Genomic DNA, 144,179 nt, shown 5'->3' with positions numbered 1-144,179 from the left:
GAACTACACCCAAGGGTGCTGAGGGAGTTGTCAGATGTGCTGGTCAAGCCGCTATCCATTATTTACCTGAAGTAAATAATGGCTAACTGGGGAGGTCCCAATGGACTGGAGGGTAGCAAATGTAATGCCCATCTACAAGAAAGGAAGAAAGGAGGATCTGGGAAACTATAGACCTGTCAATCTGACCTCATGCGACAGTTTAGGCTGGGTGCCTGCTGCTACTGCCACATAAGTTATACCTCTGGTGTCCCAAGTATCCAACCCAGTAAGGTGGACACAGGAACAGCATATTTCATACCCATAAATCCTGACCCTATAATTCACCTGCAAAGTCATTCTCTTCCTCTTTCTTCCCTCTCTGTTCCTGGGGGAGATGCTCCCTATCGGGTAACAGTAGGGGAGTATCTCAAGGCATGTTAGGCCTGGCTAGACCTAATGCCAGAAGAAGAAGAGGGGGGTATAGTCTCAGACCTGACCAGCCTGAGATTAGCTTAGCAGTAGGGGGGGTGGAAGAAAGAACCCTGGGGAATTTTGGGTAGACTCTCAGGTGGGGAGAAGGGAAGTGTTGAAGGCCTTTGGGTGTAGTGTAAGGGACCCTGACAAACACCAATTACTTTTCCATTTAAACTTTCCATCATTATCCAATCCATTTGTGTGAGTGTCAGTATTGTGTCCCTCTTGTGGCAATAGAGGATCTGTCTAGCTCTAAACCAGTACACCTCAGTACCAGGGAAGGTCATGGAACAGATCATCCCAAGCACCCAGGGGGCTCAAACAACCAGGGGATCAGGCCCAGTCAGCATGGGTTTATGAAGGGCAGGTCCTGCCTGACCAACCTGATCTCTTTCTATGACAGGATGACCTGACTGTTGGATGAGGGAAAGGCTGTGGATGTTGTCTACCTAGACTTCCAAAAAGCCTTTGACACTGTTCCCCGCAGAATTCTCAAGGACAAACTGGCTGCTCATGGCTTGGATGAGTGCACACTCAGCTGGATAAAGCACTGGTTGGACAAACAGGCCCAAAGAGTGGTGGTCAATGGAGTGAAATCCATCTGGAGGTCTGTTACAAGTGATGTTCCTCAGGGCTCAGTGTTGAGACCACTTCTGTTTCACATCTTTATTGATGACCTTGATGAAGACATAGAGTGTGTCATCAGTAAGTGCTGCCCAGGGAGGAGGTTGAGTCACCAACCCTGGATATGTTTAAAGGTCATTTGGATGTGGTGCTTGGGAATATGGTTAAGGGGTGAACTTTGTAGAGTAGGGTTATTGGTTGGACTTGGTGATCCTGAGGGTCTTTTCCAACCTGACTGTTTCTGTGACTCTGTGAGTGACTAAAGTCAACATGCTCTTCACTGGGTTTTCTCTGGGTACTGAAAGTGGAATATTCAGGAAGACCTTCAGTGTTTCTTCTACCCATTAATTCACAGATGGCCACAAGTCTTTTTTTTTATAAAAATTACCACCATCACAATACTATGAAAAAGTTTTGTTCTAGTTCTGAAGGACATTTGTCAGACAAATGATGATGGAATGCACTGCACATAAATCAGGAAAGAGAACACCAAGCATCAAAATGAGATATTAAATTCTCTGTTAGGGATAAGCAAGGTAACTCCTAAATCAGACATTTAGCATTGTTAGCTGTCAGGGTTCAGCTACTTGCCTTCAAAGTTTGCTTAATTTGTATCTGAATATCTACAATTTCATGACAAATAATACACAGAAGCATGACTCTATTTAGAGGACAAATTACAATGTATTGAGCTCTGCAGTAGAGTGTGCTGAAATAAAAAGGTAAAAAGAGCAGCTGTGAAGCTGTAATATTTAATACTGTAGACTTAGAAAAAGTTGATGTAGTTTACTTACAAAGCAGTTAAGCTAAAGCTTAGGAAAACATAATCAGATATGCCCAAATTATGGAATAAAATCTATTAAATTCTTCACCTTTTGAGTGTGGGGGGAAAAAGGCATTTCAAAGCTGCAGTAAACCACAGAATATATTAAGTTTGTTATTCTTTGATTTTTAAGTCTTTTCCACAATATATTGAACATTTTTTTTTTTTCAAAAGGACATCTTTTCATTATTGTTTGAAGGTGTAAGAAACATTTTCCCTTACAGAATACAGCCCTTCACTAGTAGGATTTCATGGATTGACACCATTTTACATTTCTTTCAATTGCTCAAAACTTCATAATCTTGCTGTGAGAGAAAAAAGTTGAATATCATCTGAAAATGTAAAAGATTCATACTTCAAAAAGTGTGGTGGGTTGAAGTTTCCCCCCAGCATTAACTTTGCCAGACCAACTCAGTTAGAAGCAAATGAAGCTGTGTTTACAAGCAAAATCTGCACTCTAGGATGGGATGCAATGAATATGTACAAAATACAGAGTATTTACAATATTATGCAGAAAACACAAAAATTCCCCTGGTCAGAGACCAGGGAAGCCATTCCACTGCTTCCCCTCCCCTGTCCCACAAGAGAGAAAGGAGCAGAGAGAAAGCAGTGGGTTAGACTTAACTAAACAACTCAGCCAAGGTCAGTTGACAAGCCAGTTTATCTCTCCTTGGTGAAGCAAACAGCATAGATCAGAAAAGAAGAGAGAATTGTTTAGGTACAGCCGTTTTTTTGGCAGATATTTATCCAATGAATTTGTTTAGAATAATCTTTTGTTTTCCTTTTTTGCACCCAATAGTGATTTATTTATTTTTCTATTATTTATTTATTTATTTTTCTACTTTTCTGCTCAAAATCTGTAACTAAATTTTGAAGGCATAGCCTAAAACCACCACAAAAAGGGACCACCAGCCATGTGAGACATGTTAGAAATGAAAGAGTTGTACTTATGATTGCAGGTGGGGTTTCATAAAACACTGATAAAATGGAGTCATATCAGTTTGTTTTGTTTTCTTTTTTACCTGGAGTTCTGCCTTTAAAATTGGATTTTGGTAGATAGCTGCCAGTGATCAACTCATTTACAAGTATGTAGCTGTGCTGATTGCAATGCTTTTAGGTTGTTGCTCCTTGTCTGTATTTTTTCTTTAGGGAGAGGTAGAAATTCTGTCTCACTTTCTCATGCTATATGAGATTCCTAAACCTAATCAAGAGAAGAAAAAGAGGATGTTCTTTCCAATCCTCAGTTATTTACAAAAGCTATTCTTCAATCACTATGATTTTTCAGCTTAGAAAATGGTTCTTAATATTCTGGAATAAATTAAGCCTCCTGGCAACTGGTTGTCCTTTATTTCTCTTCCACAAGACTCTCACAGGTAACAGATTTCAGGGGATCACATGCCTTATAAAGGGATTTGCACATTGCTGGCTTATATTCATCAGGCCATCAATCAACATCTCCACGTCCTTCTCCACAAGCAGCTCTCCAGCAATTCATGCCTGAGCTGTAACATTGCATGGGGTCATTTTGGCCCAAATGCAGCACTCAACACTTGACCTTGTTGAATCTTGTATTATTAGTCTCAGCACAGTTATCCAGCCTGTCCAGATCTCTCTGCAGAGCCTCCCTCATGCCCTCCAGCAGATCAGCCCACCTACCAACTTAGTGTTATGTGCAAACTTACTGAAGATGCATTCGATCTCCTCACCGAATTATTGATAAAGATGTTAAACTGAACTGACCCCAGTACTGACCGCTGGAGAACACCACTTGTAACTGGTCACCAACTGAATTTAATTCCATACACCAGCATTTTTGGGCCTGGCCATTCAGCCAGTTTTTACCCAACCAATTACACCTATAGAAGCTATGTCCACACAATTTCTCCAGAAGGATGTTGTGGGAAACTGTGTTGAAATCAGGGTAGATAATTCTTCATAGTGATGCCAGGGATAGGATAGGATAGGATAGGATAGGATAGGATAGGATAGGATAGGATAGGATAGAATTAACCAGGTTGGAAAAGACCTTCGAGATCATTGAGTCTAACCTATCATCCAACACTATCTAATCAACTAAACCACGGCACCAAGCACCCCATCCAGTCTCTTCCTAAACACCTCCAGTGATGGTCACTCCACCACCTCCCTGGGCAGCCCATTCCAATGGCCAATCACTCTTTCTGTGAAGAACTTCTTCCTAACATCCATCCTAAACCTCCCCTGGCACAGCTTCAGACTGATGAAGAATGATCAGAAAGACTCCATCAGAACTATATTAGCTTGGCTCTTTGGTCATAATGCTACCAGTTTAATTAATTCTGTCTTTTAACTAAAGACTTCTTCCAGTTATATTATATACAGTGTCAGGCTAGGTGGTTTAATTGTTGCTTCCAGGGTCAAAATCTATGAACTCCCTAACACATTATTTTAAATTGTCACAGATTTAGGCATGTTCTCAAATGCTTTTCTGTGCTGGCTTCTAAATTTTAAAGTTATTTTTCTTGCAAGTGGAAGGTTTCTGAAAAACATGAATGCTACTCTGAGAAGTAAAAAAAAAAAAAGAAAAAGTAGAATGAAGGAAAACCAAATCCTTACCAATAATACATTTGATCTTAGTTCTAGCCAGTAAACACCAGTTTTTAGAAGTCATTCCAAAGACTTTACTTTTAATTATGGATTCAGTAGAGATGCTAATATTTTTACTATGTGTGACCGTTTGAGGCTGTGCCTTTAAGGAAGGCTAAATGTTTATAAAATATTTTGTATTCTAAATGAATTTCATTGGTGGATTAAGGGGGAGGTGAGGTCTTGAGACACAGAGCGGCTGGGACTTTCGGTCAGTTTCTTTTCCTTCGCTCTCCCTTTCAGCTGGACTGCTTCTGGGCTTCTGGCCAACAGATAAGAGATACTAACTCCTTGTGACTAGGCCTTTGTCTGCCTTGCTAACTACCCTCTTCTCTTTTCTAACCATCTTTGGGGAAGAAGGGAGGTAGGGTGGTGAAGGGGGGCACAGGGGGAAGCCCCCTCTGTTGGGGGTCTGGTTTCTGATTGTGTTTATTTGCTGTATATTTCTGTATATATTGTGAAATACCTGTATATATTGTGTTATACATAATCTGTTTCCTATATATGCTTGCAAATATAGTCTGCTTTCTCCAACTGAGTTTAGTTGTGGCTTCTTACTCTGTGGGGGGAGGGAGAGTTAGGCCCTTTCTCTCAACCTACCACACTATGATTACTTTAAAAGGATAGAATAAGCAGTCCGAAGCATTCTACAAACCTAGAGATTGTGCAGAGCAGGTGATTATACAACTAGGAGTAGGCCAGCACCTATAGTCTCAGGAAGGACTCAAAAAGGAAAACATCTTTCTTTTATTTGAATGTTAGGAGTTTTTTAAAGAAGGTGATCAATCACTTTTCCTTGAGAATAGATGTTGGGTTTCTTCTCCTGTAATTCATACCAAATTGTACACTGACATTTCATTTTGCTGTTTAAAATTGTTGCAACTGAATAAAACATTTTTTTTTCTTTTGTGCTTTGTGTATTGTAAATTAATTTGTCCTGTCAGATGAATAACTCATTTGGGGAGCATAGCAAATTATTGTATACATTGACAGAGGTTTTTTTTTTAGTGCACCCATGAAAACTGAAGGGAACTGATGTAAAAGAGAAGCCCCAAACAAAACAACAAACCCCACTCCTCCCTGAACAAATAAAATAATAAACAGAGTTCAGTTCATCTCAGAAAGGGCCTCCAAGCAATGTCACGTCAGATATTGGAGAGTACTTTCACCCTTCAGGAAAGACATTTTAAATTCATTTTAGTCATTGTTCGTAATTGAGTTTAACAGCTGAAAATCCTTCAGTTGACCTCCTGTCTGTCTTTGTTTCTTCTAATACAATTGCTCAGAGAGCCAAAAGTCCATCTGAACAATTGAGAATGAAAACAACAGTATACATGGACACACAAAGGCATGCATAAATATACACACATACCTGACCACCATATATTTTATATGTACAACAGTATGTATGTTTTTTATATATACATATATAAATGCAATGTGTGTTTTCAATGTTGTTAAAATATATAAAAACAATACACACACACATATATATATCTGTATCTCCACCATACCCCTACATGCAGAACAAAACAAAAATGATGTCAAAGCCATCTGTTATGGGCATGTTAGAACTGATGCAGGTAAATAATCACAATTGCTTAAATTGCTTTTTTCTATACACAAAGAAAATCTCACAGCCACATGGTACAAATATATCACATATGGAAGCTAATTAAAACCCTGTCAAAGCGAGCCTGTCATCAGCTGAAATGAGTGAGCAAGGAAATGGAACAACACTACTATAAAATTTGGCACAAGAAGTTGCTTTTATTTAAAAATACCTTGAGAGAATTTAAAAGCTGGAATGCGCTCTTGAAAATACCCTTTTAAAGCAGGTATACTTATCATTCCCCTACCAGCACCAGAACAAGGGGACACAGTCTCAAGCTGCGCCAGGGGAGGTTTAGACTCGAAGTGAGGAGAAAGTTCTTCACTGAGCGAGTCATTCATCACTGGAATGGGCTGCCCAGGGAGGTGGTGGAGTCACCATCCCTGGAGGTGTTCAAGAGGAGATTGGACGTGGCACTTGGTGCCATGGTCTAGTCATGGGGTCTGTGGAGACAGGTTGGACTCGATGATCCTTGGGGTCTCTTCCAACCTTAGTTATACTGTGATACTCTTTCAATATCTTGAAGTTCCTAGCCATAAAACATTGACAGCCTTACTGGAATAGTATCCTAACATCACAGCTTTAACTAGTTTTTACAAAAACTTACAATGTCTTGTTCTGGAGAAGAAAGATGTGGAAGTAGAATATAGACAGCTCAAACTGGATGAAAACACCAAGGATCCTCTGCCCTTTAAAGAAAGGCCTCCTAGGGGGTCAGTCTCACTGACTCATCAATTTTCTGGCAAAAGTACCAAGAATGATCTAATTGTATAAAAGCCTGAGTGTCTGGAGCTCTACTTCTTGCAAAAGAAAAAAGAAAACAGGGGTGGAGGGGGGAAAGGTTTTCTTGTTTAATTTAATTTAGCCATTTCCTTAAAGATGTTGGCTTTGTAACTAGCAAATAATTTCATTTCAGCTATGTTCCAGTCCTATCAGTATGTCTTTTGGAAATAAGATATTTTTGACTAAGCTTGTAGTTAAACTATGCACTTCTGAGGGAAGCATTTGTCATTGTACCACCTATCAAACAGGAAAAAAAAAAAAAAGTGAGGAAAAAAAGAAGTTTTTGATAACTGATTTACAAAAATGTGTTCTTGGACAGTTTCCAAGCTCATTTCTTTCTTAGCTGGTAGAACAATCAAACTTTATCACTCCTAAGGACAGATAAAATAAAGTTTGGCAACTCTCTATTGATGTTTTAATCACCTGAATATCTTAGATCTGTTCTACTGAAACAAACAAAACCTAGATTCTCACCTTGATTTTCTGCCTGCTCTATTCCAGCACTTTGTCCAGCTCCACTTAAAAGCCCCTCTAAATTTAGTTATGCCATTCAAAAGGCTTACCAAACCTGGAAAATTTTTCACCAGTATTTCTCTCATGACTCTAACCAACCTCACCTGGAGCTTCTATCCACACCAGACATACCAAGAACTCTATTTAAGATCACATGGAGGCATACCACAGAGATTATAATCTCCAAGTCATCTGTAACCTAATCTTGGGTCCCATTGATGCTGATTTTAAGCAATATCTTAGCCCTGCCTTATCACATTATATCTGGAAATTGCTGTAGTTCATCCTAACCTTGACCTTTAGGTTGACTTAATGGCTTGACCATGGACTTTCCTCATCACCATGAAATTGCTTTTTGATCAGGAATCTTGGCCTGTACCTGAGCACAATCTCCAAGTCTGCCCTGCCGCCTTGGACTGGGCTTCCACTGATAAGTCTTCTAGTCTAGGAGTCATGTGCAGCACTTGCCCCTTAGGAAGCAGCTGGCCCAACAGCTTCCTCTGTCTGGAAATGCATCTCATACCTACTTAAACAGAAAATCAAATTTTCTTCTTCTCTTCTTTGAATAGAAGCATATTATATATTGAGGTATTACTGTTTTCTCTCCCTTCTTCCAAACAAAAGGAAAAGTTTCCTGACTGTATTCTTAGCATGTGTTATATTACAGTCCTGCTTCTGGTACTGGAAAGCAAGTAAAAGGAGGAGAGGCCTCCATGTTTGGTTGTTTTTATATTAAATCATCTTGTTAGTAAGATCTGCATTTATAGATGCATTTATATATTTAAGTTGGAATTGTGACTAGCTCCAGGGCAAACCAAATAACAAGTCACATCCAGGCTGCATCTCCTTAATAACTGAAATCACCATTGTAGCTGAGAAAGAATTTAATTTTTGCAACTTCCATACCTCTAATATGCAGTCTCAAACAAACATACGTAACAGCATATAGAATCATAGAATGGTCTGGGTTGGAAGGGACTTCTGAATGTCATCCAGTCCAACCCTCTCTGCAGTCAGCAGGGGCATCCTCAACTAGATCAGGCTGCCCAGAGCCCTGTTGAGCTTCACTTTGAATATCTCCAGGGATGGGGCCCCAACCACCTCCCTGGGAAACCTGTTCCAGTGTTCCACTTCCCTCATAGCAAAGAACCTGTTCCTAATATCCAATCTAAATCTTCTCTTTATTAATTTACTGGGGGTGGGAGGGTGGACTAGATGACCTTCAGCATTTCCTTCCAACCCAGACCGTTCTATGATTCTATGATTTACAAAATGGAGGAGAAATGGCAGGCAATCCTGTGAGAAGAACCATGTAAAGGAATACAGTTTCTACTGTGTTTATGTAGGAATGAATGAAGTAGCAATGTTAACTTCAATTCAGTCAAGGTTCAGGACTCTTATGTAACTTTTGCAAATAATTTAAGTACCATTTGAGAATGAAGGTCTCTTTCATGTTGATGATGGTGGTTTTGGTAATTAACCAAACCAAATTTACTGTTGCATCCTTATTATCTAACATAGTAGGAGGAGTTTGGTATTGGATTTTAATTTTTGATACCTATTTCCCTTCCTGTAGAATAGCTCCACATACACTGGTCAGGTATAAATACATCATACACAGTTTAGGGTAAAGTATATTTTATTAAGCAGTATTAACTTATGAATGGTGATTGGAAATCAAATAAACATGTACATGTTTAGACTATTGTATGTAAGTAAGATCTGGAAGATAGTTTTGTGTCTGGAAATAGGCTTTTCTCCTCCCATTTATCCGTCATCAAAAATATAACTCATACTGCACTTTGACTTATTGCTTGCAGGAGTTTGGGGGTCCCTATTAATGTTTTAAAGATTTGCTTACAGTGGAAAGTTTGTTCGACAGCATGAGGAGTGCAGTCATTCACTGCTGCTAAAGGATGTTTCATGGAAACATTTCAAAGATTATTTCTAGTAATTAATATATATAGCTTGACTATGACCAGGAGCTCTGGCCTAGAACAAATATGATTAATTGATCACTACAGCCTGCACTCAGTTTGGATATCTTCCACTACAAAGACTGAACATCTTGCTACCTTGTAAGGTCTCTCAAATTCAAACTGTTCAGCAGTCGTGATGAAGCAGGAACAGAATAAATCATTGCAGAGTCTCTAAGCCAACAGATATAATTAGGCTTGAAGTTATAAGCTTAGACAGATGTCCTGAGACTGCAGTACAGATTCATCTGTAATCAGCAAAAATAAAGAGGAAAAATTACAGTTGTATCTCTACAGTAGATACTGACTGAATCCAAAACTCAGGTAGAAACAACGAAGGACTTTGGTCCATTTCTTTTGAGGAGCTTTGACATGACTTTATGCAGTAGATCAAGATCTCACTTTGCATATTTCCATGTTAGTTACATTAATCCAGGAGAACTGTTCAGAAATCTGGATCTCACAGGACTCAGGCATTCAGTATGACCTTTATACTCAGAAATTATGAAGGAAAGGAACAATATTTTATTCTTTCATTTCATTGTGACTGCAGAATAGTAATCTGAAATATTTCAACAACTGTCAAATGTTTTTTCTCCTTGAAAAAATACTATAAGAAAAGAAAAACCATGTCATTTTGTAGTTCCAGTTCTACCAGTAATGGACCACTTGAAGACCTGCCAAACCTGTACCTTACCTTCATGGAATTTTTATTTGACTGCAAAACAAAGAAGCTCAAGCCATTGATATGCATATGAGATTAAATGTAGCTTTTGTCCTCCAAATCATAGCTTCAATGCCTTTGAATTTCATCCAGTCAACATTCCTGGTGTTCAAACCATTTCCTTGTAAACTTCCCATGACAGTTTCCTGACATCTCATGCTGTTGTCCACATTCAATCAAAATACAGAGGTTCGTAATGTATATTTGAATTTGATTCTTTTGCAAGGTAACTCTTATGTTGGTTCTCTGAAGGACATTGAGATAGTTGAATGTGCCCAGAGAAGGGTACCAAGGCTGGTGAGAGGTCTTGAGCACAAGCCCTATGAGAAGTTGGGCTCTTCTCCCAGGCAGCTAGTGACAGAATGAGAGGACACAGTCTCAACCTGCACCAGGCTTGAGGTAAGGAGAAAGTTCTTCACAGAAAGAGTAATTGACCATTGGAATGGGCTGCCCAGGGAGGTGGTGGAGTCACCGTCCTTGGAGGTGTTCAAAAAAGGATTGGACGTGGCACTTGGTGCCATGGTTTAGTTGTCAGGTGGTGTTAGATACTAGGTAATAGGTTGGACTTGATGATTTCTGAGATCTTTTCCAACCTGAATGATTCTGTGAATCTAAGACTAAGCAAAGCACAAGAAGAGCTTAAAAGAACAATAATTGGAGCCATTAGTCAATTTGAATTTTTGTCATTTTTAATTTTGTTGTATTTGATTTTTTTTTGCCCTTATTTACAGAAGCAACAACATAGCCATTTTGTTCTTCATTCCTTGGCTAAGTTGTTACTCCTTTCATACATTAAGAAAGCTTCAGAAAGCAGACCATATCTTCTTAGCAGAATGGATAATTTAACACATTTCACTGAATGAATTTATGATATTTCCTCTTTATCTCTTTGTCCTGTCTGTCCAACAATGACATTTTTAACTCACTGGATCAATTAAGAAGATTCTGAATTTGATTACACTGTTATAATATTCATGTTGCAGTGAAACTACTGACATTCCAAAGAATTTTTCACAATGAGATCAGCTATCAGAACAATCTCGCCAGGGAAGTGATGAATTCCTCAGCATCAAACACCTATAGAATAGAATAGAATAGAATAGAATAGAATAGAATAGAATAGAATAGACCGGGTTGGAAGAGACCTTCAAGATCATCGTGTCCAACCCCTTTAGGATTCAGCTAGAATTGGCCATCTTGCCTAGACTAAGGTTTTTCAAGAAAGGTTGGACCAGATCAACCTTCAGGTCCCTTCCAATCTGGTATTCTATGATTCTATTAATTATTTTTGTTCCCTGATTGGATGAGAGCTCAAACTCATTCAAAACAAATATTAAAGTTAATTTAACTCTGCTTTCTGCAGCTTTCATGCCAGTACAAATAATTTCTCCAATGTTTGTGGAAAGCAAATGTAAAAAATAAACCATGGCCAAATGGATTAATTTATAATTCCAAAGCACATTTCTAAGAGAGTTCATATTTTTGTCCATATTGTTTTTAATATTTAAAACAGATGTTATCATAATATCAGTCAGGGTTGGAAGGGACCACAAGGACCATCTAGTTCCAACCCCCCTGCCACGGGCAGGGACACCCCACACTAGATCAGGCTGGCCAGAGCCTCATCCAGCCTGGTCTTAAACACCTCCAGGGATGGGGCCTCAACCATGTCCCTGGATAACCCTTTCCAGGGCCTCACCACTCTCATGGTGAAGAACTTCCTCCTCATGCCATCCTGAATCTCCCCACCTCCAGCTTCATTCCATTCCCCCTAGTCCTATCACTACCTGATATCCTGAGAAGTCCCTCCCCAGCCTTCTTGTAGGCTCCGTTCCGATACTGGAAGGCCACAATTAGGTCACCTCAGAGCCGCCTTTTCTCCAGACTGAATAGCCCCAACTCTTTCAGTCTGTCCTCATAGGAGAGGTGCTCCAGCCCTCTGATCATGTTTATCCTGGAGAGAACTTGATCTTAGAGCAGAGAAGGAGACCAAGCTAGAAAGAAATCTTGAAAAGTAGGAAATGCTTCCTACAAATGGCCCTCATAAGGATGTCTGAATCTGAAGAGCAAATGGACAACAGTTGCATAGAATTTTTGACTTAATGTGGTTGTATAGGCATGGCATAACACCCATGTTCAACCAGTGATCAAATACTTATTTTACACTTGTATTTTTCAATTGTTTTTCCCTTCTGTTATAATAAATTTATTTCAAATAAGATGAAATAAATTATGCTAGATTGTTGCAACCTCTTTTTGAAAGGTCCTAGGTAGATTGTTTTACTCTGTCAGTGTTCACTCAGAATTTGGTTCTATGAATTCATGTGAAAAAGATAATATAGAGTATGTTGAATGACTCATAAATAGCCCTTATTTTGCATGTTGACTGTTTTGCTGATTAATTGAAAGCTGGAACATGTGACACAGGAAACATTAAATGCAGTTTCTAACATAATCTTTTAGAACTGACACTTCACACTTACAGAGAGTTTAATGTTATGAAAATACCAAGGAACTGAATCACAGAATCAAGGAATTCCTTTGGTTGGAAAAGACTTTCAAGATTTCAGTCATTGCTAAACCACATCCCTAAACGCCAGGTCCACACTATTTAAACACCTCCAGGGTGGTGATTCTACCACAGCCCTGGACAGACATTTCCAAAGTTTGATAACCCTTTCAGTGAAGAAATATGTTCTAATATCCAGCCTAAACCTCCCATGGCACAGCTCATATCCATTTCCTCTAGTCCTGTCTCTTGCCACCAGGGAAAAGAGGCTGAACCCCTCCTTGTTCCAACTTCCTTTCAAGAAGTTGTAGAAAGTGATGAGGTCTCCCCTCTGCCTCCTTTTCTCCAGACTGAACAACCCCAGCTCCCTCAGCTGCTCCTCATAGGACAGATGCTCTGGACCCTTTACAACCCTTGTTAACCCTTCTGGATGCAGAATGAAATTACTTCAGTGGATTTTAGGTTGACTCATGAGCATGAATTCTTACTACTGTTCAAAATCATGTTGTTCTAGTAGTCTGGCCACGAGCTGAAGAATTCAAATCAATGGTTCATAGTATTCCTGAAAGGACATTAAATGAATACCGTTATGTCTCATGCAGTTTTCCATCATGCAATTAATCTCTTGCTTTGAATTGCCTTGCTGGATCTATTTGTAATATTAACAAGTCCCAAGCTGACCAGACAGGAATGTAGAAATGAAATATAGCTCTAAAAGCACTTACATGTTGGGTTCTTTTACTTTGTTTTTTTACCCTCTATTTGTGAAAGTAGACATTTGAATATGCTGTTGTACTGTGGGAAAAGAGGAACAATTTCTGAAGAGCAGCTGTAAGCAGAGCTGTCCTTGAAACAGGGAGCAAACAGAAGCACTGAGCAACCACTGAAATGAAAAACACACACAAGAAAATGTTCACACTTGATAAAGAGTCATGAAAGGAAAAAATAAATAAATTAGAGAATAAGAAAACCCCCTGGTTTATTCAAATGCATACATGACAGTCGAGCTTCCTAAAAGAATATCTTCTGGTTCATGTGACGTTACTTAGGAGTACAGTGGCATTTCCGTACTATCTGGGAGAAAGGTATTTCTAGGCTATATTGGACAGGTGATAATGTTGACTCATACATTTATACAGTGCACATACACAACTATAATGGATTTCTTTCTATGCCAATCCATTCACTTCAGGAGAAAATTAAAATTCCAGCTCAATTCTTAACTTGATACAGAACTGGAAAATAGATCAGGTATGGACACCTACTCAGAAATCTCATCAATTCATCACATTATCTACCTAAAGAATGACCACTGCCATCTAAAATACACTGATTCATCCTGTTCATCCCTTAATCTTAATCTCCCTTTATTGCCTGTTAAATATGTCTCTGTATGTATGCGTACATACTCCCCATGTACATGAATGCATATCTTAGATTTTCTGCCACTTCCAAGGACTTTGATTTGGAGAAATATTTGAATGACAGTTATGTTATTCTCATCATAGTCCTTCTGAAATGTCTGTTAGGCTCGATTTTGGTGATGTCATCTATTCTTGCCTTGTGTGCTTCAGGCCACAATTTACATAAAACCTGAGAAAACTGTATCATCAAATATTCTAAGAATGAGATAAGTAGTACACAGCAAGATATACAGCATGAAAGTGGGAAATAAAAGATCCCCCTGTCACCTCCCTTGCAGAACATTTACAAGTATAATGCTATCTCTGTTTTAATCTAGCCTTCAGTCTTGAATCCCTCAATACATTTTTAATTTTTTATGTCTTTTAAATAAATGATCCGGGGAAAGTGTGTTAATGACTCATAATTTCTTCACTGTTGTGAATCTCCTCCAAACATTATTAGTAAGCAGTTACATGAAATGTTTTCTAAATTTATAGTTCTTTATTTTTTTTTTTTTTTAAGGCAGAACTAGCATGTGTGTTATGGAACAATCAGAATTCTTGATTTACTCATTAATGAGCAAAACTTTGCCTCAGATGATGTATCTCATAGACTTGAATTCCATACCTTTCTGGATTATAGGGTCACATCTGTTATTTTTCTGAAAATACAGGAAAAGAAGAAAAGAGATTCCAATGGAATGGAATGGAATGGAATGGAATGGAATGGAATGGAATGGAATGGAATGGAATGGAATGGAATGGAATAGAATAGAATAGAATAGAATAGAATAGAATAGAATAGAATAGAATAGAATAGAATTAACCAGGTTGGAGGAGACCTTTGAGATCATTGAGTCCAACCTATCATCCAACACTATCTGATCAACTAAACCATGGCACCAAGCACCCCATCCAGTCTCCTTCTAAACACCTGCAATGATGGTGACTCCACCACCTCCCTGGGCAGCACATTCCAATGGGCAATGACTCTTTCTGTGAGGAACTTCTTCTTAATATCCATCTAAACCTCCCCTGGCTCAGCTTGAGACTGTGTTCTCTTGTTTAGAATAGATTGTTTTGGTGCTGGCTGCCTGGGAGAAGAGACCAACCCCCACATGGTTGCAACCTCCCTTCAGGTAGTTGTAGAGAGCAATAAGGTCTCCCCTGAGCCTCCTCTTCTCCAGGCTAAGCAACCCCAGCTCCCTCAGCCTCTCCTCATAGGGCTCCTCAACCCCTCACCAACTTTGTTGCCCTTCTCTGGACACATTCCAGCAACTCAATATCTTTTCTAAACTGAGGGGCCTAGAATTGGACACAGGACTCAAGGTGTGGCCTAACCAGTACCTAGTACAGGGGCAGAATGACCTCCCTGCTCCTGCTGACCACACTGTTCCTGATACAGGCCAAGATGCCATTGGCCTTCTTGGCCACCTGGGCACACTGCTGGCTCGTGTTCAGCCGGCTGTCAACCAGTACCCCCAGGTCCCTCTCTGCCTGGCCACTCTCCAGCCACTCTGACCCCAGCCTGTAGCACTGCATGGGTTTGTTGTGGCCAATGTGTAGAACCCAGCACTTAGATGTCTTAAATCTCATGCCGTTGGACTCTGCCCATCTGCCCAGCCTGTCAAGGTCCTTCTGCAGGGCTCTTCTACCCTCTAACAGATCAACACCTGCCCCCAGCTTGGTGTCATCTGCAAACTTACTGATGATTGACTCAATGCCCTCAACCAGATCATCAATAAAGATATGAAAAAGCATGGGGACAGCACTGATCCCTGTTCTGTTCCTTCTCTCTCACATATTAAAAAAAAAAAAGAAAAATTAAAAGAAGAGGGGAATAAAGAGGAAATATTCCTAAACAAAATCCTGCAATGTAAATTGCGGTAGTTTAACACACTGATGAGTGAAACTTGCCTAGTTTTACTGCAATTTAACCAAAAACATGCATCCTATGTTTTGATAGAAGTGCTCTGAGCTATTCTTGGAGCTTGACGCATTCCAGATTCCCCTCTGTCTTTTTTGTGTGTGTCAGTCTTTCTTTTGCCTTGTGCTTTGTTGGGTGTTTTGGGGTGAATATGGGGTTCTCTCTAGTATTATGAAGATTCCAGTCTTAAGTAGCCAATGATATGATTTATTTTTCTTTCTCAGTTGAAGACTGTTAGCAAATTCATCTCTGGAATGCGTGATTCACTGGTATGCTAGATCTGCAATGAATGGCAAGTGAATGGTGAACTGCTCTCATTTCAAACCTTACAAGTAATTTGAAGTGTTTCTTCCATCAGGGAAGGCAATGTTAATTGATGCATAAGCCTTTATTCAAGTTACATATTTTCTCAAGGATATCTGTTTAGACTACTGGGAAGAAATAAGGCTTTATTGTTAATGCTGTTAAGTCAATATCTCAATTACAAACTGAAACTGATACTTTTCTGACTCACAGGCCACTGGAAATGGTAAATTCCAGTTTGGGATTGCATTAGTGCCTACCAAAGTTACTTCTGTAGCTTCAGATTAAACTAGTCTTTTAAAATAAGCTCTTCATGTTTGATATTGAATATTTTTTTGAGAAGAAGGGTAGATACAGAGGTAGATGGGACAATCATTGAGAAGTTTTTGTTGGTTTTTTTCAATCTAATCATTTTTATCATCAGTGTGGCCTACCATCTCTAAAACTGACCACCAATATTGATTACTTAATATCATATAATGAAATCTACAATAAGAATGTAGAATGGTCAAAATTTACAACAGGAATTCTTCTCTATGTTATTAAATACTTCATTTTCTATTTATGCTTAATACTGAAACAAACTGTGTAGCCACAGAAATGTCTGTTAATTTGAGTCAAATTTGGTGTTAGGTTTGAAAATGCAGAAGGCAATATTCTATGGAGTTTCCTCCAAAGCTAATAATATTGCTTTTTTCAAAGAGATTTCTTAATATGCAAAGTTTAAAGTACTGAGGAAATCACAGTATCACAGTATAACTAAGGTTGGAAAAGACCTCAAGGATCATTGAGTCCAACCTGTCACCACAGACCTCATGACTAGACCATGGCACCAAGTGCCATATCCAATCTCCTCTTGAACACCTCCAGGGACGGTGACTCCACCACCTCCCTCAGCAGCCTATTCCAATGGGCAATCACTCTCTCTGTGTAGAATTTCTTCCTAAACTCCAGCCTAAACCTCCCCTGGTGCAGCTTGAGACTTTGTGTTCTTGTTCTGGTGCTGGTTGCCTGGGAGAAGAGACCAACCCCTTCCTGCCTGTAAGAAAAGCTTAACTACTCTATAAACTTGTAGATAGCAAAACATTACTGAGTTTTTTAAGGTTCCCCATGTTTGGTGACTGAAACCCTGGTATTTTTCATATTAGTGAAATCAGAATTTCAGCAGGAAGTTATGAGGTTGCTGCAACAATACACAGATATGTTTTGGAATAGTCCATATACCTGTACTGAACTATTGCCATAAGTTACAAGACTCAATTCAATAAATATTTAAAAGTTAGTATATCTGAATATTTATCTGAAATTTTATTAAAATCTTCTACTAGAACTCATTAGGTATGTTCATGCAGCTTTCCAGAACTATAGAGTGCAATCAGTACAAAAAGAGATCTTATAATGAGAGAATAAGTTTGGTATCTCTGCAGATCCCTTTGGTTTTGCAGTGTTCCCAAATTTATGCCTATTCAACACTATTGTTAGTGCATACAGACAGAATAAGATGTAACAGACATGCATTATTTAAAAGCCATGCCTTGACAAGCAATGACAGCTCAACATGACAACTTTGGAGATGCTTATTTGTCAAAAATTCACAATAATCACTTACCAGGCTCCTTGTAAAATTCCTGATAAATAATAGTTTGAGGCAACTCAGCAACAGTGCTTTATTCTATTAAAGTAGAAAATTCCTCCCCAAACCATCTGGGCTGGCAGGTGTTCATCATCAGATCTAGGTTGCTATGAAACAAAACATTGCCTATGTTAATTAGTCATGTAGCAAGAAACTCCAATTTTGCTCATTTGAAACAACTTAGATTTGCAAGGACCTGTAAAGCTCAAGGTGTAAAACTGAATAATGTGGGGGAAAGTTGCTTCAGAGTAAGGGCTGTGGTGGGGCTACTCTATGCATAAAAGCTCTTAGATTTGTTCTTACCTATCGGACGCATGGACAGGTGCTTTATATGAATGAAGTGTTAGCATTTACCTCTGTGAGACAGATTAAATCCCAAATCCAGTTCAGTCACTCAATTTAATTTACAGAAATTAGGTATACCTTTCCAAGATGGAGCTATTATAGCATTGATTTTTTTCTCCTATGAGCTTCCCTAATACTTCCAGGCCCAGAACAGAAAGCAGGAAATACTATGCAGCTCAAATACTTGTTATGAATTTTTCTTTTATCTGTATGTTAATGAAACCCAGAAGATCAAGCTAAGGTCAGTATGGCATTAGGTAATCAATAGCATATACAGCCAATAGACAAGGCTACAGAATTTTCCATACTGGAACTGGAACAAGAAAATGATAAAATTTAGACAGTCCAAACTCTGTTTAAATTGAGACAAATTCAGACAATATATTCTCTAACCCCAGTAGCAGTCTAAGTAAAAGAAGACTCCAGTATTAGATCCCAAACACTCCGTTGCATCTGACCATCTAATCACTTTGTATTTTTGTAAACAACATCAAAATTCAAAGGTAGGTTGGGGGAGGCACACAAGTACTGATTTTATGTCCTCTTGGGCAAAGACAGTCAACTGTAAAGGGGCTGAGTTCATTCCAAAACACAGTTGTCCAAGATTTCAAAGTCATGGTTTCATTCAAGGATGTAACAACCAGAGGAGACAGCATAAACAATAGTTCCACTGAGTAAGTTCTTTTCCCTGTGTCCAGGGTAATATATGCATATTTTTCTACAGTTTGTTATGTCTAAGGATTTCCAAGAGACCAGAACTCCAGGAGTCTTCTAGACACTGGGATATAGTCATACTTGGATTTACATATTGTTATTTTTACCCCATAAATCTTGCAGAGCTCGAAGAATTTCTCTTGGCAGAGAAAAGGCAACTTGTCACAGTTTCAGTCATAAATGGAGAATAATCTTTCTGATTCATAGAGTCCTCATCACCCTTGTCTAATGGCAGTTCCTCTGTTTCTTCAAGCACTCAAAAGCAGGACATTTTTGTCTTCAAGTTTGATATGCCTATTCTGAAACACAGCTAAGAAATTTCTAATGAGCAGTCCTTAATCAAATCTCAAAGCATCAGAGACCATCCGAGATGTTTTTGCCTGCTCTTTCTCATTGGCTGCTTGTAGCTGTTTCCTGCCAAACCTGTAAGGGTGCTGAATCATTCTTTGAAGAGTTTGCACTGTTAGAGGACCTCATATATCTGAGGTCATGCTCTCTCTCAGTGCAAGATCATGAAATGAAGTCAGATCCAGACATAGCACCTATATCTCATGAGGTCATGTGCTCTAGGTATGTAATTAGATCCCGTGGTATAACAAAATACTTCATTTTGCAGTTAAAGGCTTTTTCTTTTTCTCTTTCTATTTTTTCTTTTTCTTTTTCTTTTTCTTTTTCTTTTTCTTTTTCTTTTTCTTTTTCTTTTTCTTTTTCTTTTCCTTTTCCTTTTCCTTTTTCTTTTTCTTTTGCTTCTTTTACTTTTTCTTTTCCTTTTTCTATCCTATTTTTCCTCTGTCCTTTTTATTTCTGATATGCTCAACATGATACTTGTGGACTGACTCCAGGAAAGAGATTCCAGGCAGTTCCAGCTTCCTCAGTGAATAATAAATCAAGAATGAATCACCTGATGCTGAAGACTTGATGTCCATATGTGTTTTGGAGGTTGAGATAAAGTTGTTAGGTACACTTCATTTCACAAAGTTCTAACGCCTGACTGAGGATATAATTTTGGATCTCACCCTATTCCTAAATTTTCATATTTGTTGTCACAAAATATCAAAAGGCTCAAAACTTCTGGTCTAGTAATTTTAGTCTGAAGAATAGAACTGTTGAAATTCTTGCAGAGCCCTTCTACTTCAAGTTGGAAACAAACATCCCCACACACCATCAAAGTTCCTATAACAAATGAATAAACAAACAAACAAAAGTAAAAAGGTATAAAATAAAATAAAATAAAACAAAATAAAATATATCACCTACCTGAAGATGACCTAAAAGGGTTTCATTGTTTCCCCCCCTGAGAAAACTGTTGTTTGTTGGCAAGAGATGAAGCAATGCAAAGTGTTCCACTCAGCTGTCAAACGGAATTATTTGGCTGGAAACACTAAAGTCTTACTCATTCATGCAGCAAGCAAACTGAGAAACTCACTGATTCAAGGAAAGTCTGATTATTTTATAGACATTCTTCAGCCAATAAAGGTGAAGCAGAGTTTAACACTGTCATGACGTGGGGCACAGGAAAACAAGCTTTTGATTTTCTGGCAGCACAGATATAAATTGAGAAGGAAAATAAATTAGAAAATAAACCACATTTATCTAAACAATTTAACTAACCAAGTACTCAATGTTGGTGTAGTGGTTTGAGTCTTAACTGGAGTTTAAGAGATCAGATGGTAGAAAGAAACTGAGAAATCCTTCCCCCACCCCAGAAGAGGCTGGAGGTAATTCTACCAAAATATAATCTGGAGCTGGTTTGGAAATAAGAGAAGTAAAATTTTTAACAAAATATATAGAGAGCAGTAAAAGGAAGGATTTACAAAGGTAAGGAATGAGGATGAATAGGAAAATATACAAAACCAAATTTGGATGACCTTGTATCTCCCTCGATGTATGTGGATTTCAGTCCTTTAGAGAAGCATGGATGTGGCAGGGAGAAGATCAGGCCCAACCACGTGGCAGAACCAGGAGTCCAGCAGTAGCTGTTGGCCCTTTCCAACAGGCAAGGCAGGAGCAAAGAGAAAGGTGGCTGCCACGGCCTCCCCTTTATAGTCATTCTGGACTGGAAGGGGGAGAGGAACACACCAACTTAGACCCAGGGGACCCATCCTCCTGGGAAGGGGAAGACAAACCCACCTGGATCAGGTTTATTTTGTCCCCTGGGGGAAGCAGGTTTCTTGCAACCGTCCTCCCCCTCACAACTTCCCCCCCACCTTCCCACAGGATGGGTGTAAGCCAACACAGTTGGTCTTGTTAAAGTTAGTGAAATACAATAAACCATAGGGATATCATGAGATTTGCATAAATTGTTGAAGAGTACCTGATTTTAATTCATCTGGGGTTTTGAGGTTGATAATTATCCCACTGGCATTTATACCATCTGTTTCAGTGGTTATTTTGTTTGTTTTCAGAAAGATCTAAAGAAGAAATTTTATCTGCAATTTCTATGTGTCACAGTAGACTTTGTTTTTGTCACTGTACACCTGCCTTGAGTGGTCTGAAACGGATGTTTTACAACAAGAGCATGAAGTTAATGTTCCAAATCACTGAACAATCTATTTCAAATGAGTAAGAAGGGGGAATATTATGAGGACTATTCTTTGCATACCATGGTTCCTTTCTAGAGAGCATTTGTTCTTTAGAGTCCACCTTGTAGCTGGATGATAAGACAATTTGGAAGATTAGACATTGCACAACATGCACTCTGTACAACTGCACTTGTGCAGACACTAAGTAATAGGCTGTGAGCTTCATGACTAGTCTAACTAAGAGCTGCTGAGAAGAAGAAATAGCATGTCAGTGCTTTGTTCAGGGAGAACTGCATAATGAGGAAGAAAGGAGGAAAGGAAGAGAGGAAGAAAGGAAGAAAAGAAAGGAAGAAAGGAAGAAAAGAAAGGAAGAAAGGAGGAAGAGAGGAGGAGGGGAAGGAAGAAAGGAAGAAAGGAAGAGAGGAAGAAAGGAAGAGAGGAAGAAAGGAAGAGAGGAAGAAAGGAAGAAAGGAAGAAAGGAAGGTACCCCTGCCCATGGCAGGGTGGGGTTGAAACTAGATGATCTTCAGGGTCCCTTCCAAGCAAAACCATTTTATGAATCTATAAAAGAGAGTCATAGAAGCAGAATCACAGAATGGCAGGGATTTTAATGTCTCTCTGGAGATCATCCAGTCCAACTGTTGCTGATAAAGCAGGTATATGTACATCAGGTTGAATAAAAATGTGTCCAGCTGGTTTTGAAAGTCTCCACAATAGGAGGCTCCGTGCAGACTGCTCCAGTGCTATGTCACTCTCAAATTAAAGAGTTTTGACCTTAAGTTCACGTGAAACCTCCTGTGCTCTAGTTTGTGTCTGTTGACCCTTACCCTAACATTGGCCACCACTGAAATGTGCACAGCCTTCACTGCCACCCTCTAGATATTTTTAAGCACTGATAAGATCCCCTCTCAGTCTTCATTTTTCCAGGTTAAAGAGACACAGATGTCTCAGCCTCTCCTCACAGGAGTCATGCTCCAGTACCCTAAGCATATTTGTGGCACTCTTTGTCCTTGATCTGGGAGCCCAGAACTGGATACAATACTCCAGGTGCAGCCTCACCAGGGCAGAGAACCTCCCTTGACCTGCTGGCCACACTTTTCTTAATGCACTCCAGAGTATTGTTTGCCTTCTTGGCCTCAAGGACATATTGCTGACTTATGGTTATCTTGTTGTCCACCAAGATTCCCAGGTCCTTCTCTGCAGAGCTGCTTTCCAGCAGGTCAATCCCTAACCTGTACTACTGGTGCATGGAGTTGTTTCTCCCCAGATTCAGGGTTCTATACTTGCCCTTTTTGAACTTCATGAGAACAATGATACTTCTTCTGATTTATGTAACATCCAACAGTGTAAAAGCTGCTGAATATAATTTTGTCCTACTGTATTTTATTGTCATCTTCTAAAGTGCAGGTCACATAATGCCCAGGGAACGGTAATTTAGAAACCATTATTTCTAACTTTTTAACAATGTTTTAAAGTTAGAACAGCAACCTTTACAATGTATTTTCAGAGAGCTGTGAATAACCATCACTGCATGCACAAAAAGACATGGAAATACTGTCTTTCCAATTGTGCCATTAGGGGCAAACATCCTTTCCAGCTGCTAAATCAAAGTTAGATGCAACCCTGAAGTTAGGATGCTATGCATGTCCAAAAATAACCTGTCCAGGCACCTGTCAGAAAATTAACTAAAAAGAAAAGCTTCGTATATCTATATATAACTTATGGCCTTTATTCCATCTATAGTACTACCAAGGTAGACCAAAATAATGTGTGTGCATATGCATCCAAACCAATGAAAAGACAGGAGGAAAAAGGAGGCACTGCAGTAGTCACAACCACAAGAAGGATAAAGAAGATGCTGTGGTGAGCGTTGCAAAGCTTCATCTGGGCATAAAAAACTTGATTTTGCATAACTGAGGGCTTGATAAGAGAAGAGAGGACAGAAAAAAAAAACAAAACCCCAACAAACAAACATTAATAAACTGACAAAATCAGAACAAAAATCTGAAATAATATCAAACATGAACTCTTCTCTGGAAAGAGATAATAACAGCTAAATTGCAACCACGGCTTTAATTTCTTTTGATTTGGAAGCTTAGGAAATATGGTGTCCTGTACTCTTTAGTATTGAAGTCACGCAGGGTGTGTCACCCTGTTTGCACTTCCAGTCAGTCACACAGTAAATTAGAATAGTTTTTCACTCTTCTCTCCTTGCCTATGCCCTTAAAATACCTATTGGTGAGCTGACTACAAGTCAGGAAGTTGGTCTTACTGCTGGGAGGTGATTGTTCTCTCAGCTTGTGGTTCCCTTAGCTGTGGTCCCTCTGGTTGGCGTGGGTCACAGTTCCCAGTCCTAGAAGGAAAGGAAATGATGTATCTGTCATTATATAGATGTTCTAATCACCCAGAGCACTGCTTCCAGGACAAGATGTAAGCAGGCAAAGATGTTTATTACATTATCCACCTCAACTGGTCATTTTCTATGGCATGCATGTAATTAAGGCATACAATAGTGCAGCCGGCAGGAGCAGGGAGGTCATTCTGCCCCTGTACTCAGCGCTGGTTAGGCCACAGCTTGAGTACTGTGTCCACTTCTGGGCCCCTCAGCTTAGAAAAGATGTTGACTTGCTGGAACGTGTCCAGAGAAGGGCAACAAAGTTGGTGAGGAATTTGGAGCACAAGCCCTATGAGGAGAGGCTGAGGGAGCTGGGGTTGCTTAGCCTGGAGAAGAGGAGGCTCAGGGGAGACCTTCTTGCTCTCTACAACTACCTGAAGGGAGGTTGCAGCCATGTGGGGGTTGGTCTCTTCTCCCAGGCATCCAGAACCAGAACAAGAAGACACAGTCTCAAGCTGCCCCAGGGGAGGTTTAGACTGGATGTTAGGAAGAAATTCTTCACAGAGAGAGTGATTGTCCATTGGAATGTGCTGCCTGGGGAGATGGAGGAGTCGCCATTATTGGAGGTATTTAGAAGGAGACTGGATGGGGTGCTTGGTGCCATGGTTTAGTTGATTAGGTAGTGTTGGATGATGGGTTGAACACAATGATCTTGAAGGTCTCTTCCAACCTGGTTTATTCTATTCTATGCTATTCTAATAGGTTAAAATAACTATACAATATTTTAACACATCCAACCAAATTCTGCCCAGTTTCTCTCCTTTGGTTACAAGGTGTTTATATTCCCCTCAGAGTCAAAGACAAAACACAGCTTTCTCTAATTTGAACAAAGCCAAATCTTCCCTATAGCCTTCCAAAGTTATCCGCAAACGACCTCTTCCCACATCTCTCCCTTTCTGTTTTCTAACAGAACAACACTTTTGATCAACCTTTCTAAAATTCTTTGCATACATAGAAGCAAGCAAGTTAAAATTAACTATATAGCAAAAGCTAAAGTTCTGTAACACAGCGTGTCTAACAGACATGTAACCCATACAAGACACAATACTCAGAGGTGAGCTCATTAGAACATTCTAACAGAACTGGCATAATATATGGTTAAAGATAACAAAACTTCTAGTAACAAGCATACATTCCTTTCCACTTATCTTACAAGGTCAGAACACAAACAGAACAGTTGCTTCTTTTGGACAGAAAGTTTCATCCTCCAACTTGGAACTCACTTCTTTGTTACCTGGCTGATCCCTCAAAAAAGAACACAGATCTTACTAGTTCCAATTTTTACATTTCACTCTTCTTGTTAACAAAGAAGACTTGATTAGGCCTGAACACATTGTACACAAGGACCAAGATACAAAGATCCACAAACACAGCAAACCCAATCTTCAGTAATCTGCTTTAAAGCTATGTTACATCTTTATTTTTCTAAGATGGTCAAAAAACATGGTTTGTTTAATGTCGGCAAGATTCTCCTTGATCCATAAAGGTAAAGCTGGCCAGGTTCCTTCTCCATAAAGAAAATACTTGCAGGTAAACAGCATTCCTTCCTATGCGGGCTGCCATGTACACTGTTCATGGCAAGGCTAAGAAAGCTGCCTCACTAGCCCCTCAGAAGTGACAGTGGTGTGGAGTGATGTGCCTACTAAAGGGCGAGCACACTAACTCACCTCAAGCCACTAGGATCAGAAAGTGCCCTGAGGGTATATTTGCACAGTTGCCATGATCTGAGCTCATTCTTTGCTTCCTTATTCCTGGAACAGACCTGAGCCCCTTGTGTCATTCAGAGCAGCTCAGGTTCTTCTCTGCCTGAATATAAACAAAGTACTGTGCTTACATTGTGACTGAGAAGGGTAAGCAACAGCCGCTTGAGAATTTCCATGCCAGCAGAAATTTCTCTTGGGCATTCTTTGCTGTCCTGTGACCTGCTATGAATTTTCAATGATACAGAAGGCCTGAGTCATAAATCTGGCCCACACTACGCTGCTGCATTTAAATCACATTGTTCCAAATCCTTTGTCTCAAAGGGTACTGATAGAATTTTAAAGTATTCTTCACAGAAAAAAAATAAAATAGCCTTGGACATTTGCAAACTCCTGTAAAAACATCGCCTTCAAATGAATTGCTAATTATAAAATGCTTAATGCTCATGGTTCACAACTTCACAGTATCACAGTATCACCAAGGTTGGAAGAGACCTCAAAGATCATCAAGTCCAACCCATCACCACAGACCTTATGACTAGACCATGGCACCAAGTGCCACATCCAATCCCCCCTTGGACACCTCCAGGGGACAGCGACTCCACCACCTCCCTGGGCAGCCCGTTCCAATGGCAAACAACTCTCCCTGTGAAGAACTTTCTCCTCACCTCGAGCCTAAACTTCCCCTGGCACAGCTTGAAACTTAGGACATATATATTTTTTAATTTCAAATAAAAGAGTTAAATCCTGTTGCTAAGCTAATTAGGCAACCGCTTTTCATTACTGCACTGCTTTAGCTTCTTGCCAGCTTGGATTTTTACTATTAAAATGAGCAGGATGATTCCAACTTACTCTCTAGCAACCTGATATACTGAATCCATGTATCTGGCATATCTCAGCAATTTGTATAGTGTCCAAATGTAATGGGTTTGCTGGTACAGCATCTGAGCTCCACCTCTGGTAACTCATGTAATTAACTGAACAAAATAAACCAACCATATTTTTGTAGAAGCAGAAACTTGTTGACAAGACATATGACAGCTTGAACCTTGCTTTGCTTTGGCTGTTCATTTTCTCCCAGCAACACTTGTTCTTTTTCCATGAATGATAAGGTAAACAGGAGTGATTAACAGTTTGAGCAGAGAATTATTCTGTATGTGTTGAAAATGGTATATACTGATAAGAAGGGCTCCATCATCAGTCTATATGATGCCAACGGACAAATCTGGAAGTACTTAAACCAGACTCTGCCCTTGGCAGAATAGATGAACAGGATGATCATAGTATCACAGTATCACAGTATCACCAAGGTTGGAAGAGACTTCAAAGATCAAGTCCAACCCGTCACCACAGACCTCATGACTAGACCATGGCACTAAGTGCCACATCCAATCCCCTCTTGAACCCCTCCAGGGAGAGTGACTCCACCACCTCCCCGGGCAGCCCATTCCAATGGAGAACCACTCTCTCAGTGAAGAACTTTCTCCTCACCTCCAGCCTAAACCTCCCCTGGCACAGCTTGAAACTTTAAAGAATCTTTAAAGGTTTCTTCCAACCCAAACAATTCTATGATTCTGTCATAAAGGAGTTGATTTTTAGGATGCCTTCTTAATTAATTTATCACTTACTCACTTGCCTAACTCTTTCCCAAAGTGTGCTGTTCCTTACGTGGTCAGTTGTGACATAAACATAATGTTTTCTCTATGAGAATAAATACATTTAGAGTTCAGGGCAACAGGATAAAACAGAGAGAGCACTGCAAATAACTACAAGAAGTTTCTGATCCTTTGCATGACATAAAAAGATAACTAAATTCTGCAGCAAGGTAGGCATAAGATCCCCTCAAAAGTTTTTTTTTCTTACTGTCCCAGTTTGAAGCCTCCCACCAGGGCAGGAAAATTATGAGACTCACACAAATGGATTGCAGAAGAGATGGACAGTTTAAATGGAAAAGCAGTGAATGTTTTACAGAGAGCTACATACACAGTGACAAAAGTGAACCCAAAGCATACCCAGAAGCCTCCCAGCATTTCTCTTCTCCCTACCTGAGTGTAAGGAGAAAGCCCCAAACCCCTCAGGGCTTCTTCTTCCCCCCACCCCTCCACTGTTAGGCTAATCTCAGCTGGCCAGATCTGAGATTGCCTTTCCCACTTCTCCTCTTGGCATTAGGTATAGCCAGGACTTGAGATAACTCCCCTTCTATTACCAGATAGGGAGCATCTCCCACGGGAGGAGATGAGGGAAGAAAGAAGAAATGTGAGATCTTGCAGATGAATTTATAGGGAGCAGGACATTATGGGTATGAGATACACAGCTTCCTGTGTCCACTCACTGGGCTGGACACCCGGGGCACCAGAAGTACACCCCGTGTGGCAGCAGCAGGAGGCACCAAGCCCAAACTGCCACACTTACCTCTCATCAGATTTTTTTTTTTATCTTTGAAGTCACTGAAATAGTAAAGCACTTGAGAAAGTAAATACATTAATAAATAAATAATAACTTCCTCCCCAAGCCAAAATGCTTTGTTGTTGTTTTCTTCAGATAAAAGAAGGAATGGGAAGGGGAAAAAAGGAGAGGGGGAGAAGAAAAATAAAAGAAAGAAATATGTTACAAATGAGCAAGCTCTCCACAATAATTACACCTTACAATACTCAAAGGAAGATAAGAGGATAAGAAGCCCTCTACAAAGTGATAATGGATACATTGTTCATGATGATACCAGCAATAACAGCAAGATGCATTTTACAATAATAAATCTTCTTCTACAGATGAGTGTTAAAAATGTCTCTGTACACTTTTTTTGTTGCTATAAAAATGAATAGTAAACATTAACAAGAGCTTCTGTCCAATATCTTGATTCTCTGTTTGAAAGACGCCACTTTTAGGTAAGGAAAGCTTCAAAAGTCTGCTATTATCAAATGAAATAAAATCAGTAGCAGTTCACATATTTGCACTCAGAACCCTCACTGGATCTGTAGCAGCATTAGCACAGGTGTACACCAAACCCTTAAAAAAGCAGAATACACACAAGTACTTTTCCCCCCTTCCCTTCCAATCCTCAAACTCGACACCACCACACACATGCATAAAAGAAAAATTACTGCATTATTTAATTCCATTCATTTCTGGATTTGGAAGCAATTATTTTGCTGAAGTGTATGAGGCAAAACTTACCATGCAAAATTTACCCTGGCCGATCTACAACAAAAAGGTGAAGAAAAACAAATGTCAGATCTTACTAGAGCTAGTAGCCAAGGAGCTGTAGGCTGTGGATGGAGCCATGGTCTGTAACAAGGCTCAGTGCCTGAGTGAGGGCAAGTCCAAGGAAAACCACAGATGTGTGAGTTCATCCTGATGCCATAGTTGCGACCCAGCTGGCCTTCCTGCTTTAACATCAGAACTGAGCAGCCTTGGCATTGGAATGAAGAAATGGACCAAAAGGCTGCAGATGGTGTTCTTTTAGTAACTGAGGTAATTAAATAACCCAAAAGTGGAAAGAAATTGAAAAGTCTGTGCAGGTGTATTAACTTGATCACAGCTGGAAGTTGACTGATGGTGCAATGACTCAATGGAAGATAAATGCAGTACTTCCAGGAATTTTTAGCACCTAATTTTCTGTTACCCTCTGGAAAAGCCAGAAGCATCAGCCAAATAACCTAGTCGAGGAGAGGAAAATCTGAAATTTGCTACCTCAAGAAAGCCTGCACAGAATCTGACTGTTAGTCAGCAAAAGCCCTTCCACACTGCTTGTGGATGAATTTGAGTATTTTCCTACATTAGTAGATGTTTGAAACACAAATCAGTGAAAAAGCACCAAAAAATTAATGTTATTTATAAACACATAGTGACTGCAACAGGCACAGAGGCTGGTTGGAGATCAGGTAGTCTGTATTGTTATGTCACTGGGAAGGAATGTGGAACCAGTGGAGGCCTATTCTTCCACTCAGTGGGTCTTGAGGCTCATTCCTCCACTGATCACCTGCAAAACAGCTAAAGCCTTGTGCAATTATTAGCAGAACAATGGCTTGACCATAGTCTCACCCCCTGCATTCTACACAATAGTAGATATGAAGTATAAATATCTCCACCCTTCCACTTGTATTTTTATTTTTATCTGAATGTGGTGGTTTGAAAGGAAAGGCTCTGCTTTCCCTCCCCCACTGAGAAAGAAACCACGGCTAAGCCCAGTCGGAGAAATGAGAATATATTTTACAAGGAAACAGATTCTATGTAACACAACAAATACAGGTATTTTACAATATATACAGGAATATACAGCAAATGAACTCAACCAGAAACCAGACCCCCCACAGAGGGGGCTTCCCCCTGTGCCCCCTTCAACCCCCTACCTCCCTTCTCCCCCAAAAGAGGTAGAAGAAGAGACGAGGACAGTTAACAGGGCAGGAAAGGAATAAAGGCCTTGCACAGGAGTTAGTATCTTATCTTAGTTGGCCAGAATCCCAGAAGCAGATCCAGCCGAAAGGGACAGTGAAGGAAGGAAGACTGAGAGAAAGTTCCCAACTCCCCTGGGTCCAATCTCTCCTCCCACAATCCTACCAATGAAATTCGTTTAGAAAACCAAAATATTTTACAAACATTTAGCCAGTGTGCCCCTTTCTTAAAGGCACAGCGTCAAACGGCCACACTGAAGTAGGAACGAGAATTTGGATGCCAAATGGCAGGGACACATTGACAGGTTTGCCTTCCTTGCCTGCCTCCCCATGAAGTGATACCTTTGGATAAGATTCACAACCTTGGCCATGCCTGAGTGCTTCCCTGGGACATTTTATGCCTGTAATTGCTATAGTATTTCAGAGCTATATAGTTATGCTGCAGTTTAGTGTATTCATTGCCAGCAGTCCTAAAGAATCTGTGTATGTTGCATGCAAATAAACCATAGTACTGAAATACCTGACTGCTGCTTTTGAATGTGGCCAGACCTACACCAGGCAGGCTGTTCGTGCCACTGCTGTGGTTTAGGTGGGCCTATAGTCATGGCAATCATTGGCATATCTATTAAGAGATAAGTCCAGCCACCTTGAGCCACTCTAATCTCTGAGGATTGACTAGAATGTGAGGGGATTCATCTCTTACTAAATTTATCTTTCACTTAATGTAGTAGTAGCTTATTCCATTTCCTTGTAGTTCACCAGAAGCAATCCCCCACAAGCTGCTCAGATAGTGACAGCTGAAGTTCTGAATCTTTTATTTTGAGCCCTACATGAAAACTCTTAGGGCCTGTCATGAGTGGACCTAGCTTTAACACTGGGCTTGATTTATTTCATGAGACAAAATGTTTTGTTGGTTTGTTTTTTCAACTTTGCAAAATCCATACCTAGTAATTTAGGATAGATTTGATTTATTGTGAATTAATAGAATGCATCATAAAAATGAACTGGTCATTATTAACAGCCCTAACAGTACCTGGATATTGTGCATCAAGCTCCCTTATTCAATAGTTTATTGGATTAAAATTTTTATTTAGTATAATTTATTCTGAGTTTATTAAATGTTAATGATGGGAACTCTTCTCATAATTCTGCATTTAAATTTTAAGACAGGAATGTCATTGTTTTCAGATGCTTAAATCTGTGAGATCAGATCAGAAGGTGATTTTTGCCCCCTTTGGTGCTGAATGGAAAAAAAAAATCCTAATTTTTTTATAAGTCTACAACTTAAATTATTTTATAGAATGAAGCATTAATGAAATTCATGGCTATGAAATTTCACAAGCATTTGAGGAGAGAAGAAAAAATGAAAGCAAAATGTCAATACACTGTGGTGTACTAATTATTTCCATGGTGTTAAAACTGTTAGGGAGTCTACAAAGAAAAACCAGCATGAACAAGTGGTTAATAAATACACCCAGAGTTTGAAAGAGACACAGAATCAGTACATTATATGGCATGAACAGAACCTGTACTTTCTACCTTCTGAAACCATTCTTTGGTGTATCAGATGTTGTCTGCATGTTCTCTCCACACCTTGAACACTGTGTCCAGTTCCGGGCCCCTCAGTTTACAAAAGATGTTGAGTTGCTGGAACGTGTTCAGAGAAGGGCAACAAAGCTGGTGAGGGGTTTGGAGCACAAACCCTATGAGGAGAGGCTGAGGGAGCTGGGGTTGCTTAGCCTGGAGAAGAGGAGGCTCACAGGAGACCTTATTGCTGTCTACAACTACCTGAAAGGAGGTTGTAGCCATGTGGGGGTTGGTCTCTTCTCCTGGGCAACCAGCACCAGAACAAGAGGACACAGTCTCAAGCTGAGCCAGGGGAGGTTTAGTATGGATGCTAGGAAGCAGTTCTTCATAGAAAGAGTGATTGCCCACTGGAATGTGCTGCCCAGGGAGGTGGTGGAGTCACCATCCCTGGAGGTGTTTAGGAAGAGACTGGATGGGGTGCTTGGTGCCATGGTTTAATTGATTAGATAGTGTTGGATGATAGGCTGGACACAATGATCTCGAAGGTCTCTTCCAACCTGGTTAACTCTATTCCATTCCATTCCATTCCATTCCATTCCATTCCATTCCATTCCATTCCATTCCATTCCATTCCACTCAAAGTCTCCAGTGACATTCATTAGCAATTGAAGGCATGATTAGTGATGAGTTTTAGTCTTGCTCTGCCTCAGAGTTGTAAATATGGCAGTCACAGGTTGTGTCATTGTAGGTTCACACATTTTATTTACATGCAAAACTCCACAGCAAAATATCTTCATTTCACTCCACTGTAAGATGTGGTATATTAAATAAATAAATAAACCTCCAAAAATCCTTGTGAGAGAAAAATTTGTTACAAATATGTAATCTTCATTACTAATGTTTCAGACTTACCTGTTGGTGATATAATCACATATAAATGTGAATTGATCAAAATCAGATTGCTTTCTGTACCTGTGCAAAACAGACTGTGCATAAGGAAACTTTCCAATGAACTCCCCAGTAAAACTTCATAACAGACAGCAAATTTCTATCACCAGTATACAAATACTTCCAGCATTCTCAATACAGACTAAACCTTCTTATTTTAGAAGTCATAAGAAGTGTTATCCCAAAGGCAAGAGGAGATTGAAAGTGTCTTGATTGCGAGCATGTAGAATACATTGCCCTGCACTAAAAAAAAATAAAAAAGTCATGAATGTTTCTCATTATATCAAATGCAATTTCCTTTCCCAACTCCTATGAGATTTTGAAAACTATTCCATTCCTATAAATTTTACAGAAATGCCAGCCTCCCCTTTCTCAAAAGCATAACTCTGCTTATTCAGTGCCATGACTCTCAGGAATTTTTCTCTTTGGTGTTGTCTGTATCTCTTTAAATTCAACAACAAAACTTTAATCACATTTAATCACATTCAATCAAGAAACTATTCTAACTATTCTTTTTTTAATGAAGTAAGGTTTCAGGGAAGGGGAAAAAAAAATGTACCATTTTACTATTAAAACTTAAAACTTCAGTGGTTTTAGTGCTCCTGGAAATAAAATTGAATTTCAACAAGTTTGGCAATGCACATTGCCACATGGTGCAAATAGTGCTAAAGGTAATAGCAGGATTCTGCTGTGGGAATTGAGAAATGATTCATCTTTGGGACATACAGTAAAAGGCTAGCAGTCATAAATGTCTTCTCACAGTCTTTTGATGTAGCTGTGAGGAATGATTAAGTTGGAACCACTAAATCGCTCTCATTTTCACTTGTAAACCAAGACAGCAAGTGAACAAAAGCTTTTGGAGATTAAATAAGATGTTTTGATTGACAGTGTCATTAGTCCCTAGCATTGTACATGTCTGAATTTGGAGAACATAATTCTGCTTAGGAAAATGCATTATCAAAAAGTAGTTTTGACATCTATGGGATTTTTCCTGTCACATATTTGTGACAATACTCTCACAGAAAGGTTCTGTACTGAGAAGTGCATGCATCTAATGCTGTGAGTGCAGAGGAATCCCAGTACCACCTTGCCCAGTTACTCCAAGTACCTCACAGTATCCATGGCCACAAAGGAGCACAGACGTGATAATGGAGGAGATCCCAATGCCCCAGTCAGAGAGAAGAATCTTTGTCCTGAATCCAGGGCTATCCCAGGCAAGACCCAGTTCCGTATTCCAGGGAACACCCAGCACCATGTGTCAGTGAGGAGGCTCTCTGGGTGTGCTAGTCAGGAGCAGGCATGTCTAGACAGTCATCAATACCAGTGCCTATTTGCACAGGACTGGTTCCTTCCTTCCTCTTCTCCCTCTGTTTTTCCCCAAACTGTTGTGATGTGTCCCATTCTACACCTTCATTGTTTCCCCTAAACATCCTATAGTAAGTACTGTGAAGTCCCCAAATACTCTTCCCTGCAACTCATATCAAGCCCTGTACCCCTGGGCAGTGCCCTGTATCTAAGGGGACACTCAGAGAGCCTCCTCACTGACTCCTGGTGCTGGGTGTTCCCTGGCACATGGAGCTGGGTCTTCCCTGGGAAAGGGACAAAGACTCCTGTCCCTGACAAGCATATTGGGATCCCTCTTACCATAGCATATCTGTTCTCCTTTTTGGCCATATGAGACTTTCAGCACCCCATAAGATCAGACTGCAGTTAACACACAGAGGATGTAGAAGCACCTCAAGAACAGTACCATGAAACCTCCATTTCCTTTCCACTCCTCCAAACAGGGAAAATTCCAAACATATGTGAACCAATAAAGGTCTTATGTAGGACTATTGTTTTCAACATTTCTCTAATTGACTAAGAAGTACAGAAGTATCTGTGCCTTACCCTTTATACACGGCTTTCTTAGATTAAAGAAGAAACACACTTTGAAAAGGCAATATTCTTGTCCTATCTTGAAAGTGATTTTCTCAACCCCATCAAATGCAACTGGTGAAATGGCATTTCCCAAAGCAAATCAAGATCTTGCATTTGGCAGTCTATGTGGAACCCTCATGGGACTTAGAAGGATGATCCTGAAATATGAATTTTTGTTTTGTTTTGTTTTGTTTTTTCCCCTCTATTCACATGTTCCCATCGCTTGAAGTGTCACATAAGAAAATATATTCTCTGCAGCTTTTCCAGGTAGGATGCATTTTTCTTTAGTATTCACTTCTCTTTAGTTTATAGATACTTTGACAACAAACTTGTCACTTCTGGCTTGCATATTTACCTATATGGCATGATTTATCCTCTAAGTGTAGTCTGTCCTTACCAACAATTAAAGGAAAAAGCTTTAAGATTCCATTATAAAAAGTTTCAGAGGTTGACATCTTTGACTAAAAGTATTTTTATGTAGGGCTTGTTCCTTAAGATCCTTTTGAGAACTACATCCAAGATAGTATTCCATTATTCACACTAATCAAAAAGAAGTCATCTCCAAAGGGGTTATTCAGGAAGACTTACACTTTTAAAAATAACCATTATAGTATACTGATGTGCTAGTCTATAATATTTCCAGATTTACTTCTTTCTAATTACTACAAAGAGACAGTAAATCGTGTTTTGTAAACACATGTTCACTTAAGAGATGTAAGGATTGCTTTATGACTTATTTTTCATTTTGAAGTGGATAAATGAGGGGTTAGTCAAAGGCCAATGATGGGAAAGTGATTTCCAACTAACAGCTCAGGGATTCAAGTATGATACATGGATGGGAAATGCCCTTGCTCTAGCTTTTGAAACTCCTCAATCCTTGCCCACTCTGCACTCGTTTGTGAGTGACAAGTGAGAGAGAATTAGGAACAAGTGAAAATTAAAGCTTTTTTATTCCCTTTGAATACATAAAAACGGCTTAAGAGAATTCTACAATTTGCTTTTTATGATGTCCCGTTCAAAACGATGTTTTAATCTGCTCTAGATATGATATTCTTCTCAAACAAAACAATGGAAAAGTTAAAGTTATTGAGTGAAAGTCCAACAAATCAACCAGCACTTCAGTCTTCCTGCAGTCATCATTAGCTCATTCTGTATTCATGCTCTACTGCCCAAAAATGGTGCTTCCACAAGGAGTAGCCTGCATGTCTGAGGGAAATAAATACTCCATTTTGCTTTGTGATAGGAGGCTTCATTTCTATCAAACTTCTGCTGCAATTACCCCTGATCCATTTTACTTCCTAGCTCAAGAAAAAATAGAATATACAAAAAATAACCCCAGTATCTTCTCACTCTGTAAATCACTCACTGCTGAGAAAATAATTACAGTGGCAGAGAAGATGTGTAAAAAACTCTGGAGTAAAGGATTAATGAGAATTAACTGAGAAGAAAATTAGTTACTAGGGGGGAAAAAAAAATCATGCAACTAGAAAACTTAAGATCTTAAGGTTGATTCTGATTTTCAAACATATATGTGAGTCAGTTCCTGTGGTTTTTTTTTAGATTAGTTTTTAAAATTACTAACTTATACTTCATTCACCAGAATCTTATCCTTACCAACCATCAGGAGGAACCAGTAATTGCCCTTTCACCTCTGAGGTATTGCAGTAAAGAACAGGACATGCTTGTAGAATTGGGAAGATTAAGGTAAAAATAGTTTAGAAACAAACAAGTAAACAAATAAACCAAACCAGAGAGAGGAAAGCCTAGTATCATATCTGAGATAAAAGGCAGAATATTTGCAAACTGGAAAAGACTGAAATAGTCGCACACATTTCAGTGTCTTGGGTTCAGTTTTTTTCTGGGTTTGGTTTTGTTTGGTTTGTTTTGCTTTTGTTTTGTTTCATTTTGTTTCATTTCTTTCTCTTCCACACCAAGGCTGAACCAATCTCACAGCTAGTCATTATGTGTCTTTTATCCCCAAAAAAGTCCATCTTTGAAGTGAGACTCTGTAAGCCAATTAGGCAGATCAGTTTCAAAACACATAGGATGCAGCAGTTTTCATTTGCTGACCCTTGGACCGCTGTGCTAATGGCTTTGTCTCTTGATTATCAACCTATTAGCTCAATTACAATTATTTCTCTTTTTAAAAATAGTAGGAACCTGATTAGTGTTTCCATCCTAACTGGAATATGTAAGCTGACTGTGCAGGTGTATCTTCCTTCTGTTTCTGAGTTTAGAATTCATGAAGAGGACACAGTCAGTGAAATGGAGTATCAGCTCAAAGTCCAGCTCTAAATGTTCCTAACTGTGATTGCTTTAATTGGCTTTATCAACAGAAATTCTCTGAGTAAACAGTGTATTGTTTATTTAAGATATGGCCAGCAACACTGTCACAGAACATGAATGTTTTTCTCTCCATACATAAGAGTAATGACTGAATTCTAGTTTTAATTCTTTTCAGGAAGCCTTTATTTTCTGTATTTTTACTTTCAATATTGTGTTTTGCATAACGATATGTACTTTAATTAATGTGAAATACAGAAGGAAATGTGGTACTCACCACTCCTCTATAGTCCTATTTATGTCTTGTCTTGAGTTTTAGAATTATTTGTAATAAGGTAAGGAATCTACAGCCATCCCGTTTCCTGCTGAAGTTAGAGGGAATAGTAAATGTGCAAACAAATAGTAGAACTTAATATTTCAACAATGTGCTGGGTTACACCCATCCTGGGGGAGGGCTGCGAGAGCCCTACTTCCCCAGGGGAAAAAAGATACCTGATCCAGGTGAACAGAGAGGGATGTGGTTGCCCCCTCCCAGGAGGAGGGGTCCCCCAGGTTGAAGTTGGTCTATTCCTCTCCCCCTTCCTGTCCAGCAAGACTGTAAAAAGGAAGACGCTGCGGCCATTTGCTCCCTTTGTTTCTGCCTTGCCTTTGGAAAGGACCAAGAACTGCTGCTGGCCTCCTGGTTCTGTCATGTGGTCAGGCCTGGGCTTCTCCCTGCCACATCCACACTTCTTTAAAGGGCTGAAATCCACTTTTCATTTTGTGAGATATAAAGCCATCTACATTTGGTGTTGTATATTTTCCTATTCATCCTTATTCCTTACCCTTGTATATCCTCCTTGTTGCTACTATATAGATGTATTTTGTTAAAAAATTTACTTCTACTTCCAAACCAACTCCAGATAATTTTTTTGGTAGATTTACCTCCTTTGCTTTTCCCCTACTGCTCTGTTTTTTATTTTCTTTCCCTTTTCCTTATCAGGAGGAAGGCAGGGGAGGAAATCTCAGTTTGCTAGCATCTGAGCTCTTAAACTCCAGTTAAGGCTCAAACCACTACAGACAAGGATAAGAACAAAATGACCTTCAAGGGTCCTATCCAACCCAATTCATTCTATGATTCTATGAAATCAGCATGCCGTATCATAACTTCCTCTCAGGCTGCTGAGCACCCATATGGAATATAGTATAGGCAATAAAAAAACTGAGTTGAAACATGATGGTCTTCAAAAGATACAGAAGCAATGTGAAGATTATTACATCATTTCCTCTGCTTGCCACTAATGTTATAGGGAAGAAGACTCCTAGACCAGATTTCTGCTATCACATTGGTGTTGGTGTTTGGTGTTCTGTGAAATAGCGATGAGAGCAAAAACAGCTCTGGAAGACTGGTCTGTGCAAAACATTGCCATGATCAGCCCTCTGTGAAAAACAAATCTATGAACCTCTGTCTGATCTAGCTCTGTCAGAGGGGTGAATTGAGTTTATGATGATACTGAATTTTACTTTTTGTTTAAAAACAAAAAGAATCACAGAATCACCAAGGTTGGAATAGACTTCAAGGATCATCAAGTCACTACAGACCTCATGACTAAACCATGGCAGCAAGTGCCATGTCCAATCCCCTCTTGAACACCTCCAGGGATAGTGACTCCACCACCTCCCTGGGCAGCCCATTCCAATGGTGAACAACTCTCTCCATGAAGAACTTTCTTCTCACCTTGAGCCTAAACTTCCCCTGGTGCAGCTTGAGACTGTGTCCTCTTGTTCTGGTGCTGGTTGCCTGGGAGAAGAGGCTAACCCCCTCCTGGCTACAACCACCCTTCAGGTAGTTGTAGACAGCAATAAGGTCTCCCCTGAGCCTCCTCTTCTCCAGGCTAAACAACCCCAGCTCCCTCAGCCTCTCCTCACAGGGCTTGTGCTTGAGGCCTCTCACCAGCTTCATTGCCCTTCTCTGGACATGTTCAAGTGTCTCAATGTCCTTCTTAAACTGAGGGGCCCAGAACTAGACAAAGAAAAAAAACCTTTTTATCACATATAAGCAGTATACTAGTCAAGAGTTATTTTCAGTGAAAAACTGGTTCAATAGCACAATATGTACATAAATAACCATTAGGTGTATTGTGAGCAGGGGTACAAAATCAGATCTATCATGTAGCTAATGCATTCCTAGTGAAAATGTTGGATTTAGTTATTGAGCTCATGGAAACTAAATGATCCATTTATTTTCTTGGAAAGAGTTCTGCTTTCATGACTTCTTCAAACTTCATAAAACCTGTGGTGTAATCTTTGCTCTTTTTATTGCAATCATAGAATTGTCAGGGTTGGACCATCTAGTTCCAACAACCCTGCCATGGGCAGGGACAATTCACATCAGACCAGGTTGCTCAGAGCCACATCCAACCTCGCTTTAAAAACCTCCAGGTACAGGGTTTCAACCACCTCCCTGGGCAACCTGCTCCAGTGCCTCACCATCTTCATGGTGAAGAACTTCCTAACATCCGGTCTGAATCTACCCACTTCTAGTTTTGCTCCATTCCCCCTAGTCCTATCACTACCTAAAATCCTAACATGTCCCTCCCCAGCTTTCTTGTAGGCCCCCTTAAGATACTGGAAAGCCACAATAAGGTCTCCTGGGAGCCTTATGCTCTCCAGACTGAACAGCCCCAGCTCTCTCAGTCCATCTCTATAGGAGTGGAGCTCCAAGCCTCTGATTATCCTCATGGCCCTTCTCTGGACATGCTCCAGCACATCCATATCCTTCCTATAACAGGGGCTCCAGAACTGTATGTAGTAATCCAGGTGGGGTCTCACCAGAGTGGAGCAGAGCAGGAGAATCACCTCCCTCGACCTGCTGGCTATGCTTCTCTTGATGCAACACAGAGATGTTAGCTGAATGTAGCAATTACATAGGAAAAGCCTAATTTTTAAAAACAAATACACTATACTTGGCTTCTCAAAAAGATAATGTAATCAATTGTTATTGATACAGTTTTGCTTGAATCTATTTTTGCTTAACACATGCTCTCACTTTTCTGAATATATTCAATCAGTTTCACAGTCTACATGTGTGACACATCAAGTTGTCCCATTTTTCCTCAATATTTTTTGGTGACAAACTCACAGCTCTTACCATCAGGCTTGGACTACTCTAGAAGATATCTGACTTACTTGCTTAGTTCTCAAATGGTAAAACATCAGGTGATATAGCAATTATAAACTAGTCAAATCTCATTTAATACTGAAATCAGAACCAGAGGATTATCCACAGGTATTTGTTACAAAGTCATGGGCAGCACACTGGGGTTAACAGAGACACACTGAAGTGTCAGAAGCTTTTAGATGCCATAAAATTGAAAATTCTTGTATCATTCCATAAGTAGTTGCTTCAGCACATTATTCTGGCCTTTGATGAGCTTTAAATATGACAGGGTTTTTTTGGTTTGGGAGGGAGAGTAGAATAGAATAGAATAGAATAGAATAGAATAGAATAGAATAGAATAGAATAGAATAGAATAGACCAGGTTGGAAGAGACCTTCCAGATCATCGAGTCCAACCCATCATCCAACATCATCTAATCAACTAAACCATGGCACCAAGCACCCCATCAAGTCTCTTCCTAAACACCCCCAATGATGGTGACTCCACCACCTCCCCAGGCAGCCCATTCCATTTGTTGTGTTTTTGTGTGCCTTTTCAAACTGTTTAAAAAGACCTGGAAACTTGACCAGATTTTTTTTCAGGTATGCCTGCGTCATCTTTTAAAGGCTTCAGCCTTTTATTCTCCTCAGCTCAATTCTAAGATGCAGTCTAGAAACTCGAGAAGGCCAAGGATATCTTTCATGTCTTTAGTTAAAGGATAGGTTTCATGAATAGAGAAGCAAGTAGGCTTTTTGACTTTATGTGACTTCAATTACCAGAACATTTCAGGGCCATTCCTTTGATCTACTGAGAAGATTCTCTTGATAACTCAGATTATAATGATAGATCTCATTTGCTGATCAGTGCAAGCAGACTAAGTTTCTGACACTTTCATATGTAGCCTTTTTTTTTTTTTTTCTTAATAATCTTCCTAATGGAAGAGCTTAAGGAGATGAAATATGAAACACAGTTAATTACTAATATAAAGAAACTGTCTGAATTAAATCAGGATTGTTCTCTATGAGCAGGAAAGCTTTACAACTTGAAATATGAAACCTTTTCTTTAATAATTAATATTTTTAAATTGAGATTGATCAAATAGAAATTCAGCTGGAAGTTACCTGGAGAGCTCAACAGAAAATGCATACTAAGTACAGAAGATTCCTATGGACCTTCACCCATACATACTAGGCAAAATGAAAGTGGAGAGTTATAAGAGCTATATTCAGTACTGGGATATTAAAGTAGTTCATTGGGATGAGAGAATTTGTTTAGTGATGAGTGAAAACTTGTCTGAACTTTTTTCTAACCTATTTTTATTAAATGTATAAGAGGCCAAGTAAATAGTTCAGATAAAGATCTCCTTTCTGAATTTTTTTTTGTCCTTTATTAACATTTACAAGCTATTGGATATTAAATAAAATGTGACAAAGCAACTTTCATAGCTGCATATATATGTTCCCTTTTTAGATCTATAATAGAGATAAAGAATCATAGAATCACAGAATGCTTTGGGTTGGAAGGGACCTTAAAGATCATCTAGTTCCAACCCTCTGCTATTGGCAGGGACACTTCCTACTAAACCAGCTGTATTGATGTCCCAGCCAACCTGCCTTTGAATGCTGCCAGGGTTGCAGCCTCCACAACTTCTCTGGGCAGTTTGTTCCAGTGCCTCACCTCCCTCATGGGGAAGAATTGCTTCCCAATGTCTAATCTAAATCCAGCTTTTTCTAGTTTGAAGCCATTACCCCTTGACCTGTCACTTCATGCCTTTATAAAATGTCCTTCTCCAGCTCTCCTAGAGACTCCCTACAAATCCTGTTATGCTTGCTCTAAGGTCTCCCTGGAGCCTTCACTTCTGCAGACTGAAGAACCCCAACTCTCAGCCTGTCTTCATAGGGGACATGTGAAGTTCTGGACTGTTTGTACAAGAGCAAAGAGCAGAGGCACAGGCTTCCTGAGCCCACAGGACACATTGTCAGCTATTGCTAAACGCTGTAACTTCACTGATAACTAAGTTACAAAACTAGTACCTTAATGGTAGTATTTGCAATAGATTCAGCTCAATTGTGTCACCAGTTCCCAAGGTCAGGAATGCCTGGAACATGTCCAGAGGAGGGCAAAAAAGCTGGTGAGAGGTTTGGAGCACAAGCCCTATGAGGAGAGGCTGAAGGAGCTGGAATTGCTTAGCCTGGAGAAGAGGAGGCTCAGGGGAGACCTTATTGCTCTCTCCAACTACCTGAAAGGAGGTTGTAGCAAGGTGGGGGCTGGTCTCTTCTCCCAGACAACCTGTGACAGAACAAGAGGACACAGTCTCAAGCTGAGCCAGGGGAGGTTTAGGCTGGATGTTAGGAAGAAATTCTTCATAGAGAGAGTGATTGCCCATTGAAATGTGCTGTCTGGGGAGGCAGTGGAGTCACCATCACTGGAGGTGTTTAGGAGGAGACTTGATGGGGTGCTTGGTGCCATGGTTTAGTTGATTAGGTAGTGTTGGATGATAGGTTGGACATGATGATCTCTTCCAACCTGGTCTATTCTATTCTATTCTATTCTATTCCGTTCTTTCTTTACATATTATCACCATTTGAGAAACCTCTGGTTTGAAGAAACTGAATTCAAATCCACTGTGGAAAGCAAGCACAAACGTATTTACATCTATCTAGAAACCTTCCTGAGTATTAATTAGAAATTGCAATTCACTGTAGTCACAGTTAGTTTCCAGAACTGCTACCTGCCTACCCAGCTGGTAGATTTTAATGGCAGGATTTGCACAATGAAACATATGGTTGATATTTGCAGAGCTGCTTCTGACATCTCCAATTTAGAATCGCCAACTCATTTAAAATAGGTTGCAATCAAGGAAAAATAAAACCAACCAAACAAAAAAACCCAAAACACCAAACAAAAAACTGAAATTTTACAGAAGACTGAATTTTACAGAGGTCCATGAAGACCCTGAGTTTTCATACATATTCAGATATTCAGTTGCAAATCCAATGCTAAGTTTGGATGCACATCAGTACAGGCATGCTCATTCTTGTTTTGGATTAAAAGGTTAACTGTAGGAAACTGTAAACTAGCTTCTTAGAGGTTATTATGTTGCAGCTATTCTATAATGTAATGGAAATGCTGTTTTAACTAAAAAGCACCTTTCAGCATGATATTGCAGCAGAAGCTGCACTGTATTTCTGAGGTACTGTTGTTGAAGGCAGCCAAAGGCAGGAGGCTCATTACAATTTTTATCAGTTCACAGAAAGTTTCAGAAACTCTGTTGTTAACTGAAGTGAAGAGGCTGCTCCACTTTCAACTTCATAAATCAGACAATGACTAAGAAACAGAGCTGACCATGTTATTTTGGATGCTTGTTACTTCTTTCCTCTCTTCTCCTTGTCTTTGTGCCAATGAAATGAAAGGTTTGGAGAACAGCCTATTTCTGGATCCTGAGAAGACTTTATGTGTCTGCTAAGTTATCATCCATCTTATCTCTGTTCTACTGGCTATACTTAAGCCTAGATAATCCATATCACCAAAGAAATAGCTCTCTAAAACACATCATATTTTGCTGTTTCTATCCATGTGAAAGCAACATTTTCCTGTACAAAGGTGAGCAACTTTGAACAAGATCTGTATGAAGAGTCCTCACAGGCAGCATCTGGGCTAATGAGAGGCATTTCAAACCAACCTCTGACCCTTCATTAGTAAGTACACAAGGTGAGAAGTGAGAATGGTGAGGTCTTCTAATGCTACATGCTGTGATTGATTCAGCTTTTCCAACCCACTGCCTGTACATGTTTCTGTGAGACAGTCACAAATTAGTTCCCTCATTAGGAAGTTCTTTACTGTGAAGATGGTGGAACGTTGGCACAGGTTGCCCAGAGAGGTGGTGGAGGCATTCAAGGTCACACTCAATGGGGCTCTGAGCAACATGATCTAGCTGTGGATGTCCCTCCTTACTGCAGGGAGCTTGAACTAGATGATCTCTAGAGGTCCATTCCAACCCAGTGCATTCTATGATTCTGTGTTTCTGTGATTACCTGTTGGAACACTACAATAACATCCTAATAGTGTAGGTCCTTCTGTTCAGCTGCTGGTGACAAAAAGGAGCTGTCTGCCTGGTCTCTTGAGCATTTCAAGAAGTAGGAAGCCAGATGGAACGTCCTCTTGATCCACATCCTCTTCAGGTCCACAAAGCTGTATAATATTAACCAATTAATATAATTTAGGAGTAACCAGCCAGACTTAGAGATACTTGGTTTTGTAGGAGAAAAGGAGACTGTGAGCAAGATGACTTTTCAGGCAGATTAGATATGTTCCTGAACTTCTGGTGTCTAATTATATTTTTAACTTCACAGAACATTTTATGTTCTTCTAGCATCTAATCCATTAACACTATTACAAATGTTCATGTCTATTAATTCCTATGGTAATAAACCCCACTCAGAAATAAGCAGCTGAGTAGAGAAACAGTTGCCTTTAATTTAATATGTGGCTTTGAGTCCTGCTGAACTATGAAATTATTTCTAAACCAGAGGTGTTAGAAAGTGAGTAGCTGTGTGGTACTCCTTTTTTTAGGGATGCTAGAACCTCATGCTGAGAAATGATTGCCTGCAATTCTGTAACAGGGGATGCTGTTCTTCAGCTGCTACAAAGGTGACAAGGACAACAATATATGATCTGAGAACACAAAAATATTAGCAGTCACTGACTTTATACCTTTAAATCATGGGTCTCACCTTTCTTTGCAACGGTCTATAAACATAAATTCTTGTATACTTAGAAATACAGGAAAATAGAGAGAAATCAAGTCCAGAAAGTTGCTTGGAAATGTCTTAGAATGAACCCTAGAACAAACGTGAGACAAATTCCAGTTATAAACAATATAATATCTCTTTCCTATTCAAACCCAACATTTAGTTAATAACTTTTAGTACCACTTCAAGTAGAATAGCATAGCATAGCATAGCATAGCATAGCATAGCATAGCATAGAATAGAATAGAATAAACCAGGTTGGAAGAGACCTTTGAGATCATTGAGTCCAACCTATCATCCAACACTATCTAATCAACCAAACCATGGTACCATGCACCCCATCAAGTCTCTTCCTAAACACCTCCAGTGATGGTGACTCCACCACCTCCCTGGGCAGCCTATTCCAATGGCCAATTACTCTTTCTGTGAAGAACTTCTTCCTAACATCCAGCCTAAAACTCCCCTGGCACAGATTGAGGCTGTGTCCTCTTGTTCTGGTGCTGGTTCCCTGGGGTGCATTTTAATTTGTTTTTATTTATACTATGATCCTGTTTTAAAAGGATAACTTCCTACATACGCAAACTTTCCTATAAAGTCTGTATCAAAAGAGAAAAGCTTTTCAGGAGTGGAATAAAGACTCCTGAGTGTAGTACTCCTTGACAGAGAAACTCTCCTAAGGACAGGCATTCTGAAGTTGAAAAATCTACTCACAAACCTTTTTGATTAATTCTGTGTGAGCTTCCTTAATGTTCTTGCAATATCCAGCAGAAAGAGAAGTCCCCAAATGTCAAGGGTTTGGGCTGGCTTGCCCACTAGACAGATGACAGTCTCTATTAATACCTCTCCCTTCCAAAAAGGAAAGAGAAAAGGAGTAAGGGAGAGAGACTTAGGGACTGGAAACCAAAACTAAACCAGCTTCAATTAAAATAATAACAATAAAATGAAATCTATTAGAATTTATACAAAACCTGGGTAAAAACCTACCATGCTGATGGTAATTACATCACTAGCACCACTCATGCGAAAGTCCCATGCTGGATTCAGTGGCAGAAAGGAACTGGTGTCAGGATCTGGATTATGGAATGCACAGATTGCAATTGATGGCAGAAGAACAGAGAGTCTTCCTTGGACACTGACCATCAAATAAGAAGGCTTAATCCTTGTGATGCTTCAGCTTTATACTGAATATGATGTACGTGGAAGGGATTATCTTGTTGATGACTTTAAGATCACCTGTCCAGTCTGCTTCTCCTGGCAAGTATATAAGATTAAGCAGTGACCTGGGTCTCCGTAAGAGAAGTATAAGCAAGAGGCTTTCTGCATACCAACCCTTAGTAGCAACTATAAATACAAAGTGTTATCACTACTAGAAGCAGATATTGTCTACAAAACCTTGCTGTTAACTTCAGAAAGTGCAGTTACATAGAAGATACTTATCTGGAAAGTGAAATCACTAAACAGAATTAGTTCTGGTTTAGCTCAAAACAAGACACACAATCATGCACACTGAAGTTTACAAATGCCAGAGGAGAACCACATGAACTGTTCGGCCTACAAGTTTTGTGGCCATCCCTTGACATGGTTTGGGGCAGTGAGAAAGAATCTGGACCGGGTGCAAAAGCGATACTGCTTAATGTAACCCAGAGAGATGAGTTGCTGAACTAAGTACCTGGCAGCACTGAAGCAAGGCACTGCTTAGTTTTTGTGTACTGTGGAGGGTTAACTGTAATCTGGAGGATGTACAAAACGTGTGAGGCAAATAATTTCCACCCCACACTCTACAGTTGGCTGTCCAGTCTGCACTTGGAGGAAAGTGAAAGAAAGGATATCGTGGAGTGATTGCTCAGTGATTGCTTCTTTGAGAAACAGAAAACACCTTGCTGAGTCTGATGGTGCAGATGTGGGAATAAATCAGTGATACACAAAAAGGAGCTGGAAAGAGTTACAGGGTGTTTCATGCTTGTTGATGATGCCCTACACCAACTGCAGAACACAAAGCAGCCCTCTGGTTGCAAACTCCTGTTAGTCTCCAGTTTTTGAGGTCAATTAAGTTATGTTATACTTTTGAACCCCTGGGACTATATACTTCTGTTAACAGCCCACATGCCACCCTGCCAATGGCACTGAATTGCCAGGTTGCTGCTTCTGCTGTTAGGGAAGAGTTTAAGAATGAGTTCTCAATATCTTTTCTAAGACAAAAATCTTGCTTTAATAAACCTGAGTAGAACCAGGATCATTTAGTGACACTTATTTGTGGGGAAAATTGTTGCTAGATAAATTGACTCTTTTGGAAAAAACAATTTCTACATTGGGCCACTATTTCCCATTTTCAGTTACTTTTTGAATCCACATCAACTCAATTTCTGCACTTCTTATCTGAGGATGAGAAGACAAATATTAACTCTGTGAGGCAGACATTTTCAGTCATTTCATACTGTACTTCTGATATAACAAATCCAATAGCTATGTAAGCACAAACCAGCTAACTGTTGATTTTATTAATACTCAGCCAAAAAAACACTTTTATTTACAATGGGCCTCAGTCAAATAAAAATAAAGAAGAGATGGATACTATGTCTTTTCAAAATTTCCTATAATATTCCCCAGAGTTTTGTAGGATTTTTCTGGTGTGCACATACTAGCAATTTCTTTTATTGGTACATCTTCACTTTGCATTAAATATTTGCTGTTGGAAGACATATAGTCCAGGTGCCAGAGTGTTTCCATGTAAAATGGAGGAAAAGATTTCTGGTCTTTGCAGCAGTAAAAATAACCAGCATGAGAATTACTCACGTGAATCCCCAGCAGCTTTGGAAGAGTGAGTGATGGGTTCATTCATGTCAGGTAGAAGAATGAACTGAATCTGTCTCTTTGTATGTCTGATGAATTATGTGATCATTTTCAAATCCCATTGTTTCATAAATGGTATCCAACTCTCGCTTTATTTTCATTCAAATTTCCAAAAGGGAATCAAAAAGCTTTGTTTTGTAATTAAGGTGAAGAGACACTTTTTTCTTTTTTCATTTTTTTTTTCCCTGGGAAGAGGAAAAAACCTTCGGTTCAACCTCAAGCATTTTCCCCCCAATTAGTCAGTTCAGTCATTGAACTGAGTAATTATAGTGCCTAACTGCTACTCATCTATCATTCAGGCCAAACTGGAATTGCAGTTATTAATCAAAGTATATTATGGTGGGTTTGGCAAAATGAATCACAGTTGCTCCAAAATAAACTCTTTGTCACTGAAAACTGATACATGAGTGGTATTTCAGACAACCTTATCGTGGCATTCCAGTATCTGAAGGGGACCTACAAGAAAGCTGGAGATGGACTTTTTAGGATATTGGTTAGTGATAAGACTAGGGGGATTGGATCCAAGCTAGAGGAGGAGAGATTTGGATTAGATGTTAGAAAGAAGTTCATCACCATAAGGGTTGTGAGACAGTGGAACAGTTTACCCAGAGAGGGGGTGGAAGCCCCATCCCTGGAGTTTTTTAAAGCCAGGCTGGATGTGGCTCTGGGTGACTGATCTAGTGGAAAGTGTCCTTGGCCATGCCAGAGGGGTTTGAACTAGGTGATCCTTGAGGTCCCTTCCACCCTGACAATTCTATGATTCTAACTTTGCCATTTTTTTTCTGTACCGAGCTGCAGCCTTAGGGTTCTACAGGACCATTCATGAAAAGATTTATCCTGTGGAAAATACAAACACATAAAATTTATGAACATCTGAACCAGATTCTGTATGACGAATCTTATATTAGTATCCTGCATGAACTTATTTTTTTACAGAAACTCTTGAGAGTTTTATGATGTTTGAACAACATACATTTTCCTGAATATTTCACATGGCTTTTATGCTCAGAATTCAAATGCCATATAAGGAGCTGTATTAAATGCTCCTGGATTTTTTAGGTCTCTATAAGAATAAAACCAAAATAGATTGTGCTGCAGAACTTCTGCTTGTCTTAAATTAAAAAACAAGGAAAGCAATGTTATCAAATTTCCCATTCCAATTTCATACACATTAGAGGGTTTAAATAGATTGTGCTTATTTTAAGCTTATGATAAAAGATATAAAGTGGGAGAAAGAGGAGCAACATAAGTCTTGACTGGGACTGTATAGTTGCTGTAGAAGGCAACACAGCTTTTCTGCTGTCACAATAAATCTACAACAGTTTTATACAGGTAATATATTGCTTAGCTACAGTTACATAATTTCCAGGGGGAATAGAAATTAACTTTAGGGGGGGAAAAGTAGACATAAGGAAAAAACACCCATAAATCATTGCTTTTGCACCATTTCTTTTGAGCACAAGCCCTACGAGGAGAGGCTGAGGGAGCTGGGATTGTTTAGCCTGGAGAGGAGGAGGTTCAGGGGAGACCTCATTGCTCTCTACAACTACCTGAAAGGTGGTTGTAACCAGGAAGGGGTTGGTCTCTTCTCTCTTGCAACCAGCACCAGAACAAGGGGACACAGTCTCAAGCTGTGCCAGGGGAAGTTTAGGCTCAAGGTGAGGAGAAAGTTCTTCATGGAGAGAGTCATTCATCATTGGAATGGGCTGCCCAGGGAGGTGGTGGAGTCACCATCCCTGGAGGTGTTCAAGAGGGGACTGGACGTGGCACTTGGTGCCATGGTCTAGTCATGAGGTCTGTGGTGACAGGTTGGACTCAATGGTCTCTTCCAACCTTGGTGATACTGTGATACTGTGAAAACCAAAGAACCCCCCATAAAAACACCCTTGTGTAAATACCCTTGCTTAAAAGCACTCAAATTAAAACAGCTAATTTCCAAACACTAGCATCTAATTCTATTTTTAATTGAAATAATATGTGAAAGATGTTAGCATGTTATCTCTAAATGCTGAACAGAATTCCCTCTAGTGATGCATTTTGATTATTTTTTTTTTTTTCCCCTATATGGAGACTTGGTCATTTTCAAGGAATTTCTCTGAGTTTTTTTAAGCACATTAGATCTGAGAGATTGTGGTTTTCCAAATGGTTGAAAAATAGAATCATAGAATCATAGAATCAAAAAGGTAGGAAAAGACCTCAAGGATCATCAAGTCCAACCTGTCGCCTCATGCCCACTAGACCATGGCACCAAGTGCCACGTCCAATCCTCTCTTGAACACCTCCAGGGATGGTGACTCCACCACCTCCCTGGGCAGCACATTCCAATGGCCAACATTGGATTAATACATTTTTTAAAATATATTTTTAAAAATAATATCCATGTCTCATGGCTAAAATATATTACTTTACTAGAACAATATTTTTTCAGCATACATTTGTTTTCCAGTTCAAGTGAAAAAAATTGGGTGGAGAAGAGCACAAGCACACGAAGGAGGGAGAAATCACTTCACTTTCCACATTAGTTTCCTCTAAAGGTTGACAAAAGATCAGTGGCAACCATGTACTTTTCTTGCAGATATACTAATTTGAAATACTGCTTTGAGATAATTTGCAAATCATGCCTGGAAGCTGCAATCATAAAATCTTTGAAGAACCAATAGTCCTGGTATTTTAAAATCCATCTGTGCTAACGGACAGAATGTGGGTTAAGTGTCCTCAAGATATCATTCAGCCTGAGTGCTTCTGGATTTACTCCAGGTAAACCATCCTCCTTCTTCTTATTTATTTATGTATGTATGTATGTATGTATTTATTTATTTATTTTACCAATATTGTGTGAGAAAAAATGTGCAACTGTGGATTATGCAAGAGTTCCTTTGTACAGAAAAGACTACAAAACTGAGGTCTCATGCTAGTCAAAGAAAGAACAGAATCACATCTTTAGAACTCAGTTTAGAGGTGAAAAAGACATTTGATTATACAATAGGATCACGTAGGACGTTTCTTTGACAAAAAGAGTTGTTCAAAGGGATGGATATATTGTAGACAAATATCTGCTTCATGTCACCAGGTGCTGGAAACTAGAAATCACTTAATGAAAATTGCACTGCTTATTCAACCAGTGAATGTCAATCACCAATTATCTATCTCTTTTTAATGCACTCTCTATGTGTGTGTGTACATATACATACATACATATATCTATCTATCTATATCTACACACACTATCTTATTTTACTTTGGCTTATGATTCTGGTTTTATACTTGCTATCTCATTTGAAGAAGATGAACTGAAGCACCATGTGCTATGGCAAATGCATGCACACCAGGGTATATGAAGAAAAATATTCACACACATATTATTAGGGATACCATTATACTATAGGTATCATCATATATGCATATTTTGGATTAGAAGCTTTATTGAATAGCAACACTTTTGTGTCTTGATCAGAGGAAAAGAACAGTGGAAGAGATCACCACTGATTTGAAGTGGTAAACTTAACCTATGAACACAGTTTGGGATGACCAGTGGAGTTAAAAGGGGTCATTACTTGAATAAAATGCCATTTGTAGGAAAACATAGTAACAGATGACCTTCGAGACAAACTACTCATTGAGACCTGCATCTGTCTTACCACTGAACTATCAAAATACAAAACCTCATGAACAAATGTGATTTTTTCCTGAATGCAATGTCTGTTACTCAGCAATGTATTTTAGTCATGCAATCAGATTCAGTGAGGCAACATTTCTTTTGGCATGCAAGTGAAATCAGCAGTGTCATTGAGCAGAGCTAAATATCACACCTGGTTCACTGTGCCAAAGGGACAACTTTACCACTATGTGTTTTTAAATGTATTTTTATTATTTTTTTGCTTATTCAATACCTGAAAATGGATTATTTGTGAATGATACAAATAGTCAAAAATGTAGCTATGACAAGGATCTAAAATCTAAACAAAAATTAAATATACTCTGGTAGTTGAATCAACACTTCCATATCAAGAAGATAATAGATATCATTCTTTGAAAATAGATTTTATACTCATTAGAAATATAAAAATAAAGACCATTTGCTTCCATAGACAAATTATTTCTTTTCAACATATCATCCTAGTAGCTTATTTTGGTTCTGTGTAAAAGGTGTGTAGACAGCATGCAAAGGATGTTAGTAGCTCTAATATTGTCTCTAATATCTCCTTAACATCTCTAAATATCCAATCATGTTCTATAAATAAACACTAATTTATGTGGGGCACATAATCATAACCTTAAGTCAGTTGACAAATACATAGAATCTTGGAAAATTTAAAGATGAGATGAAATAGTTATATACATTCACTATTCCTATACACATTAATTCCTCTTCTGTATGAAAATAAGTATTAGTGATAATTGAATGGTGCTACATGTTCATGGAATACAGAAAAAAAACATCCCAATCAGAGTAATGGGGGCAAATCATGGGTGTCCTGATGGCATTTGTGTAATATATGAGATTAAATCATAATTGTGGTGGAATTAAGAATAGCAAAGGGCTGGTAGCATTTTTCCTACACAGAAAATCTCTCACCTTTGCTTTTGTATGCAAAGACAAGTGATTTTGAGATCTTAACTACATTTGAATAGTGTATCAATCAGTATATTTATCAATATTTGTACACTTTAACAGCATAAATAACTTAATATTACAGAGTCTAAACCCTCAGCATTTATGTCCTTTCAGAAACTTTACATGGCAATTTTATTTTACTTTATTATTTTTTAAGTTGTTTATTGTACACACTTTTCATTGTCATTTTCCATAAATACATATGGACAATCTTGACATATTAGACACAAGTACAAGCCTAGAAGTTAATGAGCAAAAATGTACTTAAATGCCAGGTAATACAGTGCACAAGCATTTTACAGGGTTAATATACATTATGAACAATGTGTTTCGTCATGTCAAAAAAGGGTTTGGCATCTAGAAAGAGAATGCTATCGATCACTCAAACTTCTTTGGAACATAAATAGCACCTCCAGCTATGAAATGATGGTTAAAAAAAAAGGGAAGAAAAAAAAAAGTACAATGCTGCAAAATATGAAAAGGAAGAAAACAAATTGTTAGTCAACAAAAATGGCTACTGTATGTTTAATTATTGCATAGCAATACCGTTTGGTTGGTAGACTGTTGGTAGGTATGGTGAACTTTCCATTTAGGCTAAAAGTGGAAAATGCATCCACGTTGCGCTTTTAAGAAGGGCATTTGTCTAAGTGCCTTAGGTACCACCCTGAAGAAATTTCTAAGTTTAAAGTAGAACTTTTAAAGAATCTGAGACAAATGTAAACTTTTCATAGGCTTGCTTACTCAAAATGATGAAAAAAATCCATAATCTGGAAAAGGTAGGAAAATGTTCAGTGGTTTATAGCCTAGTGTTCTGGAAAGTTTCCCATAATAATTTAGCAGTAACATTGTTTGTAGGGCAAATGAGCATTCTCATTTTCCATACTTTTCTACAGAGTATCCTGTCCATCAGTGCTTCCAATGATCTTGTCATTCATACTACAAGAAATGAAAACTCTGTCTATGCGGTCAGTCTTCTTCGGAGATCATCCAGTTAATACTTCCACAGAAAGAACACTCAGCCAACCCTTTCACCAACAATGTAGGTTTTACAGTCTAACAACAATGAAAATTCTCAGTGATCTTAGGCCACTTTGAACTGAGTCATGGCTGAAATCCTAATGTTATGCAATATTGCATTTTTATGAGTGGATATCTACTATAAATAAACCCAGTAGAAACTGCAAAATAACAACACATACTATCACAGAAAACCTTTACATTTTTTTCCTGTCATTTGCTGAAGTCTTTTATTTGCTCACAAATATGTTTCATTTTTTTCAGGCACAGTATGCAACTTATGCTAAAACATTATATATATTTTATATATACATAAATATATAATATATATATAAATTAAGAGTTTTATATAGAAAGGAATACATATATATACACATACACACATATATATTCCCTTTTATATATGTCTATATATACACTGCCAAAAGACACAAATCATTTTCTCTGGAAATAAGAAAAATGAAGATGATAAACTGCTGAAGGAAGGCTTGAAAGGAAATACATCATTTCCTTTGGGCTTAAGCAGGTTTGTTCGTGTATTTATCTAAACATGCCCTCTATGTTTTATAACCTACATTCAGAGTCTATGGTGGCTGGTTTTGTTGTGCGGGTTTATTTTATTTACATAGACTGTTACAATGCATATTGTGCGTTAATTTAGGGACTGATTTGTTTAGGAATATTATGCAGGCATAGCTAAATCTGCCAGCTGCAGCAAATCCTGCATTTGCTGCGTGTTATACCTGATACTCCTGAGGTCTGATACGGAGAAAATAAGGCTGAAACCTCCACTGAAGCCACCTCACCTCCAATGTCTGGTAAAGCTTGTTGACTTTGATAAAATTTTTAATGCAAGCTTCAGTGGGCTTTGTACTAGATCCTAGAAGGCAAGAATGGTTAGCAGACTAAAAATAAGAATATCTTTGCAGAAACAATCACCTCTGGCTATGTACAGAGCATATGATGTACAATCATTGTTCTTCGTCTCACTCCAATATTTTGTGACCATCGCCCTCAACTGTCCTAATAACAATAACAGTAATAATTATGTATCACTTCTAAACCAAAGAAACATGTATTTTTTTAACTTTTTTTTGGTAGGAATGCAAAATGCAAGTCTGTAATACTTTTTAAAGCTATCTGAATGTATTGGCTGCGTAATGTTTACATTTAATTCCACTAACTCAGGTACGAAAAGAGAAACAAAACAGAGCGAAGGAGGGCCAGCATGTCAGAGAAGAGGCAGTAGACTTCACATATCTAAATGACACATGAGATTTAATACCAGTTTCCTGATGTGAAAACTACACCAGTATATGTTAAGTCTTTCAACTTAATAAAGCTATGGCAATTGATACAAAGAATTTAGTCACAAATATGCACTGCCTGAAAAATAGAACTGTAAGCAGCTTTGAATATTTGGGAGACTGTCTAATGGTCTTTACAGGCTTCACCATTATACTTTTAGTTTACTGTATTCTTCTAGGGCCATTGTTATGGTTTGAGGGTGGTGCCTGTAAAAACCATAGAGCTGAGTCCTCCAGGAAGACCAGAAAGGTCCAGGGATGGACTGGAAAAGTGTAAATTGTTTATTCTATCCCATAATTCTGCTGTCTCTTTATAGGCAGGCTGCATGATTTGTGCTTTCTCTTTTCTCCTTCCTTTCAGCTCTTCCTCCTTCTTTCTGGTCCTCCTGGAGGACTCAATTCTATGGTTTTAAAGGCACCAGTCTCAAAACATAACAGCCATGCAAGTCTCCAAAGTTGAACTGAGAGGAAGATGACAAGAAAAGCTTGAACTGCAAAACAACATGCAAATTACATTGAAATTACATAGCGATGTTTATGCAAATTGTGATTAAAAACAAGCGATAATCCATTTGAACACTTTCAATATACATATATGTGCACAAATATCAGAAAAGCACCCATCCCCAAAAAGATGTAGAGAACCTTGTTAAAACTGGTATGTCTTCTCTGAAAAGAATTATTTTTAAATTCCCTTTATATTCCTCTCTGTGAGTAGAAAAATAGTTATCTATAAAGAAGCTAACACAAATTGCTTCAGTTCTATTTTGTTACAGGCAAAATTGTCGGTATCAGTTACAGGATCTTCATCTATGGAAGTCACTGGCTTTGTTGAGTGAAAGCCCATTGCCTGACCCCAAATCTAGCTGTATGTGGTATCTGTAGCTTATTGTGTATCTGAGTAATAGCTCACCACTAACACTCACACCCTGAAACCAGCAAAAATGTTACTTAGGCATTTGAGGAAAGAGAATGATAGGAAAGCATTCAAGAAAAATCACTACATTACAGGTCTGAGCTGTGTTACTTCAAAATGGAGAATGGGGTGGGTGATAGGGAACCTTCAAGAAGATCGAGAGTTTTCTGGGAAGAACAATTATGTGCACACTCACAAAAGTTTTTATATGAACACTGCATGCTGATATACAAAAAGACCATTAACATTCATGTGAGATGGTTGACATTCATTTCTGCAGCAAGCTGAACTTCCTCTCACAAGCAGAGCATCATTAAAAACAAAACAACAAATCAAATCTATTTGAAGACTGTTCCAATGAAATGAGGGGTAAGTTTAGTAAGAGATTAATCCCTTTGTATTCTAGCCAAGCCCTCACTGAAGTGTCAAGTTTAGTTCTGAATGCTTATCAGCAATTATGAGCTTTCCTATTTCCAGTATTTGTGCTTCCAACAAAGACTTTCCCTAACTCTGTCAAAACAGTTCATGAATCACACCCCTGAAATAAAAGGACTGTAGTCTGACTACTTATGCTACAGGATTTCATATAAAAAGATGATTTTGTGAACTTAATGGAAATACAGAATTGGCAGCAGATGCAAGCACAGACAAATGGGGATAAGCGGGAGGGGTGCACTTTTGACAGGTTATTGAAAAAGTACTGAGAATTACTGGTGAGAAGTCTTTCTCACGAGTTAGAAAGAGCCATACAGAATAACTCTCTAGGTACCAGAGAGTATGATGACAAAAAAACCTACAGAGATAAAAGTGTACTCTGAAACTACTTGGAATTTAACCCTGATATTAAATAGGGGGAAAAAATTAATATTGAAGTTATCTCTTTTCCTAATTTGAAAATGTTGATGTTGTTTTTCTTGATTGATCAAGATAAAGGAAGATGACAGTTATAAGGTGATATTGTGGCAGAGAAATGAAAAGGATGAAGTATACATGAGTATAAAGACATTAAGATCAATTAAAGACTTGCTTGTACTGACTGACAGACTATAGACGCCATAGTGCATAACAGATTCATGTTGTATGACTCACAGACTGAGAGGACATTTCTTCATTGTAGGGGAGGGGCATCTCTTACTCCTGAATCTGCAATGGGCCAAACTGGAGACAAGGTAATTAATAGAAACTAGGGGAATTTAGAGACATGGAATATACCTGGGTCTTATCCTGAAAGCAGAAATAGAGTGAAACCATTTGCAATACAAATTACAGGTCAGTGCAAGAGTGATATTCAGGGGTTCAAAGGTAAGTGATACTCATTCTGCTACTTCACTGCTCAGTATAGAGTTGATTCAAGGCCATTTATCATTACTATTATTTTTAGAAATAAGAGCTACCCATACAAGGGATTTTCCCCTTTAAGACTTGTTATTTGGAAGACACTTTTATTATTATTATTATTATTATTGTTTTTCAATTCTAGGCAGATTTTGCATAGATATGGTTCCAATTTTTTTAATTCATCTCTGGATTTAAGCTTCTTTAATATTCAGTAATATCAAGAGCATTCTGGTGGATTTTATTTTGTTGCTGGTATCAAGAGGAAAAATAATAAAAGAAGTTTAAGAAAGCATTTCATTTGACTCAATTCCTACTTTACATTACCCCAGCAGCCTGCTGTGTCATTTTACCTTATGGGATGTAAAATTGCACGTTGGTGAATGCTGGTACAACAATTCTTTTGCTCCTACTAATTTTTAACACAATTGACCAAAGGATAGTAATATCTGCAGAAGCTTATGCTTATACTAATTTTTATTTCCTCAGAGATATTAACAGGTTTTGTTACAGGTGGTTGAGTATGTCTATGGCTTGAGGAACTTTGGTTTTCCTTTATTTCCTATGCCATGTTGCATTGTGTTCCGTGATCCTGCATAGAATAGCTGTTAGCATGTTTCCTGAAAGGGTTTTTTTTAATCTTTTTTTTTTTTTTCTGAGTCCTTTATTTACTGAACAGCAATTTTTAATGGTCTTATGTCAAAAACTGACATTTGTTGTCTTCTAACCTGTATTCTTAATCATGCTATTTTTTGCAAAGCAATAATAAGCACCTAGAATTTTTTCCTTAGTCATTTTGGTTCAGCCCCTATATTCATCTCTCTTCATCTCTCTTCAGATAATCGCTACCTTTCTACCACTTGCTGTCAAGAGCAGAGTGATGTTCCTGATGATTACTTTTTAGCTAAAATTTCAGTTCATCTTTCACAATCCAATATTTGTAACTGGTATTCCTCACTCTATGAAAGCTTAGAGTCTATGAAACTCCTCATCATGTCTTGTCTTTGGGCATGTAGGGCCTCCATAGATCCTGAAATTCTCCCTAAATGTTTGCATAGCCAAAAACAGGGCAATGTTATTAATTCTTGGGGTACTGGTAGGACTATTGTTCAGAAGGAGGTGCAATGGATTTATTTCTTCTCTCAAGATGGGGGCTGGGAGAGGACCTGTACTTACTGGGACTATAGTCCCTTACTGGGACTATATCATTCTCCTTTACAGAGCTCACTGCTCAAATTAAGAGTCTCTAACCTGCATTTTGTCCTGAAACTCTTAAGTGCACACACATATTTTCTTGCTGATGTGTCTATTGAATCACATGACTTGCAGAAGATGTTTGGTTTTCCAGCATATAATTAGGTAAAATGTAGGTTATTAAGTTTCTGTACCATGCTATAAGTAGATCACGATGCTTCTCCCACAAACGGTGCTGAGATAATCAAACCATTCAGCATTACTGTGGAACTTCAGAGTAAAGAAGATGGTAAGTCAGCAAAACAAAAGCAAGTACTACCAGAACTTTAGAAGAAGAATGAAAATAATCATGTTGAACACTACTATTCAGAAAGTAGTTTGTTAAAAGCACTCCTATATCTGCTAGGCTTTTGCTATTTTTTCCCTTTTGCTACTGTTGCTTCAACACTGCTAGCATTCCATCCAATATATTTGCATCTTTTTGAGATTTGAAAGAGGGCTAAAATGAATGATAACCTTTTCCCAGTATTGAGTGTATGTGTATCCTGCATAAATGGTGCCTAAATATTTAACAAATTAGATTTTCACAATTTTTGAGGCATTTATACGCATCTCTCCTACAAGAATAGCAAGTTCCTCACTTACAAATAGAAAATAAATATTTTCACTTAACACCTTCAGAAGCTTGCACTCTAAGCTTTCAAGTGCAATGCTAAATGATTTCTGTAAAGTAAAAATCATAGACTTATGTTTTCTTTTGCATGAAGGAATATGGGTGTCCATGTAAAACTGTAGACAACTATTCTGCAGAAAAAATGGTATGTCAGTACTGGCCCTGTCAATGTGCCCTGCAGCATTTTTGCTCAAACTGGCGTTACACAAAAGAAGTAGCTCTTCATGAAATACATGGGAAAGTGAGGTGAGAAATGGTATGTAGTTGCCTATCTTTAAAGACCTAAAGTTAGAGCTTAGTTTGCATTAATGAGGTCTGAGCATCCTTTCTGGAATATACTGTAATATTGTATTCTGGAATATATTGTAATTTTGCTGGTTATTGTATTTTAGAGGGGATGCTCACCAATTGTTCAACTCCCAGCTTTAACTTTTATATCCATATTATAATTCCTAATACAGACATAATATATCTCTTTTGATTTAGTGGGCATACAAAAGAGAAAGAAGTTTCAGTGTGCTTCACTCAGGTACTCTCTCTGTTTTGAAACAAATCTCTGAGTTTATATTCTCTTTAATATTAGTGGCAAACACATATTGTGTAGGTTATTTCAACAGGTATTAACAATACTCTGAAGATGAACACTAAGTATCTTCCCAAAGAAAAACAGGAGATACTTTTGCAGTAGATATACTTTTGAAGCAAAACTGTCACTGGAAGGCTGTATAGTTTGGTTTACCTGACTCTTGATTGTTCAGAATCATAGTTTGATGGACTCACTTGCATGGAGTCCCTGCATCTGTAATCTCAATTTTGTATCACTAAAATAAATAAACTGTAGATAGTAATTCAACTTAAGAGTCTTGCCATGGGGCAAAAATCTGTTCCCATCCAGTACTGCGATTGATCGTAATTACCACAAAACTTGGCCTGTGTCTTGACATATTTCTAATGGAAGTCATAAATGTTGCCTTCTGAGCTATAGTGCAGATTAAATATTGGTTTCTCTTTCTGAAGGATCTTCAAGAGCTTTATCAGCTCTGCTGGTGGCATCATCGTTCTCATTGTTTGTTAGTGGCTCTGCTTCCTTTAAGTCAGCATTCTTCTGTGCTTTCAGCTTCTCATCTTCTAACTTCTTTTCTTTTGCCAAAAGCCTGTAGTTAATGGTATTGCCAATGAACAACCAGATGCTGGCCACGGTCACAATTGCTCCACAGACAAAATACATGTACTGGTATTCACCGGTAACATCCACTAACCAACCTGAAATACAAAGACAGAAAGAAAGAAAAAGGGTCTTTAGAATAGGATATCCAATGCAACACAGATCTTTCCCTAGGAGAAATATTTATACATTGTCTGGTTTTGAAGTTGGAGTAGAAAATCATGTTCAGCACGTTCAGATTTTCTTATACAGTGTAACTTTAACAAAACCTATGTTAAGTCAAGCTAGCAATTGTCATTGGACTCGCTGACAATGATCAAATATTGAAGCACAAAGGAAACAGAGCTTAACAGATAAGCTTTTCATTCTTCCATTGCCTTATTACTTTATTCACCTCCTAATTTTGTTTCCTGTTGTTTTAGATTGACTGGCTGACACTCACAGAAGCTGCCCACAGACAATAGGATGAAGAGGTATGTGTCTTTTGAAGCTGCTGTCACTGTGCATCAGCTGCCTACTTTTCACTTGTACTTTCCTGTGATTGGTGAAAGAGATAGAAAGGCTTGTCCTTTGACCTAGCACGCTCAACTGCTGAGTTTTAAACTATCAAGCCTGTACCTAAAAACTACAGACACACCTCTGAGATTAATTTGGTCATGACAAGAAAATAAAATATAACCATTTTGCCACTTTAACAGCCATTCTTTTTAAATTTCCCCAACTCTCAAGTCAAGACTTGTATGTATCCAAGTCATTAGCTCTGTACTGTGCCACATTATGGTTGAAATTCACAGGATAATCTGCACACTTCAATTTAGTATGTATTCAAATGCTTTTTCTGGGTGGAAGCGATAATGCCAGTCTATTCATCTGATACACATTTACAAGCAATTAAACTATTTTAGTCTTTTCTTTATTTCACAAGAATAACACAAACAGCACTGCAAGTGTATAATTCACCTATTATTATAAATAGCACAATTAACTGTTTTTCATGGATGAGTAGTCTCATAAAACTGATGATTAAAAATTAAATTCTGGATTAACAGAATAATAATTAAAGGATATGAACTACTTAAAACTGAAATTTATCTTTTCCACATGTTAATCCCCTTTGTTTTCTCTATTTAACAAGATAAATCAATTATTCACACCGTTATAGCACAAACACACACTTTTCAAAACTCCTGGAAAGCTATTTAACTGAACAATAAATAGCTGCCTATGTTATTTCTCCATAAATATTAAATTTTATATCTTCAGAGTTAAGAATAATATTGATTTCAGAACCTGACTGAAAAGGCTGGACTCCAGCTGTCACAGGCTCAGTCCCCCCACTAGGTGGCACAGGAAGATGTGTGAGGAGGAGAACATAATCTGTTCCACCACTACCAAAATGAATTTGCATGCTAAACAGTGAGAGAATCATGTAATCTTTACAATACTTCTTTGATGAGTATAAATGTTTCTTAGGTACATAGCCTGGAGAAGAGAAGGCTCAGGGGTGACCTCATTGCCCTCTACAACTACCTGAAAGGTGGTTGTAGACAGGAAGGGGTTGGTCTCTTCTCCCAGGCAACCAGCACCAGAACAAGGGGACACAGTCTCAAGCTGTGCCAGGGGAGGTTTAGACTCGAGGTGAGGAAAAAGTTCTTCACTGAGCGAGTCATTCATCATTGGAATGGGCTGCCCAGGGAGGTGGTGGAGTCACCGTCCCTGGAGGTGTTTAAGGGGAGATTGGATATGGCACTTGGTGCCATGGTCTAGTCATGAGGTCTGTTGGGACAGGTTGGACTTGATGATCCTTGGGGTCTCGTCCAACCTTGGTTATACTGCGATACTGTGATACTGTGATATTCTTGACTTCTGTGGCATTGTTTATGTGGGTATAGTGGATGTTCACAAGCCTGGTAATTTCACTGTCTTTATATATTCATATTGCTGAGCTTACACTGTTACACACATACATTTAACCAATACTTTTCAATAAGATTTGAGCATCTGTTTCTGTAGTTTCTTGTATCACCAGAAACCTCAAGATCATAAAAGTTACTTACAGTATTACTAAATACTGACTAAAAAGATAGCAAACAGAAAACAATTCAGATAAGATTCTTCAACACTTCTAGTGCTAGAAGAGCAAAAATTATTAATGTACTTGAAGCTATACACCTAGATTCCCTTTAACCTCCCCTCAGTAGAAGTTGGTAGGTAACATTATCAGTTAGTTCGGTTAGTCCACACTCTGAGTCACTGCAAAAACAGGCTAAAGCCTGGCTGCAAGCAGGGATGTGATGTGCAGTCATGTCAGTGAGCAATGCTTCAGAGCACTGCACTGATATTCCACTGTGCTTGCATCCTGCATGCTCTGCTGAGCATGCCCTAGTCCATTCTGGCAAGTCCCTGCTAGTTTGTTCTCTCTAGAAATACTAATCCTATTTACACACACACACACACAACATGGCTATTTTACATTTAAGTGAGTGCTCATCTAGCTGTCACTAGGTTAGAGATGTCATAAGCCACTCTGAGAGATCTTCACAAAAACTGACCAGTGGATTCAGCCAATTCAGGAAAGAATGAACTGTGTGGGCAAAGATCAAATTGGAACTGAATGCATGTAAATCAAGGTTGCAAAGTCAGCACTATGTGATATCAGAAAAACATACATTTATGACCTGTATTTATTGTCCAGCAGAGATAATGCTCTTAAACTACTGCAGATTCACACAACACATGTCTTTATACTCTCAATTGGATCTGCAGCTGTAAAGCCCAAAGATAATTGATGCAGGGCACTGCTGCTACACTACACTCCTAGACACAGTGAAGATATTTAATAGCAGTAGGAACAATGTTTACATTAATTCAATGCTATATTGCAAGATTGTGCTGTAAAGTCTGGGGAAAAAAATGAAGTAAAAGAGATTCTTACCTCCCAGAGGAGGGCCTATGAGCACAGGGCAACATTCCACAATGGTGACAAGTCCAACTGCACTGGAAAATCTGGTAGCCCCAACGAGGTCCATCAATGTCTCAAAAAGAACGCTGCTAACCATTCCGAAAGCAAACCCAAAAAATACAGCATATATCACCAAGCCAGTGTAATTTGTTGCCAGAGGGCACAACATATGACAGACACCATTGTACAAAACAGCAAAACTAAAAAAGTACTGAATCTTTGGCCGGATAAACCTGGAGTTTGCTACAAGTCCCATTGAAGGCCTGGCAAACATGTCTACAAAGGCTAAGATAGAGAGCAAAAAAGCAGCAGAATATTCATCGATGCCCTTGTGCTTGGCATAAGGAGCCAAAAATACTATTGGAGCGAAGAAACCAATAAACATAATCACATTTCCTGACAAATAGATCAGAAACCCTCTGTGTTTGAAGAGGGACAGATCTAGATATTTATTCATCGTTTGCCAAAAAGACTTCTTGTTGTTTTTGTGCAAGGCAGACTCTCCTGTTCCTTTTTCGACATCTTTTTTCACAGGAGGGGCTGTTTTCGGTCCAACAGGTCTCATAAGTGACCCAGCCACACAGCAGTTCAAAAGAAGTCCTCCCAGAATGAGAAAGCTTCCTTTCCAGCCAAATGCATTGAAGAGAAATTGATTGAGAGGTGCCAGTGTGCTCAGAAACACTGGACTTCCAGCCATGGCCAATCCATTAGCAATGGGGCGCTTCTTATAGAAATACTTGCCAATCATGGTCAAGGCAGGCTGCAAGTTGAACGCTAAACCCAGACCTAAACAACACATAAAAAGACAGTATTATTGCAGGTTGTGCACTGAAAAAAAACTAGTCACACTGCTTTCAAGTAATTTATAAAATGACCATTATCTAACCCAATGATTCCCAATGAAGACAGAAACCAATCAGAGAGCAGAGAATGAATCTGAGCTTCATTTCTGGCTATGTGTGCTAATGCCAACTGTGTCATGGTGGCATTCTGCCATTTCTGCCTATAGTACTGCAGTAAAAGCCAAAACTCCTTCTTGTGTTTCAGCAATAATAGGGAGAGGGGAATCAGAGAGGAGTGATGGTATCAGTGTCTTCACTTACCATTTTTATTTTCACTGAACTATAATGCAATTATCTTTTGGTTCATTTCACAAAGTTATTGAATGTCACCTCAGCTGCAATGAATGCAGAATGTATTTGAATGCATAAATCTCCTTATTTCTTATTTCCAGTCCTACTCTAAGATCAAGCCTGTGTACAAAAGTGGAGCTGAAAAATGGCTAATTGCTTTGGAACTCATTCAATTCCACTTCCCCAGGAATGGAGGTGATAACTAAAGGTGGAAGAGTTTTAGAGGACATACATGGGAGCAGACTACACATCTCCACTCTGGCTGAGTGTACAAAAAGAGCCTCTAGGCCTTCTCTCTCTATAAATACATCTAGGTAGAAAAGGTCTAAGTATCTACTCATCTGCTGAATTGCACAGAAATTTTCTTCTCTCTAGGACCTACTCCTGGACCTCAACTTTTTTTTTTGTTCAGTGGACCCCAAGTTTGGGATGCAAAAAAGAAGAGCGTTAAGAAATAATCACTGAACCCGTTGTGTGTCTTTGGCACAGTGATCATGAAATAGACTTCTCAGTTGGTGGAGAAGAGAAGGGTCAGCAGAACAGCCCGTTGGGACTTCTGGCAGGCAGACTTTGCCCTGTTTGGGAGACTGGTGAACAGAGTCCCTTGGGGTGAAGGAGTCCTGGAAGGCTGGCCACTGTTCAAGAGGGGACTCTTAAACACACAGAGACAGGATGTGTCCATGTGGTGAAAGGCAAGTTGGTGGGGAAGAAGGCCAGCCGGGCCAAGCAGAGAGGTTTGGTTGCTGCTTAGGGAGAAAAGAAGAATCTATGGTCACTGGAAGAATGGGCAGGCCATTCAGGAGGGTTTCAAGATTGTCATGAGACTATGCAGGGAGAAAATTAGGAGGCCAAAGCCCAGGTGGAAACTAATTTGGCCTCAGCTCTTAAAATGAACAGGAAATGCTTCTAAAAATAAATTAGTAACAAAAGCAGGACTAAGGAGAGACTCTGTCCTTTGTTGGATTCAGGGGGAACAGTGGTCAAAAGTATGAGGAAAAGGCTGAGGTACTTAATACCTTCTTTGCCTCAGCCTTTAGTAGTAGGAGCAGTTGTTCACTAGATACCCAGCCCCAGGAGCTGGAAGATAGGGATGGAGAGTAGGATGAAGCCGCTATAGTCCAAGAGGAGATGGTTAGCGACCTGCTGCTCCCCTTACACAAACATGCCTATAAGGGGTATTGAGGATGCTGGCAGAGGTGCTCACCAAGACACTTTCCATCATTTACCAGCAGTCCTGGATAAGTAGGGAGGTTGGCAAATGTGATGACCATCTACAAGAAGGGTTGGAAGGAGAATCCGAGGAACTACAGACCTGTCAGTCTTACCTTGGTGCTGGAGAAGGCCATGGAGCAGGTCATCCTGAGTGCCATTATGCAGCACGTGCATGCACTGCCTGATGAATAGGCCCAGTCACCATGGGTTCCTGAGGGGCAGGTCCTGCTTTACAAACATGACCTCCTTCTATGGCAAGGTGACCCGCTTAGTGGATGAAGCAAAGGACTTTAGTAAGGCCCTTGACACTGTTTCCCACAGTACTCTCCAGGATAAAGTGCTTATGGCTTGGATGGGTGGACAATTCACTGGGTTAAGAACTGTCTGGATGGCCGAGCTCAAAGAGTGGTGGTGAATGGAGTTAAATCTAGCTGGTGGCCAGTCACTAGCGGTGTTCCCCAGTGCTCAGTATTGGGGCCAGCTCTCTTTAATATCTTTAGCAATGATCTGGACAAGAGAATTGAGTGCGCCCTTAGTAAATCTGCAGGTGACACTAAATTGGGTGGGAGTGTTGACCCGCTTGAGGGTAGGAAGGCTCTGAAAAGAGATCTGGACAGGCTGGATTGACAAGCCAAGGTCAGCTGAATGAGGTTTAACAAAGCCTGCATTTGGGTCACAGCAACCCCATGCAACCCTACAGGCTTGCAGAGGAGTGGCTGGAAAGTTGCCTGGTGGAAAAGGACCTGCAGGAGTTAGTTGACAGCTATCTGAATGTGAGCCAGCAATGTGCAACAGTATCCTGGCCGGTATCAGGAACAGCGTGGCTAGCACAAATAGGGAAGTGACTGCGCCCCTGTACTTGGCAGGGGTGAGGCTGCACCTTGAATACTGTGTTCAGTTTTGGGCCCCTCTCTACAAGAAAGTCACTGAGTTGCTGGCGCACATTCAGAGAAGGACAACAAAGCTGGTGAAGGGTCTAGAGAACAAGCCTTACGAGGAATGGCTGAGGGAACTGGGATTGTTTAGTCTGTGGAAGAGGAAGCTGAGGGAAGACCTCACAGCTCTCTACAGCTACCTGAAAGGAGGTTGTAGTGAGGTGGGAGTCAATCTCTTCTCTCTAGAGGAAATGGCCTGAAATTGTGCTGTGGGGGTTTAGACTGCACATTAAGAAAAGTTGCTTTATGGAAAGAGTGGTCAGGCATTAGATTAGGTTACCCAGAGAGGTGGTGGTTTCACTGTCACTGGAGGTGTTCAAGAAACACATGGTCATGGAACTTTGGGACATGATTTAATGGTCACGGTGGTGTTAGGTTGATGGTTGGACTTAATGATTTTAGAGGTCTTTTCTAACCAAAACAATTCTATAATTCTATGACTCATTTAGTCCCAATATAATGATCTTTAACATAGGAACAAGTATTATCATGTTTATTGTATTAATTTATTACCTCCTCATATTTCACCTCATCTGCCTGCCTTATTTTTTAGAATAAACTCCCACAGCTTTTGATAAGGAGTTTATTTAACTTACTTAATTGCCTTATGCAATACCCAGGCCTTTGATGACATATGAATAATTTTATTTGGGGATTGACCCTGGGGATTTTTAAACAGAAACATGTTGAACTGGAAGTTCTTATATTCTTCTGTGATAGCATATGTGTGTACAAACCTACAGAAAGCTGGTACTAGCTTTTGCATTTTTACTAGAATTCTGCTAGTCTCTGCCATATTTATTTTTTTTTAAGTGCAGCATGATTGAAAGCTGAAAGAATGAATGTAAAATTCTACATAAATAACTGTAATAAGTGCTGTCACGAGCCAATCAATTTTTGTAACATAATTACAGTGCAGTGTGGAACAGTATATGCATACACTTATTGAATAAAATAATCAGTTGCTCCTAAGATATCCTAAAAGAAGTAAGTTAATATCATACCAGACAATTTAAAGGATTTCATAGTTCAGGTAGCTGAAATGAACAGATCTTGCTGCCTTCTTGCTTTGCATTTGTACAATGCCTTGCACAGTGTGTTCTTGATCAGGAACCTTCATTGGTAGAATAGTGTTAGAAATAATTTAATATAACCCAGTATCGCCTTATAAACAAGATTCTTACCTCCAACAACACCAATACATATATACAGTTCCAAGACACTATTGCAGAAAGAAGAAGCAATCATTCCAAGTGAACACAGGATACCTCCTGCTATCATCACAGGCCGGCTGCCATATTTATTCACCAAAATGCTGCTTATGGGACCTGTTGGTAGAAAGAAAATACCTTAATAGGTAACAGATAACTCCATTATACATGTCTTTGTATTTAGAATATGTTAGAAACCTAAGCTTTTTCTGTACCAATTTGTGCTACACTCTGAGTTTGCAGACACATGAGTCTGGCTCTGGAAATATTGCCTCCATGACAATATAAATATTGATCGGTTATGGAGATTGATAGAAATATTAAAGACATCAGACAAGTAAGAAGGACTGTTACAGTTCAGAAGCAATCAATACTGAGATCAGTCAATGCAAGTTTTGAAAGTTTTCAAAACTCCACAGAGCAGGAGCAATCTTCAGGCAAACAAATTAATAACTGACCCTAACACTGTAGCACATCCTGGACCCTTCCTTAAAACTACACAGTTTTACACATACTGTCAAATCAGAATGTAAATCTCTGACCACCAAGGCTCATTTTCCCTTACCTGATCCAGAAAGTAATGTTAATGGCCATTAAGATGACTATAGGTTGTCTGACAAAATCTAAGATGTGGTTTAGCATAAAGACATATACACTTAAGAATATTGCTACAAGGCCATTTTTCAGTTTCAAATGCAATTCACTTTATGGTCTATTTAGGTCCACATTAAGCTAACAGCTACTGTGCAATTTGGCATGACATGCATTATATGTTTTTTAAACAGCCATGACTAGAATAGATGGTGTGCTACATATCAAGGTTAAGAGGTTGTCAAAACCCTTTAGGTAAACTTGCATACCATCTGACTGCACTATATTTGGCCTAGACCATTACAAATAAGTCTTGCTTTTGCACTAACTAAACTTGTCCAATTAAAAAATGAATAATAATAAAAAATTAAATAAATCCCAAAACATAATAAAAAGTAACAAATTTCAAACTCGGGACAAAGCTGGCACCTGGCATAAAGTGGAATGCCAAGCTCTGCATCTGATCTCAGCACAAATCATTGATTGTACTGGTTACAGTTTTAAGTCTCTCTTTTTATAAATATCTAAAGGAATAAATGCCAGAAACTCCACGAAGTGAAGAAGTCCAACAAATTCAAAAGTGCATTTTCATAGAGTGTTATTTTGAATTACCTTAAAAGTTATTTTGAATTAGAATCACAGAATCATAGAATTATTAGGGTTGGAAGAGACCTCAAGGATCATCTAGTTCCAACCCCCTGCCATGGGCAGGGACACTTCACACTAGATCAGGTTGCTCAGAGCCACATCCAACCTGGCCTGAAAAACCTCCAGGGATGGGGCTTCTACCCCCTCCCTGGGCACCTGTTCCAGGATCTCACCACCCTCATGGTGAAGAACTCCTTCCTAACATCCAATCTCAATTATCTTAAAAGTATTAAAAGTGCTATTATAGATACACTGTAAATGTAATTATTACTTGCGTATCAACAAGAGAAGTATTCAGCATATGCCAAATGATCATTTTTCAGCTTCTTCCTAACTAAAGTAAGCTTCTACAACAGTGTTGCCCTGCATCTTCCCATCTTTTTTTTTAGTAGCTTGTGAATCCAGAGGTCAGTTTGAAATTAACTCCACTGAAAAGCAAAGATTTGAATGATATTTGTATCTTACAGTTTATGCATTCATTAGATAGCCTGGGTCTCGAAGAGTCTAGGAAAGCTACTACAGCCTCCCTGTCCAGGCAGCACAGACACTGGGCCAATATACTCAGCTTTTCACCAGTAAAAGCAATTTATCCTCTTGCACAGGCAACTATACTGCTCAAGGTAGGTGAGGGTGTAGAGGATTAACAGAGTGAGGATTTAGTCTGAAGGCATTAGGGCTCATCTTACAGACACATAAGCAAAGGACATCAGGCTCTGCTGCCCAGTGAACAGCAGCTTAAACATAACTGTATATTGAAATCAAAAGACTTAAACATCCACAGCATGGAATAGCCCACCCAATATACAGTAGCCTAGAGACGTATTACAAGACTTCAAATTGCATACATGCACTAAAATATTCCAACAACAGCTTATATTATGAGATATGACATGAGTGAGGGATGTGATACTGTCCAAAGGGATCTAGACAGGTTAGTTCAGGTGAACATCATGAGGTTCAAAGTGCAAGATCCTTCACCTGGGCTAGGGCAATCCTTGGTACCAATACAGGCTGGGGGATGATGGGATCAAGAGCAGAAAAGGACTTGGGGGTACTGGCGGATGAGAAGCTGGACATGAGACAGCAATGTGTACTTGCTGCCCTGAAAGCAAACCATATCGTGGGGTACAGCAAGAGAAGTGTGGTCATCAGGTCAAGAGCAGTCTACTCTGCTCTGGTGAGACTTCACCTGATGTATTGTGTCCATCTCTGGAGTCCTCAGCACAGGAAGGACCCGTTCAAGCAGGTCCAGGATGATGATCAGAGGGCTGGAGCACCTCTCCTATCAAAACAGACTAAGAGCGTTGGGGTTCTCCTGGAGGGACCCTTTTCATATTCTTGTTTGTTTGGGGGCTTGGGGAAGAGGTTTGTTTTTAGTGTTTGGCTGGTTGTGGGTTCTGGGGGTTGTCCAGAAATGGCAAGCTTCCCTGTCCTTCAAAGGAAATAATTTTACACAGAACCAAGAAAGCTGCATCTCTGCAGATCATAAGTGTGGTGGCTCAGCCAGGACTGTAAGTTACAGCTTTTCAGACCAAAGCATGCAATGCTGGCCTCACCTGCAAGGTCTGTTAGCTGAGATCAAATATGGATATATTAATTTATGTAGGCAATGGATAAAGATAACAGAGGAAAGACAAAGCTGACTGATGGGTCTGAGCTCTGTACTTTCAGATGACCCAAATCTGGAATGTATTATGAATTTAAAATTCCTTTAAAGATAATATTCTCTTTGAGGTGTTTTCCTAATGTTAATGACGTGTATTTACCACCATAGCTCCATTTAATTAGTGTCCTCCCTACTCTAGTCATGAGGTCTGTGGTGACAGGTTGGACTCGATGATCTTTGAGGTCTCTTCCAACCTTAGTGATACTGATACTGATACTGAATTTTAGGTTTTATTTTAGTATATTCCAGCATTTTCATTTAAAACTTGGGCATGTGGGAAATATTGATTTTTTTCTATAGCTGTAAAGTTAGTTTAAGCTTAGTCCCTAAATTACCTATGTACCCTTCCAATCCAGTGAATAGGTTAAACATTTCCTTATGACATCTGTGTATGCACTTGGCTTTGGACTCTCATAAAATAATGCATATTCATAACTTAACATATAGGAATCCACATAAATTCCAGATATTTGTCTGTCATCGTACATTGTATAGCCATGTACAAGTGTCATTTCACATCTAACAGCTTCTGTAATTATTTAAGTAATAGTCATATGCCAGCACGTATCTACATTCCTTGCCTGCTTTTTTCTTTTTAATAGCAGCAAGAATAAACTGTTTAAGTACTGTAATACTACCAAAATCATGCTATACATTCATGCACATCAATGCACTAAAGGACTGATGGATCTCCAACTCTACTTTCCTGAAGCCTGGAACTAACTACATAACAGATGTTAAGTCAGGAAGCCCACATGAATATTTACTCTGATCTGTCCCTCAGCACCTACAAACCATCAGCCATGAAAGACTATACACTCCCCAAACCAAATTTAAGATCATAATCATAATATGCTAACAGTCTCCTGGCTATAGCTCTGGTTTATATCTTTCTGTGTGAGGCAACTGACCAGACTATGAGAAAGGATAAGCACAGTTTCAGGAAGGGCTGTACAGCAGGAAACAAATGCTTTAGAAGATAAGGAAAAATAGCAGCTTTGCAGATTAATTGTCATGTGTCAAGGAAAAGATGGCAAAAGTCATTTCACCTAGCTGAGCAAAGACAGGCTCATGCATCTGGGACCAGTTTCTAAAGGTTTATACAATGACTACAATAATGTGACACTTACATGCTCTTTTGATGGCTCAGCAGAACATTCACTTGTACATCTGTTTTGTGCAAAATGTGAGGACAAAGCTACTTTCACTGGTCTTCAGTGAATACCACGACCTCTTGGAAGAAACATATTGCTTACAAGTGAGCTTAATTATTTCCTATAACAAAGGTAGCAATATTCCATAGTTTACTCTCACTTCCAAGTTTAACTTTTTAATCACCATTTAAATCTTTCTTCTGCTAAGCCACACTGCTGTAAATGAAAAGCAATAATAAAAAAACCCTCCACAACTGGTAATAGATTTTAAAACCAGATGCTTTAAAAGTGAAGTTTTACCCTTAAGAGTGCTTGTTGTGCTAACATTGTTTAAATATAACTTGAGCATTGAAGTTTTTTTCCTTTTTAAAGGCATGTACTGCTTAATATTTTTGTGGGAATGAACAGAGGGCTTAAACTTCGCATTATAAATGTAACACTTTTTCTCATATAGAATCATAGACTCACAGAATTGTTTTGGTTGGGAAAGATCTCTAAGTTCATCAAATCCAACCATTGACCTTATACCACCATGGCCATTAAACCATATCCACATGTTTCTTGAATACCTCCAGGGACAGTGACTCCCTCACTTCCCTGGGTAGCATATTCCAATGCATGACCACTCTTTCCTAATGTCCAATCTAAATCTCCCCTGGCACAACTTGAGGCTGTTTCCTCTTGTCCTATCACCTGATACTAGAGAGAAGAGACTGACCTTCACCTCACTACAACCTCGTTTCAGGTGTTTGTAGAGAACAATGAGGTCTCTCCTCAGCCTCCTGTATTCTAGACTAAACGTTCCAGTTCCCTCAGCCATTCCTTGTTCTCTAGACCCTTCACCAGCTTTGTCACCCTTCTCTGGACGCTCAGTATGTATACAGTAATGTTTTCAGAGATCTGCACACATTCATATAATCACATCCATCCATTTATTCACATTTTTCTGCTCTTAAGAAAATATATACTCTTCAAAAATGTTCTGACTCTAGAGAGAATGCAACAACGTGGTATCTAGTATCTGTAAAAGCTTAAAGGATGCTAATCAGGTAAAGTATTTCCATTTCATAACCTCATGAGGTAAAACAGGCAAAACAGTTTTAAGTCCATGACATAGAATAAACAAATATTTATTTGGCAAAATATCTGTATTTTGCTTAGCTCTCAGGTAGAGTAACATTTGTAAGACCAAATGTGTAAGGTACATTCCATTAATTTATAGGAGGAAGAGAATCTAGGACAGCAGAGTTCTCGCTGCTGCCTTTTTCTCTTTTCCATCATTTTTTTTTCTTACCAACATGAAGCCCAAAAAACCCCTTTATTTTAGGCAGGATTTTCTCTGAGGGATGAGAAGATGATCTGCATCTCAACTGCATTATAACCAGTCAGAATGGTTACAATAATAGGGCTTAGTTTGTAGAAGTTTGAAGCAGCCATAATTGTTGATTTTTTCCACATCCATAATGAGGATATCTTTGGGTCTACTCTACATTTGTATTCACTGTAGGAATGAAAGTTTCTTTTAAAAATATATAACCTGGGGTTTAGTATTTAATTTATTCGTCCTGTTTTGATTTCTCACCGCTATAATACAGGAATGTAATTAAAGACCATTGACATCTGCAATTTGTTTCACATACAGACAGCATGTTTATGCTTTTTATCTTGCTACTTTCATTACTTTCAGTATGGAACTAGAGATTAACCTTCCTGATATAAAAGTAATTTTTCAAAGATATATTGATAATGTCATACAGTGTTCATAGTGTCATTGATCCAAAGCAAGCTGAAATGACTCACTCTGAGCAGTATGACATTTATTTAAATAAAGTGAATTGCTGAAAGAAGTTGAAAATAAATGCAATAATAATATTTCAAGTTGCACTAATGCAATATTGTAGATTACAGCCTGTCAAGTCAAGTGATTTAAACACAAGATTTAGCCATCTGCTCGGCAGAGTCAATGCAGCTATTTTTCCAGTCCACCTTTACTCTTCATTTCTGTTTCCTCGAAGGCTTTTTCTTTTATCTTTTCCTTTTCATTTTTCATTGTCTTTTTCTCTTTCTCTCTTTTGTTGTTTTTTTTTTTTACAAAATCTACTTGCAGGAGCTGATTTGCTTTGTTCAGCAAAGAATCACTAATGTCTTGCCTTATCGTTCACTTTAAAACAACTTTTTCAACCACAAATGCTTTAAGTGAGTAGACAGTACTCCTATTGGAACGTTGCCTGTGGCACCCAGAAGAAAACCGGCTTAAAATTGATTCTAGTTGCATTTTAAACCTGTTCATTAAGTTGGAAGACACTTAAAAAATACACTGCTTTTCTTGGTAAGAGAGGCAGATAGAAAAAAAAACCAAAGAACTATTCACAGAATCACAGAACACCAAGGTTGGAAGAGGCCTCAACTGATGAACTTGAAAATATTAGCGTCATGCAATCAGTTACATCTTAGATTCTTTATCACATTTCTTTGAATGGTAACCTTTGTTTCTGATTCATGTTTGTGTATCAGCAGTAAGGGTAGCACAGTTCACCAATCATTGGAAAGCTTTTTCTGTAGTTCCTCCGTGCATTTGGCAGTATGTTTTTTTTCTTCCTCTCATATAACACTTACAACTGGCTGCACAGATTCCACAAAGATAGATAGTATAGCAACATTGACAGAAAGCACAGAGAAAAAAGATGGTTTTTGCAATAAATATCACCAAAAATAAACTGCTAACACTGAGTTAGGGTCACTAAACTATGAATTAAGATAGCTCAGCAGCTGAAGTACAGCATGCTGGGGAGCAAGCAGTCAGACATTCAACCATCCATCATACTTTGCTCACCACTTCCCCACCTCTAACTACATTTCCTCAGTGTCATTACCCTGAATGCATATATTCTCACTTGTGTCCTGAAGGGTGCTTCCCTTTATTCCTTTGGCATGTGGTTCTCATGTGGTCTCTTTCCCTGCATGCTACATACAGAGATATTCTCCTTTATGTTATTTTGTATTACTTCATTACATTTATTGGTTATCTTGACTCCCAAGTGTTTCTCTTATCTTATCTGCCTTCCACATCTTCTTTCCCCTTGTCCCACCCAGGGTGGGCTGGCGGGGTGAGGTTGCAATAGTGGTTCAAAGTGGTCTAAACATTCAAAGTTTTTGTTTGGTTTGGTTTTGTTGTTTGTTTTTTTCTTTTCCTTCCCTCCCAGTCTTTATGTAGGGGAATTGCTTGTGAGAGCAGGCTGTTGTAAACCAGGACAGTTTAGGAAAGATGTTGACTTGCTGGAGCGTGTCCAGAGAAGGGCAACAAAGTTGGTGAGGGGTTTGGAGCACAAGCCTATGAGGAGAGGCTGAGGGAGCTGGGGTTGCTTAGCCTGGAGAAGAGGAGGCTCAGGGGAGACCTTATTGCTCTCTACAACTACCTGAAGGGGGGTTGTAGACAGGTAGGGGCCGGTCTCTTCTCCCAGGCAAGCAGCACCAGAACAAGAGGACACAGTCTCAAGCTGCACCAGGGGAGGTTTAGGCTGGATGTTAGGGAGAAATTCTTCATAGAGAGAGTGCCCATTGGAATGGGCTGCCTGGGGAGGCGGTGGAGCCGCCATCATTGGGGGTGTTTAGGAGGAGACTTGATGGGGTGCTTGGTGCCATGGGTTAGTTGATTAGATGGTGTTGAACGATGGGTTGGACACAATGATCTCGAAGGTCTCTTCCAACCTGGTTTATTCTATTCTATTCTATTCTATTCTATTCTATTCTATTCTATTCTATTCTATTCTATTCTATTCCATTCTATTCTAATTTTACAACGTTGGAAAACTGCCCATTTTTTATATCAAGGAGCAGCCATGATGATTATTATTTACATGGACACATATCAGTGGTTTATATTAATTATATTTTGCATGCTCTGCTACATAATTTTTTTCATGAAAGGCTGAAACACTTGATCATAAACCAGAAGACTTTAAAGATGACTTCTGGATGACTTTAAAGATGACTTTCTTTTGAAATTAGAAATATGAAACTTTGTAGTATTTAATAAGAAATTAGTGTATTTCTGCTAAACACTCAGCAGTTTTCAGACATGTGCATGGTCACCAACTAAAACCAAAAAATTCTGTCCCAAAATTAATTAAGAGTCCAAATTTCACATTGATGCATTTATTGTGATATGAAATCAGATGCAGCAAAACACTTAAAACATTTAAGCACTTTTTTAAACTTTCCATATGTTTGTATTCCTTTCACCTTCAGTATCACTGGTTGAAGTGAAGCCCATACATAGGTATTTTTAAAAGCTAGTCTTTCAATGTGGAAAAGGGGGGAAAAAAACCAAGAAAGAAGAAAGGATGCAACAGCCTAATGACAAGATGGAACCGAATAACCTATAAGACGACAAGCATATAAATAGAGGTATTATGACACCAGGCACATGTTTTCACAAAGTGGCCTGCATGCCTCTGTAATGGGGATAGCTCAAAATAACATCAGCACATGATATGTGTATTGCAAACAGTCTTTCAGAAAAATCTTTTGTTGTTTTCTTCCAGAGGTCTCATCCCTGAAGTATTAGCCATTTATCTCAGTGGCTGCTCCTTCTTTCTTTGTTGATGGTTGCAAGAGAAAGCCTTAGTTCAATGTGGCAAGATTCACGTTTGAGGATTTGTACTGCAAGAAGCACCACATTTCTGAAAAGGTTAAAATAAATCCTATCTAACATGGCTGCTTTGAGGGAACAAAGGAAAATGAACTCTAACTGGAAACTAGAGGTCCATTTGTAGCTACCCAGTATTTCTACAAGTTTTTATGAGTAATCTTACTAAAACCTGCTATATCCAGATACAGAGACTACACATATCCATACAATCACACACACAAGAAACACCCCCCTCCCAGAATTCCATTATTTTTCCTCACCTGATTATTTGACTCCTAATGATATAAATGAGTTGGGTTTTTTTCCTGACATAATGTACTCTATTTTTAAGTATTTTTCACAGATGCACAGACTGCATTGGGTTGGAAAGGACATCTTGTCCAACTGCCCCTGGAGTGAGCAGGGACACCTCCAACTAGATCAAGCTGCACAGGGTCACATCAACTCTGATCTTGAATGTCTCCAGGGACAGGGCCTCAACCACATCCCTGGGCAGCCTGTTCTAGTATTTTACCACTCATAAAGAATTGAGAGGTTGGAGTGAGGATGGGGCCAGCCTCGTCTCCTTGGTGGCAAGTGACAGGCCTAGAGGAAATAGTTTCAAGCTGTGACAGGGGAGGTTCAGGCTGGATGCTAGGAGATATTTCTTCATAGAGAAGGTTACTGGACATTGGAATGGTCTACCCAGGGCAGCAGTAGAGCTGCTGTCCCTGGAGGTATTTAAGCAGTGTGTGAACCTGGCACTTAGGGACACGGCTTAGTGTTGACCCTCCAGTGTGGAGTCAAAGGTTGGATTGTATGATCTTTGAGGTCTCTTCCAACTGGATGTTTTCTGTGATTCTGTGAATTTCCTCCTTATGTCCAATCTAAATCTACCCTGCTCCACTTTAAAAACATTGTTCCTAGTTTTTCACCTGGAATCTTCCAAACTCACACTTGCAAATTTAAAGAACTTGAAAATTTGTAACTGAAGAAGACTTAGTGTTTAATGTTTTGTACCCTGCCAAAGCAGAGTACATTTTTTAACTACAAAACTTGTTTTTACAGCTTGCTATCTGTGTGAATCAGATTGCAACACTAATTCTGTGTATTCTGCTACTACAAAGGGAAGGTGATTTTCTGTATTGTTGAAGATCATAAAAATTAAAAGAAAGACAGGGATTACAGTATACCATTGTTACAAGTACAATTAAAGCAATGTGAAAATGACATATGTTGCTAATCCCAAAGCTAATTGCTAGGAAGAAAAAACAAACAAACAAACAAACAAAACCCCCAGTGCTTCCAAATATTTAATTCTTCATAGACATTTTCCTAAACCATGTCAATAGCTAGTTACAAACATTTCCCTTTTTTCTTTCCTCCTTTCTCAGGAATATACATACATATAGAATACATAGAATAAACCAGGTTGGAAGAGACCTTCAAGATCATCGCGTCCAACCCATCAACCAATCCAACACCGCCCAAGCAACTAACCCACGGCACCAAGCACCCTGTCAAGTCTTCTCCTATGACTGTCTTCTACAAATCTGTGTACGCACATGTGAACACAATATACATGTGTGCTCATTACTCTCTACTTCCTATTTATTACTTCCTATTACCATTCATGATTTCTATATCTCTGACTCTTTGTCCTGGAAGCAGAACAATAATCTAGCATACATCACAGAAAGCAAAAAGTCATAGAACAAACTTTCAGAAGACCTTGAACAGGCTATTTACTAGGTCTTAAGTGTATTCTCTGCAACTCAAATCATTACATGTTTTTCAAGTAGTGCATTCGCTGTGAAAAATTCAGCCAACTTCAGTTAGGATTAATATTGTCATTTGGGTATCTGTCTTCTACAAATTGCCCATCACATTACTGCTCATACAATGTCCTCATTTTACCCAGCACATATCCTACTTCTTTTTTTTTTTTGCTGTTTGTTTGTTATGTGTCTGGAATAATATCATAACTAACTCAACTTGGAAATGCTTCCTTCTATATTGTTACTGGCAATATCATGTAATTTCAGATTAAAACACAATATACATGCTTCCTCCTAGTTGCTCCTATATCCCTTTCTGGTTTCAAGTTTGCACAATATAATTAGACATTGAATTGAAAACACTTAATCTACTACCTATGATTTTTTTTCCCATGGACCACTTACTGTGAATTATGGATCCTGAGTGGATCATTAAATCTCATCTACATATTCAGAATAGATGTAATGAGAAACATAAATCTGGATGTATTTATAACTTGAAGTGTCCTGAGCAGTCTTCACATTTATGTCATTTTAACATAGTAAGATTATGTTCAAATACATTTGCTAATTAACACATATGTATTGTTAAGCTTATAATGTACTTTATAATAAAATCTTTCTCAAGTGTCATTTTGTCATTGTTTTACTTATAATCTCACAGAATTGTGTTAGGGGCTGGAACCCTCGAAAGATTATGTAGTCCAACTCCCCACGCCAGATCACGATCACCTATACCAGATCACACAGAAACACATGCAGGCAGGTTTTAAGTATCTCCAGAGAGTGAGATACTTGTATTTTCACTAATATACATTAAAATGCATATGCTGATTTCCAGTGGTAACAGCCAGAATCTAGAGATTGGGAATTTCCCAAATTCCTTTAGAGCCCTGTAAGTTAGATCATGTCTGAAGTGTGTAAGGTAAATATATGTGAATAACTCTTAGCTCACAACATACTGGGGGAATGGGAAAAGGGAGGGAGAAGAAAGACGAGGGAAGAGGAAGGGGAAGGGGAAAGGAAGAAGAAAAGAGGAGAGTTAAAGAAATTAATTTGTGTTTCAAAGATGTAATAAAAAATGGAAGCAGAGCAATCTCATTAGGTTCTGGCAGCTAAAGTATTTAGAGTGCAAGTGAAGACAATGTTAGTATATTAATGGGATCTTACCAGGTACAGAAATTGCATTTTCCCCAGTATTTTGAAAGAGAGAAACTCGTGTGGGGTTTGAGACACAACTACACTCACTTTTCAATTGAAACTGTGAATCTTTGGGGGGGTTTCAGTGTGTTTTTTGGTTTTGTTTTCAGACAAGTGAAAAAATAAAATGTATATTGAGAAAACCTGTTTAATTATAGAATGATATGCAAAGGTAACCCTGAATATTTTGCCTTCCAGGTCAAGAAAACTGAAAGCAACACAAACTGTTAAATGGCTAGAAACATGAAGCAAAAAACCATCAAAGCTAGAATAACAAACAGCCAACATTTATCAAGAGATTATCATCTTGATCAACAACAGCAACAAGATTTATGTGTTTGGATTTTTTCCAATGCATTTCTTTGTTTCAGCTGTACCTGAATCAGTAGCCTTTGTTACAACCTGGAGGAAGCAGAACCTTTGAAGACAAGTGAACAAGTCCAGAATTCTAAAGGCATCCCAGTTTCAGATTAGGAAATTTTCTTGCCTAAACCATATACAATCCATATTTAACTGCTTAAAAAACCCCCAATAATAATCTTCAGGAAAATATTTACTGATTAACCAATAATTTTAAAAATTAGGTCTCACCTCTTCTCTCCTCTTTCTTTTTCCCTTGCCTCTCCCTAGTCTTTTACAGCAATATACACATAGAATCGAATCGAATCGAATACATGCCTGAGAATAACACTGTATCCAACAGAACTGAAAGAGAAATCTGATACTTTTTTCCTAATACACACATTATCTGAGCAGGTGTCAGTTTATCAATAGAATAGAATAGAATAGAATAGAATAGAATAGAATAGAATAGAATAGAATAGAATAGAATAGGACCAGGTTGGAAGAGACCTTTGAGATCATCATGTCCAACCTATCATCCAACACTATCTAATGCATACTCTTATAACTGAATCACACACTTCTTGTGACTGGAGTCAAATTTATCATCAAGTTGACACTTTCAGATTTCCATCCACACAGAAAAAAGTTTTTTCTAATGGGTATTCCAAATTTTGGTGTTTTATGTTTCCTATGTATAGTCACACACCACTTCTTTTGTTGACTGGATCAACAAATACACCTTCCATGGACTGCAATCAACCAATCAAAATCTGTCATTATTTTCAAAACACAGATGGCTATGTTCCATTGTTTCATCTGCTATAATGTCAGAATGAACTATTTAATAATATTCAACATTTCACCCAAAAGTGACAACCCCAAATCTTTAAACAGAATTCAGAATTAACCAAGTTGGAAAAGAGCTTCAAGATCATCAAATCCAACCTATCACCCAACACCATCTAATAAACTAAACCATGGCACTAAGTGCTTCATCTAGTCTGTTTTTTAAACACTTCCAGTGATGGTGACTCCACCAACTCCCTGGGTGGGAATAGGTTCATCTTTACAGTCCACAGTTTTCATTAAAAAAACACAACCACCAGAAAACCTATCAGCCATGCAGAGAGAAGAGAAAGGAATGTTTAAAACTGAACCATGATGACTTGCTTCAACAAGGGGAGAAAGCATGCCTTGCCCTATCATAACAATATTTCATAAAATATGACCAAGGAGAGGAAACCTGGGATTTATGTAGAGGAAAAGGAATAGATTATGACTGAGTTGAACAAAGATTGTGGCATTTGCAGCTTGCCTGGACTAGAGAGGAAACAACAGAGGTTACATCTCCATACACATGGTCTTCTGAAAATGGCATGGGGTGAAAGGCTGGGGGTAAGTTTAGATCAAGTCTGCTCACATGAAAAGGGAAAATTGGAGCTCGGCTGCAAAAAACAACATAAAGTGGCTTGGTGGCCAGGTGCCATCTGACTCCACTTGAAAATAGTATTTGTGTGACTTTAGAACCGGGTGTACTTTCTTAACTGGGGTGAACAAACAAAAGGATTGACCATGGGCACAACCTTATTCTCTACTGAGTAATGTCAAGCAGCTTACTTCTGAGCATCATAAATTCAAAATAAATTAGTGCTCATTAAAAAATAAAGGCTTCTCATTATTTGTATTACAGATGCTGCCTAAATATCATGCATTCCTGGAGCCACCTTTCAACTAAATTGTTGAAATTTTTCAGCCAGAAGATATTAATACAACCCAAAGAAATATATCTGCTTCTGCAGGGATTTAACATGTGTGTCTACAAGAACATTACTGAGGTTTACTAATGAAAGAATTAAATTCTTCCCACAGAAGGAACTATATTTCTTTTTAAGTTTTAATGCATCTTACTGAAAAGCAATTGGTTAAAAAGTTGACTGATCTAGGCAATATGCTCAGCTGAACACCTTGTCAAGTAAATTTATTATTTTTTTTAACATCAGAAGAAATGATCCAGAAGAAATCCTATGATACAAATTTGTTCTTGTCTTAATCCTATATGCCACTTCAGCTCCATTTCTCTGAGCACAGGGTCAAGTGCTTTGCACTTTGTGCTCAGGTTACTGTTTACATTTGAGTAAGTAAATATGAAAAGCTTCTAAATCACAGTGGCAATGGGTTATATAACCTTGCACACTCTTTGTACAGGTATAAACTATAGTGCTGCATGAAAGACAAGAGAATCACTGCCATGTGCTACTGTTTGTTGATTTAGTAAAAGACCGATTGCTGAACTGTGTTGCTTGTTATTGTCTGTGCAGTCACATAACACATATTTGGCCTTGCTTTGAGATAAATTGCCCCATCACATTCTGGAAAGTGTAGTCCTTATGTAAGTCCATTCCATAGGAAAGAGGGGGTTTGAAGGGGGTTTCAAACTGTTTTTTCTTAAATTTATTTTCTGTAACTTTCTATGACAGTAAAGAAGTGTTTATCAAAACTGACTATTCAGGTCACAGGGTCATAGAATTGGGAGGGTTGGAAGGGACCCCAAGAACCATCTAGTTCCAACCCTCTTGCCATGGGCCAGGACACTTTCCACTAGATCAAGTTGCCCAGAGCTACATCCAGCCTGGCCTTAAAAAAATCCAGGGACAGGGCTTCCACCACCTCCTAATAAAGATGCAATTGCTTGGGATCTTTGACATATGTAATCTTAATCGAATAACTCCATTAAATGCAGAGGTTCTCACTGAGCAAAATACTCTTTGTATGGCACATATATTTATCTACACCATGTCATATGTGATCACTACAAAAATCTTCCAAAATAATTAATCAATTAGTTAAAAGAGTGTTCAAAGTAATCACAAAAGACTTCAAAACACCTCAGTCTTTGCCTTTTGTAGTTCCCCTGGCATCAGTATAAACCCCTCACTAAATCCCTGGTCTGCTTACCTCTTTTAATGACTATAGATTTACGTATCTTTACAAACTCAGCTGTTGCCATTTGATACTTGCTTTAAAAAATCTTCTAAACATATCAGTACAACTCTGTTTCCCTTGAATATACCCTTCAAAATAAACATGGGAATAGTTCTTAGGCATTCTAAAACAATGGACAAATAAAATTCTATAATAAGTTCTTTGTAAAGTGCTGGGTTTATTATTTCATTTGAAGTGGTGGAGTGATTACAATGGTATACACAGACTTTTCCTTCCCCACAGTACTTCTCTGGTATCTGCTCAAATATCTATCAGTTGTGCTAGACCATTGTTTCGTTACCTTTGAATTACCCGACACACATCACAAATACAACCATTGTATGATCCAATGATGTGAAAAACCATATGGGAACTAATCCAACCTTGTTGGTACACACATTCTTTTGTCAAAGTTTTGCAACCTCAATGAACATATCAAAGGCTTAAGTTTGTCCCTTGATACCTTTCTTAAACAAACTCAGTTTTTAGCCCCTTAGAAAATGTATCTTATGATGCGTGTTATTTATTATTGTTTGACTTTGACCCTTTACTTGAAAATAAGTGGGAAAGGAAAAAAAAAATCTTCTTTGTAGATAAAAAAGCTTTCAATATTGATTACTTACAGAAATCCCTGGCTATAAAACCAAATGAAGATCAAGACAAATACAAAGTTTCAGACAGGAAAGGAATGCTTAACAAATGTTCATTATGTAATCCACGTTGCTTACTTCTATGTAATTGAGAACTGTTTTAGTAGAGGGTTTAAATTAGTTACATTTAAGTTACACAAAGATTTCTATGATATGCATCATATCATTACTAATAACTTATGGTTTGGATACAGAAGGAGCTTGGTAGAAGCACAGTGGGAATTCTTTGTCTTGTAACATCTGTCTGACAGTTATTCAAAATTCACACAAGTGTACAATAAAAGACAAAATCTCCTTAGTGGCAGCATGTCCTAAACACTAAGACTGGCTTCTTGAGTGTGGCTTGGTAGATTCCAGTAAGAACTATGCTTCATAAAAAGCTGACAAAATGAATCCCCAAGAGGCACTGCACATTCAACAATCACAGCTTATCTGGTCAGTCAAACATAACAAATTGCAGAGAAGAATGTAAAATATGCAAAATAATCTACAACAGATCTACCTTATTTCATCTTTCTTCCCATGACCATTTTAAAGAGTGTTTTCTAAACATTAGGGAAATTCTATGTTTAAACCAGACATTGCTACTGCAGAACACTGCCCTACAAGGTACCGTTTTACTGAAACTCAGAACCTTCCAAGAAATATGAGAAGTGGCTGTATTGCCCTGCAGGGACTTTGTCAGGCTTCCTTAGCATTCAGGTCATCTTTTTGTTTAAATTGAACTACTGTATAATATTTTTGTTACCCTTGATACCTCTTTTTTTGTACTTATCTCCATTCTCTGTTCTTGTGTCATCTCATTATGACTTCTTTTCCGTTATCTGCAAGTCTCAAATTAACTTGACATAGATGTTTTACATATATTTTAGGCTAAACGTGCAGTATTCCCTCATGCCCATGAGGCATTCAGAAAGTTGATAAGTTCGGCTTTCAAGGACACTCTAAATGAGGTTATTAAAATTCAACACTTTGCATATTCCAATGGAGAAAAACGCTTGTCCCTGACATCAAAGGACAGAGGTCAATTTAAGAAAGCTTCTCAATCTCCTCATCCGCGGCCACTGAACACCTTGTGCTAGTATTTGTCAAACCAAAATAAGAAAATGCTACCATAAGGAAGAAAAGTGTAGGATTTCAGGTCCTGTCCAAAAAGTAAAAATCCATAACCATCTGTTGTTTGTGTTACATGGATTTCGCAACTGTCATCTCCACTGTGCACGCCATTTCATCTTCACAGCAATAGCACCAAAACACCCACTGAGACAAAATCACAAATATTTTGAACATACCATATGATATGTTATTCTCCAAATTAATATTTGACAAAGTCAAAGTGAGAACTCGCCTATAAGCTAGCGTCGTGTTGTCACCTGAAAAATCCTTGAAGTGTTTGCCACTGTTTGGAAATACTTAACCTCAAACTCGAACAACTTCAAGAAACACAGAAGAAGTGAGAGTAAGCTATTAAATGCTGCATGTTTAAGGTACAAATGTGTTTTGAAAAATGGTAATGGCCAAAGGTGCTTCTAAAACTACTTACTTGGAAAGATAACCTCTATCGACCTTTTGGTTTAAGTGGACCTTTGTGTTTTTGAACTTCAGACCAGTAAGACCATCCAACATTTCACAGCTGGGTAAGGCTTGAGGAATTTTATCAGCTATCAAGCTAGTCTCTATAACTCAATATCACACCCAAAAAGATATCTTTGGAAAAAAATACAACCAACCGAAAAACCCAACACACACACAAACAATAAACCAAAACCAAACAACAAGCAAAAAAATCAAACAAAGAAAATCCCAGCAAACAGACAAACAAACCAACCAAAAAACAAAGGGGGATTGTCCTTGGAAAAATGACAGAAATAGAGTTAAAGACAAGCGAGTAAGGCAACGGCTTTTTCTCTTAAGGAAATCTAAAACTCAAGGTCAGCTGTGTTTCAAATCACCAGACCTGTCACATGGTTTTCATAGCTACCACTAAGGCTCCTATCAAGCCTACACTGAAAGTAATGAAAACATTTTCAATGGAAACAGATCGAGCTCTGATAAGCAGCCCTCTAATCACCTTTGGCTGTTAACGCTGCACAAAGGGAGAGATGAAGTTTTGAAAAAGAAGGAACTGAGAGAACTTGAGGTCAAATGTATTTGATGTGTTGTTTTATTTTTAATCCCTTTATTCCTATGTGTGTTGCAGCAAAAATATGTCTCTATAAGTATATGAATAAAGATACAGAATCACAGAATCACAGAATGGTAGGGGTTGGAAGGGACCTCTGGAGATCATCTAGTTCAATGCCCCTGCTAATGCAGGCACACCTAGAGAAGTTGCACAGGAATGTGTCCAAACATGCACACATATTTTTATATCCATTTGCTTTCACATGTATGCAGAAACACAAGTTGCCATGTCAGGATAACTCACCTAATTCCATTTTATCCCAGCTTCTGTCCTACAGTAACAAGTTTGTTGGTCTCAGTCACAGTTGTAGGAGTCCATCACAAAACTATCACCCTTAATTTAATGCAATTGACAGTCTCTGCTCCAGAGAGGCAGAAGGAGTTGCCATGGAGACTGAACTATTGCTCTTCTCCCGAGGATGCTTTTTTCAAGCATGTGCAGAAAAGTAGAGGCTTTGCAACACCTGAAACCTTGATTACATCACAGGATCCTGTTTTTTGTGACAGCTTTTTAGTAAACCCTTACAAACATCCAGTAGATATGGGGACAAAGGACAGTTAACAAACAAGACCAAAACCCAACAAAAACATGTGCAAAGGTGCACATTATGCCAGATTGAGAGAGGAAAAGAGTTTCATATTGATTTATCAGATTTGTCACCTCTGCTTAGTGCTTTCCTAACAGGGTGAATGCTGTGCTTGACCTATTTGCTGGAATTAACCAAGACTGCAGGAGACCATATGGATTGCCAGATGGTCTGCTATAATTTAATGCCATTTATTCTAAGTATGAAGTAAGTGATAAACATAATTAACATTCTTTTAGCTCCTTACTGGATGCCTTTTATTAGGGGTTTTTGGTGTCTTTTTTTTTCTCAGGCATTGAAAGTTAAGTTAATATCTTTTTACTGAAACACAGATGCCAGCTAATTACTGCAAGAGGCTGCAGCCTCCAAAGCAAAGAGTGTCACACAGACTCTAACTTACTCACTGACCCCACTGTGATGATTAATAGGTTGAATGCTAAGCTCTAATGAGGATGACAGATCTTAGATGTTTTCAAGTTACCTTAATTAGTAATATGATGAAGAGTGTTCATCTCAAATGTACACACCAGACTTCGTAGTAAACAATACACCTTGTACTCACAGTCTGAACGTGCACCTCACACTACAGCACATCAAATGCTAAGAAATCAGGCCACTATCAGACAGTAAAAACAATGGAGTAAAAACAATGTTTTTCCTGATCTCTATTTCATATTCTGCCAGTGATTGTCTAAATGGCTATTTTTTAGGAAGTTGTTCCAGAGAAGCTATGGCTTCAAAGAGTGTTTATATTAGGCAGGGTCCTCACTCTCAGTATTTTAAAGCCACAAGCCTGTAAAACAAGATATCCAAACAACTTTGCTTACTGTTCCTGAGCTGATGATCTTCATAGTGACTGGGGTAGGTGACAGGAGGCTGGATAGTAAACCATTTTGTAATTTTTAATGTGAATGTACAGGTGAAGTTAGTGTGCTGGTATGCAGAAGAGAAGAATTAGGGAAAAGGCAGAGAAGTATTAGATGCTTTGTATTTTTCATGAAAAGCTGTGCACATTCAAGCTAAAAATGACCACAGCTAAATGTCCTGTGTTTTACATCTGTGTGGTCAATAAAACCTCAGTGAATTTTGAGGTGCCAGAAATGACATAAATGAAATGTTATTCAAAGATTCAAACAAAAAGAACAGTACCTGCACTACATAGCAAATTTGCTGCTAGAAAATTTAGCTGCAATCAGAAAATGTAGCAAAAAAGGTGTCCAGTTCAGAAGTCAGAGCATGTACACTCCACAGCGCAAGTGCTGATCCATCCTTACAAAGCAACTACGTTAGAAAGGACCTGAATGTGACGAGATACACCTGCTCTTTTAATTCACTCGTGACAGTGTTAGTTCAACTTATATCACCTTGTGAATTTTGTGAAGCATTTAGCTGCTGTTGCTGGTTCTACAAAATCCTTTATGATTCTACACTTATATATGAGAAATTTATGATTTTGTACTTATGTATTAAAAAAAAGGGATCAAAATATCTGAACAGCAAATTTTTGTTGATTTTGGTACCTCTTGTCAAGGTGTTTTTATAAGGTCTCTGTCTCTGCCTGTATTTGAAAAGAGGATGCATTTTTCCATCCCATCAGCTGAAAATTATTTATCTGAGGTGCTTAAGCAAAGCTATGCTGTCTGCAGCTTCATTTTTATAGTCAGAGGAGAAAACCAAGTATTTAGAGAAAGCAACCCAGGTAACTTGAATTCCTCTTTGTAGACACCTACTTCTCTTCCCTGACTGCTGAAGGAGCCAGGGTCATTCAGGTGACAAAACATAGATAGGTTGAAAAGATACATAAAAAATTACCATGCTAAACACAAAACTTCATGCTTTCTTTAATACATAGTTTACTGGATCTGACAATACTATACTTCCCTATGGTGCAGACATCACTTCCGGAAAACATTACAGTGATGCTCTTCAGTGATTAGAGATATTGCCACAATGTATTCGGTCTCCATTTATATACACTTACCCATAAACATAAACATATACAAATATAAGCATTTAATTGTGCCATCATTACAAACAGTCTGAGATCTTCCAAGTGGTTACCTTGTAACACCCAAGATAAGGGCAATCTATTGCCTGAAATAACCTCTTAATCTGGCCTCTGGACTGCCTTAAAAAAGTGTTTTGCCTACAGTATCAGACAGCTCTCATCAATGTTGTAAAGAATTAAAACAAAATTCTAAAAGAATGAAGAAATAAAGTAGGATTTAACAGTTAGTCTTTGAGGTTGATAGACTTAGAACCTGTCAAAGCAAGCTTGACACTTTGTATGTAAAATATAACTTTCTATTTAAAACCCTTTATCATTTGTCTCGTTCTTTACTTGCATGCTTACAAGAAAAGAAAGATACCAGACAATTCATATTCTCAGCTTATTTTAGTCCCAAGAATAACACTGTCTGTATCTCAGCTATCAGAATGATGGCATATATGAAATGTGGCTCTTGGCCTAAACGGAAGGTAGGATTTTGGTTTAGGACAAATAGGGATAAGATACAAGACCTCCCATCTACAGAGGAAGATTGGTGCCTGACTAATGAAACAGGCAATGGATAGTGAACAGATTTTCCCATCCCACAAGCAGTTACTTCAGCATTGCTTTGTTGGAAAATGTGACTCAAAACCTGTGAATTTAGTGCATGACTTCAAAATGTAATTAGCTAGAGGAACAAACAAAAGGCTGAAGGGAAAACAAAAATGAAGATAATAGAAAATGTTTTACAAGATAAAGTAAACCATACTTTAATGATTATATGGCTACCAGTACTCTCTGATAAAATACAACAGAAAAAGAAGAATGTATTTCAGTAAATTCTTTAGGTAATAATGACAAAATCAGGTAGAAATTAACTCTAAATGCTTTAAAACCACAGGAAAACCAAAACAAATGTCTTACCTCCTGCATACATGACAGCCAACATTATCGATGATATCCAGGCTATCTCACTATATGATGTGTGGAAGATTTCTTGTATTTCTTTGAAGAATACTGTGATGGCTTTGGGGAATGCATAGGAAAATCCAATGGAGATAAAGGCCCCAAAGACCACAACCCATCCCCAGCCTCCATCTGGAGGTGGGTACTGTGGTGCTCCTGTTGCTGGTGGCATTTTTGATCTCTCTCTCTTCTTCAACTAGGCTGAAAAAGAAGAGGTGAAACAAGGTTTCAAACAATTTCCCTGTTTTCTTTATCAAACATCAGTATTCAGTTATCATCTGAAGGGATTACAAAGAATCCTCAGAGCACAGACTAAATTCCAGCTTTCATGGGACCACAGAACAGAGTACCTGTTTTTACAAGCAAAATGTTTTTCAAAAAAGGCTATTTACACTATCCTTTCAGCACGTGACAACTGTTACAAATCACTGAACTCAGCCATTGAAGTTGTATTTGCCATTAGTCACTTACTGGAAAGTGATAGTTTTGTTGTTCATTTACACAGCTATATTATCTGCAGTGTGGATGTAGCACAGGAATTAAACAGAAAAAGAAAATAAACATTACTTATAGGAAAAAATGGGGGGGAAAAATTACAGCAAATTATCACTAAATGCCATTGTGTAAGCAAGATTTACCAGTACATCAGCAAAATCATCAGCAATGACAGCAAGGAATAAATTCATTACACAGTTTTTTTATCGTATGCTATCATTATTCCATTTTTTATCATCATTAGTGTCCTGAGGTGCATCAAGAAAATTGTGTCCAGCAGGTCTAGGGAGGCTCTTTTTCCCCTCTACTCTGCCCTGGTAAGACCACACCTGGAATATTGTGTCCAGTTTTGGGCTCTCCAATTCAAGAGAGATAGGGATCTGCTACAGAGAGTCCCACAGAGAGCCATGAGGATGATAAGGGAACTTGAGCATCTCCCCTGTGAAGAGAGACTGAGATCCCTGGGGCTGTTTAGTCTTGAGAAGACTGAAAGGGGATCTGACCGATGTCTATAAATATCTGAGGGGTAGGTGTCAAGTGGAGGGGGACAAATTCTTTCCTGTGGTGCACAGTAATAAAACACGAAACAACGAGTTCAAGCTTGAACATAGGAGATTCCACCTCAACATGAGGAGAAACTTCTTTACAGTGGGGGTGACAGAGCACTGGACCAGGCTGCCCAGAGAGGCTGCGGAGTCTCCTTCTCTGGAGACTCAAAACCCACCTGGATGTGTTCCTGTGTGGACTACCCTAGGTGATCCTGCTTTGGCGGGGGCAGGGGTGGTTGGACTCAATGATCTCTGGAGGTTCCTTCCAACCTCTAACATGCTGTGAGTCTGTGATTGTTATCTCTTGCTCACCTCATGGGAACATCTAAAAAGTTACTTTAAACTGAGATTTAAAATTCCCTGCACATCCATTAGGTCAATACAAAATATTACAATTCCATATTGCACTCTTGTTTTTGTAAAAATCATTATCATATTAGTTGATGTTCATATTACTTGCAGGCGGAGCTTGATGGTACTATTTCTGCTCTGCTTCCACATGTCAGAAGACATCAGGATGTCTTTAACTAATAACCTCCCAACCTTTCCACAGCTTTTCTCTAATTAAGAATTTGCCACCAGAGTGATGTCTTACAGAGGTTCTCAGAGAGGCAACCAGCACATTCAAGCAGTTCAAGAAATCATAGGTAATCCACATAAAACTCCTAAGGCCTGAAATAAGTTTCATACTGTTATTATCATCCTGAAATCTAAAACCTTACACTTTCTACATTCTGCATAATTAATTTTTTATAAAACATGTGGTAATGAGAATTCATTTTGCAGGTCTGTGATATTTCCACTATTATTAAACACAGAGCTGAAGTCTGTGTTTTCTTTTGTATAATCCAGCATACACACACAGCATGAACTGACAATTCCTCCTTCTTCCTTGCTTCTTTCTTGGGCACTTAGGCAATTTAATACTCTTGATTGGTCTCCTGCCATACCAGTACTGAAAGCTGTGGATGATAACAGTATGTAGGTTGCTGCTACGTTTATGATTACCAGTAAGTCTCTATGTGATTTCTTCCAATGCATTCCAGATTCTCACAGCAAACTGCATTAGCAGTGGGAGCGATATGATTACCTTAACAGAAACTAAAAACCAAACTGTGTTAGTTTACATTAATCTCTCAGGATAGTGCCTAGAGTACTTTCAGGTTAAACATCATGTAGCACTGCATGCAATATATGCTGCAAAACTTGCAAATGTTCTTTTCAGATTATCTATCACTAGGTTAGCCCTGTGATAGAAACTCACTCTATTTATGATTCTCCACTGAAGCCAATTTAGACATCACCTTGATATTGGCAGACATCCAAGGGAAAGCTAAAGCAATCACTAGAATATCTCTCTTCTGTGCAAGGTTGCAAAAGCCCAGGTAGTTTGGTTTCTGCATCCCATCAAACAGATTTGCTGCTGGCAGCAATAGATATCTATTGCTCTGTATGCAGTGCATACAAATCTTTTTATATGCATGTCTAGAAAGTTCCTCTGTCATGTACATTGTTTCTGCTTATCTTAGTCTCAGCTTAACATCAGCACAAACATACTTCAGTGGTGAAAACCTGGGCCTACCACTAGGAAAAGTCAGGCAAGTAGACAAAATTGAGACATAACTTTGGCAAAGCAGTTATGTATTTTCATGGTTTTGCTAAAGCAGGACATGTTACAAGGAGGAGTGTGTCAGAAAGCCCACTATAACTTACAGGAAACATAGGGATGATCAATTTCCTTCCAAATCACAGGACCTCAAACTGGCATGTCCATGAATTGAGTGATAATAAACAACAGAATTTGCTATCTGACCGAGAAAGCTGTCCTGCTCATCTGAGTAAACTTTTGCTTATTTCCTTAAAAAGGGTTAATTACTGTTTTCTTACACTTCAAAGGCTTGAGCATATTTGTTTTTATATTTTATATTCACGTGATGACACTTCTATGTTTGAACATAGAGCTGAACGTGAGCCAGCAGTGTGCCCAGGTGGCCATGAGGGCCAATGGCATCCTGGCCTGCATCAAGAATAGTGTGGCCAGCAGCAGCAGCAGGGAATTCATTGTGCCTCTGTACTCAGCACTGGTCAGGCCACAGCTTGAGTACTGTGTCCAGCTCTGAGCCCCTCAATTTATGAAGGACATTGAGACTCTTGAACATGTCCAGGGAAAGGCAATGAGGCTGGTGAGAGTTCTCGAGCACAAGCCCTGTGAGGAGAGGCTGAGGGAGCTGGGGTTGTTTAGCCTGGAGAAGAGGAGGCTCAGGGGAGACCTTATTGCTCTCTACAACTACCTGAAGGGTGGTTGTAGCCAGGAGGGGGTTAGCCTCTTCTCCCAGGCAACCAGCACCAGAACAAGGGGACACAGTCTCAAGCTGTGCCAGGGGAGGTTTAGACTCGAAGTGAGGAGAAAGTTCTTCACAGAGAGAGTGGTTAGCCATTGGAATGTGCTGCCCGGGGAGGTGGTGGAGTCACCATCCCTGGAGGTGTTCAAGAGGGGATTGGACATGGCACTTCGTGCCATGGGTTAGTTGTCATGAGGTCTTGGGTGATAGGTTGGACTTGATCTTTGAGGTCTTTTCCAACCTTATTGATTCTATGATTCTATGATATATTTTAGTAACGTCATGCAACATCAAGGCATTACTCCCCATAAAAATGGAATGGGATTATCAATCTATTGAGGAAGCACTCCTTTTCCTAACAATAATACACAACTGCTTTGAAAGATCATTGCCACTATGTTAAGTCAGAACAATGCTGAAGGTTCCTGAATGTCACTAAGGTATAGATGCTTTGGAAAGATCCTATTGTATCTGACCCCTTTAGGTCAGCAGAACAGGCTCTGAAACTTCAGTCCTTTTGTCCCTGCAAAAGCTTCACCATAAACTACAGCGTTATTAAGGAGATGAGCAAAGGGGCACTGGCTGCTTCTATGCCTCAGCTTAGAAGCAAACTGCTACAAACTGTTACAAGGTCCACTGCAAGGCCAGCTCAGGGGGCCGCTGCAGTAAAAGGCTATCTCCTAGCCTGCACTAGATGTTACGCTGGCACAAAGAGCCTGGATCATTGTACCTCACACCTCCTGTTTAGCACACAGATTAGAGTTAATAATAACTTCCTTGATGTTCTTTTATGACAGCGATGACCAATTTTAGCTGCAGTTAATAAAAGGTAAAAAGGAAAACAAAACAAAAACACAACAACAACAGCAAACAAATCCCAACCAAACCCCCACGTTTGCTCCAGGAGAGGGAAAAAACAAAAAAGAGGAAAAAAAAGTATTCATGAAACATGAAATCCAACATCTCAAACATCCCATACCTGCTCAGAAGTGAAAGCAATTTTCTCCTCTAAAATCTGCACTTAACATCCCTGAAACGGAACATCTCCTGAAGTTATCTAGTATATTAACATACCTAGCTACAACCTACGCCTAACTTGTACCATTTGGGGAGTGTTATTATCAACTAAAACAAAACAGCATTTTAGATGACTGGATTTAGGTACTGACAAGGGAAGAGGCAGAAGAGAAGGAATGAAGCAGTGACAAGCAAAATGCCTTTTCAGAGCTTACTATGGGAATATGATAGAATAGAATAGAACTAACCAGATTGGAAAAGACCTTTGAGATCATTGAGTCCAACCTATCAGAGACTAGAATAGAAGGCATAAGAATAAGCATGTGTGATGATATTCATGTGAAGGACATGGTGCCAGACAGACAAAAAATAATAAAAAAGGGAAATGGCAGCACTTAATATAGGTCACCACCAGTGTTTTCTGTCTGTCATATGAATTCCATCATGTGCTTAAAGCTAGCAAGTACTGCTCATACCTGTTTTTATAGACATATGAGTGAGAAACGCTGCCTGCCCTCCACCCAGGAAAGCAGCAGGGGAATGGTGACTGAAGTGCATCCTGAGTGAAGCCATCAATCTCCCTCCTCTGTCAGATACATGGAGGTTGCTCAGCCTCTCCATACCCTGAGTCAGACTGTGCACAAGGATTTTCTTCTAAGCTCCTTCTAGTTCCTGTGTATAAATCCCATATATGCGAGCAGTGAACAAGAACATAGCTTACAGTAGTAAGAGCTGCATGCATCTACTAAAACTAAGAAACAGGGCAAGAGGGCACTTTTAAAATATCTGATATGCCATTTTTTGTTGTATAGCACATTTGAACTTAATTAGGAAGTTGACAATTTGAATAAATGAATGAAAGAGAGAAGAGAAAGGAAGGATGGGAGAGAGGAAGGAAAAGGATGGAAAAAATAGATGGAAAAGAGAGGAAGCAGCAAGTGAGCAACAAGGTCAGACTAAAAGCAAATGCCACAGAAAAATAATGTATCTTGATACCATGCACCACAGACTTCAGTCAGTCATGATCAACCTGTTCAGACTGCTTTTGTACCACTGCCTCATCAATATTCTGCAGTTGCCATCTGCCAGAACCAGCTATTGATACAACAGCTTGTCAAAGACACTTCTGAGAAAGTGTTATGTTGTTCCCTTGTTTATGGAGACTCTGATTTTACCAGGAGTTTTCACTTTCTTTTCCTTCCACCATCATAGCAGCTGTTTGCTTTCCTGCTTGTATTTTGTCTGCCTCATCCTCAATGTGCCTCATCACCACTTAACTCGGCAGCCATTTGTACAAGGATGGAAGAGCTGGTATGGGAAAAATCCATCCCCCCTTGTGGTAGGACAGTAGGAATATTTGGCATATGAGAACAGCCCTGCAGGGTGACTAAGAAATACCAGCCACTTAATACGCTAAACACCCTGGTCTTGTCTCAAATCAGTGGCAGAGGTGTGGTACAGGCTAATGTCCAAGTAAGATGAGTTATGGCAGATTTTTAAGTGCATGTGTGTTTTAGAAGCTCATTAAGTAGCAAATGCAGATTAATTGTACTGCTTAATACTTGAATTAGGAGCACAGGTGGGGGCACAATGTTTGTTTTATAGGTTTGAATAGGCTGCTGCTCTAATGTTAATTACATTGCTGTATTTTAAATAAATGACCTCGTGGTAACACTAGTAAGTAAGGAGCTATATATGGGAATTATATTCTTGTAGAAGATCCTTGCTTAAAATATGGAGGGGGGGGAAAAATCAATTTCCTTACTTTTATTAACAGCTCTGTTAATGATCGCCAGGCAGGATGGCGGAATAGCAGGTACCATCTCATCAAATTATATTGCCTCAGACTTCTATGAGATGTTGTTACTCCCTTGTGAGTAATACTCAGTATGTGAAAAATAAAAATAATTAAAAAAAAAAAAAGTCAGTTATGTGAGGTTTGCTCTGACTTGGCATTATTTGTGGAGAAAGGGAGGATGTGGAAAGGGGAAGTCATTCTACCCCTTTACTCAGCACTGGTTAGGCCACACCTTAAGTACTGCATGCAGTTCTGGGCCACTCAGTTTAAGACAGATGTTGAGATGCTGGAATGTGTGCAGAGAAGGGCAGCAAAGCTGGTGAGGGGTTTGCAACCATGGTTTAGTTGATTAGATGGTGCTGGGTGGTAGGTTGGACTTGATGACCTCGAAGGTCTTTTCCAACCTGGTTAATATTGTATTCTGTTTTTTGACTCTCAGTGAAGGGATCAAGAGAGCTTGCTTCTCTGCTTTTAGCTCTAATTACTCAGTTCTTGAGGCAAAGTAGCTTCTAATGAGCTCTGGTACCCAGCCTGGCTAATCATCCTGAAACAGGAAAATAGTGTTTTTTTATCTGAATGTCTGCTTTCTCAGACCAAGTAGGTGAAAGACAGACTCCAAATCTGACTCTACTGCCTTTTTTCCACATGGCTCTAACTTGCAGGACAAATACACCTTGTGTGAGACCAAAACTGCTCAAATGTGCCCAGGCTATGTAGCATTTCAGAAAGCTGTTGGGTTTTGTACAGTTTCTCCAATCGGCCTGAATTAAAGGACCATGTATGTGAATGCTTCCTAGACTTCAAAGTAGCAATAGAATAAATTATATATAGAGTATATTAAATTGTATTTATGTGCCTTATGTTAGGATTTACTGTTTTTGTAAAAGTCTAAGCCAATCTTTAAAAAGAAAAGTGGCAAAAAAGTCACCAGCCTAAATTTTAAAGCCTATTTCACTTCAGTTTTTAACACCACAATATCCAACAATATTAAAATATATTGCTACAAATATTTTAAGTATAAAGCTGTATCTGAGAAAAAAACAAACAAGCAAGAAAATAAACTTTCCCCTCCTTGTTTTCTGAAAGAGAAGACAAAGGAACTAGTTCTAAATACCACATCTATGAAATAAACATGGAGTTATTCAACCCATTCACAATTTACAGTTAAGAATCAATATTGTAGTACACTTATCCTGCTGAAGCAGTAACAAGTGTGTGCTTGAAGACAGTGTAGGAAAGTAATAGCCACTCACACATCCAATGCAGCCATATTAATATCATTCTTCCAAATGCCTGAGGTGTTGGCAGAGGCAGGCTCCATGGAGAGAAATAGAAGGGAGGGAGAAGCACGTGTTGTCAGATAAAAATAAACCAACAATCCCAATAACTTTCTTTCTTCTTAGGGTTTGGCAATGTAATGGTCTTATTCTCAGTAATGGCCTCAGCTGAGCAGATAGTAAAGGCAGAGGTCATATAAATATCATCTTCCCATTTTAGCAGTCAAAATAGGATTACTGAGACAGAAGTGTGCCCTGTAATATACTGTCCCATAAAATGGAAAAATGTGTAAATTATCTTGTGAGCAGGTAATTAAATTTCCATCCTCACTAAGGCCCTATTTTATCATGATTTAAAAGAGGCCAAGGCCAAAAGTTATTAAGTCAGTCACTAAAGTTAAGGTTTTTTTAAGAACAGGAATCCCCATCTGAAAAAATTATATTGAAACTATACTGAAATTGTTAAATCGTTGAAATCACAGAATTTAAGCACTGCTGAGGCAGTAATGAGATGACCAACATAATTTATCAGAAACTAATTTTAATGCAGTATTTGTAATTCATTAAAGTTTTGTTAGGGGAGTTGTTGTGGGGTTGCTTTTTGTTGTTGTCGTCATTTTTTAACCTCCTATGTTGTGCTGCCACATTCTCCTGAGAAACTATAATCTGTATGATGGGACTTGAGCATCTCCCCTAGGAAGAGAGACTGAGACCTGGGGCTGTCTGGAGAAGACTGAGAACAGATCTGATCAATGTCTATAAATATCTGAGGGGTGGGTGTCAAGTGGAGGGGTGCACAGTAGTAGGACAAGGAACATAGAAGGTTTCACCTCAACATGAAAAACTTCTTTACAGTGAGGGTGACAGAGCACTGGAACAGGTTGCCCAGAAAGGATGTGAAGTCTCCTTCTTTGGAGACTTTCAAAACCTGTCTGGATTCATTCCTAGGCAGACTACCCTAGGCAACCCTGCTTTGGCAGGGGGATTGGACTCGATGCTCTCTCTGGAGGTCCCTTCCAACCTCTGAGATTCTGTGATTTTGTGATTCTGTATTCATAATCACAATCATGTGTTGGACTTCCATTCATCATGCCATCTGTTATTACCTTTTTTATTGACTTTAAGGGAAACCTAAATGACTGGCTTACTCTGGATGACTAAATGCCTAGATGACTAACGCTAAGTGAAATGAATTCCAACTAAAGTGATTGCAATTCTGTTTTAATTACTTCAAAAAAGCAGTCAATAGAACATCTAGCTTAAAGAGCTTGACACTCCACCTAAATTGAAATGCACTGAAATGTTGATGGCTAAATTGAAAATGCTAGTGATCCCATCTGAAGAATTAATCAGTTTTAACAGTAAGTTGATTGAGGTTGATGAAAACTTCTACATACCTGGAAAAAAATAAACCATTAAACTAATCACTCTTCCAAAAAAACCCCAACCCAAAACTTAGTTCTGCCAATGAAGAGAGAGTTTTAATAAGGTCAGCTATACCTGTCCTTTATAACTCAAAGTGTTGGCTCCTCACATTGCAAGAACATTGTTCCAATTATTACTTTCTAACTATTTCATATCATATTCCCTCATATTTAACAATGGTAGTTGCCGGCCTTACAACCTGTTGTATAAGCTTATTATTTTAATCCTGTCTAAGCCAATTTTCAACCATTTTTGGTACTATAAGCCTTTTCAGTACATCAGCCCACTCATCTTCTTTAAAATTCACATTGAGTGAATGTTATAAAAACAAAGAATACCTAGAATAAAGTCATGTGAAACTGGAGCTGTCGGTTTGATGCATATTTTTCAAGAGTTCTGATGTTTGGAAGAGAGGGAGTTATATTTTCCCTTATTTGTAGTATTTTATAAATGGAAGAACTAAGGTTTCAAGTCAGTATTAATGGAATTGTCTGCACAGCCGCTGCACATTGCTTGAAAAATAAATAGCATAATCTTTCCAAAGCAGCAGATTTTCCATTACCAATAATAACAGATATTTATTTTAATACCATTCTCTCAATAGTAAATTACAGGGGGAAAGAAAAAAAAAAATCAATGATGGGAGAAGATAGTCTATTCTTAGCCTGTGCTATTAGTTAATGCTTTCAAAATCAAAATTCTTATTTCTTTACATAAAGGTATAATTTGAAAATGGCAATGCTCAATTCATTTATTGCTGAAGAGCTATCTTCATATTAAACCACCTATTGGTTTAATATTTGACATTATGAAGATGCAATAGATTCAAATTCAAACTCTGCTGATATTAATTTCTGCAAACTTTATCAAAGTTGCTCTGTGCTCGTGATACTAAAATACAAATCCAGGCTATTTTCTCTGCTTCAATATTATGGCCCAGGATACTTTCTGTATATATGCCCCAGCAATCACCTAAATCCTGGCCTGGAAGCATCACCTCACATATAGTGGGAACTATGTTTCTTCTATTCTCGTGCAGCACATGACTCCCATGGGTGGAAATAGTTACTAACGCTTCAGTTTCAGTGACAACTACTTAGATTATGTAATAGGAAGTAAACTGATCTGGATTCTGTTCCTAAGAGCATATGACTGGAAACACATAACAGGCCAAGGCTGGAAAATAACTCCATACTGCAAAAGATTACACAGGGTTCACATTTCATTTATTCCTGCCAGTTTGGCAACTGTAACTCGTTTAAGAGATTTATTTTTTTATATATTATTAATAAAATGGAAAAACTTAGGAACACTTCTGATGACACAGAGATCTTCAGAAATGTGAAGTGAGAAATTGTAATAGATTATTCATTATCCGTTAGCAAAGATACTAAAATAGGTACAAAAATGAGGCAAAAAGGAAATGGGCAGAACCACCAAAACTTACACTGATGAAAAGAGCTTTGAAAAGAAATTACTTGGGAACCATTATATACTGAAAAATCTGGAATAGTTTCTGCAATGGTAGGTATCCAGTCTAAAAAAATTCCCAGGATTTAGGTTGCAAGTAAGAAGGTATATTATATCTATCAGGGCATCCTGATCTAGTTGAGGATTCCTCTGCTTACTGCAGAGGGGGTTGGAAAGGAGGGAGAGAGAGAGGGAGGGAGGGAGGGGGAAAGAGTGAGAGGGAGGGAGGGGGAGAGAGTGAGAGAGAGAGGGAAGGAAGAAAGGAAGGAAGGAAGGAAGGAAGGAAGGAAGGAAGGAAGGAAGGAAGGAAGGAAGGAAGGAAGGAAGGAAGGAAGGAAGGAAGGAAGGAAGGAAGGAAGGAAGGAAGGAAGGAAGGAAGGAAGGGGAGAGAAAGAGAAAGAGAAAGAAAGAAAAAGAGAAAGAAAGAGTGGAAGAGAGCTAAAGAAAGAAGGAAAGAGAGAAAGAGAGCAAAAAAGAGAGCAAACACAAGGAAGGAAGGAAGGAAGGAAGAAAAAGAGAAAAAGAACAACAAAAGACTGAAATAAATGGTGAAAGAAAGAGCAAAAGAAAGAAAGAAGGAAAGAGAAAGAAAGAAAAGAAAGAAAGAAAGAAAGAAAGAAAGGAAAGAAAGAAAGAAAAAAGAAAGAAAGAAAGAGAGAGAAAGAAAGAAAGAAGGAAGGAAAGAAAGAATGAAAGAGAAAGAGAGAAGGAAAGAAAGGAAGAAAGAGAAACAAGAACAAAAGGAGAAAAAGAAAGAAAGAGAAAGAAAGAGAAAGAAAGAAAGAAAGAAAGAAAGAAAGAAAGAAAGAAAGAAAGAAAGAAAGAAAGAAAGAAAGAAAGAGAAAGAAAGAAAAGAAAGAGGGAAAGAATTAAAGAGAAAGAAAGAAGGAAAGAAAGGAAGAAAGAGAAATAAGAACAAAAGGAGGAAAGAAAGAAAGAAAGAGAAAGAAAAAAAGAAAGAGAAAGAGAGAAAGAGAGAAAGAAAGAAAGAAAGAAGGAAAGGAAGAAAGAAAGAAAGAAAGAAGGAAAGAAAGAAAGGGAGGAAAGGGAGAAAAGCAACCACAATGAAGTTTCAGGCTTTCTTATGCTGGTATTTATACTAGTGAAGAAGCTCTATTATTTGATAGCCTGCCACTTTGAGCAGGCAGATAAACAAATATGGGGTGGGGTGGGGGGGTGGAATTATTTACATGGGATAGTGTAGTGCTATAAAAATACTCATGCTCTCTTGATGGATAAATGTAACTGGAAGGAACAGAACAGCTATGTTAGCTCAGTATTCTGTTGAGGCAACTTAGTTTTATTTGTGCAGCATGACACCGTGCTACATAAAGCAAGTACATGTATGATGAGTCTGCAACATGATGATAAAAAATTCATTTGAAGTATGTACCAAAACTAATATAGTTTAGGCAACGGCAATGTTGTAGCAGAAACAAATACAGGGAAGGAAGAAGTTGTGACTGTATTTGATTTCCATGGGAAGGAAGAGGATGTTTAATTACAAATTTACTATGTACTTTGTCCAAGTGTCAATGAGGTGATCTGCTGATATATATACAAAACCACTTTAAAGATCAAGATGGTTTAATAAAATTGTGGTGTGTACTCCTCCACCCATTGTTGAGAATTTGGACATGGGGAGATCAAAAACCCCTCTCTTGTGTATCATGGAGAACACTTTTTCCTAACACAGTACACAACACCCAAATAGTACAACATACTCCTCCACCTCTCAGAGGGTAGTTCTAAAGCACTACAGCAAAAAACTGTCTTTGAGTAATTTGCAATAACCTCTAGAAATCACCAAGAGTTTATCATAAATCATATTTTTTATGCATATATCACTTGCAACTTTACTAAATGGCATAGAAAATCCAGAATATGTGTGTGAAGCCTGTGGTTCTGCACTGGCACAGCATCACTGAAAAACTGTTTACTGCTTGTCAATACACTCAAAGAAATTAGAGACGACCAAGCTCTGAAGGATGCAAGAGAAGTGCTATATAATTCTAAAATCCTTTCCCTTTCATGCTGACATCAGGAATCTATGAAAAATTTAGATATCCCTTTTTTTTCCCCCAAGTTTTCATATTTGAATCTCCCATTATAGGTTTTCTATGTAATCCTAGCACTCTGCATTTACCTTATATATGACCACTTCCCCAGTTTACAGTGGGGAACATAGGCCTTCTGGACCATAAATCTTTTGACCAGAACTTACCACCTATTTTAGACTGTTATAAAAGTGCTACTTTCAAACATTAAGACAAGAGGAACTCTTTTTCTTACTACCAATGGATGACCCAGAAAGGATACTGTCTGGGTATCAGACTTGACAAACTAAGTGCAACAGCCTACTAATTACACAATATGAACTTCCTATTGCAATAGTTCTGTTTTATCTGGAAAATTACTAGTTGTTCACAGAGAATATAGAGTAACATTGCTTCATTACTCAGAAGCAACCTGGTAAATTCACAAGAAAATGCACTTTCATTGATACATCCTGGATCCTAACTGTAAAACTTCTCCCCTGTACCAAAGTGCTCTACAAGGGCATACTTTGCTAAAAGCCTACTTATTTTGCCAAAGTAAACAGACTCACAAGCATTAACTTGTGTATTTCTCTACTGTAAGAAGAAAAGCTTTACACTTTGGATTGTTCTCTTGTGAACTGAGATAACATAACATTTTCACTACTGAGAATCCTCAGAATCTTCAAAATACCACTACAATAGATGCAATAGAAACAGTAGTATAGTTTACATAAATACATAGCAAATGAGACAAGAAATACAAAGATCCTCGTGGTATTTTCATGGTTCCAATTAGCAAAAGGGCACAGTAAAAGTATTCACTAAGGAGTTACATCACCTTTACCTGGAAGCTTAATAAATCAAGAGCAAGCCATATCAAATGTAGGGCAATGAGCGCATCAATCTGAGCAATGACTCTGCTGTCCCTTTCAGTACAGAGGTTTCATTACTTCAGAAGCAAACTCAGCACACATTGCATATCTATTTATTCGGTTTTGATAACAAGATCAGGAAGCAACAGTTTTGTTACTGTCAAGGCTCTTCCTTGAGAAGGCAACACAGCACTGGGATTCATAGCCTAAGAGCATTATAGTCCACTGAAGATTATTCTTTCAGCCTTCGGGGTAGTTAACTTTTCTTCGTGTGCACAACACCCAGCAGTGCAGTTTATGTTTTTCTAAAACCTTTAAAGACATCTATTACTCATTTCTACTTCACACTTAAACTATACATTGGTATGCACAGAGTATGCATAAACCTCCTGCAGATAGTCTTTTACTTTTATATACAGCCCATTTGACTCCAAAGGGTCTCAGATGGATTTGAATTACAAATCCATATTTCTAATTGGGATTTAGCTAGATTCCCCCTTAGCCAGTAACTGCAGACGAAACAACAATTACCTTCTGGGGTAACTAGATTTAAGCAAGCTCTTTTCTTTTTTTTACCTTTACAGATTTTTCTCCAGACATACTTTTCAACATTTCACTTATCTCACAAAATACGTACTGCCAGGTGTTCCCAAGGGCAGGTTGTACTTGAGGTAGTCTGATTCAAGCACTAAATCTGTGTTTTGTTCAATCTCATATTATTCCTTTTTCATTATATTTTGCATTCTGTATAAATTAAACATGGAACTTGTGTTTGATTTTGGTTGGGGTTTTTTTCCCTCCATAAATTATGTAGGATCTGCTGGAGAGACTCCAATGGAGAGCCACAAGGATGATTGGGGTCTTGAGCATCTCGCCTGTGAAGAGACTGAGAGAACTGGGGCTGTTTAGTCTCGAGAAGACTGAAGAGGGATCTCATCAATGTGTATAAATATCTGCGAGGTGGATGTCTAGTGGAGGGGGCCAATCTCTTTTCAGTGATGCACAGCAATAAGACAAGGAACAATGCATACAAACTTGAACATAGAAGGTTTCACCTCAACATGAGGAGAAACTTCCTTACAGTGAAGGTGACAGAGCTCTGGAATAGGCTGCCCAGGGGGGTTGTGAAGTCTCCTTCTGTGGAGACTTTCAAAACTCGCCTGGATGCATTCCTGTGTGGACTACTCTAGGTGATCCTGCTTTTGGCAGAGGGGTTGGACTCGATCTCTGGAGGTCTCTTCCAACCTCTAACATTCTGTGATTAATCTCTTCAGTCAACAAAATGTTTATAGAGAGACACAGGTTGGGCAAAATAAATCTGTGTGGCATTCATGTGTAAAATAAAGCAGGGTTTATGGACTAGATGATCTCCAGAGGTTTCCTTCAGCCCCTGCGATTCTATGACAGGTCCCTGAACAATAAAGACTACTGTTAAAAGATACAGCACTGACAACCCTGACATTTTTAGGATGTGAAGGACAGTAACAGAGGCTACCTGTTCAGGTCTCCTGAGCAAGTACCAGAGTGCAAATGGATGAAGGAATGTTGTTTTAATCTCCAAAACATGTGTAAAGATAGGACTCATCTTTGTAAAACAAAATAGACTTTGATGAGCAGCACATGAGATGTCATCTAGCTCTGGCTATTTATGAGTTTTTCAATTGGCTCTCACTTCTGTCTGTAATGAATCAGATACAACCCTGACTTGTAGGGTCAGTTGCATTCAATAAAGTCACGCATACATTTGCAGTACATATACATTAACAACTATCTGTGCATATTTTAAATGGCAAATTAATATGAAGTACTGTTGAATGTTCCACAAATCAATGGAAAAGCGTGATCTTTTAAAGCTCCATCCCTAAATAAGTCTGTTATAGGATTTTTATGTATCTCAGTTCACAGATTGTTTGCAATTCTTTAAATGAAAACAAGTTAGTAACATAAAGATGATGCATAAATCCTGTACATAAATGAATAAAATATTTTCTCATGTAAAATCCTTCAGTTATACTTCTGGAAAAGACAGTGAGAGATCCTGTACATTGCAATCTGCCAAATCAGTAAAACAGCAGAAAAACAATAGAATGCAATTTACAAAGTCTGATTTGGAATGATAGTAAACTTTTCACAGAATCACCAAGGTTGGAAGAGACCTCAAAGATCATCAAGTCCAACCTGTCACCACAGACCTCATGACTAAACCATGGCACCAAGTGCCACGTCCAATCCCCTCTTGAACACCTCCAGGGATGGTGACTCCACCACCTCCCTGGGCAGCCCGTTCCAATGGTGAACAACTCTCTCAGTGAAGAACATTCTCCTCACCTCGAGCCTAAACTTTCCCTGGAGCAGCTTGAGACTGTGTCCTCTTGTTCTGGTGCTGGTTGCTTGAGAGAAGAGACCAACTCCCTCCTGGCTACAACCACCCTTCAGGTAGTTGTAGAGTAATTCTTAACTGTGCTTAAGTATAAAATAAACAGACAAGCTCGGCACTCTGAATACTTGTTTGGCTACACTGAATTTGTACTATTAGAGCAGCCAAATACAGAGGTGTAATAAAGATCCTATTAAGATAATTTGACCAAAATTGTGATCAGAAGCACTGTAAGAATCACAGAATGTTAGGGGCTGGAAGGGACCCTGAAAGACCATCCAGTCCAACTCCCCTGCCAGAGCAGGATCACCTAGAACAGATCACACAGGAATGCATTCAGGCAGGTTTTGAATATCTCCAGAGAGGAACACTCCACAATCCCCCTGTGCAGCCTGTTTCAGTGCTCCAGCACCCTCACAGTGAAAAAACAATTCTTCCTCATGTTTGCATAGAACACTAACAAACAAATCAGCACTCCTGTCGTACAAAGTTTCATTTCTTCTATGATCCAGACAAAACTTATAAAACAAAGCACTGAATTACTTTAAGACATAAAACTACACATAAAAGAGATACTAAAGAAATACTTTGGTATATTCAAGGATAAAACTGAGTGGTTACTCCTTATTTAATGCATATCACATGTATTTAAGACCACTGCCTAGATCACCTAATATAAACTGTCCTTTATCAACACTTCTGCATTTCCTAATTTCTTAGAAGATCAAGAGAAAAACCTCCTGCAGCATAAATCTCTCTGCATATTTTATTGCAGATAGATAGATAACTATTTACAAGTTAACACAGTTTGAAAGAAAAGTTTTACAGAGCATCTTTCTCTAAAAAGCTAAGGGAGTGAAATAGGACAATATCCTTTGTGAATAATGATTATATAATGCAAAAGAAAATCAAAATTGTGAGAAATACTTGTAAGTGCCAGCATGACCTAGACAAGAAGGATGTATTTGTGATTCCTCCATAATTATATAATGAAAAAAAAAAAATTATACTGCATATCTGCAAGTATTTATGATGAAGATATGCTTAGCTACACCTTACTTTAAGGTGTCTTCTCTGGTAGCAGAGTAGAACACTGGTTTATTTGCTCTAATAACTTTTACTTTGATGTGAAATAATGTAATATTACTCTACCATTTCCTGTCAAGTAACTATAAAATCATTGTTAATTGGCAATAAGGCATCTGAAACAAAGTGCCTATTTAAGCAAAACAAAGATGGCTCTAGGGCATATTTGTACAATGAGAGTGTCATAAAACAGCTACTATGCAATCCAACATGAAGCCCTATTACTGCATCCAGTTCTGGAGCTGCTGTTACAAGAAAGATAGAGATGTGCTGGAATGTGTGCAAAGAAAGGCCACGAGGATGATCAGAGGGCTGGAACACCTCTCCTGTGGGGACAGACTGAGAGAGTTTGAGCTATTCAGTCTGGAGAGGATAAGGCTCCCAGGAGACCTTATTGTGACCTTCCTGTATCTGAAGGGGGCTACAAGAAAGCTGGTGAGGGACTTTTAAAGTGTCAGGTAGTGACAGAACTAGGGGGAATGGAGCAAAACTGCTAGTAGATTCAGACTGGATGTTAGGAAGAAGTTCTTCACCATAAGGGTGGTGAAACAGTGGAACAGGTTGCCCAGGGAGGTGGTAGAAGCCCCATCCCTGGAAGTTTTTAAGGCCAGGCTGGATGTGGCTCTGGGCAACCTGATCTAGTGTGAGTTGTTGGGGACGGGGGTGGGGGTTGGAACTGGATGATCCTTGAGGTCCCTTCCAATCCTGACAACTTTATGATTCTATGATTTTCTCAATAAACCACTATTCAAAACAGTGTTGGTATGTGCATTCCAGGATATTACACTTCAATTAAGAATGTAGCATAGCATAAGTTTAAACATAATAACTGGTTGCATATTTTTGTTTCTTCTGGATACCAATGCTGAGTAGCTGAATGTGAAAAATATGCAGCCTTTCTGAAGTATGATTATTTTTCTTACATATAGGTTGATGTGCCCAGGACAGGAAACATGAAGGAGAGAGAGTATTTTAAGGTGCACTTTAGTTCTTTCACCCTGGAGCATAATTTCACTCCAGTGTGAGCTGATTGGTATGTGTCAAATCAAATGACACATTCCTTTTTGTGCAGTTTTTTGTTTTCAGTAGATTCCACTGCATTCATTCTTTTACCTCAATAACTATTTTTTTCATTATCCATATTTATCTTACTAGTGTACCAATAATATTAAGTATTACTATAAAGTGCCTCACTACTTTTAACTCTATTCCTGACATGGAAGCTTAATCTTCCAGCCAAGGCAATGACCTATGTTTCAGGTGACCTTGACCCATTCTCTCATTCTGTGGTTTTAAGCAAACCTTTCATGTATGAGTTTAACAAAGAGCTTAAGAATCCATATACATCCATTTTTATTTCAAATAATATATTTAGGCTCAAGAGCTTTGTTTACTGCTTATTGGTTTCAGTCATCTAACATGTCTGTAGTGGAAAGACAGTCATTTCAGGAAAACCTAAACTCTACATATGCACCTCCAAAGTAGCCATTTACTCCTGGCTCAGGATAAATTTTCTCAGTCCTGTTACATTCAGCAGCCAAGGAATATGAGATTACTGCCTTTTTATCCAGATGGACTGGCAATGTCCTCCTGAACAGTCTCACAACTGAAATGAAAAAGATGTTGGCTAGAATTTTCTAGGATTGGAAAAAAAATTCTTTAAACATTAGGTAATGTTCTGATCATTGATCAAGTGCCTAAAAAGGAAGTGCCAGTGTCACCTAATGCAACCAACAGTGTGACCAGATAGCCTCTAAAAATGTAAAACAGGGCAGACCTCTAAAATTACCTCATGTCATTTACTTAATAGACCCCAAAGGGAGTAAGACATCCAACACAATCAAAGCCAGGGTCTTTCTGACTATGCGAAGAAACAGAACATCAGCACTCTGAATCAACTAGGAATAGAAATTTAAGGGCCTGCACTATCATGCAGCACCTCCTTGAGGTTTTGATTACTGAATTTTATATATGAGCTTATATTTATTATCATGTATATATCCAGCTTATATATCAAGATTACACAGGAAGCTCTGTATCAAAGTTCATTGCAGTGAATTGAGGGATGATGAAAACTGGCAAAATATGTGTCTCCAATGCAAATAGCAATCAAGGTCATATTATTCAGCCATGGAAAGCTCCCCATTTATGTACCTATATATGACAAGTTTTGTTACCTTTATGCTGCACATCAAGAGAATTCAGTGATGAGTAGGGCTGTTGCACATTGTTTCTTTCATCTTTCAGTCTTCAGTGTCAAAGAATATGCATGCTTCTCAACGGCAAGGTCTTTAACACTGCACTCTTTTTGCCCTTTCACTTTGCCTTTTGCAAAGCCAATGTCAAAACCTATTCAATCTATCTGCATTTTTAAAGTGTTTATCACCGTGGCACTGCCCCCAGAGCAACATACAGTTTTAAAACTAACAGGCAGGCTATCTGCCAATAGTTAGTGGAATATTTATTCTAAACACTATGGCACCATCTGAAACAATCAAGGGAGATTGGCTCTGCGCAAAGCTTTCCAAAATGAAAATGGTAGGAGAGAATCCCAAATGCCAGAACTTTATATATATATATATATACACTTTAATTTACTTATTTACTTTCCCAAATTCATGGAAAAGCAGCAAAATTTTAGTTATGCAAATAACCTCTCTGGGAAACAGGGTATTTCAGAAATATTCTTTCTCAGTTTCAAAAAGCTAAAATAAAAACAAACAAACAAACCAACCCCACCAGACTCTTAAATGAAACTTTCTGCTTGGTCCAGCACACTCATTTCCAATGTATACATCAATGTATTTTGTGGGGCAATCAAGAAGTCTGTTTTTTTAGCTGGAAAAGAGACCACATTAAAGTCAACACATCAGATGAGGAGAGTTTTTAGTGATATGTGACAAAAGCAAATGTCTCAGACTATGCATATATATTCTCTTTTGTCTTCAGTATAGCAATTTCAATGCCAATTACATTCTCCAATATTTTAATAGACATGTTCACACTGGAGGACATTGCAGGAGGACTCAGCTGAGATTTCAGACAAAATATTTGTCATTAGAGCAGAACAAGGTCACCTTTTAGCCTCATGACTAGTTTACCCTCATTGACCCCGCCTGTACTATATTCTGAGTTAAGTTATGCAAGAAGGTGGGAAGGATTACACAAGAGAATGTGGGCAGGCTTAGTAACTTGTGTAACCATATGCACCTGTTAGAAAAGAAGCACTCGGCTCTCTCCTCTTAGTAGGGTTTTGCTTCTCTCTGTGGTGTTCCAGTTGCCCCTTCCTTTCTGTCCTTTTCTAGTCAAGCCAGAGTCATTTCTATAGCATAGCAAATCACAGGCCTTTCAAACTGCCTGTGGCTTGCTTTTACCCTGCAGCACTTCATTCCAGTAGTTGTTCTCACCTCAGCTGACTCATGAAGAATGCCACAGCATTTCAGGAGCAGAAGCACCATGCCAAATAGCTTTCAAACATGAAATCATTTAACAGATTTAGGAAACAATGTTGATCCGAGCCAAACTGCTGGGTTTTACATCTTCTCCATCGAGAAGTCTGACTGAACAGTAAATTTAGGAGCAAATATAAAATAATTTCTATTCTCTGTAATCATTTTCTTACTCTTTAGCTTGTTCCCTGGCATCCAGAATACACCATTTGTTTCTTTGCCATGATCAGATTCATTGCTTTTTGCGAGAAAAACAGATGCATGACCTTGATCCCCTTTTCCAAAACAGTGCTGTTCAATGGAGCTAGCATGGCCACAGCAAAGATCAGCTACCATGAAGAAAACACAGCACCAACATTGTTTTTTGTCTTTGAACAATCAGATCCTAAATCAAATTAGAAAGTAAGGAGAGAGGAGATGTAAGGTTCAGAGGATAAAGTATCTACCATAAACCTTTTTTCTTCCCTCAGTTTCAGAGGCCTTACACATAGAAAGCAGGAGAAAGGAAAAAAAAAGTGTGTGTGTGGGGGGAACCTCAAATCAAACAACCTGTGTTTAGTATGGGAATAAAATGATGTAAAACTTCTCCCAGATTCCTTTAATAGCAGTTTCTAACAGTTAAATCTAAATGAAACTGGGCCTTTGGGTTTGATCTTGCCCAAACATGTCTCTGAGTCAAAAATCATATGAAATGGTAATGTTGATACCAAAGCAGTTGAAGAAAAGTAAGTTGATTGAAACAAATCAAGAAACAGAATCAAATATGATTCTAAAACCCTAGGAATCCATTAGCAATGAAATACACAGATGAACCCTTCCCTTGTCTGTTTTAATAGCTTGTATAATATTTGTATGTTTCATATTATCATCTGTGTTTTTTTATTATTATCTGCTTTTGGCCATCCCAGTTCCTATCAGTCATCGTTTCTTCATTAAATTTATCTTTAGATGTATATAAAAAAAATAGTATTCAGAAATACTGTTTTCATTTTATGAAGAGGCAAAAGAATCTTACTTCTACATTATCTGTTAATTCAGAATACATCAAGCAGCAATGCTGTCCCCTTCACTTTCTAATTACTAAATTAGTATTTTCTAAGGAAATAAATGAAACTTTACCTTCATGATGCAAATGAAAAATAGGATCAACCTATTCCATGTCCAAGATATTGAATTATATGTAGTGAAGTAATTGAAGAATGTCCTATCCAGCATGTAATATTTTATGAAACTTGAGCAACAAGAGCAACCAAAGCACAGTGACAAACATTGCAAATGACATTAAAAGGAGTAGAACAGAATAGAATGGAATAGAATAAACCAGGTTGGAAGAGACCTTCGAGATCATCGCATCCAACCTATCATCCAACACTATCTAATCAATTAAACCATGGCACCAAGCACCCCATCAAGTCTCCTCCTAAACACCCCCAGTGATTCTGACTCCACCACCTCCCTCAGCAGCCCATTCCAATGGGCAATCACACTCTCTGTGTGTAGAATTTCTTCCTAAACTCCAGCCTAAACCTTCCCTGGTGCAGCTTGAGACTGTGTCCTCTTGTTCTGGTGCTGGTTGCCTGGGAGTAAAAGCAATTGCCTGAGTAAAAGCAATTGCCTGAGTAAAAGCAAACCAAATCAAAACCAGCCTTATTTTGGTTTTACTCCACACACTGCACCTCAGAAATAACCTTACATTTTACAAAATGTGTTGCAGGACTTAAACTACAAAACCCTTTGTGACTACCTGACAGGCAATTAACGATCCATCAAAAAAAATGACAAGGAAGTAAATTCCATTGTAACAGAGCATGTGCTGAACCAACCTCAGCTGGTCAAATCCAGATAAATGAACCAAGTCATGCCATACTATGTCAGGACTTAAGTACAATTTTCCTTCTTGCAGGGTATGCCTGTGACAAACAGAGCCTGAGGTTTCCAACAACAGCCTTGCTGTTATTATGGCAACTGCACAAGGCAATAAAAGAAACCTCGTGAAAATCACTCGTGACAGAAGTTGAAAAAAAGTCACAGCAGATAATTGCTTCCCTGAAGCCAGGCCTACTGATACTCTTTCAAGTATTTCCATGACTGTTTGTTAGTCTCTATGTTGTACTAATTCTGCAATAAAATAACTTTTATTAGTATGACAGGTATGCACATGATACTAGATGCTGAAATGAGAATTGCACATGGGATTAGATGCTGAAATGAGAAATTTGTAAAGCAGGCTTTAGGCTATAAGAATGTATTGATACTTGATCATTATATCATGATAGCATCAATCTATTATCTTTAATGGACTTCATCCTCACTTACAGGGCATGGGAAAGAAATAAACTTGGTTCTACATTCATAAAGCTGTTAGGATGATTTAAAATGGAAGAGGTGGATGTGCCTTTGAAATTTCCATGAAACAAAATTGCATTTTATCCCAATACTTGTTTAAATAGATAAGGCACTTTGGTTATTAATTTATAGATGTGTGAATTGGATGGAAGAAAGAGAAATAAAGGTGCAAATAAAAAGGAAACTAACAGCAGTTTAAAAGATGAAATTCAGCATTAAAGAAAAGAGAGAGAAAATGTGCAGCTATAACAAAAGGTAACTCTGGGTCAATATTAAAGTAATGCAAAGTAATGTTTAGAACTTCTAAAGTTGTCAGATGTTTCCCTGACATCTTCTGCCAGAAATATTCTATATGAAGATATCAGGATCTTCTGGAAATTTAGCACTTCTAATGAAGGATAAACCTTTTCAGTTCTGAGTAGGTGGAATCACGTTTGTACCGTTCACATCACGCAACAAAAGGAAATGTCAAGAAGTGGCAAAAAGTGAGCAGCTAGGCTCATGCTACAGGTCCAAAAAAAACCCTCGTTGCAGTTCATTACAGAGTCAGCATGTTTCATAAATTGCAATATTCACCATGAATAAACAAGCAATCCTCTGAAAGCAAGTTTAGACATTGTCCTCGTGAGAAATGAAGAAACCAAGCAAGCAAGCCTTCGTGTGAAAGCATGCCTCTCCTTCACATGCCACTTTCAGATACTATGCTGAGATTCCTTAGCGGCTGAGTTAGCTCCTCGGTTTAAAATTGCCCCCAGAATTATCAGAAATGCTTTTTTGTCTAATGCCCCATACATGCACTCCTTAGGATAAAGACAATCAGGACAGTCTGTACTTTATGTAGATATTTCATGTTTCATATAAAAAGCCAATATATGCATCTTTGTGACACTGGCTTCTATTACTAGACATGCATTGGGCTGTGTGGCATCTGTGAAAAACAGCTTTAGTAGTATCTTAATTGGATAAGGACAAAGTGAATGTGTGTGTTTAAGTGAAGGAAGAGAAAGAAAGGGGACAGAAAGAAGTAAAACATGCAAGAAACAAGCAGGGGAGAGAAAGATCAATAAATTGATACCTGAGATAGAAGAGACTAAATTCTTCATTGAGTATTAGCATCCAAGGAAAAACAGTTTCAACTTCTTCACTACTGTGATTAGGAGGGAAAGTGAGATGAGGAATTTATATTTAGCTAAAGAACAACATTTCCCTACTAACATGAAGAATTTAATGTATACCTACTTTCTGTGAACTTAGTTAAATTACTCTTCAGATGTCTTTCTTTTAGAAATTAAATGCCCTCAAGAATAGATGTTACCCTAGCCTTTAGAAGCAATTTGGTGATTCAGCTGATAGGCCAGCCATGATAATTAATGAAGCTGCAATTCTGTCATTGATATATTTCATTGCGATATGCATAACACTTCATTTTGTGAAGAGTTTGCTTCTGCAATTTCTCTTCAGCTCTTCTGTTTCAGCTCCACAATACCCAACAAATCATCAGCCTTACAGGGCCAGCACTATTTTCCTCAGTTTAAATCTACTACTTGAATTACAGTAACTTTTATCTAGGAACTAATTGCATTTTCCAATATTAACACATCTCAAACAGTATCTGCTTTTCAGTCCGTTTAACCAACACTGCACAAGAATACTGGGCCCTTGAGCCTAAAATTATGTATATTTGCATGCTATTTTCTTCTACTGCTGTGGCACAAGTAATTTAGCTGAACTGTGCAGCCAGATGTTAGTACATATTGTTGATCTATATCATTCTTGCCAAGTCAGAAATTAATATTATGGGATCATTTTCAACAAATAAAGTACTTACTGAGGGACAGAAAACAATCTGTCTTATGTGATGGATGCAAAGCATCCCCAAGGCTTTTTTACAGAGTGTAATTAACTGTTTAATAATTTTCATACATTACAGAGTCTTCTTCATAAATCAGAGATAAATCACAAAGGAAAAAAATGTTAGTGTATGTTCCAATGGTCTATTTCATATTGATGGTTACAAACTAGTTTCCTAGCAATATCTGAAGAGAGGTGATTACTAAAGCAAAACTTCCTACTATATGGAGTTACATTACTGTTAATCTTTTTTCCTATTTCCAAGTTAAAAATTGCTCATTTGAAATTCAATAGCAAGGATGCATCAGTAATTTAAGGTATCACAGTGGTACTAAAACTCTATGCTTACTCTCTAAGCAGCCCTACCAACAATAAAGAATTAATTCAAGCCAGTTACGATACAGAAATAGACACCCAGAAGCACTTTAATGGCTGTTTCATGATACCAGTATTTTAGTACAGTGATGATCTACTTATGAATAGTGATTTCAAGTATCTGTAATACCAGATTTGGTCAAAATATTTTATAAAGATTCTTGATTTGTCATTAGGTGTGATTTCTCCTCCTTTTTCCATTTTTTTTTTTCTTTATTTCACTGTTTAGTATCTTTAAGTGCAGGGATGAAGGTGTGTGAAAATGAAAGATTGCTTCCTCCTCATACTCTGTGTAGTCTTCCGATTTGCCCAAGGTGTAATTTTGCCCTCATTGTAACAGATCTCTTCAAATGTTGGCTTCTGCTCTTTAGGTGAGGTATTGTTATAAAACTATTTTAGAAGAAGGGGGGGGTGACTTTCCCTCTCCCAGATGAAAGATTTCTACATTTCAGTAGGGCAGATCAGATAACCACATCTAAAAAGAGCTGATTCCCATTCTCGTAGCCCCATCTAATTCTAAACCAGGAAACACCAAAAGGAAGAATTTTTTGGCTGCTTTTCATAGAGCCTTCATCATGTTGAATGGTCATGTGCATCATATTCTCTTCATCCCAGATACCTCCTCAGTACTTTTGCTTTCTACTGTGTGTTTTAATGTCTCACCTCACTTCGTGCCTGCCATCTTTCCCTTAGTGCAAAGGGATGAAACCTACAGGGCTTGAAAAGACTTTCTCTCAGAAAAAAAAAATCTGATTTTGCTTTTCTACCTCCACCTCTTGACCCAGTGCACTACCAGTGCGGACTGCTTGAGTTGCACACCACCATCAGGCTGTCATCTGAAGCTATAATGCCCTCAGGCTGAAGTTATATCAACCTGCCACTTACAATGTAGATTTTTCTTCTCTTCAAGCCCTAATTCAGACGTCTTCAGCCAAGTGCTAGCCAGCAGCGTAGGCATGTGTGCGAGGCACCTCCTAACTTCTTCTGGGAGTGCTGGCTACTGCATACAGCCTGCCAGGGACTTCCCTTCCACCAGCAACCTGGGTACCCCAGCTGCACCAGCTTGTCTCCATATCTGCATTTCCAATGAAGTGCAGGCTGCAAAACAAAGACCAAGCCAGAAACGTTCACACTATGTTATCTAATGGGTATCCCTTTTTGCAATATCCAGTTCTACCATACCCTTCTTTCAGAAATACCTGAGGTTTACTGTCAACCAGGGCAAGCACTTCAGCTTTAATGAGAATGGAAAAAAACAGAGGCCCTTTACACAGCTACCTTAGACAGCCACCCAGAATAAAGTGGAATACATGAGAAGGCTCTTCCCTACATAAAGATGATGCAATAATATCAATCACATATTCTTGCTGCTCTATTTATATGTGATGCCATGAAAACTCAATGATGTATAGAAGGACAGTAGAATCAGAATCATAGAATTGTTAGGGTCGGAAGGGACCTCAAGGATCATCTAGTTCCAACCCCCCTGCCATGGGCAGGGACCCCTCACACTAGATCAGGTTGCTCAAAGCCACATCTAGCCTGGCCTTAAAAATCTCCAGGGATGAGGGTTCCACCACCTCCCTGAGCAACCTCTTCCAGTGTCTCACATGGAAAAGGAGCTACTCAAAGAAATAATCAAGTAGATTCATTTAATGATGTATGTTTTTAAGGCAAATCCACAAAAAGGGAATTGTACTTGATTCTATTTACCTAAATAAATTGTGAGCCTTGCAAAAACCAGCCAACAAACAAAACCCCATTTTCCATTCCTTAGAAATCCTACTCCTTGAAAATTTTAATGGTCATGTCACCCTTCCTTTTTCTCAGACCAAATATTAATGACATGTTTTCTTAGTATTTCATCTTTCTCCCATAGCTCTAGATTTCAGAAGAAACTTGTGGGCTACTATATTTTGCAGTGACTATTATTTCTTGAACATATTGCAAAGTGAAACATTTTGTGAAAGGAAGAGTAATTCTTTTTCCCAAATGTGGGAGTTAGTCCTTAGCATGAATGATGAGAACTCTCTTGACGTGAAACAATGGTAAATTTACTGAGATATAAAATAGTTTAACTACCAAACACTATAAAGCAGTGGTTACCAGGAAAACACTCATTTCTTCCAACAATGTTCCCAATACTAAACCTCCACAATCAATCTCATTCCTTCCTAACAAGGAATGTAAGTTTCTCTCTACAAAAAGGATCCTCAACGATATAGTTCATAAACACATGCTAAGTAATTTTTCTGGATCAGAGACAGAAAGTCTAGCACATCCAGGGACTGAATTCAAGAGAGGCAAATGACTGCAAAGTGCACTTTTTTCTTTGATTCATGTCTGTAGCTCAGCTGCATGATAGCTCGAGAGCATAACCACTGCTGTCAGGCTGATCTTATGTAAAGGAGTGGGATGTACAGGACAGCTGGCCAGCAACAGATGGGAACACGCTATTCCATAACACAGGTTGGTAGAGCTCCTCTTGCAGCACATGCTGTCCAGAAGGAATGCTAACTCTAATGCAGTGCCGCTTTTCCAACAGAGCACTGGCTTTAAGCCATAGTAAAGTCCTAGAATTCAAAGAACTTCTTAAATGTTCTATACTACTTAAATAGTCCAGTCTTTTACAGTTAAGATCAGTTGTTTGAGCTGGAAATTAATTAGCCCGTTCTTTAAACTGTTTTTTGTTTAACATAAGGTGAAAGCATGCCATAACCTTCTTTGGTTTTTCGAACAGAAGTTGATCCACCTGTTGACCACTTAAGATTTCTGGTCCTTGAAGGAGAAAATTCTTTGCTTTTCTAATCACATCATAAATGCAAAAAAGGCCATCATCAGTCCCACTCACCACAAGGATGATCGCTTTCACTCATTCTGCATTACAGTAACATTGGCTTTGACCATCAATTGACTTTTGAAATACCCAGGCTGCATTCAAATGAGACTGTTGTTATTGAAATTTACAATGAAATGTATTTATCTTTTATTCATTCTTTTAACTTTGCACAGACACCTAGAGTTTAATTTTGTTCTTTTGATATTTCAAATTAAATACTACTAGAAAATGAAAAAGTGAAACTCATTTGAAAACTTATAGAAAGGGAAATTAAGATACCAGTTCATTTTGACCTTCCGAGTGGAAAGAAATTAATGAATTAAACATTTATGCCATTTCTCATTATCAAGGTGACTGGACGTAATTGTAGGGAGCTCATTCCACTGTGCAAACTCACCCTGACCCAACTTGTCATTGTGTGTCAATATAAAGAATTATCATCTTCTCTTACCTCCTTGAAGTAGAGATAGTCTCTGTTATGGATAAAGTTATCTATACCACATCACACACAGAATATCAGAGGAGAATAGTCACTTGCAGTGCTAGATTCACACCAGGGTTTAAATTACAATACATTAATACAAACTGATGGAAAAGTTGAACCTGAATATACATACTATAACAAGCAAGTTAAAGGGATTAGAAAAAGGAGTTTGGCTGAGACACACTGCTTCTTTGCATTATTACCTGTAGAATTGTGTACAAAGTGTTCTAACTTCACAAGTTTACAAGTGAAAAATGTATACATTAACAATGATGTATAAACACAACTTTGTAACAGATCTTTTTGAAACACATTACAAACTAGAGAAATGGATATGGTCTAATATTCACTAAATGCTGTTTTTGCCTTATGTATTTCTGGTTTTGTTTGTTGGGGTCTTTTTAATGAAGGATCAGTTTAGAGAAATATATATATACAGTCTGACCCTTTTGAAATGTCTACTGACTTCAAGGGAAATCTGTCAAAGAACAGGAATGCATGGTTCACAGCCTCTTCCTCATTATCAACAAATATTTCAGTATTCAAACTAAGGGACCAATTCTTGTGAATGCTTACAAACAGCATTTTAGCATTTGTGCCTATTCTTACTAGATCCTACAGCATTAAGTTTAACTTTGAAAAGCCTCTGATTAAAAACTGCCCACAAGTTTGCATAATGTAGTTTGTAAAAAACAACAGGATACTCTGAATACTCATACAAATATAATTAAGACTAAATATTTACAGATGTGAGATAGAAGTGAGTTTACCTTACTCCCTTAGCTACTAATTCCTCCTCACCAGAATATAAATTAGATACAGTTCTACCCAGAAAAAGGAGTTTAACTTGCTGAATGAAATATTGGCAATTTTACATCTCTGCAAAGTCACAGCCTACTCTTTTCCTCTTTCATGGTCCTTCTGTTCTTTGAGACCTAGAGGTGCATCATCACCCTTATCATTTTTTAAAAATTATTGTTAAAAGAGCTACAATTATTATTCTAACCTATTATTGTTTCTCAAATTTCTTAGAATCATAGAATCAATAAGGTTGGAAAAGACCTCAAAGATCATCAAGTCCAACCTGTCACCCAAGAGCTCATGACTACTAAACCATGGCTTCAAGTGCCATGTCCAATCCTTTTTTGAACACCTAAATTTCTTCACACATCAGACATTACTGATACTGTTTACACATGTGGGCTAGATGAAATTCATGTAAATCACAAATCAAAGTTCAAGATCTAATAAAAAAGGACAAACATGTTTAAATTTTCATAATTTATACAATTGGCATACATGTGATATATAGCTTTTTTGTCAGCATAAATCACATACACTGGTATTTTTGTGATTATGGAAATGCATGAATTATGATTTACTGGTGCTAAACATAGGATATCAATTTGCTACAGTACAATAGAAGAATAGAATTTTAAATGGAATTCTGATGATGGAGGCAGTTGAGGACCTCAGGGTGCTGGTGGACAAGAAGTTCACCATAAGCCAGCAATGTGCTCTTGTGGCTGAGGTGGCCAACAGTATTCCAGGGTACATTAAGAAGAGGCCAGCAGGTTGAAGGAAGTTCTCCTCCCCCTCTGCTCTGCCCTGTTGAGGCCACATCTGGAGCACTGTCTCCAGTTCTGGACTCCTCAATTCAAGAGGGACAGAAAGATAATGAGAGTCCAATGGAGGGCCACAAAGATGATTAGGTGACTGGAGCATCTCTCTTAAAAGGAGAGGCTGAGAAACCTGGAAAAGAGAAGTCTGAGAGGGGATCTTATAAATGCATATAAATATTCAGTGAAACCCTTTGATACTGCTCCCCAGAGCATCCTCATGAAGAAACTGACTGTCCTAGGCCTGGATGGGCATACACTCGGCAGAATGAACACCGGCTGAATGGCCAGGCCCAGAGAGTGGCAGAGAATGGAGTTGAATCCAGTTGGCGGCCAGCCACTAGTGGTGTTCCCTAAGGCTCAGTGCTGGGATCACTCCTGTTCGATAACTTTATCAATTATCTGGATGAGGAGATTGAGAGCACCCTCAATAAGTTTGCAGACAACACCAAGTTAGGTGGGAGTATTGATCTGCTAGAGGGTAGGAAGGCTCTTCAGAGGGACCTAAACAGGCTTAATCCATGGGCTGAGGCCAATGGTATGGGATTCAACAAGGCCAAGTGCCATGTCCTGCACTTAAGCTGCAAGAGGCCCATGTAATGCTACAGGATTGGGGCTGAGTGGATGGAAAACTATTCAGCAGAAAGGGACCTGGATGTGCTGATCAACAGCCAGCTGACATGATGTTGATGACCAGTTCCATTTCTCACATACAAGCCGATTACATCAGTTTGTATTGTTTTGAATCACCAGATGGCACTTTTCCCTGCTCTAAAGACTTATATCTGAGCATGTAGGAGTTAGATCTGGGAGAAACACTGCCAGCTGAACTGTGATGCTTTATAAATGTTCAGTGCTTTACCAGTAAAGAAGCACTTATCTTGTTTCAATCGCTCTTTAGCTGAAAATATTCTTTCTCAAATTAGCTGCTGCAGAAAAGCAATGTCTACAAAAGTGGAAAAAAAATGATTCAAAAAACCCCACTGTTATCAACACATATATACCACCCAAGGACATTTTTTAAGGCATTCTTTGGCATTCCCCACGAGACTATATTTAAAGCTGCACTTCTAGCTCAAATAAATTAATATTGACAAAATAAATAAAACTGTGTTAAAAAGTTCATTATAATTTTGGTGTTTCTCTTCTAGTTATGTTCTTCAACTAATTTCTCTGTTTTCACATGTGCAATGCACACAAAGAAAAACAAAAAATCAGAAAGGTATGCAGTCATGGCAAGAGCTCTCAGTGAAGTATAATCATGATTCATTATCATCACACACTAATGGAATATCTCAGTGGAAACACCATAAAGCAATGTTTAAACATCTTGCAGTGATTGCTTTATAATGTGTGTAACTACATCAAACACATCTTTCTGTCTCCTGCTTTCTTCAGTTACATGGGTCAAGCACAATCTTTCTCTGTGACTTTGGGGAGAAGCAACTGGCTGATTTGTTGGAATTTTTTTCCCCTTTAATTTCTTTCCATCTTCTAGCTGTTTAGGGGAATAGGAAATTGCATTGGTAAATCAGTTTTGTGTGACAATCACAGAACCACAGAATCACAGACTATTAGGGGTTGGAAGGGACCTCCAGAGATCATTGAGAACAAGCCCCCTGCGAAAGCAGGATCACCTGGGGCAGGCCACACAGGAATGCATCCAGACATGTCTTAAAAGTCTCTAGAGAAGGAGACTACACAACCTCTCGGGCCAGCCTGTTGCAGTGCTCTGTCACTCTCACCATGAAGAAGCATCTCCTTGTTCTGAGGAGGTTTTTAGGAGGGAAAGTAAAACAAAACTAATTTTCCTCATATTGAAACTTCTCTAACGCTGCATGCAGCATCACACAGAAAATCACTTGTCCAAACATGACTCCTCTATGTAAGGATTTGGAGACTTCTCTATCATTACCCTGCAGGAATACTTTTCTGTCATCTGCTTTTACTAACAGGAGAGGGGTTTGTTTTGGTTTGTTTTTACTGTTGGAGTGTTACAGTAAATCAGTGCTACACAAGAATGGGACTATGTGAATGTATACAAAGTCTCAGTTGCTGGCAAAAAGCTTTATGGGGTTTTGTTGGTTTGGGTTTTGTTGGTTTTTTTGTTTGTTTGTTTGTTTTTAATCTCCCCAATATTTTCTTTTTTAATGAATAATTTATGTATAACATTTCAGATGGATTTATTGAGAGTCAGAAAATGAGCAAATACAAATGAAAAAAATACAAAGCTATACAAATTATGAATCAGAAATACACATGAAAACTGCAACCATTGGCCAGTTTTTTAGTTTTTTGTTTTGCACTTTGACTCTTTGAAGTCCACAGCTTTACTATATGGTAAGTCATTACAGTGCTTCTCATGTCAGAAGACTTGTGAAGATGACAGCCAAAATCCTGGCCTCTGAGCCATCGGTCTGCTCTAGTGAAGTCAAAGACAGCTTTGCACTCAGTTTTGAGCTCAGCAAGCAAAGAATTAGACCTTGAGGCTTTAAACTTTGGTAACAAGGATGATCAAAACAGCTCTACAAACCAACAGACTAACTCCGTGAAATAAACTCAGTAAACTTGGTTCATGCATAATCAGCCACTGCGAAACTGCTAGTGTGTTAACTATTGGGAAAATTGTTTAAGTTGGTTGAAGGTTTAGAGGAGTTGTTGAACATGAAAAACAGAATTGGAAATTACTTTTGCACTTGCTTCAGTCAAAGGAATCTAATAATTTCAAAGTGCCTACAGCTCAAATCAGGCATAGGACGCTGAGTTCTGAGGTTGCAAAAGACTGAAACAGAGCTGCTTCTGTCAGTGCAATATACACCCACACTGCTGCCTTTAAAGTAACCCCTCACTCTAGTATACAAATCTCTCACACTGCAGAAGAGCCAATTGCTTAAGCGATCAGCAAGGCTGAAATACACCACTTGGTTTCACGCAGGGGGATAATGTTATTGCTGCCCTCACAAATCCTTATGAAAATAAAATGTTTATCATGAAGACTGGTTGTCTAAGTAAAATTGATATTGTATTTATAAATTACACATTACTTGAGAACATGTGAGACTAATTCTTGTCAACTCTGACTCTAGTCTTCATTCCCACACATGCTGATACAGCAAGCACCTACCTTGCCTGTTGCCTCAGCTAAGTCAAATATGTCTTCAAATATTTTATCTTTTTCCACATTGGCTGAGTTTCTTGAGCCTCTTAAAAGTGGTGTGGTTTGGTTTGGTGCTTTTTTTCTGCCAAACATTTTGCTTGTACTCTTTATCAGTGTCCTATCATTCCTCTGATTCAATCCAAGTCAGAGAACCATTTCCAGCACACCCTAACTGATTCACATTTCATGTCCGGCAGTCCCGAAATCTGATCTGGGCTACACTGATACTTCCCCTTTAAAGTTTCTCTTTAAGACACATTTTTGGACAATTTTATTTTCTCAGAAATGCTGGCAAAATATATGAATAAAAAATGTCAATCAAATCTATAAAAGCCTGACAAGACTGAGGAATGTCACCATTCGAGTCATTAATCCTTGTTATAACTTTCAAGGAGCAGACAAAGTGCAAGAATACTTCTTTTAAGTGCTTCACACTTTTCCATCAATACATGCTAGATAATCATTAAAAAGCCAACAGCAAATATTGTGCAACATGTGCTGGTGCACTGACTTGTCTTGCATTTAATTAGTCAATTAGTTTTGCATGGATTAACACAGTCATATGAAACTACCTATTGTGAGTAAGTAAAGCTAAAAGGAAAGAGAAAAACAGCACATTACCTGGCACAGAGATGCTGTCCAAGACAATAATCTGAATTTAGTAGATACAAAGCCTTTGTTCAGTTTGAGCATATAAAGACTCTTTGGAAATCTGATTGGCTGATTACCACACATGATGTTTAGACAGTTTATTTTGTGTGACCAATTGCCAAACCAACAAGCATCTCAAATTTCAGAGGCATAAGAGATTATGGTGAAGCTCAACATATAGAACAACATCCCACAGAAGGGCATCCTTGGTTTATGAATATTACATCATCTGTTTAGGTTTTCTTTGTCTGACATGCAGGACTTTTCCTTATCCTCTGTGCACATTCGGAAGCGCATTTGGATGTTATACCCTTCAAAATGAGTGTTAATATCTAGGGACACCTGAACATAGTCTGTGCCTAATGCTACTGGAGTTCAGCATGTACCGAGATGCTGATTGTGAGCTTGCCCTCTAAAGTTAAGATCAGCATTAATATGATTTTGCTCAACAAATAAAACTTTAATAAAAATGCTCTAAAGACCATCAGCAAAATCTTAAAAGCAAAACTGGAACCACTCAATGCAGCTAACATGTTGCAAAAGTCTAATATTTTTCTCATTTGAACAAAATTGTCCAGCAATTAAGTGTGCAATTAGCTGACTTTTTTTTCAGTCTGCTCCATTAACACGCATCGTAAAATACCACATTAGGCTTTACAGAGTAATTAGAAACTTCTTTGTATTAATAAACAATGCTAGCCCCTACATTATTCAAAAAGCTGTATTTTGCTGGAGATAAAGCAGAATGTGCTTCACAGCTCCAAAAAAAAATTGTTGTCCATTATTTCTTAAATTTCACAATTGGGGTAGGAAAAAAATCAGTGAATCATTTGCAGTACCAATAATGAAATAAATGCATATATAAAAGGCAAGTGATACTTTGGACCAGATCATAACTTCACTCAAGAATTCCCAGCAAAATGCTCACAATGTTCACAGCTCACATAGAAATCCTCATCTTTCTAATTGCAAAAATGAGCTTAAGTGTTTTGTTAAAGAAGCAAACCAAAAGGTGCAGTGTCCTCACAATCCCTATTTTTCACCATTCTCACACATCATACTTGCCTCAATCCAGTAAATGCTGGAAGGGGTGAAACTGCCTAGCCAAATAAAATGGAGAAACATTCTGGCCAAAAAAAAAGACAAACCTTTTCTTGTCCTAGATGTTCACTGTGCCACTGATAATAAAGACTCAGAGCTCTTAAATGGGCTTTGTTTGGCAGTTTTAGGCAGACTCTGGGACAGAATTTATGAACTGCTGTTACTTTCACTGCCCACCACTTGGAATATTCACAGGGAAAGAAACAATTCTCTCAATTAATTTTTTCATTTATCTGGAAATAATGATGCTGATGGTGATCTGCCTTTCTAACACCTGTGGCAATCTTTCATGAAAAGTGAGATGAGTTCTAGAACTACTGGAAGCACTCTCAATACGAGAGTTGCTTAAAGAAAAAGACCAGCCTAATCATGAGAAAATATTATCATTTAATTGATCTCTGTACTGTCTAAAAATTTTTTAATTTGAATCTGAAATGGTTCCTTTGGGACAGATGAAATATATTGGAGATAATACGAGGCAGCAGCAGGTAAGCCTCTAGTGCTAAACTGTGGAGAGGACTTTTTGTAAGGGGTGTTTGCAAGCACTGAGGACAACGGCAGGAAGGGAACGTTTGCTGACACAAGCACATAAGAAGAAGACAGAAAAGGAAATAAACATGGGTTGCTAAACTCTGACAGAGACTTTGCAGGGACAACAATACCATATTTCCTATTACTGGAGAGAAATAGGAAGTGAGGCATTGTTCATGCTGGACACCCTCTGTTGGATTTTTACAACTTGTGTTTAGTCCCAGGTACAGCTTCTCACTTGCGTCTGCAAAACCACCCCACCTTGCCATGCCCTTCAGTGTTAGGGCCCTTCCTTCCTTCCACAGGATCCCCATCCTGGACAGGGGAAGAGAAAAATCAACTCTGCCCTCAAGATTTCTGCATCCACATAAAGCAGCCACAGAAAGAGGGATTAATAACAGGTACCAGTGCAGTGTATTTAGGTGAGCACACAGCTGTCCTCTATAGATGCTGACTCTATGGTCAACATCAGTGAGTACAGCACAGCACATCAACCTGCTTGGCATGATGTTGGACAACCACAGCTGCCTTTTGCCCATCTACTTCAGAGAGAAAACAGAAGGGCTTAAATTTGTGCCTACAGTGAGGCCAATTTTCTAAATTCAGGGAACTGAGCATGAGGTAGAATAGAAGGTCAGAACTAATGCTAAAGTGTGCTTCTGAGTGACAGAGCTAATTGGCAAAGGGCACACCAGTGGCAAGCAGTTGGCCTGCAGTTCACTGCCAGCTTGAGCCTGACAAAAATAAAAGTTGTTGTTGTCTTTGACTGTTGTCAGTAAAAAAGTATAGATACCACAAGGGCTATTACTCAATTCACCATATGAAACTAAGCTGGCAGTGCATTTTTTGAGTAACACTGGGAATGGGTTTTTAAATATAATACAAATCCAGCTACTCCAGAGCTCCTCTGAGATAAGTGCTTAGATGTAGTCGCTTTAGTGCACCTTGGTGCCCACTCATACATAAGTGAATGCTTATTAAATTTAACCATTCCTTTCTGGAAGAGAGCAAGACACCAGAAAGCTGAGGTTTTCTTCTTTAAACTGTTACAGTTAAAGTAGGTTCCCCATGACCACTTAGTTTGGATGTTGTTCTGTACTTTATCTCAATTTTTCTACTCACTAGCACCTGTTACAACATCTGTTTATTAATAGACATTGAAAAAAAAAAAAAACCAACTAAGAATCTCTTTTGCACACAGGCCAAGTGATCCAGTTAATACTACAGCATGGTTTTTCCTTCAGTCAGAATCCAAAGATGTTAGTGTTCTTGAAAGAATGCTTTAAGTTAACAGTGGCAATAGCATTTGAAGCTACACAGAGGTTTGTTCTAATAACAGAGGTTTTGTCACAAACTGTTTTCTGTGATTTTTTTTTCTCTTAATGTTATTCTTTGGGGGGGGTCTAATCCCCTGCAATACCTCAGATATTGGATGACATTTCTCCTGTTTCTTCTACTTCTAGCTTTTCTTGTTTTACAGAAGATTTAAGTTTGTAATAAAGCTCTGTGAGATATTATTTGACTTACATGATTCATGATTTAAGGAAGAGCTTCATCACAGGCATATTAACAGTGCCAGTATCTGCATGTGATCTGGATACCTAGGTTCTGCTTACAGTCAACTGGACTTCTGGGACATATTTCACTGAGCTGCTTTAGATATTTAAGCTATAATGAAATGATATTTAGTCTACACTGAAGGAAGAACCTGTTCTTCCTTCTAATCCAGTGCTTTTAAATCTTAAGTGTTTTGGGATAGGTAGGAGGAGGGTCTTCTTGTTTAAGTCTTACAAAATAAGAAACTGAAAAAAATATATGTTCTGGGTTCTAAGAATGTTCTTTCTATCTTTTCTTCTCTGAAACAGATCCACAGCTTAACAGTATAGTGCTGGAACCTGAAATTTTGCAATCTTTTCTGCTCGGTTTGGCTGAGTAATGAGTCTCTGAAAAGCAGGTACTGCAGTCCTTGCATTTTGTTGCAGTATTTGTAAAATAAGCCATTTGGGAATATTGCATTATGAACATTTTTGTGGCTGCCACGGGAGAATCACAGAATTGTTAGGGTTGGAAGGCACCTCAAGCATCATCTACTTCCCAGCCCCCTACCATGGTCTGGGGCATTTTCCACTAGATGAGGTTTCCCAGAGCAACATCCAGCCTGGCATTAAAATCATCCAGGGATGAAGCTTCCACCACCTCCCTGGGCAACATATTCCAGTGTCTCACCACCCTCATGGTGAAGAACTTCTTGCTAACATCTGATCTAAATCTCCCCTCTTCTAGCTTGGATCCATTCCCCCTAGTCCTATCACTACCAGACACACTAAAAAGTCTCTCACCAGGTTTCTTGTAGGCCCCCTTCAGATATTGCAAGGCCATAGTAAGGTCTCCTCAGAGCCTTCTTTTCTCCAGACTGAACAGCCCCAACTCTCTCAGCCTGTCCTCACAGGAGAGGTGTTCCAGCCCCCTCATCATTCTTGTGGCCTTTCTCTGAACACATCCCAGCACATCCATATCTTTCTTGCAATAGAGGCTCCAGAGCTGGATGCAGTACTCCAGGTAGGGTCTCACAAGGGCAGTGTAAACGGGGAGAATCACCTCTCTCAACCTGCTGGCTATGCTCTCTTGATGCAGCCCAGGATACAATTGGCTTTCTGGGCTGCAAGTGCACGCTGATAGCTCATGTTGAGCTTCTCACCTACCAGCAACCCCAAGTCCTTCTTCTTTAGGGCTGCTCTCAAGCCAGTCACCGCCCAGCCGATATCAGTGTCAGGGATTGCCCCAACCCAGGTGCAGGCCTACACAGTAGAAAATTTATGGAAGGCACAGATGTATGCTTTCTGTACTTAACACTGGCAACTGATATTATCCTTTTTGAAGATAAATCTTCACGTTTTACACAACAAAAGCAAATCTCTGCCTTGTTAGAAAAAAAAAAAAAAAAAGAATTTCATATGTGCAATTTTAATTCACCATTTACTCAACTAAGCCACTGCATAAACTATTCAATTCAAACAATGTTCTTCTCCTTACAGAACACCATAGAGGGCAGCTTACCTTATGTAAAGACTGGACAGTTGCCCGGAGCTGCAGAAGTGGAGAGGCAGCATTTTTACAGCCAATTTGTGCCTGTGCTCATTAAATTGCTAGTAAGACATCCATTTTTATAATGTATAAGTACTTTGTCTCACATTTTTCTGGAATTTTGTGAGACTGCATTTCATAATAGCTGAATATGTGACGTTCTAAAATTCTATAAAAATGCCTGGAGTTAAATACAATTTCTTGCAAGTGCTGGAGGAGAGGCAGCACTATATATTTCACTCAAGGCAAGAAAATAGCTAGGGCCTGTCTCTGATAATGCAGTTACTGATTATGGATCAGAAACTGCTCACAGCCTACCAGAAAAACAGTAACTGTTTGCCAGACATACTGTCACGTCTTTTCAAATAAACTCAAGAATTCAGTGCTGTGTGTTTATATGTTTGCAGGGAAAACAAAACAAAACAAAAGCATACCAAAAAAAAACCCTATTCTCTGTGATTTATTTGATAAGCATTATTATTCAACTCTGAATTTTTGTTGGCTTAGGTAACTACAGATACACAAGCGCTTGAGTAATAAGATATGCTATAGGGTGTGACAGTCCACAAGTTTGAGTGTTAGGTATGAAGAAAATGCAGTTCTGAGAGGTTTGTTGCACGTTACATTGCCTAACATGCAGCTTTTTTGTACTAGTTCTTGCCTGATTCTCCTGTAAACACTCTTGCAGTGATTAATATCAAGGGATGGTAGAGAGTCAATGGAGAAGACCATAAGGAACTGTGAATGCAGAGCAGCAGGACAAGACCTTCTGTACCTGAGCAATGTGCAACACAGAGATTTTCTCAGCTGTCTCCAGAATGGCACTGAGTCTCTCTTCTTTTTCTACAACCTTCAGAGTCCAACGCATTGGTGGGCTAAAAACTATTTTGTGCACAAGTTGTAAGCACACAGGCTAAAGAGAAATATCTGTAGTTTCTTCACCACCTGTACTTCAGTGCTCATTGCAATGGTACTATGGTGAAAACACATGCTCCCCCACCAGTCCCTTAGTCTGCCAACCACTGCTTCAGCCAGCTCCACAGTATGCCTTCCTTCCACTTTTCCTCCCTAATTCTCCAAAAGCAAAGTCTGGTTGTCTCACACTCCTTGCTCTAACAGCTCTAGTAACTCAAAAACATACCAGCATACAATGTCCAAGGCAAGAAGAACATATTCCATAACTGGCTTAAAGGTTATTTACCACAGGACTGATATTTCATGTTTCCGCTGGTGCCTTTGTTTGCCTTCAGCTGACCTCCCTATCTTGTATTTATCTATATGAATATATAGATCTTCATACACAAAATATAAGAATGAAACACTTTCACAATAATTTCCGAGGTTGCTCTAGCAAGACAGAGATAAACCATGATTATGTTAGTATCACCTAATGCCTTAAATGAAGAAGAATAAGCTTGTCCATCAACATTCTTACTTTTCTAAAACACTGCAGTAGCTTAGGAAGACAAAAAATGTTCCAGTTACTAATACCTGTTGGTATTTTTTCTTTTACTTGAATCAATTTAGATCACTACATTGAATGCTTTCCTTTGTTTTCACAAATTCTAAGTAAGTGTATTTTTTAGAGTATAAAAATACTTTCTTTTCTAGCCAGATCAGATAATGTATGTGAGAATAAGTGGAACTGAGTGTGTACATGAGACTTACTCTGTGTTAAAAAATAAAGGGTGTTCTTCAGAACATAGAGGATACTGCTATGAGGACATTGCAAACTCCAAGTGAAAAGGAAAATTATCTTGAATGGAATGCAACTACTGCCTGTACTAGCATCTTCATTTTTAAGAGTATGTATCTTGTGAAAGCCTTTAAGCCTTTACCTTAGTAAATCTTAGTAGTTGCACAACTACTGCGTTAAGTAAGAAATACTTGGTTTCAGCCTGTAGGAACATGCAAGATTGTCTTGAAAGCTTATGATTTACATAGAGATATATAAATTACTAAATACATGTTACACTTGTGAGAGGGACATTCAGCTTTTCAGCCAGATTTGGACCACAACTAAGGGAGGCATTTAAAACAATTAAGCAATAAACGTGGGTGTGCGCTATAGTGGGAATATGACAGCTATACGTGAGTATACTTTACTTTAACATGTAAGCTGTGGCAGTTTAGGCTGGGTGCCTGCTGTTACTGCCTCCTAAGTTACACCTCCAGTGTCCCAAGTGTCTAACCAAGTAAGGTGGACACAGGAAACAGCATATTTCATACCTATAAATCCTGTGCCCTATAAATTCATCTGCAAAGTCATTCTCCACTTTCTTCCCCCTCTGATCCTGTGGGACATGCTCCCTATCGGGTAATGGTGGGGGAGTATCTGAAGGCCTCTTGGGCCTGTCCAGTCCTAATGCCAGGAGAAGATGAGGGGTGCAGTCTCAGACCTGGCCAGCCTGGGGGGGTGGGGGCAAGAAAGAGCCCTGGGGTTTGTTGTGTAGACCCTCAGGTGGGAAGAAGGGAAGTGCTGGGAGGACTTTGGGTGTAGTGTAAGGGACTCTGTACACTTTAGGATTCTTTGCCACTATGCTTTGTAGTTTCTGTAAAAAACACTAATTGCTTTTCCATTTAAACTTTCCATCACTTTTGCAATCCATTTGTGTGAGTGTCATTCTTTTGCCCCTTTCAGGGGCAACAGAGGATCTGCCCGGCCTCAAACCAGGACATAAGCACAGCGATAAGAAATGTTCAGTAAATGATGAAACAATTATTTTTAAAGGCATGAGGGAGATGTAACCCATACTGATTTCAAGGGTGGAGCTTGATGTCTTTCTACTCTGCCTGGAGAGGCAGCTGTGCTGGCAGAAGCTTTCACTCCCAAGAGATCAACTCTTGACTGTAGCTTCCACCAGGCAAAAGCAGGTTTAGGTTCGTCTTTATGGGCAAAAACCCACACAAATCCTGTCATGTGAGGCTCCTCAGAAGACAGATATATTTAATGCAACTCCCAGCTGGACGCAATACTGTAACAGCAGCACCTTTCCTTACAGATCACCTCTCTTTTTTGTGTTCTCTGGACTAAGCAACCTCTCTCATGACACCCTGAATATGTACATCTGACAAAAACACAACACTTTTAGCTATTACAGGTAAAAGATTCATATCAAGGTACATGTTCATTGTAGCTCTACAGCAGCCATTTCACTTGTGTGTGGGGTATGGGGGTTTTAAAGATGGTAACAACTAGAAGCAGAATAGAATAGAATAGAATAGAATAGAATAGAATAGAATAGAATAGAATAGAATAGAATAGGAATTAACCAGGTTGTAAACGACCTTTGAGATCATCAAGTACAACCCATCACCCAACACCATCTAATCAACGAAACCATGGCACCAAGCACCCCATCCAGTCTCTTCCTAAACACCTCCAGTGATGATGACTCTGCCACCTCCCTGGGCAGCCCATTCCAATGGCTAATCACTCTTTCTGTGACGAATTTCTTCCTAACATCCAGCCTAAACATCCCCTGGTGCAGCTTGAGACTGTGTCCTCTTGTTCTGGTGCTGCTTGCCAGGGAGAAGAGACCAACCCCCACCTAGCTACAACTTCCCTTCAGGTAGTTGTAGACAGCAATAAGGTCTCCCCTGAGCCTCTTCTTCTCCAGGCTAAGCTTCCCCATCTCCCTCAGCCTCTCCTCATAGGGCTTGTGCTTCAAACCCCTCCCCAGCTTTGTTGCCCTTCTCTGGACACATTTCAGCAACTCAACATCTCTCCTGAACTGATGGGCCCAGAACACAAATTGCCTTTCAAAAGGCAGCCTATAGTCTACAACAGAGCTGCCCAATCTGCTCTAATATTTATGCTGCTGCAATTTAGGATTGAAATTTAATGCCAGCGCTTAAAAAAAATTAATAAATCAAACCCCATCTTATATAAGCTTTCCTCTCACTATGACACATGATAGTCCCTCGTGGTTCCCATATGCAGCAGAAAGTAGGCATCCCATTTCTATTGCCAGCAGGGCCCAGATAAACAGTTATAACAAATGAAAAAGTAAATAGGGATTCCTTCTGGCAAGGTCAGAGAAACAGATGAATATGACCTGGGAGCAGGAGTTCATCTAAATACCAAAGGGTCCCTGCTCAGTGGGGTTTGCTTAAATAATTCAGGTCCAGTCTTTAAAGAACACAAATACAAACTATTCCCTTCTCAATGGGGTAATACAAACAAACACACAAAGTTAATGAACCCAGCAGGGACTGACCAAAGAGCTCAAACTGCCCTTTGGAGCAGTGAGAATAGCTATGAAGCAAACAAACTTAGCCACTTGGAAATGGCAAATAGAACCAGCTTTTCTCACCTTTGGTTGGATGAATAAAATCTCGCATGATTACAGGAGTCTATCACTCTCTAGGGGGCTAAATTTACCATAAAATGCTGAGAAAAGAGTCATTCACTCATTTCTGACAGTTCACATACTAGTTCAAAGCAATGGCAGCAAAATGTCTTCTCCAACCATTTAATTCCTTCATTCTCTTACTCAGTCCAGAATCTACATCTCCTCACAATCCTATACAGCCAACACGCCTGTTACCCTCCTTCAGAAATATGCTTTCTCTCACACTGTTTTCCTTGTATGAAATGCTGGTTTTTCTTTTATCCATGACTACACATTACTCCTTCCATGCATCTAGTCATAGAACTGTTCCAAAGGAGTCAAAAGGATAGTATGGGAAATACAGTCACATGTTATCTATGGTACTCAAGGCAGATTAACCGAGGCTGTAAATAACATGCTGCAATACTAAAACTTCATGAAACATTAAACCAATCTACTAGCACTTATTTTCCCAGTGCTTTCTTCTTTACCCTACTTTATCTCCTAGTATGCAGCACATTGCATATTTCCTCTCAGGTTTTTGTATCACCTTCTGTGTTTGTATATATACAATTAATTCTCTTAGAAAAACCTTCTCACTTAGGTTAAATTCAGCTGCAATAAGAAGCAAGTAGATGTTTACTTCAGACTACATCAGAATGCAAGATTATCTGCTTCTAAAACAACTGTAACTGCTGTTGACAGTACCTATAAAGTAGGCTGTTCAGTATACAACTATAACTTCTGATTTCATCCTGTACAAGTGCTAAGTTAGAGGATTGATTTGAAGGTAGAATTTAAGCTTTGGTTATTAAAAGATAACATCCTACTTACCCAGGACCCAGTAACACTGAAATTAAATATCCTAATTTAGATGGCTAATTTAGGTTTCATAAGACTATTGTGCTGCATACAAAATCTGTTGTATTTATACACCTGGGATAAAACTAGTAAATGGGGGGGTGGTTAAAAAAAAAAGGGGGAGGAAGAAAAATATTGTTACTACCTCATTAAGGTTACAAACATATTCTGGATCTTCACTAAAACATACCATTCAGTATTCTGTAAGAATCCTATTCTATTAAGCTAACAAGTATAATAATTGAAAAGTAAGCTCAGTGCAGAGAAAGGCAACAAAGCTGGTGAGGGGTTTAGAGCACAAGCCCTATGAGGAGAGGCTGAGGGAGCTGGGGGTGCTTAGCCCGGAGAAGAAGAGGCTCAGGGGAGACTTTATTGCTGTCTACAACTACCTAAAGGGAAGTTGTAGCCAGGTAGGGGTTGGTCTCTTCTCCCTGGCAACCACCAAAAGAACAAGAGGGCACAGTCTCAAGCTGTGCCAGGGGAGATTTAGGCTGGATGTTAGGACGAAGTTCTTCACAGAAAGAGTGATTTGCCATAGGAATGGGCTGCCCAGGGAGGTGGTGGAGTCATCATCACTGGAGGTGTTTAGGAAGAGACTGGATGGGGTACTTGGTGCCATGGTTTAGTTGATTAGATGGTGTTGGATGATAGGTTGGACTCGATGATCTCAAAGGTCTTTTCCAACCTGGTTAATTCTATTCTATCCTATCCTATCCTATCCTATCCTATCCTATCCTATCCTATCCTATCCTATCCTATCCTATCCTATCCTATCCTATCCAGGCCTGGCACCTACAGTAACCTTACAGATTTTTCAGAAATAGGTACAAGAAAACATAATTTACAAAAATCCTGGCCTCATAGCTAAAATACATCTTAATTGTAAATACATTTTTTCCAGAGGATGCGAGTCTTTGGGATGGATAGCCTTTAGAGGCTGGACACAGAATAATGCTAGATATTTTGAGGGGGGGGATTCAATCCTACCCCATAACAATTTTCATTTAGGTAATCATTTTAGGTATGCAATATTTCAGCAATGCTAAAGTATATCCAGAATTGAAAACTGATTAACTAATTAAGTCAGCACATCTTATTTCATTGACACCTTTCTATACTGTTACATTCAGAAGAAGAATCTATTTTAATCATGGAAAGGACAGGCTTTTGTATGCTCTTATGTTATGAACACAGTACAACTGTGTTTTCCAGGTGGCATAAACCAGTCAGCTTAACAATGGAAGCCACTATTGGTTCTTAATCACAAAAATAATTCTCAGTTGGAAACTGTCAGCTTGATCAACTTTCCCTTATGCATGTGGGTATGAGAAGATACAGCTATGTCCATATGATATATTCATATGTCATAAGTCTGAGCTCCTTTTTCATGACACACGAGAGGGAATCGTCCGTGCAGGTGCAGATCAACTTAACAAACATACACAGGGGGATGCATTAGCAGACTGAAGGCTGGCATGTGGCTTCCTGGTGCTACCCAAGTTGTAGGTCAGGAACAGTCTTCTTTTTGCCTGTTCATTGCTAAAGCATCTGAACAAATCCATACGCAGGAGTCCACGTTGGCTCTCACTGAGGTCACAGGCCATCATTACTTAATTAAATATAAAGTATATTTTTAGTCTTTAAAATAAATTTTACAGTGTTAATTGTAATGTTTTAAATGTGTTTTACACTCTTTGCAAAGTACTTCGGGAAGTCAGGATATTCTCAGACACCAGCTAAACAATGACTATAAAACTCAGCACTACCCTTTTATGCCCAAGATTGCAATATTAATGTTTCAAAACTGTATTGCTCAGTTGTTTTGTTTGTTGTTGGGTGGTTTTTTTCTCATATCACACTGTATATTTATATTTTTATTAGCTGTTTGCTTGATGGATATATTGGTATACACAACAGCACTGCCAAGACTGCACACCCATTTGGTGATCAGACAACACAAGTATACATCAACAACAAAAACCTTGTTATAGTCTACAATTAGTACAAAGAAATGATAAAAGTCAACATTCCCTCTACTCCTTTCTCAAAAACAATAAAACCTGAAGACAACTAAAAAACACTGACTGAAAACATGTCACATTATTCCACTTCTGCTAGATTGAAGATTTTTGCCACTGTGAAATTCCTTAAAATAATATTTCCTCAGATTGTCTCTATCCCTCCTCCTGTTTCACCTTCTCCATTTGTCATTTTCCTAAGACTACATTTTATTGTTTACCCTAATAACTCAAGAAAAGCAGAATTAAGCAAAACCAGAAAGCTAAGAATGTAAACATTTGTAACTCTAAAGATAAAAATAGCATTAAAAAACAAAACAAACCATAAACACTGGTTACTATGGAGGAGCATCATCCATGGCCATATAAAAGCTGTCCTAAAAGTGAGAATATCTTAGACAGTTTCCAGTCTGAGCATGGAAAACCCAGAATGTCAGTAGGATAAGCAGAGCAGAAGAATAACTTGATCTTTTACCTTCCTTTTTTTGTTTTTACTCTAATAAATAGGGAGGAGGAAAATGGTCTTACGGAAAGAAGAAGGGAAAGAGATGGACACGTAAAAGTCGTTGTTTAGAAACAGATAATTGATTTTTGATAATTATTAAATAATTGATTTTGATAATCATTATGACAAATAACTTCCATTTAAATCAATCAGGTAAGTCAAAGAAAGTGATCCAAAAGGCTAATTAAGTGGGTCCTGAGAAGCCGTTTCTCTGTGTAGACCACAAGTAAACCCTTTTAACTCAGTGGAGCTGCACGAAAGGGTTAAGTTTAGATCGGGAGTCACAGAAACAGAAGAAATAACAATGAAGCAACACTGACATATTATTTGACTGAGCAAAAATACCATAGTGCTTTGTTTTAAGTGCCCTTCCTGGATATCTCAGCTTCATATGACTTTGGCCCTTATATTCATTAGCTTTGCTTATAAACCTCTTTCACTATTATAATATAGCTATGACTGAGACATGCCATGCACGCCTCTTATAATGCTCTAATGTTGTTATGTATGAATAAGCTAAATTGAAATAAAGCATCCCCATATCCAGCATAACTACATAGAAACATCTCTTTTCTGATAACTACCTCAGAAAAAATATGAGAACAAAAACTACCTTATGCCTCTAGCCAACAATTATATCTACAGAAGAACAAGGAAACGGGATCTTGTTTTTTCTTATTCTTTACGAATACAACGCATGCTTTATGCTTTGTAAATACAGGCTATTATGGCATATTTTTTCACCTATTTTCCTTAAATATACAACCTAGAGGTCTCAAAATACACAAGTTGGGTTTTTTTCATTCCTTACTAAAAATCTGGCATTGTGGCTTCTAATCATGGGCTATTGAGTCCCTTGATTCTATCTTTGGCAATGTCGTTGAGAAGGGAAGGAGGCACACTAATGGAAGAGAGGAAGTTAGGACCTCCATGTGACACAATGAGCAGAGATCTTATAAATTCCTCAGGGCAGAAAGGAAGCTTTTAGTTTATGTACAAACTATTATAAAGATGTATGTCTTAAAATGAGTTTGCTAATGGGATGATGGGCCCATTGCTTTCTTCTGTTTCCAGCACCAATTTCCCTCCACAGTCCATTCTGTTCACTCCACCTGCTCCCAGATGCAACCTGCTTGCTCAACCTGCTTAAGTGTCTGTTCTAGCAACAATTTTTTCTGACTCCAAAACCAGTCTTCAGTTTTAGTTTGCAGTCTATAACATTCCGGTTTCCATTTCTAACATCAGCAGGAGACACTGATGAGAACACAGGGTCCAGTACCAGTATCCAAACCCATCCCTGGCATAGCATACAAAAGCAGTTAACTTTTAGAAAATATTTCTTCAGTGGAAAGTATACTCAGCAAGGGTGCAATTGTAAAGGAATTCAACACATGAAGTTCAAGTATTAAGAAATCAGACACCTACATTCCCATGGAGAGTTTATTTGCATCAATAAATTGTTGTTTGGGGGTTGTTTTTCTTTCTTTTTTGAACCTGCCCTGAGAATCATATTAAGAACACAAACTACAGGAGCTCATTTTTGTAATTGCAGCTCCTGTGGCATTTTAATTCAACAGCATGGCAAACTGTTGAGAAACCCTACATTTTAAGGTTTCCAATTTCCATGTCTCAATAAGGTCAGCAGAGAAAAGCTGCCATGTCTCTCAGAAGCCAAGTTGTTCTAGCTGGTAGTTTGAACACAGTCCTGTGTCATTTCAAAAATTCTAACTTTAATTGCCAAATACTTAATTTCTGATGGTAAAAACTCACTCTAATGCAACTGATTTCAAAAGCCTATGCTACAAATGAGCACATTTCTCTATATGCAATACTAATCAAATTTATGACAGTAGGAAGTGGTTTTGTTCCCAAAAAATTGCTAATTTTTGACAGCACAAAAATGGCAAGTTCTTTTTGGCTTGTTTCTTCACATGGACGTGGCACTTGGTGCCATGGTCTAGTCATGAGGTCTGTGGAGACAGGTTGGACACGATGATCCTCGAGGTCTCTTCCAACCTTAGTTATACTGTGATACTGTGATGTTTTTAGTACTTTACATACATTTATTCTCAAGCATTTCTTGAATTCAGAAAAAACAAAAGCCACTGAGTAGTACAAGTCTGAAATTGACACTATGAGTTTGAAACTAACACAAGAGACAAACTGAGATTCCACCTTTTTTTGCCTCCTTTTTGCCTGACTGTAAGAGTGTCTAAGCTATGAGTGGCAAGCACAAATGTAAGATTAATCTATTTCAATGCAAAAAAAAAAAATAAAATTCAAAATCCATCTCTTGGGATGATGTAATGCTGTCACTAATTTTACTAATTTCTATTGCACACAACACATGCAAAAGGCAACATGCATCATTGCACTGCCATTTCCATTGCTGTAGTAACAACAGAGAGCTATTCTTTGATGCCAGACATATTTTGAACACCACTACAACTCCATGTGCTGTCCCAGAGTGCCAAACTCAGGAGTGCTGTCAACAGTTTGCTATCACTGACGCCATATGATGGAAAGGCATTACACAACGGTCAGGCCTGAAGCTGCTACCAGATGTGGAAAGACGAGCTATTCTAAAGGATGAGAACTCTTAAAAATATATAAAGATAAGAGAGGATATGAAATACAGAAGGTTCTGAGCTGTCTTCTGTGCAGTGTGCTTTTTGAATGTTCCCACAGCAGCTTTATCATCACCTACAGTTGAGTCCTTCACTGGAAAACCTTAAAGAGAGATAAAAGAGAAGTAACTACCAAGCTTGCTGTCACAACAACTGTAAAGTGTTCTTTGGAGGGTATAAACGTTCAGGAAGAAAGCAAGCACTGTTTAAACAATCCTGCACATTTGCACAGCTCCAGTCTGCAGAACTTTATTCTTTGACCAATAAACCTACATGCTGTCATTATTTTCTTCATAGTAACCATAAGGAAAACATGTCAAACAACTATTAGCAAATATTCCAACTTCTACAATGTTTGGGATTTCTGCAGTTTGTCAACAGCTGACTTACAAATAAGTTTCCTACAGGCTAAAGTTGTTAGCCAGTTCTTTACAGTTTACATAGTAAGTATGAGCACTGCTTTCTTCTTGAGTGGAACTGAAATACATGTTCAATAATCATGACACATAAAAGAAAATGCATGAACAGCTAAATTTTAAAAAAAAAACACTAAAAAATCCTGTTTAAGTTTGTTTTCTAGTGTTTCCTGATTTTGTGACTTACCACTAATTCCATTTCTTAAGATCTTAAGTCTAATAATACAAAGGAAAAGAGTGTATCATGCTATGATTCCATTCTTTTTGATTAATATTTCCCCCTTCCAATTTTAGGAACATTTTATTGCCCCAGCTACTTTAATATCCTTTTGGAAATTCTTGTCCAATTTTTATCAGTAAGTGTGCATAAGGCACACCTATGATTTACATATTACTGCCAGTGCCATGAGACAGGAAAGCAAGTGCCCCCCCCCAAATAAAAATTAAAACTATTTGCATATAACTGGGGGCTTGACCTGGAAGATTATATATAAAGGAGCTACTTAAAGACACTGCATACACTTAAACTAAAAACATAATCAACAACAGAATTAGCTGATAGTGATGAATCTCCCCACTGTCACCTCACCAACACAAATACTATGAATTAAAAATGTTGAGATGCAAGGGAAAAAAAAAACAAACTGAGGCTCTAATTTGTCAACCATCATGCCCTAGTTAGCTGGACATCTGCTTTTCAATAGAAGCTTAACCTTATTTTGACTGCTTGATTATGAGACTCCTTACTGCAGGTGTTGCCTCCTCCCTGGGGGTGTTCAAGGCTGGGTTGGATGAGGCCTTGAGCAGACAAACCTAGTTGAGAGGTATCCCTGCCCATGGTGGGGAGGTTGGAGTAGATGATCTGTAATGTCCCTTCCAATCTAAGCCATTCTATGATTCTACGAAGACTAAGAGCCACGAGAAATACTGGAAATATGTGATAGATCATAAAGCCAAATAGAACTCCCCAGATGGTCCAGCATCTTTGACTCCCCGAGCCATGGAATATTACCTCCCTATTCCTATATCCCAATTACTTTTGTCTGAATACTGCAAACTTTCCCTCAAATCTTCCAAGATTCACCCTAAGATTATGAAGGTTCGCAAAACAGCTCACAAACATATTCAAGTCAATGAATGTAGGTTTAAACTGAGATGCCTATGTGGAACACAGCCCATTTCTTGCTTTTCACTTGACACATAAAACTGTCAAAGAGCTCGTATTTTCCTATCTAACCTACGCCTTCATGCTGTGCAAACATTAGGCCATATCCATTACATGAACAGACACAGAAACTGGTAACATTCTTTATCAATGATTAACAGCTAAGACTCAACCCTTTTTTTAATAAAAACCAAAAGAGAATTGCACTTTCATAATTAGATCAACCTTGAAGTATTAAATTTATTTAACAGAACAAATTATTAGCTCAAGAACATTCTTGGGCCACAAGGATGATTAGAGGGCTGGAACACCTCTCCTGTGAGGACAGACTGAGGGAGTTGGGGCTGTTCAGTCTGGGGACAAGAAAGCTCTGAGGAGACCTAATCATGGCCTTCGGTATCTGAAGGGAGCCTACAAGAAAGCTGGGGAGGGACGTTTTAGGGTGTCAGGTGATGATAGGACTAGGGGGAATGGAAAAAAACATAGAAATGGGTATATTCAGATTGGGTGTTAGGAAGAAGTTCTTCACCATGAGGGTGGTGGGACACTGGAACAGGTTGCCCAGGGAGCTGGTAGAAGCCCCATCCCTGGAGTTTTTTAAGGCCAGGTTGGATGTGGCTCTGGGGAACCTGATCTACTGTGAGGGACCCCTGCCCATGGCAGGGGGGTTGGAACTAGATGATCCTTCAGGTCCCTTCCAACCCTAACAATTCTATGATTCTATGATTCTTCTTTTCTTGATCTTGCACAAGTAAATGGACAGCTTTCACTCTGGTAAATGATGTAAGGGATACAATTAAGAATTATATTCAGGCACCATCTAGCAAAGATTTTGTCTAGAAAATGCAACTCTTCTAAAGCATCCTGTGATGTTGCAATAGGGTGGGGGGGTGGGGGAGTGTTAAATAATCAGGTGAGCTGTAGTCTCCTTTCTTGAACTGGAAGGAGTCCAATGATAACCAGAAACAAAACCACCTGCTCATCATAAAAAGTGGACAAGATAATTTACTTAAGAAACAAAGACTTTTTTTTCTGTTATAAAGACAAACAGAAACAATAGGTGCCAGGGGAAGAAATGTATACATATATAAAAAGAAATAGACAAGAAGTATGACATAGTGAAAGAAATCCAAGTAAGAAGAATATCAAAAGAAGAATATTTTTAGAAAAACATCAGCTTGTGAGTCAAGAAGTACTCTTTTCTTTCCTGCCTAGAATGAGGATTTTGCAGTAGCAAAAGCTGAGTGAGCTTAAATCCGATGTATACTTCAAAGAAGTGACAGATAAAATTAGGTTAAGGAGCTGGAAGGAGACTTTTTTAATATATTATTAATGATGCATTCATTTACACTGAAAATTGCTGAAATAGAATTCCACCTGTCTTCACTGCAGCTGCAGAGCCACAATATTTAACTATATTTCTTGATATTTCCCTCTGTAATATTTCAAAGTCTCCCCCTTTACATGCAAAATATATGTATAGATCAGTTGTATCACCACATAACACAAAAAGTTCTCCTATCCCTAAAACATGTGAACTTAGTGTTCTGTCATCCATGAAAACCACAGGTGATAATCAGGCTATTCCACATCTTTATTGTATAAACAAAATAAGGCTGACTTCCTTAACCAAAATTACTTTCTGGTGCCATAAATGGAAATCCATAACCTCTAGCCACTCCTTGCCTTTTCAAAATGATTCACTGCTTTGCTCTGAAGCCACTTACACAGCAAACACTATGTTGCCAACTAAGCTAGCCCTTACAGATACAGGGAGTTACAGTTCTATAATAAATTATACAAATAATAGGAACATCTGGACTACAACTTCTTTCCTGAATTCACTTCACCATGTGGAAGGAGTAGATATTTAACACTCATCCTCAAGTCTGATACTCAGTTAGCAGACAATAATGGAAGAAGAGAGGACACAGCTTTCTTTAAAAACAAGAAGGGAATCACACATTATTGCCAGATTTAATACTTATACATAAAAGCATTTACTATTTTTTTAAACTATTTGGCAGTTTTCTATTTTCTTTATGTATCAGTCCACATGCTTCTTTCTTGAAGACTAACTCTTGCATCATGACTCATGTAAACCAGGCTGAGGCAGTATTTTGTTGGCTTGACTTGTGTGCTGTTAAATTTATGGTCTCATTCCTGCAATGGAAGCTGCAAGCACCTATTGCATTACTATCTGATAATTAACTCGAGAGCCACAGATGAGTCACTATGGAAACACCAGTGCTTATTATAGAGACCAATGAAACAAGAATGGACTCCTCCATGAGGCATCAGCTTCATTCAAACTTTCTTCTTTCTCCCAAAACAGGTTTCAATAATAATTTTAGTAAGAATCCTTCAGTGAAAGCACAGGGTAGCATCTAAAAAAAGCCAGCTATCTCTAAACGTTGGTTTGTTTTCCTATCCAGCTGACTGGAAAAGCAGCAAAGAACTCATGTCACTTCTGCATCTCTGCAGGTAATGCACCCTCCCAGGAGGATCATGGGACACTGGTCTCTGAAAGGTGAACAAGGCAACTTTGTCTCTTATAAGAGTGCTTCGGTGTCTTGTACGGGTCATTTCAACAACCACAAACCCAGGACACAGAAGTATCCATAGGCACAGAGAAATCTTTTCCTTCAGGATGGTTGCCCTTCACCAAGGAGGCACTTGGATCATTACCTTTAAGGACTTTGAGTCCCCTATGTGCTAGCAAAGGTCAAGTACTGGGAACGATAAGAATGACTATTTTCACGGCTCTGAAACCAGTTACACCGGGAGCTCAGTGCACAATCACTGACTAAAGCCAGCCACGTTTGGAGATAAAAAAGCCAGTGTTGTCGGGCGCAGAGCAGCCCATAGTAGGGTAAGTAGTGCTGCAGATGACATTGTGCAGCAGCAGGTCCATCTAGACCCTCCTTCTCCAAGGTCACCTCAACCACCGAGCTGTGACATCAGGGTTCTGCAGGCCCGTTTCTGATGACGGCAAGCGCAGCAGCAGGTTTTTGCTTCGCTGCTGTCGCCGCGGCTGGCCGCTCACATTTCCTAGCGGAGCGGCCCCCTACACAGAGGCGGCCCAGACAGCAGCTGTGCGCCGGGCAGGCGCTGCCGCCGCTCCTGGGGATGCGGCGGAAGGCAGCCTCGGCGCCCCGGCTCGCCGCTCCGCGGGGATGCGCGCCGCGGCACGTGGGCGGGATCGCGCCGCGCCCATCCGAAGCTGCGGCCTTGGCCCGGCCCCACCGCCCGCCCTCCTGCCCCGCTGTCAGAGCCAGGCGCCCGCATGGCAGCTGGGCGCCACTCGCCGCAGGGCCGGCGGGGTATAAGACATCTCCCCGCGCTGGCTGCATTGGTACTGGGGAGCAGCGCCTGCAGGGGGACAACGGCTGCGCCCCACGCGGCGTCCGTCCATCTATCCCGGCGTGGGCGGCGGCTGGTGTGTATGTGTGACTGACGGTGCGGCGCGCACGGCACCGGGGCAGCCGCCCTCGCGCAGCCCACCGGGGGCCACGCCGGCGCGCCCCGGCTGCGGCCGCCCCTTCTTTCCCCGGAGCCCTCCCAGGCGGGGGCGACCTCAGCGGCCTCGCTGCTGCTCCTCCTCCCTCCTGGCGGATAGGTTACGTTACCTGGTCTATAGCTCGGGCTGGATCTAATCCCGCGGCTGCCGCCTGCTCCTCTCCCTGCCGCGGGAGTGAGTGGGGTAACTAATTTATTTATTTCCCATGAGGTGTCCTCGGCAGCGGAGCAGCGGCGGGAGAGCCTGGGCCGGTGGCAGGGAGGGAGGGCCGGGTGCTGCTGCGGGGCCGATGGGGCGCCGCTGTCCCGGGGGTGCTGCCGGGGAGCGGCCGAGGCGGTTCAGCACCGGCGCGGGGGGGCGGGGGCTGGGGAGGAGACGCCTCTCGGGCTGCCCAACCCGGCTCCGCGGGGCCGGCGGGGGCGCGGCGCCTGGCCCGCGGAGACGGAGCTGGCGCGGGAGGTAGAACGGGCAGTGCCGGCCTACAGCAAGCGGGCGGGGAGGCAGGCAGCACCGCGGCCCCGCTCCCGCCGAGACGAGGCGTGAGACCTTCCCTTTTGCGGCCTCCCCGCCTACCTGCCCGCCCGGGACCGCTGCCTCCGCCGAGCGCGGAGATCCCTTTGCTCAGAGGGGCCGCCGGGCAGTGTGCGCTGCCCGGGGAGCAGAAGGGCACGGAGAGCCCCGCTGGCAGCGTGTCGCACTCCTCACCTCGCTTATGGCTGCATAAGACGTGTCCATCCTCAGCTCCACCCCTTCTCCTCCTCTTCAGGAGTAAGGATGCCAAATATTTCACATTATAAAGGCTGTTTGCACTCGCCTTTCCACGGAAAGGTTACAGAAAGGCACCTCAGTTTGTTCATATTAATGGGGGGGGGGAGGAGAAACAAAAAATCTTTTTGTACTGAACGCGGGAATTTCATCTGCTGAAGTCGGCATTGAAATTTGGCCAGTCAGCAGTCAATTACTGATTAAAAATCTTGGTCATCTCTTCCTTTCCCCTTTTTTCACTCATAAAAAAAATTACACAAGTTACAAGAGCTGCTTTGTGTATGTCATGAACACATTTATGAAAGTGGCCACTAATTTATCCAGAAATCCTGTCCTTAAGGCTAAAATCTTGTAGGGAAAGAGACAGAATATAATCAAGTAATTGCATAATTAAAGCCTTTACCCTAATGCCTATTCTCATGAGTGAAGTTTGCACAATATGTGGAACACTTAAAGTAGCGTGAGGAGAATGGAGTAATTAGAGTTGTTGACATTGTGTTGCAAAACACGTGCAAAAGTAAATGTGGTTATCATGTGGCTTGGGTTTTTTGATCTTTCTTGCATGTGCTTTGTTTAGCGAGAGCTTTATGTATAGGATCTTTACAGACATGTTAGGAACTGACACTGCCTGTCTATGGACAACAGGAGAGAAAACTTGTTATGTTAGTTGGTGATACTCCATTTTTTGTTAGCTGCTAGGGAAGGACTTGACAGGGTTGTCTGCTTATTTTTCCATTTGAATCCTTTAGCTAGAAGTAGCCACAATGAATGCAATTTTTTGAAAAATAAAAGGAACTGGGCACCCCTCAAAAAAAACAAAACCTGCAGCATGAATGCAATACCTGCTGCACATCAAAGAATCCATCCATCTTGAAGCACAAATGAATACAAATTGGGTTTCTTTGTCTCCAGTGCTTCTGAATCTGTTTGTTCTTATGTGAGAAGTGCTAGGAATTATTTTGTTTTAAGCTAAAATCCTGAAGGTAGAAAGCATAGACCCAAAAACCTTAGTAATGTAGCATTGTATCAGTCCTTGTTTCTTTAGGATATTATTGGTTTCATTTATGTATCATGTTTCTACTGCAAGTTCTTTAGATTCAAGAGAGAATACTTTGTCACATGTTTGTAAAGCAGCCAGGTCACTACAGTCTCTGGGCAGATTCTGGCACTGTAGTCAAAAGGAGCATTGAGTAGTATATTGGTAGAGACAGCAAATGCTTTTGTTTCTGAAACAGACTGAACAGTTTGGAGTTGCTTTGGTGACATCACATAAGCTAAGAAATACTTGATGTATGT

At 39.0% G+C, this 144,179-nt stretch overlaps 1 protein-coding gene across 1 annotated transcript; it reads right to left on the bottom strand.

The window, feature by feature from the left end:
- Positions 1–58,547: 58,547 nt before the first annotated feature.
- On the bottom strand, positions 58,548–142,440 carry SLC16A7 (solute carrier family 16 member 7). The gene is made up of 5 exons (XM_054178013.1): positions 142,228–142,440; positions 88,398–88,640; positions 67,042–67,185; positions 62,551–63,363; positions 58,548–59,713 (listed from the first exon to the last, which is right to left on the bottom strand). Exons 2-5 carry the CDS (start codon positions 88,609–88,611, stop codon positions 59,442–59,444), a joined length of 1,443 nt encoding a protein of 480 aa, XP_054033988.1. The 5' UTR covers positions 88,612–88,640; positions 142,228–142,440; the 3' UTR covers positions 58,548–59,441.
- Positions 142,441–144,179: the final 1,739 nt, after the last annotated feature.

The sequence above is a fragment of the Dryobates pubescens genome, chromosome Z, assembly GCF_014839835.1.
Source record: "Dryobates pubescens isolate bDryPub1 chromosome Z, bDryPub1.pri, whole genome shotgun sequence".
In the NCBI taxonomy this organism is placed as follows: domain Eukaryota; kingdom Metazoa; phylum Chordata; class Aves; order Piciformes; family Picidae; genus Dryobates; species Dryobates pubescens.
This window is presented reverse-complemented; position numbering and strand designations above follow the sequence as displayed.

Coding starts and splice junctions, on each gene's coding strand:
- SLC16A7 (XM_054178013.1), bottom strand. CDS start 88,611: ATGCCACCAGCAACAGGAGCACCACAGTACCCACCTCCAGATGGAGGC. Junction 67,186..88,397: donor GGCTGTCATGTATGCAGGAG/GTAAGACATTTG, acceptor TTCTACCAACAG/GTCCCATAAGCAGCATTTTG. Junction 63,364..67,041: donor ATGTATTGGTGTTGTTGGAG/GTAAGAATCTTG, acceptor TGTGTTGTTTAG/GTCTGGGTTTAGCGTTCAAC.